Raw genomic sequence first — 105,237 nt, 5'->3', positions numbered from 1 at the left:
CAGTTAACAATAAAACACTTAAAATTAGCAACATAATAAAAAGCAGCTGGTAAAAACTGCACAGTTGACTGAGACAGGCGGATGCCAACAAAAGATCCTGGTACTGAAATGAGTGTGATATAAATGCCAGATGTACGTTACTCCTTGGAGGAAAGCATTCCAAAGCTGCGGTGCCACCACCAAAAAGTCCACTCCTTTATGATTGCATCATGACACACGTCTGAGTTGAGCGGCGCTTGAGGCAGCAGGACTTCAGTCCAGTGTCCCCACCATTGTGCAACTTACTATTAAGATGCTGCAAACTTAACTTCTTGGTTGTCTGCCTGTCGTGTTGCCAACATGGCAGACACAGCAGAGAGGGAAGACCCAGTGCTCTTTCTTCCCCCTTGCCCTCTTATTTTTCTGTTGCTGCCCTGCTATTTTGAAATGCCAGACTCAAAGACTCACAGAACACCTCATGAATCCTCTATGGTGAATATGAGTGAATAAAATAATCATTTTGCTGATGAAAAGTAGTTGCTTGCATTTGACCTATGGGCAAACACTTCAGGGCCGGACCTCCTAGTAGGCAGAGTCAAGCAGCTGCCTCAGGTACTGGATTTTGGGTGTCACGAATGGGCAGCAAATGGTTATTTAATTTCCTGTTGCTTTGTTTTGACTACTATGGAGGTGTAAGGTTGTTGTTTCCTCCCCTCAAATATCAAAATGACTGGACTGACAAGTACTAGGCCCACGGACTCGCATAGGTGTTGTGCTGTTCCGTCTCAAGAAGCGGCAAAATGGCTTGACCTGGCTTGGGTGATGAAAGGACCTTAAACTTCGCCCATCCATCAGTTTAATCTGGCGAAAAATCTGTGAGATTGTACAGCCTGAGTGGCAGACGATGGAAAGGGGAGTTCAAGCCTTTCCTGTTCTCCATCACCCTGCTGTTTCTCCCCCACTTAGATCTCACCCCTTTCTGAAGCCACAATCCAGGACTGGGGAACATAACGTCTGCCCACGTTTCCAAAGTTCCACGTTTTCAAAACTCTTCACTTCTTCACAATTTTAAAAGGAGAAAAGTTTTTTAATTTTTTTTAAAGCATTTTCAATTGCCACTTGTAAAATGTTGGCATTTTCCTGCAGCACTGAGAGACCTGTCCATTTTCTAATAAGCAGAGGCTGGTTAGCAATGAAGGCTATGCATTAACATTTTTTAAATTTACTTTGTAATTTACCCAGCAGTTAATTAGAACTTTAATAAATACCCATCTGTGTACATAAAGGCCCTGTTTCATGTTGCTATCAAGAGGCAGCCGGAGACATTTTGGAGACTGAAGTAGAAAATCCAGCTTTTATTTAGCCTGTGTACATGATATACCTTTAAAGCATTTGAAATTCTGCTCCTTGGAGAATTATCTGTCTTTTACCTCTCACCGAATTACGATTCCCAGCAACCCTTAACAAACTACAGTGCCCAGGATTCTTTGAGGGTAAGAATGTGTTTTGAGTGTGCTTTAAAGGAATATTATAAACACTATTCTGCAACTACAAAAGGGTTTCTGGGGCAGCTAAATTGCACAATCCATAGTGGTAAATAGATTAAACTGTTTCTATTTGATACTTCAAAAAGAACCTGCTCCCTGTGGTGGGTTGCCCCTCCTGCCTAATGGCAAGGCTGGCCCTGGTGTTGTTTGACCTACATAGTTACTATAGCAATCGTCTGCCTCTGTTTCTCTATGCAGCATCTCACGGTCACTTCATTGCTCTCCTTCTAAGGATGACTAATGATAACACTGTTACCCCCCCCCCCCAATTCTGTACAATACAGTCAAACAAGGAGTGTTGCACTGTATTGCCATGCAGAATGAAATTGCCACCAGAATGAAAATACCCGGTATTTTTGTTGGTCTGGCTACTTTTGGAGGGAACAGGGATGCGGGGAAGGCAGTAATTTCATCTCCCACTAAGATGGAGATGGGGAATGAAATATACTCGGAATCGAGCAAGGATTTCATGCTCTTTATTCAGCTCATAGTGGTGAGGAGGAATGGAAGTTCCCCCAGAATGTCTGCCTTATATACATTATTTACACAATGGGCCCCACGTGATTGGCTAATTCCAGGATTCTCCTGTAGGCGAATCAGGTTGCGGATTCACTTCCACTTGGAGCTGGATTGGGTGGCTCCTGCGGACCAATCAGACTGCTGCATTCTGGATCCTATTGTTCTAGGACCAATCAGACTGCTGCATTCTGAATCCTATTGTTCTAGGACCAATCAGACTGCTGCATTCTGAATCCTATTGTTCTAGGAACAACAAAACTGCTGCATTCTGGATCCTATTGTTCTAGGACCAATCAGACTGCTGCATTTTGGATGCTATTCAACTCAGTACATAACAGGCAACATGTGGCCTGCAGATGTTGCAAGAGCTCAGCTCCCATCATTCCTGAGCTTAGGCTGTGCCGGCTTGGGGTGATGGAAGTTGGAGACCCGCAACATCTGAGCAACCACAAGTTCCCCAGCCCTGCTGTAGAATGGCCACAAAAAGTTAGAAGGGTTCAGACAGAATGGCACGGGATAGGGCAAGCCCTTTGTCAATGCTGTTACTGAGCCATAACCTCAATGCTGAAGAGGCTCACCCAGGAAGACTGAAATGTGGCAACAGAACTGAGCTGAACAAATGAACCTGTGCTCTGGAGAGCCACCGTAATCCCTCCTCCACTCTGTTTTCAGCTTGCCTATTGCAAATAGTTGTTCCAAAACAGAGCGGGGAAAGCAGCTTGCAGAGATCAAGCCTACAGACTCAGCACGGGCCAAATTGTTTGGTTTGTTTGATTTGTTTACAAAATACAATACCGCTGTCTATGTGTGCAAGATGTGACTTTAAAGCTAGCCCATTTAATTTTTGCAGCTCCTGGGAGCTACCATCTGCCCTGCTGATCAGCAGACACCTGACACATAATACAATATAAAAATAAAAGTGGTTGTTTTGTCTGTTATATTAGCTTCAGTAGTAAACCAATTTATACGCAATTATGGCATTAAAAAAACCACAGAAGGGAATTTCATTGCTACACAAATTCTTCTGGTGCAATATTTTTGCACCAGAGTTGCAATGTGATATCAGTGCCTGCCAGCTCTAATCCACCTTGGTACTATGATATTGATCCTACCAATAGCAAGGTGCCTGGCAGCGATGACACACTGGGCGCTATAGACATTTTATGAATCATATAATCTTGTTCAGAGTGCATTGACTCTGCTGCTTTTCAACAAGCTGTCCTGTACTTCAGTCACCTCACAGGTCCTGAAATACCACCAGCTGAAAAGGATCGATCTAACACCTATTCAGATATTATACTGTTTAAACAACTTGAAAAATGTTGCCCTCCCCCACCTCAGTCTGCCCCATTGGCACCTGCTCTACAGCAGGTGAATGACCCTGGGATCTACAGACGAAGGGTGAGAGCTGGACCAAAAAGAAGGCTGATGGCTGAAGAATTGATGCTTTTGAATTATGATGCTGGAGGAGACTCTTGAGAGTCCCATGGACAGCAAGAAGATCAAACCTATCCATTCTTAAGGAAATCAGCCCTGAGTGCTCACTGGAAGGACAGATCCTGAAGCTGAGGCTCCAGTACTTTGGCCACCTCATGAGAAGAGAAGACTCCCTGGAAAAGACCCTGATGTTGGGAAAGATGGAGGACACAAAGAGAAGGGGACGACAGAGGACGAGATGGTTGGACAGTGTTCTCGAAGCTACCAGCATGAGTTTGACCAAACTGTGGGAGGCAGTGGTAGACAGGAGTGCCCGGCGTGCTCTGGTCCATGGGGTCACGAAGAGTCGGACACGACTAAACAACAACAACAACAACAATAATAATAATGGCATTAAACATAGGAGTCAGCAGTAGAGCAGCCAGGGCTGGCTCATGACATTCCTTTGTCCTTTAAAGATAAAATAATGCTTGAATAGAGTTGTGGATGTTTGTAGACTAGGCAGCAGCAAAACCCTGCCATGAGAGAATCCCTTGGAGAGACAGACAGTCGCGTTGTGCATCCACAACAGGGACCAGGGGAGGAACGACGACCCCTGGGAGAAGCATGGAGAGAAGAAACACCCTGGTTCATCTGAAGCAGCACGACTGGATGCCTTCATCTGCCCCAGCTGCAACGAAACATGTCTCTTCCATATCTACAGCCACAGCAGACGCTGCGACCTTCCAACAGTGTGATTCACTCCCAAAGGCGCACTCCTCCGTTGTCTCCCGAGACAGATGGATACCAACAAGTACCATATATGGCAGAAACCGATTTCGATGCGTTCATAGCATGAGGGGTGGGGTCCTAAATTCCCCTGCGTTGACTGTTTGGTAAGTCGTACATGTAATTTTGAAGTAGTGCATGGGAAAGCTTTTTAATTAAACTGCAGCCAACAATCGGAAACTCACAAGGGACTAGCAGCTTGATCTGATAATTAGAGTGGAAGCACACATTACTTGAGCAAACATGTATTCCCAAGCTCATGTTTGTAAAGGTAAACACAGATGAGGAGGCAAAAGGAACCTTTATACGGAAGAATAGGGAAAAAGGATCCCTCTGGTACCCACCAGTCCTGCTCTGTAAATACACCCTCCTTCACCTAGGCTGCTGCTTCTCTGCCAACCTTCTTCTCATTTTAGAGCCTGGATGCTGAAAAGGCTCATTAAACATGGCCCAGGGAAGGCATTTTCCAGTGAGAAGTTGTGTTCGTGAGAAGGGTTAAGCCACCTCTTCCTCCTGGCTGACGGAGTACAATTCAGTTGCCGCGTTGTGCAGCCCTTGCCAAATTAAGAACCAGACCAAAACCAGACATTCTCTGGCAAAACGAAATCTCTTACAATACAACCTGCGTCACGTTTGCTCAGAATTACCGTATTTTTCGCTCTATAACACGCACCCGACCATAACACGCACATAGTTTTTAGAGGAGGAAAACAAGAAAAAAATATTCTAAACGAAACAGTGGATGTATGATTTTTGTGGTTCATTCTGTGGCCACAGACATGTGATCTGACGGTGAGTTTGGGGTAGCCCAATGCAAAAATCCTGAGGATCCATGTGGATCCATGCTTTGTAACCACGTTTTAAGTGGGGAGGGAAGGAAAAGCACTCAAGGGACAAGGAACACGCGTGGGGTGGGTGGAGAAGGATGCTGTTAATAATGCAGAGAGGAGAAGGCTCCTCTCCTCTCCCGCTTTGCTCTTTTAAAGCAAGCAGGTTCTGCTTCTCTCCCTCCTCCCCAGCTCGCTGAAAAACTTTGCTGCTATTTAGCCAGCTGAGTGGGGAGGAGAGAGGGACAGAGACCCTGCTTGCTTTAAAGGAGCCAACAGGACAGGAGCTGCTTACACTCGTGTAAGCGGCTCCTCTCCCGCTTTGCTCCTTTAAAACAAGCAGGGTCTCTGTCCCTCTCTCCTCCCCACTCAGCGGCTCTTCTCCCGCTTTGCTGTTTCAAAGCGAGCCATGGAGGAGGGAAGGAAGGGGAACCATGGATCCTCTGCTCACAACTGCAGCAGATCCCCCCGCCATCCGTTGGCATTCGCTCCATAACACGCACAGACATTTCCCCTTACTTTTTAGGAGGAAAAAAGTGAGTGTTATGGTGCAAAAAATACGGTAAGTCCCACTGTGTTCAGTGAGGTGTACTCTTAAGTGAGAGCATCTAGGAATGCAGCGTGGCACATCCAATGTTGTCGTCGCCGCTTGTTACCTAAAGGGACACAAACATATATACATTATACCATGGGGCAAAGGGACATTTATATAAAATGTTAACAAGAATGGGGGATCTTATTTCTTATCTGACGGGCCACTGGTGGTGCAAAGCACCAACTGTTTTCTTTTTGTGAGTGAGTGGCCTGGGGGATGTTTTTGAAAACATGGATCAAGTAGGCTGTTAGCTGGCCTGACCTGGCCTGATTAATCTCCCACTGGGTAAGTGAGAGCTTTGAAAGTGCAGATTGTGCAGCTGGCAGACTCCTGCCAGAGGAGAGCTTAAGGGCAAAGCATACCCTCCAACATTTCTCCAGTGTAAATAGGGACATCCTCTTCAATCATCATCATCATCATCATCTGGCTGGGTTGCCCCAGCCACCCACGGCAGCTTCCAACATATATAAAGGTAAAGGTAAAGGTATAGGTACCCCTGCCCGTACGGGCCAGTCGTGTCCGACTCTAGGGTTGTGCGCCCATCTCACTTAAGAGGCCGGGGGCCAGCGCTGTCCGGAGACACTTCCGGGTCATGTGGCCAGCGTGACGAAGCTGCTCTGGCGAGCCAGCACCAGCGCAGCACACGGAAACACCGTTTACCTTCCCGCTATAAAGCGGTACCTGTTTATCTACTTGCACTTAATTGTGCTTTCGAACTGCTAGGTGGGCAGGAGCTGGGACCGAAGACAGGAGCTCACCCCGCCGCGGGGATTCAAACCGCCGACCATAAGATCGGCAGGTCCTAGGCACTGAGGTTTTACCCACAGCGCCACCCGCGTCCCCCAACATATATAAAAACATAATAACACATTTTTAAAAACCATCCCTGTACAGAGCTGCCCCCTAAAGGTTGTACAGTTACTTATCTCCTTGGCTCGGGGGGGGGGTCACATAACTCCATACCCTCCAACACTTCTCCAATGAAAATAGGAACGTCCTAAGGAAAAGGGACGCAGGTGGTGGTGTGGGTTAAACCACAGAGCCTAGGACTTGCCAATCAGAAGGTTGGCGGTTCGAATCCCCACGACGGGGTGAGCTCCCGTTGCTTGGTCCCTACTCCTGCCAACCTAGCAGTTCAAAAGCACGCCAAAGTGCAAGTAGATAAATAGTTACTGCTGCGGCAGGAAGGTAAACAGTGTTTCCGTGCGCTGCTCTGGTTCGTCAGAAGCGGCTTAGTCATGCTGGCCACATGACCCGGAAGCTGTACGCCGGCTCCCTCGGCCAATAAAGCGAGATGAGCGCCACAACTCCAGAGTCGGTCACGACTGGACCTAATGGTCAGAGGTCCCTTTGCCTTTACTTTAAGGAAAAGCAGGACATTCAGGGATCAGATCAGAAACCAGGACAGCTTCCGTAAATCTGGGAGTGTCCCTGGAAAATCTGTATCACTCAAAAGATCGTAGCCACAGAGATAAGGAAAGAAGAGTCGTTCTGTTGTCTGGAGAGAGCACTTCCTGGTGCGCATGGAGAAGCCGTTTTGAATGGAGCCCAGGAATAGAAGCATGCAGCTGTATGGGGGGAGCACCGGGTGTTGAAATGTTGTGCCCCTAACAATTTTGCGCCCGGGGCAACCGCCCCTGTGCCCCCCCATGCTTTGCCACTTGGCCAAAGGACTAAACAGCTGGTTTGTGGCCTGGAGGCTCCCTGCCCCTGGTTTCAAAAGACCTAACCATAAAACAATATTCTGTGGTGAAACAGGACCAGCGCCTCTGCAACAAGATAGGCGTTTGGCAGGGGGCAGTATGTGGAGGCTGTGTTCTCCTATCAGCCCCCATGGCTACATCTCCCATTTTGCCACCAGTCAAACGTGGAGTGTGATGGAAGTTAACTACAGTGGTGCCTCGCAAGACGAAAAGAATCCGTTCTGTGATTCTCTTCGTCTAGCGGTTTTTTCGTCTTGCAAAGCAAGCCCATTGGCGGATTAGCGGATTAGCGCTATTAGCGGCTTTTAGCGGCTTATCTGCTGATCGGATCAGATGATAAGCAGCTTAGCGGCTTAGAAAAAGGGGGGAGGGAGGAAAAAAACCAGCAGGAACTCGCAATACATTTTCGTCTTGCGAAGCAAGCCCATAGGAAATTCGTTTTGCGAAGCACCTCTAAAACGGAAAACTCTTTCGTCTAGCGAGTTTTCTGTCTTGCGAGGCATTCGTCTTGCGGGGCAACACTGTAGTTATTCCAGATACACAGTTCCAGAGCAATGGCCTAAGGGAGACAGCAGCTGTTTTGGGTGGTTTGAAAAGGGCAATGGTTCTTTACTCTGCTTGCATAAAAGAGAGGGTGTGACAAAATAATTGCCCTAGCATCAGAAACAATGCCAGAAGAACACTCAAATGATATCATACGTACAGTAATGTTATGCTTCCAGCACTGATATACATTGCAACAATAGCACACTTCATAAAAGCAAGAACAGTTGCACAGCAACAGCACGGCTCCCAAATAACTGTGTTGTAAGAGTTGGGGATCGGGGGGGGGGGGTTAATGGTGCCAGAATGACTGCAAAATTTTCCTTGATAATCACTGGGAAAACTGTCAGCCAGATCATAAGTTAGGGTCCAAAAAGGCTAGAAAATTGTAAAAGAAAGTAAGTCATTCTTCTTTTCCCCTCCCCTTTCCACCTAAGTAAGGGGCAAGCTAGGCATGTGTGGGAAAATTAATAACAGCATATTCAGAGGCAGACTACGTTTTTGGAGAGAAAATGCAAAGAGGAAGCAACAACACTTTTTTGGAGGGGATGACCCTCTCTGGAGAGCTGAGAGTTTTCTGCTGGCATATTTAAGCTGTGTGCTTCCATTTATGTTCACCCTGTATATTTGTAAAATATTACTAAATAGTTACACTTTACAAATGCTTTAAAATGCCAGAAGCTTCCAGTGGCTTCCTTCCAAAGGAAGCCAAACAGGAATAAACATGCCTGGAACTTCTCACTACTCTGAGAAGTCGTGGGTTACAATACACTGGTACCTCAGGTTACAGACGCTTTAGGTTACAGACTCCGCTAACCTGGAAGTAGTACCTTGGGCTAAGAACTTTACCTCAGGATGAGAACAGAAATCACGTGGCAGCAGTGGGAGACCCCATTAGCTAAAGTGGTACCTCAGGTTAAGAAGAGTTTCAGGTTAAGAACGGATCTCCGTAACGAATTAAGTTCTTAACCAGAGGTACCACTGTATGTTCAGAGTACAATCTCTGTCACATGGACCAACAAAAAATACACACTCCTCAGGCTGCAGCAGAAGTAGTGCAACATGCAGATAGATAGATAATACTTTATTTGGCTATAAGCCCACCAGGTAAAACCAATCAATAAATAAAATAGCATGCACCCCAATAGAAGCATCAGTTGTACAACAGGTGTGGGGGAGAGGAACTATGGAAATCGATATGTTGCCTTCATCCTAGCATTCAGACCCAACTCACCAGACTCAGTAGGGATAATGCATAGAAGGTGTTTCTTCTCATGATCAAATCCCAGAGTGGACACACATTGGCAAATGGAATGTGTGAACTGGGTGGTTGCATGTTTAGTCAACAACATTTCCTGTGGTCTGTGAGGGAACAGGAGCGGTATTGTATAGGCCAAGTGACTTCAGGTTCCAGGTCTTCGTACAGTGGCACCTCGGGTTACATACGCTTCAGGTTACATATGCTTCAGGTTACAGACTCTGCTAACCCAGAAATATTACCTCGGGTTAAGAACTTTGCTTCAGTATGAGAACAGAAATCGTGCAGCAGCGGCAGCAGGAGGCCCCATTAGCTAAAGTGGTGCTTCAGGTTAAGAACAGTTTCAGTTTAAGAACAGACCTCCAGAACGAATTAAGTTCTTAATCTGAGGTACCACTGTACTTCCTTAGCAGGAGATACCTATCCAGAAACCATTGCGCTTGTGCATGTCTTCCTCAACTGAATGCTAGCTCTGAAAAATAAGACTCCTTGGCTCAGATTATAGACACAAAGAGTTGGAAGGGACCCTGAGAATAGTTCTAGTCCAATCCCCTGCAATGCAGGAATATGTAGTTGTCCTTTACGGGGATCAAACCTGTAACCTTGGCATTATCAGCACCATGCTTTAACCAACTGAGCTATCTACCCTAACCTGGCCAGATGCAGCAGAGGGCAAGACTCTTGCACATTTAATATTCATCCAGGTGAGATAAATTATCAGCACTGGCCCCAACGTGGTGGAACGCTCTGTCACAAGAGACTAGGGCCTTGTGGGATTTGACATATTTCCGCAGGGCCTGCAAGACGGAGCTGTTCCACCTGGCCTTCGGCTTAGACTCACTCTGCCCCCTTATATGGGATTTGGTATATACATTTTCCCTTGGATTTTTTGCTGGCCCATGTAGGACCAGCATGGATAGCTGGCTCGGGTGAATACCTGATGTTTCCTCCCTTTATAGTCTAGATTTATGGGCTACTACTAAAATTGTAGCACCCTGCTTGTGGTTAACGCTTAGCTGGAATGAAATATTCAGCGCAGCAATAGAGAAATTAAAATAATAATTTATTTGTCAGACAAATAAATGAGAGACACAGTGGTATATGGTTACCAAAGCTCTGCCCACTCCAGCCCTGATGGCCAGCGCTTATATTTCCTCAGCCCAGCCCCCTTGCTCCTCCTTTGGCTGCCTCTGTCCAATCAGCCTGGTTGAAATTCCTATTGGCTGTTTGCTAGAACCAATCATAAAAGATACACCCATTTCCTATTACCTTTTATGGGAGACAAAGAGCTATATTTCCTTCTATCCATAAATGGCAGACAAGTAGCCATATATCTTATATTTGCCTCGACCAGGCACCTTAATTACCAGATAACCTTTTTGCCCTATTGCCCTATTGCCCTATTGCCCCTTCACTCCAAAACAAATGGCTAAAACAGATGGCTCATGGTATTAAATTTTGTCTAAACAGAGATCTTGGGTTCACCTTCTCACACACCATCAATGAAATAAGAATCTAACAGAAGAATCTAACATTTCTTACTTTCTAAATTCTTTGCATAACTACATTAAGCCAATATATTTCATACATAACATAGATAGATTTTTAGAAGAAAAGGAACAGTTTCAAAGTAAAAAGGAAACAGCTTCAGAGAGAAGCCTCTTTGTATTATACACAACTATTAAAGGGACGGAAGCCCTGCCCACTTTTGCATTTGCTTAGATCTTCTAATAATTACATCATCAATTAGACTGAGATCCTATATACCAAGAGCAAACTTTGGTCTCCAAATGTAATTCCAATAACACCAACACAAGAGAGGGAGGTATCTCCAAGGTTTGCAGAAATACAAAATATTTTAGGGAAAAGCAAAACGTTAGAGATGGCAAAAACAGCACAATGAGGACCAAGCATCCTCAGCTGTCACAGAAGTGTGGCTGACTCTCTCTCTTTTTTTTGGGGGGGGGGGAGAAGGGGATGCAATGGAAAGAAAGCATGGGCCCCTGGAACCCTGAACCGGTAGAATCTGCACTATAACTTTTTGTTGCAGGTCCCACTTGTAGAATATCTGTCAACTCTGAGATAGAATTATTTGGGAAGGTTAAAGATTTAGCACCTGACACTGGCACAAGTTTTAAACTAATTAATCCATAGGAGCACAAGATAATTAGAAACCAAAGTGTAGCAGGGGTATCTTGATGGGCAGTCGTTTTTAAATCAACTGTGGCAGAAGCTGGAGAGTTCTCCATAGATACATTATTATTTTTTAATGGCAAATGTGTCATCTCACAATTGCATGTCAAAAGTAAAATGAGTAGAAATTATGACTGCCTGGCATTCTATGCTCTTTTGCACCATAGATTTTATTATGTGTGATTTGTGTTGAGCTGCAATTATGGCCGCTGTGTTGACCCCTATCTTTAGGCTGCACACTGAGAGATATGTACCTCATGAATTAGGCCTCACAATACGCTGCAAACCACAATTATAATAATTTGCATGGGTTGAGTGCTATGCCTTTTAATTAAAGCTACCAAAAACACCGTTTTTATCCTGTTCTGATGAATGAATCATTTTTTGCAACTTTGTCTATATGCGTGTAAAAAAGGGCAGGCTGGTACTGAGCTTATCAAATCCAGAAAAAATATCTTCCACTTATTAATGAAGTAAATATTTGTTTGGGAGAAGTGAATTAAAAATCAAAAGCTGGATCAAACCAGAGGCTTTTCTAGCTGCGCTCTCTTTGGTAACTTGCAGACAGGAATATTGCAATGCACTCTATATAGTGCTGCTCTCGTTACTATGGCATGTATTCCTGTGTTTTTATATTGTAAACTGCCCTGTGATCCTCAGAGGAAGGGCAGTACAGTGGTGCCCCGCAAGACGAATGCCTCGCAAGACGGAAAACTCGCTAGACGAAAGAGTTTTCCGTTTTGGAGGTGCTTCGCAAAACGAATTTCCTATGGGCTTGCTTCGCAAGACGAAAATGTCTTGCGAGTTCCTGCTGGTTTTTCCCCCCTCCCCCTTTTTTCTAAGCCGCTAAGCTGCTTATCAGCTGATCCGATCAGCAGATAAGCCGCTAAAACCCGCTAATAGCGCTAATAGCGCTAATCCGCTAATCCGACAATGGGCTTGCTTTGCAAGACGAAAAAACCGCTAGACGAAGAGAATCACAGAATGGATTCTTTTCGTCTTGCGAGGCACCACTTTAATTAATGAAATAATAACAAATATAAAAAGTTCCATCAGCAAGATGACAAACCCACCTGTGTTTCCTTCAGCATCCGGTAATCAGAGAGAGTGCTCCTGTACATGGAAGCACAATTGCGAGCTATGGAAGCACAATTGCGAGCTATTGAAGCTAAGCAGTGTTGTGCAGAACTAGAAATTCTTCTGTCCACTTGATAAGGGAGGGTCTTCTGAACTGATGCACCCTGATTGTGGAACAGGTTGCCTAGGGAGAAGCGCCTGACTCCTTTACTGCCTGCCTTTTGACAGGCAATAGAAGTAATTAAGTTCAAAAAGCAAATTCCTAATTTGACCTGGTGGATGTGTTCCATTAATCATTGGTTTTTATTTAATGATTTGTAATGATTATTCTGAGCAGATTAAAGGATTAGGGTAGCCAGATGCAAAATAAATTGGGGGTTCTGCACCATTTTCTTCTTTTAATATTTATTAAGATTTTACACAAAACATACAGAACAAAAGTTTTTTTTAAAAAAAGTTAAGAATAATTAAATCAACTATTACCCATACAAAAAACAAAAAACAAAAAAGAACAAGAGCTAATAAGAAAGTTACCAAAAAAGAAACCTAAAAAACCAGTAGTTGAAAAAATAAAAAGAAGAGAAAAAAGAAAAGAAAAACCTTAAAAAGAAATAATCCATTTTTCAATATCTTTAAGTTCATTTGCTTGTTTCCTTGACCTCCTCACACCTCCCCTTTTGTATTCCCGTTTAAAAGTCCTTTCAGCAAATCCTTACCCTCTTTCATTTATCTTTACTCTATAATCTTAACCTATTATAACTATATCTTTTCATCCAAATAATTATCTATATTTACATATTCTTATTAGCCTTAATACCAAAACCACTTATTTTCAGTCCAACATCATTTTAACATTCATTAATTTTACAGTATTTCTGTAGATAGTCTTTAAATTTCTTCCAGTCTTCTTCCACCATTTCTTCTCCCTGGTCTCGGATTCTGCCAGTCATTTCTGCCAATTCCATATAGTCCATCAGCTTCATCTGCCATTCTTCCAGAGTGGGTAAATCTTGTGTCTTCCAGTACTTTGCAATAAGTATTCTTGCTGCTGTTGTAGCATACATAAAGAAAGTTCTATCCTTCTTTAGCACCTATTGGCCGACAATGCCCAGAAGAAAGGCCTCTGGTTTCTTCAGGAAGGTATATTTAAATACCTTTTCTCAAGGACTTCAGTTTTTAACTTATTCAGCTTAAATCCTGCCACATGACCAAATTCTTGGATCAATTCTAATACTCTTTTAGTACTAGATTCTGGCTCCTGTAACGTCAATACTAAATCATCTGCAAAGGCTTTCAGTTTATATTGTTTAGCTCCGACCTTTATACCCTATATAAAGGTATAAAGGGTTCTTCACCATTAAAGGTAAAGGTAAAGGTACCCCTGCCCGTACGGGCCAGTCGTGACCGACTCTAGGGTTGCGCGCTCATCTTGCTCAAGAGGGCGGGAGCCGGCACCATCTGAAGACACTTCCGGGTCACGTGGCCAGATTGACGAAGCTGCAACTGGCGAGCCAGCACCAGCGCCGCACACGGAAACGCCGTTTACCTTCCCGCTAGAAAGCGGTCCCTATTGATCTACTTGCACTTAGGGGTGCTTTCGAACTGCTAGGTGGGCAGGAGCTGGGACCGAACGACGGGAGCTCACCCCGCTGCGGGGATTCGAACCGCCGACCTTACGATCAGCAAGTCCTAGGCACTGAGGTTTTACCCACAGCGCCACCCGCGTACCCTGCACCATTAGTAGCTGTGAAAAAGAAGGAATAGCTGCTGCTGCTGCAGCTGCTGAAAATTTTGTGGTCTGCTTGGAAGAATCAACACACTAAAAGCTTCTTTGTCTGAATGGGTCAGACACTACCAAAATATTCAGAAAATAAATACTCCACCTGAAGTATGTAAGAATTGTCTTTTTGACTCACAGGAGAACCAGCGTGATGTAGAGTGAGTTGTCTCCAACTGAGTTCTACTCAGAGTAAACCCATTGAAATTAATGGACCTAAGTTAGTAACGCCCATAGGTCTACTCTGGATAGAACTAACTTTGGATGCAACCCTTTGTTTTGGACTGAGAGACTTGAGTCCAAATCGATAGCCAGACATGAGTATCACTAGTCCAGCATGTTGATTCTGACAGTGTATAGCCAGATGCACTCAAAAAGGGCATCAAAGCCACCAGTATGAAATTTACGGCATGTAATGCCTTAAGGGAGAATATTATGAAAATGATTTATAGGTGGTACATGACCCCAGTCAAGCTTGCAAAAATTTATCATTTGACCGATAATAAATGTTGGAAATGTAAAGAAACTGAAGGTACATTCTTTCACCTTTGGTGGACGTGCCAAAAGATTAAGGCTTTCTGGGAAATGATATATAATGAACTGAAAAAGGTATTTAAATATACCTTTCTGAAGAAACCAGAGGCCTTTCTCTTGGGCATGGTCGGCCAATTGGTGTCAAAGAAAGACAGAATATTTTTTATGTACGCAACAACGGCAGCAAGAATACTTATCGCAAAGTACTGGAAGACACAAGATCTACCCACCTTGGAAGAATGGCAGATGAAGGTGATAGACTAGATGGGACTGGCAGAAATGACTGGCAGAATCTGAGACCAGGGGAAAGAGACGGCGGAAGAAGACTGAAAGAAATTCAAGGACTATCTTGGGAAATATTATAAAATTAGTGAATGTTAGATTGATGTTGGACTGAATCTAAGTGGTCACTAGCTGTAATGATTAAGATAATTGGGGGAAAAAGAAGAAAGAAAGGTGTAAAATTAAGTGAAAATTGAGGGTGAGGATTTGCTGAATGAATAATTTGAATTGGAATACAAAAAGGGGAGGCATGAGGAGGTCCGAGAAATAAGTTAAAAGAAAATAAGTGAATGAAATTACATGTTTTGGTTTTTTTAAAATTTTTTAATTTTTGTATTTTTGTTTGTTTTTTGTCTTTTTTGTATAAATTTTGAAAGGTTAATAAATATATTTTTAAAAAAGGGGGGCATCAAAGTTGCTAGTCCCTCCCGTGTTGGCTGCCCTCACCACCTTGGATGCACAAAGTATGCCACGCCTGCAGAAAGATCTTCTATTTATAGCTATCCCGACTAATAAAATTAAGGAGAGCATTATCTACAGAGTTACAATGACATAGAGGGCACACTGAGTTTTGGACAACTAGGAGTCTCAAATAACCGAAGCTCAGATGACAGCCGTTGCACTACTAACTTAGTGGAAAAAGCTGTTTACCCATGTTTTATTTATATAAACCAAGTAACAAACTCTCAGTAAGATTTATTATTTATAATGCAATGGTATACACAGACAACTCTCAGTTTCATTAAAGAATATCATGGCATTTGGGGTCTTTCTAGAAGCATTTTCTCCTGAAGGCTAAGAAATTTCAGTCAACTTGACACAAAACTGGATTTTTAGGAGCCACGCAGCTGTCTCATTGATGTTGAAACAATAAAATGTATTTGTAGGGCTTACAGACTGAATACAGGTGAGGCTATGTACACATTTAATTGCTGCATATCTGTTTACTTACTTCTCTAAGGTAGATGATCAAACATCTCATGGGAGATATTGTTTTTCAGAGTTATTGATGTTTGCCCTGCAAACATCACAAAATGCTATTACAGCACAGACTCTTATGCAGCGTATTTAAAACGAACAGGATTCAGTTGGTTTAATCACACAAAAAATATGAAAGCATGTTTCTCTTTGGCATTCAATCTGCTAGACCAATTCTCGTTTTGTCTCACATACCTGCAGTAAAACTGAGAATTAACAGACTCAGTATTATATTTGCTTGGGGCGATCGCTGCCGGCAAAATCAAGTTGAAAGTAAGAAACAGGGCTCCATAATAATAATGCTCAATGTGACTTTCATTTCAGGGCAGAGCGAGTGTAGCTAAGAGACGGAGCTATGAACCACAAAGTATCTAGTGCTTTCCACAGTAAGGCATTTTTGAATTGTCTAGGACACGCATCCCCAAACTCGGCCCTCCAGATGTTTTGGGACTACAATTCCCATCATCCCCGACCACTGGTCCTGTTAGCTAGGGATGATGGGAGTTGTAGTCCCAAAACATCTGGAGGGCTGAGTTTGCCTATGCCTGGCCTAGGCACTGTTCTCCTGCAATTTGCTGAAAGTGGAATTAACTGAGTGCTTCCACAAGGTGCAGAATAATGGTGATAGGAAAAGACCCTGGTGTTGGGAAAGATGGAGGGCACAAGGAGAAGGGGACAACGAGATGGTTGGATAGTGTTCTCGAAGCTACCAGCATGAGTTTGACCAAACTGCGGGAGGCAGTGGAAGACAGGAGTGCCTGGCGTGCTCTGGTCCATGGGGTCACGAAGAGTCGGACACAACTAAACGACCAAACAACAACAACATTCTCCAGAAACTTCCCACAGACCCTTCAAAAGAAAGAACAGGGAACACTGGAAGGCAAGAAGTTGTCTGTCTGGGTTCCCTGTTATTATTGAGTGCAGGAATTACGAACACTCTGAAGAAGTGTGTGAAACCAGCACCTTCATATCTGACCTCAGCCAGCCATTCATTTGCTTGGTGCCCTTTGATCAGGAATCTGTGGCCCTCAATGTTGTTGTAGTTCAGTTCCTATCAGCCAAAGCCAGTATGACCAATACTCGGGGAGAATGGGCAATGCTACTGTAGCAGGGGCAAATTTTGGTAACATCTCATAATGTGGCACCCAGTGCAAGGCCAAAATTTGGCACCCCCAGGTGAATCTTCTCAATTGTGGATCTTCTCAATTTTGTGCCCCCTCAGCTCCCTGTGCGTGGGAACTGCCAAAACCACCCTAGATCTGGTGCTGTCCGTAGGCCTCCCAGGTATCAAATACCTGCCTTAGGGCTCAGTTCCTTACCCAAAACATGAAATAAAACAGGCCAGCCTTAAAGGTTCACTTTAAATATGACTGAAATCATGTGTTGCAAGTGCCGTATTTTCCGCTCTATAAGACGCACTTTCCCCCTCTTAAAAAGTGTTATGTACTGAAGTTCTCACCATGGGCCAGCAGGGGGATACTGTAGATAGTTATGCAAATGAAGGATCGAAAGTGACATTCAGTAATTGGATAGTTTTAGAAAGTTGCTACAGTTACGTTCTTCTGGAGCTCTATATAAGCAGGCTGACTGAGCTCTTCAGTTCAGTTCTGTTCTGGCCTTTGAATAAACAAAAGCTGTTTGAAGAATCGCTGTGTCGTCTGATATGTTCGCCCACAACTTAACAAAAAGTAAGGGGAAATGTGTGTGCGTCTTATGGAGCCAATGCAGGCTGCGCAGCTATCACTGAAGCCAATCCCTCTTGCTCTCCTGACTTCAGGGATAGCCACGCAAAGCCTCCTGAGCACAGCAGGCCTGGCGTTTCCATTTCTCCTCCCGCTTTGCTGGAGAGGCGCTGCGCAGAGAGGGAGAGAATATTTTTCTTCTTGTTCTCCTCCTCTAAAACTAGGTGCATCTTATGGTCGGGTGTGTCTTACAGAGCGTGAAATGCGGCACTTTACGGGTTTAAAGCATTTCACATGTACAACCTATTTCAAATGCTAAGGATCGTTCATAGGAATAAGCAAAATTCCCAGCCTAGGTGGGTTCAAGCTGTCCCAGGTATTTAGCACAGGCATCCAGTTCTGGTAGGTGGATGGGGGAGAAGAATTATCTCATGCCATAAGGAATTAGGAAAACCACCTAATTAATCCATCATTGCCTCAGGTTTGCCTTTTAACTGCAGGAGGTAGTTAAGTACTAAAGTAATCTCACCTGCAGGGGGGCAAAAAAGAAACTCAGGAAATGCCTCTTTGGGGAAGAAGAATGTAGAAGAAATGTATTTATCCTCTCGCGGGCAAAGTCCCTAGGCTGGATTCTCACCTGCCTGATTCCTGGCATGGTTTGTGCTGACACAGATGTCAGCAAAATAACTTTGGGATGTCTACGCACAAACAAGCAGCTGGGAGAAAAAGGAAGCAAGCAAGATGTTATGCACAGGTGATGGGTACAAAAAAAAGGTTACATAAGGAACTCCGCCCTGACCCCACGAGACACCAGCAGAGAAAAGGGACTGCGCAAGACTAGAACAAGGCACAAACTTGTGTGCATATAGTAAACACCTAAAGAAACAGGAAACGGTAATGACAGGTAATAGCAAACACTGAAGATTTTGCCGCCTCTTTATACAATTAGCAGCTCAGCATAATCTTTACTAATATATATAGTATTACTAGTAACAAGTTCAGGAATGGGGAGCTTGTGGGGAACTCATTTTATGTCAGGTGGACAGAAAATGAGGAATGGTCAAGTTTCGAGAGTAATATAATAATAATAATAATAATAATAATAATAATAATAATAATAATAATACATGCATTAAACCCCAAAGAAGGGCATTACTCATTCAAGGGCCTCTCACCAATTAGGTACTGAAGATAAATTTCATGATTTGCATAAGCCAAGGAGAAAGAGTTGACAAGACTTATGGGGAACATGATAGCGATTAGCAGAATCTGTATCTTGTCTTTAATCCCACAAGCTACCTGCTATGCGGTTGAATTCCCACCTTGGCCAATCACTTCCAAGTATACTTCTGTAGTTTGCCACCATAGAAAAGATCCCTCTCTTCTTCCACTGTTTAAGCCAAAGGTCAATTTTTTTCTTGCTAAGTAATAAAATGCCTCGATTTACATCAAGGCAATAAACAACTATTTTACTTTTAAAAGACAACTGAAGGCAGCCCTCTTTAGGGAAGTTTTTAATGTCTAATGCTGTATTGTTTTTAATATTCAGTTGGAAGCCGCCCAGAGTGGCTGGGGAAACCCAGCCAGATGGGCGGGGTATAAATTATTATTATTATTATTATTATTTGACTGGCTGCCTTTGGTCCAGGCAATGTGGCTGCTGTTTCACTCGCCTCCAGGCCCAGGGACTGTGGCTGGTTGTCGCTGCACCTCCATAATAAACAATTTAAAATCCCTAACATATGGGGGGGGATATTTATTATTTATTTAATGAATTTATATACCCCCCCCCATATACCCAAAGGTCTCAGGGTGGTTCACAGAACAAAAATGCTCTGTGAGGAATAAGAAAAGCACTCTCACAGATGTGCAAAAAGCATGGATTAATCCTTAACTAGTGAAGAGTTAAAAGTGGCAACTCTCATTTCCATGGGGGGGGGGCGCAAGAGAAAACTGAAGGGATTACATGGTGTTTACTTCAGTACACACGAGTCCACATTAACCTCTTTTCCAAATTTAGGCACACCCCAGGGAAAATAAATTCTGCAGATGTACATTTCTAAAGGGCATCCTCTTTGATGCACAACGTTATCCCCAAAAAAAGCGGAAGTCACGCAGCAGCCTTCTCAGGTCTCTCTCGGCCTCAGGCACATAAACTGAGAACATGTGGGTTGTTGCTGCTTGAGTCCATTTCAATGCGCAACATTAGGATTCATTTCACCAGAGTGCGCAGGCCCCGTCACCCACTGTCTATAATAAATCTGTTTTATTATCTACAGAGAAGGGGGCCCTTCTTAGAAAAGAAAAAGAACTGATATTGCCAGTGCCCCCAAATAACTCTTGAGGGCTGTATTTGCTCATGTGCTTGGGGAAGAGGGAGAACAGAGAAAAGGTCAGAAGAATGTTAATTTGCAGTGCACATTATATAACAAAGAGCAATTTGTCTTATTCTACAGAAAATCATACTGCATTGAAAAATATTGCCGGCATCATTCTGACACGGCAAACAAATCCAGAAATTTGGAGCATTGTGCAATTTTTTTAACATATCAATTTGGGGAGTGGGGGAGGGAAGCAATCACAAAGTGGCACAAATTCTCCATTATTATGTTATTGCTCATCAGTCATATTGATATATGACTACATAGCCAAGGGCAGAGGACTCAAATTTGCATTCAGGCTGTTTTACCATTAAGACCAAACTAGAAGTGTCATGGGAATTGCTTGAATGCAATAAACATGCAATTTTTAAAAAATGTAAAAAGGATGAGAGGAAGTCTGCTCATAGAGAATAGAGATGAGGGCTTTAACTCTCTCAAGTCCCTAACCCCACACCCCACAAATAATCCTGACTTAAAAAAATACTTTATCCACTGCTTTCCAGTATACCTGAAGGAACGTCTCCACCCCCATCGTTCTGCCCGGACACTGAGGTCCAGCGCCGAGGGCCTTCTGGCGGTTCCCTCGCTGCGAGAAGCCAAGTTACAGGGAACCAGGCAGAGGGCCTTCTCGGTAGTGGCACCCGCCCTGTGGAACACCCTCCCATCAGATGTCAAAGAGAACAACAACTACCAGACTTTTAGAAGACATCTGAAGGCAGCCCTGTTTAGGGAAGCTTTTAATATTTAATAGGTTATTGTATTTTAATATTCTGTTGGAAGCCGTCCAGGGTGGCTGGGGAAACCCAGCCAGATGGGTGGAATAATAATAATAATAATAATAATAATAATAATAATAATAATAATAATAATAATAGTTTATTATTATTATTATTATTATTATTATTATTATTATTATTATTATTATTATTATTTTCAAGAAAAATATGTGCCAGAACTCACCATGAATATGTTACAATAAGTCACTGGGCGACTCGGAGCAGTCCTGAACAGATGGTGGTTTGACCCATGGACATCTTAAGTAACGGTAAAGAGACCCCTGACCGTTAGGTCCAGTCATGGATGACTCTGGGGTTGCGGCGCTCATCTTGCTTTACTGGCCAAGGGAGCCAGCATATGTCCACAGACAGCATCCGGGTCATGTTGGCCACTATGCCAACTATTAGCATGGCTAAGCCGCTTCTGGCGAACCAGAGCAGCACACGGAAATGCCGTTTACCTTCCCACTGGAGCGGTACCTATTTATTTACTTGCACTTTGACGTGCTTTCGAACTGCTAGGTTGGCAGGAGCAGGGACCGAGCAACGGGAGCTCACCCCGTCGCGGGTATTTGAACCGCCGACCTTCTGATTGGCAAGTCCTAGGCTCTGTGGTTTAACCCACAGAATACAAGTGTTGTTGACACAAAACCACACACACACACACACACACACACACACACACACACTACATAAATAGAAGTATAGAAGCATAACCACCCCACTCACCATTCCCCCACCCCCTTTTTTTCTTCCTAATTGTTTGAACCAGTTCATGAGCCAAGAACTTGTACATTGACCACTAACAATGAAACCTATATTATAGATATTTTCCCACATTTATTGTGCTATTTTTGTGATATACAAATGACATGTAGGGGGTGTGTGGGAACCATACACCATTTTCGCTAATTTCATTTACGATTTTGTTAAGAAAAAAATGGCTAAATGGTCTTTTCAAAGTCAACGCGGGTGGCTGTCTAATATTTCTTGGTTGGATTTTTCACTCGGCTCAGAGCAAGCCAGCAAACTACTGTACTTAAATTCACCTTACATTCAATAGGTACCAATGGGCACAGATCTTCCTTTAGACTGGTGGAAAAAAAGTGCAGGATGTTCTGAAAAGAACTCCACAAAACCAAAGCACCCACTTTTAAGAGGCGTTTCCCCTTCCTTTAAACAAAAAAACAAAACAAAAAAAAAACCTAAAGCACCACTACAAAATCAGTGTTTTGAGTGCAGTTGCCAAAAGAATTGCAGTAGGAAAGTTTATCTGCACAGACTTAGGAAACCCATTTCTAATCCCTCTCTGTTTATTAGGAATAGCCCCCCCTTCCCCCATGCCATGGAGAATTTGTCATCAGGCCAGCAGCCTGGGGACTCTTCCTTTGCTGCCATGGCAACTTATCTGCATCATCTACAATGCCCTGTGGATAGTCTTCCTCAAGTCCTAGTTTCAGCGGAAAACAGGGAGTCAAGAGAACTCTAGTCATCTGTCTTTCCCATTAATACAAGTCGCATTCAGAGGGAGGGGAGGCTGAAGAGGATTAAAATCGACAACAAATTTGTCAAGAAGCATTATGTTTCGGGGGAAAAGAAGCCTTTTAGCTCAGGCTCTGCAGGATTCCCTATACGCACAAGTACAACACAACTATAGATTTTTTTCTTCTTTTGAAAAAGGCTCATGAAAGGGTCTCCCTCTGCAAAGCTCTCAAACGAAACAGTGCTGGCTAGCTTGTTCAAACATCTCTGGCCGTTCAAAGTCACACAGAGAAATGGGCCCGTTTCTTAGCTACAGAACTGAAATGGTAGCTCCACAGGAAGGCCGTCAGAGATCATGAAGCACTTTCTTCCCTGCTGGTTTAAGAAGTCCAAATTTGGGTTTCTGTAGACATGTGGCGGTATTTGCAACCATTTTGTCTCACTCACTTCCCCCATTTTATTCAAGACCCATGAATTGGAGGGAGAGAGAGAGGCCTGTTTTGTCCACTGGCTTAAATGGAGGCAGAGTGGTTAAAAGTGGATGGCAGATGTTTTCTTCTCAGGTCATCCTATTAAGAATGTCACCTGACCTTAAAATGACATTTGTCACAGCTGATGGCCCACAGCAGGCCATTTGCAAACCGGCAGTCTGATCCAAGAGCAATCAATCCCTTTTCCACTGGGTGGAGACAAGAAGAGAGGGAGCCAGGGTTGCTGCCACACACTCCTGGCTTTAGCCTTGCCCACAATCACCCATGGCAGATCACTCCTAAATGTATGTGGCCCTCAATTTTAAGAAAATATTGCCCAGCCTTGAGCTAAGAGAGGCAGCTGCTTGAGGCTGTGCTTGCAGACCTTCCAAGTGTCCCTATTTTCCAGGGGGACGTTCTGGATTTACAGAAGCCGTCCCGGTTTCTGATCTGACCCTAGAATGTCCTGCTTTACCTAGGATGTTCCTATTTTCATTGAAGAAATGTTAGAGAGTATGTGACCCTTGAGTCAAGGAGATAAGTACCGTATTTTTTGCACCATAACACTCACTTTTTTCCTCCTAAAAAGTAAGGGGAAATGTCTGTGCGTGTTATGGAGGAAATGCCTACGGGTGGCATGCCTACGGATTTTCCTCCCCTAAAAACTACGTGCGTGTTATGGTCGGGTGCGTGTTATAGAGCGAAAAATACGGTAACTATACAACCTTTAGAAGAGATCTGAAGGCAGCCCTGTAGTGGGAAGCTTAAAAATTTTTTTTTTAAAATGTTATATTACGTTTTTATATGTGTTGGAAGCTGCCCAGAGGGGCTGGGGCAACCCAGTCAGATAGCCGTGGTATAAATTATCAAATTATTATTTTATTATGGTGGAATAGGACATCCATATTTGCATTGGCTGGACTGTGGTCTTGAGGTTTCCTGCCCTTGCTTTAAAAAGACCTAAATATACAATAGTTAGCAGGTAGCAAGGTACGTGTGGGGGGGATTACCCTGAGCCCCCTAACCTTGCCTGCTGCCCTCAGTCCTAGCAGCAAGATTCAAGAGCCAGTCCTGTCAGCTTCTGTTTTTTTAAAATATTTATTATTATTTCATAAACAAAACAATAGAAACAAATTCCAACATTCAAACTACAAAAAGCAAAACAAAACAAAGATACCCAGTAGAAAAAACAGTTAATAGAAAAGAAATAAAAGAAAAAATAAAGAATGAGAACAAAGAGAAAAGGCAAAAATCAAAACTGAAAAATAGATTAATATTTTCAAATCTTATATTTTCTTCACTAGTTTCTTGACCTCCTCACACCTCCCATTTTGTATTCCAGTTCAGATATTTAATTCAGCAAATCCTTACCCTCTAACTTTCATCCTTACTCCATATGTTAACCTATTGTTATAAATATCCATTTTCAATTGTCAGTCCCTATTTACATTTTCTTAAGCATCTCTTAGTCCTGTCAGCTTCTGTATGCTCAGCAGGAGACGGGCGAGAGAGAGATGACACCTTGTCCTTTGCCTCGCAGCCGACCCGTCCAATGGACCTTATTTGACCATCAAGAGCCACCATTTTCCACTAAGAATTCAAGGGATCATGACTGTCGAGATTGCCAGTAAAGCCTGAGGTTTTCCCTGTGGTAGTTCTTTGAACCACAGGACTGCTTTGACCAAAGCTATTGAAACCGAGGATCAAATGACCCAAATACAGAGAGTTTAGGTGGACCACTTGCGCAGGATATTGTGGTCCACTTCAGGTGGACCACTTGCACAGGATGGCCATCTTTCTTTCTTCAGGTAGTGTTCAAATGTGTACTTAACAGCATAAAGGTAAAGGTAAAGGGACCCCTGACGATTAGGTCCAGTCGTGACCGACTCTGGGGTTGCGGCGCTCATCTCGCTTTACTGGCCAAGGGAGCCAGCATTTGTCCACAGACAGCATCTGGGTCATGTTGGCCACTATGCCAACTATTAGCATGACTAAGCCGCTTCTGGAGAACCAGAGCAGTGCACGGAAACACCATTTACCTTCCCGCCAGAGCGGTACCTTTTTTTTTTTTTACCACAGCGGTACCTATTTATCTACTTGCACTTTGACGTACTTTCGAACTGCTAGGTTGGCAGGAGCAGGGACTGAGCAACGGGAGCTCACTCTGTCGCAGGGATTCGAACCGCCAACCTTCTGATCAGCAAGCCCTAGGCTCTGTGGTTTAACCCACAGCACCACCTGCATCCCTTTAACAGCATATTGAACAGCAAATGTAGGAATTTTCCCAGCATAGAGATGAAGCACCAAGATGTGCAATCCTACACACATTTAACACTGACCTGCTTCTGAGCGCAGACCTCTATTTCATTTTGTGTGATAATATGGTTTATGCTCTACACAGGAAAGCCGCTCAGTAAACTTCAGATAAATGAGTCTTTCTTTCATTGTGCAGTTGGGTTTTTTAAATTCATCCTTTTGTGCTCCTAATTTGTCATAAGTGCACACACCCCCTTGCAGGAGCAGCAACAAAAGACCAGAATGATGACATAATAGATTCTGAACTCCCTCCTCCATCCTCTAGCGAGAGAGATTTGCTTTCTTCCTTAAGAATAAGCTGGCTGGTTAAAAATGAGAGACGAGAGATGATATTGAGCTCTCCTCCACAACCACCCACACACATAGTTGGTTTTAATCACAGATGAATGCGCTTGCTGCAATGCTGCATGTTTGTGTAAGAAGAAATGGCTTCCTAGTAGCTATAATAAAATAAGCCCTCATACCTTGTAAGGTGTGGGATAGGCAGCAAGGCAATGTTTGTAACTCATTGACTGCCACCATGACACTGGAGTACTAAATCTGGACACTTGGAATGCCCAATCTGTAGAGGTTTTTTATATTTTATTTTAAAGGGAGGAGCCAGAGAAAAAATGCACTCCTTCCAGTGTTAAGTAGCGTTAGACAGGGCAGTGGGCTGTTGGTGAGATCACTGAAATAAAAACTCTTGAATCAGTTCTAGGTTTCTGATTTAAAATGCTTCATTAACTGATTCAGGAGATATCGGCAGCTGTGCTGAAACAAAAGCAAACCGTATTTGCTAATTGGTGCTTACACTTGATGTAGATCCTGAAACTGTTTTCAAAAACCTATGTATGAAAGCATAGTATCCTGTTGTGCACAAATGGCACTGTTCTCCTTCTAGAAGGGAAAACACTCAAAGAGCTTCATTAACGTGTGAATCCAAAATTCCAGATCCCCCCAAACTGATGTCAAACTTTACTGCTAGTTTCATGCCATTTTGTGCTGCGAACCCTGCATTTTGTGCTGCCCCCGACAACCAAGTAATTGACACAGAAAATTGGGGTCACAAGTTAATGCCAAAAAATCCAACCTTGTCCGATTGACTCTAAAGAGGTGCCAGAGTTCTGAGCTCGTTTTGTGCTGCAAACCCGACGTTTTGTGAATCCAATCCCCGGAATCCAATCTTGTCTGATTGATTGGAAACTGCTGCCAAAGTGTTGTGCTAGTTCGGTGCCATTTTGTTAATGAAGTCCAAGCAAAGCTTCTCCAGCCAAAAAGACAAAGACAAATTTCATGCAGACACACTGGTCGTTGATACTTAACACATTGAGAGCATGCACACATAATATGTGCAGAAATTAGCATACTGTACAAAGGCAAAATTCACCTTATTGCTCCACCCACTTTTGCCCCTGACCGCACCCACCACTGGCATGCGGCCCCCAGCAGGTTGCTTAGAAAAACAGTGGGCCCCAGTTCCTCCCTCCAGTCCTGGCTTACCATGCCACTCAACCCTGGCTTGTGGTTTGGTTTTGGGCTTAAGAGTTTCTGTTGGTCTGGAGGAGAAGGACCACAAGCCAGGGTTTGGATGGCATGCCAAGCCAAATCATGGCTTCACTCTGAGCAACAACACAATAAAAGGAGAACCGGGTGCCACCATCTCCTCTCTAGGAACCCACACATTTGCATTTAGTCATGGTTTGGCTTGCAGTACACGTAAAACAGCTCATTGCTGAGCTTCTGATGAGGTTAATCTGATGTTTCTGCTAAATGTGGAAGGGGCTGCAGTAGCAAGTGCTGCTACACACACACACACACACACACACACACAGCCAGCCAAACAGCTTTGCCAGTCATGCCATAGTGACCTCTGAATGGACCAACTCATTTGGCTGCTCTTAAAAAGAAAAAAGAAAAGTTTAAGCTGCAGTTTCTGCTAAAAGCTGTAGCCAGGGGGCTGGTGGTTAATACTGCCATGCTTGTTTTATGTGATCTGCACTGGTTTCTGATTAGTTTCCAGGAGCTGGCTTTGACATTTGAAGCACTTAAGTATTTTACTCATTTAAAAACCTTTATAATAAACCACCTTTCCAAATGATACTCTGCCAAAGGCAGCTTTCATATTAAAATTCTGAAACATATCATTTCTACCCCTCTCCCCCCCCCACAAAAAACCACACACCTGTGTATCATAATACAAAGAGGAAGAATAGAGTTATTTGCAGATGAAGTGATTGTTGTAGATTCCATTCCTTTGGGTGACATTCCTGTAGTACATTTTTAAAGAGTGTTGCTTAAAAAAATTATTTGAAACTGGCATTATTGCATGCACATCCTCAACCCCAGTGGCCCCCAAACTATGTTTTGGGTTCCTTAGATGGAAGGTGATTGTTGACAAGAGCTGCTCAGTGCGAAAAGTACTAACAGCAGACAAAATTCCCTCAAAAGAAGCTTGCACTGACCTCTACTGATCTCTTGGAATAATTAAATTGGGGAGAATATGTTTTCCCCTCGTAATTGATGTCAGGGATGGGCAGACTTCAAGCTTACTTTTTTTTACTAGGACCCCTGATATCCACCAACCTGAGCCAAGCCAAACATACCATTAGAATCAAATAATTACGAGATCAGGAAACCATTTTTTTAAAAAAATCAGAATTCAATCGAACTTAAGTGTTTCCACCCCAGCACCTGTTCTTTATGCCCCTACCCCTGGGCATACTTTCTTCATTTCAGCAGAATAACTGGGAAGGGGGCGACAAGCAATGCTGTTGTTTCCAAGTTGGGAGTCAGAAATCCTCATGATAGACTTAAAGCCGCCCACGCCTCTCTAAAACTGATTTTACAACCTCTGTAGAAAAAAGGCACAAGTCAGTTATAAACACCAATCCTTGTTTTGCTTTATTTTCTAAAATAGTACAATGCTGTATTTTATTTTGTTGAATTGCAAAAGTATAAAAAACCCTTTAAAATGCACATAAACCATAATGAAACTCTAGAGAAAGATTATCTTTTTTGACACACGTAGGAGAACGGTTGATATCAAATTAAGTTTGCAAGAAAAATGAGCACTCTCGTTATTCCTTACAGTTTCCAGGAGACACGGGGAAAGGAAGAACGAGGCTGAGCTTCACAAATTCGCAGCTGCTTCTCACTTGCATAAGGTATTTCTGAACATTCTGCAAAAGTTAAAAATTCTATGAAACTAAAAAACAAAACAAAAAAACTCTCCTGTTGTTGAGGATGCTCCTAGCCTAGCTTGAAGGCACACATTTAAAAATGGAAAGTAAAGAAGTTGAGAAAGGAAGGGGAAGGAGTATTCTCTCTCCCTCCACTCCCAATTGCTTATGCATTGGCTTTGAAAGGTAGAATGACACATCTAAAAATGGCAGGAGTTTTCAAAAGCTGGACTTTTGCCAAGCAACTGCAAAGTAGCAGAGCGAAGGTGCAATTTTAAAGGGGGAAACACGAAACAGGAAGATACGTTTCCCTCCTAATGCAACCAATATCCATCTAGGACACTGGTGGTAGTAGGGGGGAGTTACAGGGGAAAGTAAGAGGCAAACCAAAAAACCTAAGCATCTACCCCTCCTACCACTTCTGAGTTGAATTGTGTCCTTTCCCAACCACTCTATGTACCAGCAGGGACATGGGACTCCCTGCCAAATATGTGGCTCCAGATTCCTGTTGTGGAATTGACTCTATTCTACTTAAAGCTTCTTTGAAGTACTTAAAAAAACCCCAACCCTAAATTACTAAAAGCTGACTGCTAACCTTCTATCCAAGTTACTATGAGGGGAAAACCTTTGTTGGCAGGTTTCACCTTCCAATTTAATTTCTGTTTTCACATTTCAATACTCAAGTTATAAAATGTAAACGAAATACAACTCAAATCAAGGGAGGAATAAACCTCAGCTTAAAAAAATAATAATTATTATTAATTATTTTCTTCTTCTCTTCATCATCTTTCTTGAGGTCTTCTTGGGGTGGAGCTCTTCAAAAGTGTCCTCTTCGCATTTCACTTCACTGTCCAAGTCTTTGTCATGGTCAAATTCTAAAAGAGGAAAAATTGTTCAATTTTAAAGACAAAACAACGTGCCAAGGAATACTTACTAAGCTGCATCCTAGCAAGGGGAAAAAAATTGTGGAGTCCCACAGCCTTGTTGTTCACTTTGTCATTGGCAAGTACGCCAGAATGGCTTAAATTTCTATTGTATCTAAAACGTTTTTCAACATATGTAAGCCTTAAGCCATCAAAAGGAGGTTAAACCTGCACTCGTTAGATGTCACTTATGAAATATCCCCTTGTACATGCAAGTTTAAACTTGTGAAAAAATGCTGCTAGAACTTTATGGGGTTTCACCCCTTTCTTCACTAATGAAGCTGCTGGATCTCATCTTGTTTCTTCTCTGGTCGCTTAGCCCCCAGTCCATGAGCTGCTCTGGGACAATGCATGAAAGATGTACTTTCCAATTACAGTGGTGCCTCACAAGACGAAAAGAATCCGTTCTGTGATTCTCTTCGTCTAGCGGTTTTTTCGTCTTGCGAAGCAAGCCCATTGACGGATTAGCGGATTAGCGCTATTAGCGGCTTATCGTCTTAGCGGATAAGCGGCTTAGAAAAAGGGGAGGGAAAGGGGAAAAAACCTGCAGGAACTCGCAAGATATTTTCGTCTTGCGAAGCAAGCCCATAGGAGATTCGTTTTGCGAAGCACCTCCAAAACAGAAAACTCTTTCGTCTAGCGAGTTTTCCGTCTTGCGAGGCATTCGTCTTGCGGGGCACCACTGTACTGTATCGCCTTACTGAGAAGAGCCAGCTGAACTTTTGTCGTGCAGCTAATAAAAGGTCCGTGAACCTCTGTTCCGAAAATAAAAGTGAGGATCCTAATCTCCTTTCTCAGCAAGTTCATCTTGACCCCGATTCAGAAAACACACGATTTTGGGGTAGGGTGGCGGAAGGGTTGTGCGTGAAAATAATCCAACTTCAATAGGACACCTTGAAGTTGATGCTTCTGTTTAAATGCCTTACTGCAGTGGTTTTCAACCAGTGTGGCGTGCCGCCCTGGGGTGCCTTGAATGATGGTCAGGGGTGCCATGGGCAACACTGGCCTCTGTCCCTCTTTCCTTCTCTCCCTCCTGATGCCCTCTTGCATCTCTGCCTCCCAAAGGCTTGTATAGCTGTTTGTATAGCTATATACAAAGCTTGTATAGCTGGCTACAAGCTCTGTAGGTGAATGGTGCCTCTGGAGCTGGCCAGGAGGTGCTGGTTGCCAGGGGCTGAGGTGGCAAGAAAGTGGGCGAGGGAGTCCAGCCAGCCAGCCAGCGTGCCAGCCCTTGCTGTTGGGAATGGCAGACAAGTCCCAGGCCCCTGTGGGGCAGTGTGAGAAGGCACCTCTCTTTGGGGCAAGGGTGGCAGCTCAGAGATCAGGGGCGGTGGTGGCAGCTGCCCAGAGGACTCCCAAGGAGATGGGAGGAGGCCGAGGGAACATTCCCCAAGGGAGGGTGTTCAAAAAAAGGGTGAGGGACTGCCAGCTCAGCAGGCAAGGGGTGACATAACAGGGCTCCTGAGTCCCACAGGGGAGCTGCAGGAAGAATATGGTTGTTCAAGGGAGCTGTAGACTCAAAAAGGGTGAAAACCTCCGCCTTACTGAATGGCCCATGTGTCAATTCTAATTGCCAAAAGGAGGAGAATGAAAATTCCCTGTCCCTTCAGCAGTTGAGTAAGAAAGGAAGAATTTAGTCAAGGAAAGCTCCTGACCTAGCAATAAGGCTGCATACATACTGAATCCACTATCTCAAATTACAAGTTCCATGCTAAGTAACTGAATGGGCTGCCAGCATGGTATATCACTATTCTTACAAGCCACAATACTGCTCACTTCTAAACAATACAATACACGCTTCAGTTTTAACAGATGTAACATTATATAGTGAGCTGCATGTACTTAAAATTTAAAACGTACCTTCCTCCTTTAGTAGGCGGGACTCCGTTTCCTTCAGCCAATTAGAAGCTTTGTCTACATTAGAATTCAAATTGCTAGCCAACTTGGACATGGTTTCTTCAGCTAAAACGTAACACAAAAAGATGTAACCAATTAGGATCATAGGTGTAATGGGAAGGGGTAACACCCCATTTAACACTTATTACAGGAATGTAGAAACAATGGAAGTTTGGGACAAGGGGTGGGCAGGAAACCACTACTTTCATCTGAAAAGGCAAGCCATTATTTAACTGTATATGTGCACGATGGCTGGTTCCTTATGAAGTGCTAGGCATTAGATCTAACACTTCATTACTGGAGTGGGCTGTTGTTGCTGTTGAAAAGTCACATCTGCATAGTGTGGGTCCTGCCAGAATGCTTATATTCACTAAATAATTTTGATGAATGACATTTCAGTATCATTCCCTGCAAAGGAAAACATTCCCTGACTGCTGAGATGATAGACGTTGAAACAACTGAAATGCCTTACCATCAGCCCATGCCTTTCTCCTATAGATGTCCTCCACCATATCAGAAATCTTCTTAATAGCCGCTTGGATTCTACTTTGCATGTGGTTAGACTGCTCATTGGATGCAAAGTGGCCTTTGATGCACGTGCTATCGGCAATACTTCCCATCACATCCATCCCCTTTCGGATTAATGGCTCCACGTTAATTCTGAAAAACTCAAAATACCTCTGGTAAGAGGCAAAATTATTTCCATGTTCGTCCAGCATGATGTGATTTTCAAACGTTTCACCAGCGGCAAAAATTTCATTTCTGTCCATGTTCTCTTCCCAGTCTGCCTCTGTTGGTGTTGTCATTTCTGTGGGTTCTTTTTCAGAAGGTTCTGTCTGAGCAGCAAAGTTTGCAGGCCTTTGGAGAAATTTGACTCCACAAAGGTCACACTGTGTTGGGTCAACGTCTGCTTTTTTGAAGACTCCCAGTGCCATATCCGGGGATTCTTGCTTTGAAGAGGAAATCCTTTTCCATCTAATGCAACAGTAGACAAACAGGAAAAGGCCCCGCAGCTTCCGCTTGGCAGAAGCTTTCTGCTGTTGCTTCTGTTGCCTTGTCCATGCTATATTGGCTAATGGGTCTTCTCTCTCTTCGATGTACATGTCTTTTTCAAGATCTATTTCTGCCTCTTCAAAATTCCTTGCCTGGCTCAGATATGCAAATCTGTCCAAGTCGGCAACCTCAAAGTAGATACCTCTGACAGGTTTGTTGTTCTCATACTTAGTAACCCTCGTTCCTTTAGGGTCCCACCTCCAACAACAGTCCGCTAAAAACTCTGTATCTCGACAAAGCAGCAGCTCCTTGAGGCCATCGACTACTTCTTTAACACTGGAAGTCCCACTCATCAGATCCACAATCTTAATCAATCTTTCAGGCACCTTGGAAGGGTAGTCCCTTTTCAGTTCTGCAAGGAATTCTCGGAGGGTGGGAAAAATTTTGTCTAAAAGATCTTTATATTTCCAACCAAGCACCTGATCAGCATTCACCCACATCACTAAGCAAAGCACCACAGTGCGCTCAGCTTCCCCAGACACGATGAAGCCAAGGTCACCAAAAGCATCAAAGAGTACATTGAAGTTTTCATACCCACACAGAACATTGGCTAAATATCTCAGGTGAACCTTAAATTCCTTTACGGCTTGCTTTGTGTCCTGTGGCTTATACTCTTGTATGACAGAAAAGGTGAAGGCGTCTTTAAACCGGTCCCCTCTTGTGAATAAATAGTCCCAGTAATGGAAGAGGGCAATATAACTCTTGGGAAGGCAGAGAGTCATGGTTTTGCAGAGGCGCATGAGGACAGCACAACACAGGACAAACTGAAATTCCAGCAAAGCCACAGTGTTTCCTATGCTTGGAATTAAAGGGTCAACACATTTCTTCACCAAGACATTCATGAAACGATAAAAAAACCACCTGCACCGCTCAAGGTTTCTGTGACTGTAGAGCTGGTCCATGGATTCCTGCAAGAGTCTGATGAAAGACAAGTGTGTGCTTTCAGCATTCCCTGCATATTTATCAGGTAGCAGCATTCCATATCTGCCCTCTATCCCTTTGGATCTCCCTCTCCCCCTTTCATCCGCCATCTTCAGTTCTCTATTATAGTCATCTTCTTCTCTGGAAAGGAGTCTATCAAACTCTTCGGGGTAAGTGGAAGTAAAGGCAAAGACCTGCATCATTCTCAGCCACAGATCCGTCGATTCTCTCCTGTTCTGGGCCGTCTCGTTTCTAAATTCAGACCGGATGCATTCTCTCAGAACCGCCCTGCAAGGATTAGAATTTTTATGGCTAAAGCGATAAAGGCTCAGGATCTGTTTGCATACCATTGGATTTTCGGACACCATCCTCAGGTGGAAATGCTTGGGAAATAGTGCATTGATAAGAGATTTGCACAGTGCGTACTTATCAGCGGTCAATAGCTCATCAATGGCATTGGGTTCATGAAGCAAATCTTTTGGGAACACTTGCTTGGCTTCTAACAGAAGCCCATTTATTGCAGCCAGGTGCATTTTACACCGAAATATAGATTTTATCTCGTGACGTGACAGGGAGCTATGGAAGTCGTCACAGGTTTCGTCCTCACACTTCAAGCCAGCAATAAACTTTGCGCAAATATTTGGGAAGCTCAGACCATGTAAATGGTGAATAATGGCAGTAAGCCTATTCAACAAATGTTTATTCAGTGCAAATTTCACCTCTTCCAGGCTTACACTGAGCTTATCACTTGTTCTCTTTTCTCTCTGTTTGTAACTCTCGGACAAATGTTCTAGAATACAGCCCGCTTCGTTCTGGGAGACCTGACAACTTTCCCCGTCTATCAGGACAATTCCAAAGTATTCAAAACACGACTTCACCATTTCCTTCTCGGCGTTGGTGCCTGCTTTTTTGAAAGCCTTGACCAGATTTAGAAGGGCTTCGATTCCATAGGATGTTAATCCCAAGATGGCCTCACTCTTGACATCACAGCTTGTTGCTCCAAACAGAGCTTCCACGGCGCCAGCATTGTGATTCACACGCAAAAACATTCCAAAGGCCTCCTCCAACATATAGAAGTCTTTCTCTAAAAGTCCAATCAAATAGGTAGCTTCTGCGCTACCAGACTTTTGGTCTGTTCGCTGAAAGAGATCTAAGGCTTCGCTCAAGATGTCTCTCACGTTCTCCACCTTACAAATGCCTGCCACACTAAGGCGGGCTGCAGCAAGCAGACACGATGCTCGGAACTCTTTTTGGTTAGTGAGCTTGGCTGCTTCCAGTACAAAGCCATGTTGCATCATCAGCTTTGCGGCTTCTTCGTCTTTGCCTTCCCTCTTCAGCAGGTCAGCAGCTTCAGCAAAGCATTTGTGCGTTTTCAAGAACACAAGCTGGTCTTCGGTGTCAAGGTGAGACAGCACCTCCTTCATTTCACTCATCTTGTTTGTGCGCAGGTACTTGGCAGCAGCTTCCAAATAAAACTGGTTTGCTGTGTATGAAAGTTTGGAAATTGGCAGTCCTTCTTTTCTCATCATCTTTTGATACCTGAAACAGACATATACAAGTAAACTTCAGCAGGGAATTGGAAGTAGATGCACAACTTAACATCCAGTGAGATGTTACCTCAGCTACAAGTTGTTCTGGAGACTCAGAGCTTAATGTGAAGTTGAGCCAGGTCTGAGCTAGCTGATACTATTTCCGATTTCCCTTTCTTCATAATACTGGTGTTTGGTTTTATTATTGGTGTATATTTCATATTATGGTTTATAGTCTGGTTATATGTCATGGCATTTGGCTAGTACAATCAAGCTCATTGGTTGAGCGACTGAATGATTTTCAGAGCTGATTTAAAAACAAAAAAGTACTGGGCACTGTTTCTTTTTTAAAAAAAAATCAGCACTTTTACATTTCTATTAGATCTTTGTATTTGCACTGTAGAAATGGCTTAAATCGGGGTCAGCAAACTTTTTCAGCAGGGGACCGGTCCACTGTCCTTCAGACCTTGTGGGGACCTTGTGAATTCCTATGCCCCACAAATAACCCAGAGATGCATTTTAAATAAAAGGAGACATTCTACTCATGTAAAAACACACCGATTCCTGGACCATTCGCAGGCCGGATTTAGAAGGCGATTGGGCCGGATCTGACCCCCAGGCCTTGGTTTGCCTACCCATGGCTTAAACTATTCCAAGTGAAGTATTAACATTTTCATAGGCTACTTAGATATGCGGTTTTAAATGGCATGCATTGCAACCCAAGTACACAAATCAGCAATCTTTTCAAAAAAACTGGCAAGGCAGAAGAAATGCTATTTTTTAATGAAACAGGTTCTTTATATACAGACCTTTCAACAGATTTTGCTGCTTCTTCATACAGCTCCTCGTGGCAACACATTTTAAGCGCTAGATCAAACTCTTGCATCTGCTCAAAACATCTGTATGCATCTTTGTAGTATTGTCCTCTTTTATAGTAATATGCCGCTTCTTTCACCTGTACGATGATGACACCACATGGATGCTTACATCAAGCATACAATAGCTGGCAACACCTTTCTAATTCTAGCAAATAGGGCTAGACTGACTGCAAGATGAGCCAACTTGCTTATGCTAATAGATCGGACATCAGATAGGAGTTTAGTTATCACCCGGAGTTTACTCAAGCACCACATATTTCAAGTGAATAAATACACATTCAGCAGCAAGTCACCAAGGGTACCACAACAAATGTAAACGAAATCAAATCATGTGCATGCATGTGTGATCCAGCCCTATCTGTGACAAATTTCTCCCTTTAAACACTTCTCACAATAGAAAGGAAATTGATTTGTCTGTCCTCATCACACAACACAAGGGCCAGCTTAAAATATTTACTGGTTCCTAGATTTTTACCACACTCTCTCCCCTCCCCCAATCCTCTGCTTCTCCATGGCTGACCTCAATTAAGTCTCACCCACTTACATAAAATTAAGGATTCATATGCCCACATCCACACAACACACATATTCTGTTGGGACAACCACGTGTACACCAAGCTAGCTTTCATATCTGCCTACCGACTATGCAAAAGTGAAGGAATATGAACAACAGAAAATATGAAATAAGAAACCTTTTGCATGCAGAGTAGCTGTAGGATAAAATATACTGACCCAAACAGCTCTCCTGAGTCAAATGTCACTTCCATTAACTGTTAAAATAGCTCTCAATGCAATGCTTTGATGAGCAGAGATACAGTAAATCAACTTGGACTTTTTACTCTCCCATAGTGAAATACTAAAGAGTCCCCAAAAATAAACTGGACAATGAAAGATAAAGAAGTGGGAAAACCACATTTACCTTTCCTAATTTTTCATAAAGTTGTGCACAAAGCTGGTACTCTTTGGCGTGGATTAGGCATTTGAGAGCCAAATTTGGTTCATCACATTCTAGGTAAGTTTTAGCCAGTTCCATATATTCCATTTGCTTCTCTCTGTTTTTAGATATATATATATATAGAGAGAGAAATAAAACAAAGCAATCACATTTTGGAAAATAGGCAGCCAATTGATTCAAGGTATTTCATTCCATTAGCTATTTTAAAACATTAACAAGCTGAGACAGAAACAGATTCCAACATGTGCAAGAAATATAATAAACAGTGACTTCATTGCTCTAAAAGGGACCTCAAGTCTTCTTTTTGAATGAAGCCATGGTCTATGTTACATCCATCACAACTGTCTTTATTGGAAGCAAAAAGGAGTAAAGTAGTTATGACAAATTTGTTCCATTGGCTTCAAAAGGAAGCTCTAGATATGGAAAGGCCAGGCAGGAGAAAGTCTGACGGAGAAACTATGTGGAATGATAATTGCAGGAAGCAGAGGTGGTAGCAGCATCCTAAAGAGCTGGGTGTGCACCCTAGAGTAAAGCAAGATATTTACTTTTTATAGCATCTAAGTAAGATAGGAAGCCTAATACTGCCACAGATTCCCTATCACCACCATGCCAATTCACAAGTCACAGCAAGCCACAAATAATGATTTACCACGAATACACAATTGTTCTTGTGACTCTCTACTAGCAAGTGCAAAGAACAAAGCAAGATTGAACCTTGGGCTGCAAATCATGGTTTGCTTGGACCGAAATGAAACAACCAATCTCTGGTTCAAATTAACACTAAACCAAGGATTATGGCAGGCATAGGCAAACTCAGCCCTCCAGATATTTTGGGACTACAATTCCCATCATCCCTGACCACTGGTCCTGTTAGCTAGGGATGATGGGAGTTGTAGTCCCAAAAAACATCTGGAGGGCCGAGTTTGCCTATGACTGGATTATGCTTTGTTGCTTCTGTGTGCTTAAATTGGGGGAGGGCAATGTTTGCTGCAAACCAGCGTTTACAGTGATGCATCAACTGACCTTTAACCAAAAACTGTCAAACAGATTTATGTTTTTTACGTCTAGAAAACACTTACCTGGGGTTCATTTTCTTTGACTGTACTTTAAGCACAGCGTCATGTGCCAAGGCTAGTTTTTCCTTCTCAGTTGCTCCTCCTTTTTGATAGCATTTAGCAGCCACCTGAAACAGGAAAGCAACATTTATCCAGAGCGCCGGTTGTTTCACAGAGGAGCAGTGCTACCCACTTATTTGAATGGCAGACAACAGACCAGGCAGGCTTGCTAGTTGTTGGGTGTGTTGTTGTTTTTTAAATCATCTCTTGCTCCTGTGCCTGTAACAGTATCTTGACCTGCGGCCATTTGAGATACCAAAGCTTCCCCAAAAAGCAGCGCTCCTAGAAGGCTTCACAAAGTGCCCGAACAGATGCTTGTAGGAAGCCCACAAGTGGATCGCTGCCCTTCTTCACTGTTGCTGCCCACCCCCAAAACAAAACTCAACATGGAGCTTCCATCTAGTCATCATAGCAAATAGCCGCAGATAGACCTTCCCTCCATGAATTATCTGTTGAAAATCATCTGTGTTGGGGGGTCGCCGGGAGGCAGGACAGGCCCCCTGGCAAATGACATATACATGCCAGCCCATCTCTCCCTTCTTCGTGCTGCTCGGGAGATCCATCAACCTACTTCCCCGACGTGCTTCCGTGACTCATGTCTTGAGACGATGAGCACATATTGACTTAGCAGAGTCAATAACAGCAGAGCTAGCCTTGAGGTGTGAGTACTAAGCTACTTTTATTATATACAAATCAGGACAAAGGAAACCATGGCTCCTCTCTCTCTCTTCTTCCCCAGAGAGAAGGAATACAACAGTACAACAGAGTGGCACAGTGTAAAAACAACATCCGCTCCCATGACTCCATCAGTGATGGAATGTAAACACAGACATGTGATGAAACAATCCCACATATCTGCACAACGGGGGAATGGAATTCCAACACTAAGCAGCTATCGCTCTTCACATCTTGCAGCAGTGAACTGTTGGGAATCAAGCCTTTATCAGGAGAAACTGGCCACTCTCCAGGCACCCGGCTTGATCTCCGGTTGACCTCCCTGTCTGCATTCCCCGGCAGGATACAGGCTGAGGTCGCGATAGGCGATCCTTCTCGGCGTGAGAAGAACATCCCCCCCTCTTTCCTGCCCCCCCCCCGGGCAGGGGAAAGAGATAGACAGAAACGTATTTACATGCCTTTATTTCTGTCTCTGCAGCGTTACAAAAATCATGACTGCTCTCTTCAAACGCCAACAGCCGAGAGACAAGCTCCTCCTGTACTTCCTGTACAGCTCATATTACACTCTGAGCTAATTCCGGTGCTTCTCTCTGTGAATAGACTGTTCCTCTGTTTCCCACGGAACAGTCCCAACATTCCCATTTATGTTTTGCTTTCAAGCAGTGAACTTCATGTTAATTATAAACTGCAGAAAGATGCAGACTCAGAGTTGGGAAAGGATTTGAAAGGTCATTTGGCTCGTCCCAGGCTTCAAGAGCCACTGCTGCTACAGCATCCATGAGAGGTGGCCATCCAGCCTCTACTTCGAAACCTCTAAGGAAAGATAGTCCACCATATTCTGAGGCCATCTGCTTCACTCTCAACCCAAATATTTGCCCAACCTTGGCTTAAGGCTTAAGCTGTAAATTGGAACATGCAATTAGTGTGTGTGTGTGCAAAGAAATCGAGCAACAAACTACGACAAAGTTAGATCCAAAGAAGTGTAAATGGAAGGAAAATAGCAACAAGCCCTGTTCCACAAACGTTGGCACAACAGCTTGATTTGGAGTTCACTCAGTGCTTTATGTAGCAGGGCAGGCTTCTACCGCAAAGAACAGCATATTTGAATTTAGTTTCATTTCTTTGCACGCAACTCTGTAACCCTTGCCCTTCCATAAACATAAGCTGCCTTCTGCATCTGGAAAAGCACACCTGGATCCATTCCTAAATGTACATGCAAACCTCTCAAGAACATTGGTTTAAAAAATTTTTTAGTATAAAATCCAAACTGCAAACAAAAAAGAAAACAGTTACAAAGAACACTGCTTTTCTATATTAACAAATATATATAGAAAAGCACACCCAATATTTCAAGTGTACCAAAAGTAACCCAAAACAAGTTGAGCATGCTCTATAGCATTTGGTTAATTAAACTACTGGGTTAAAAAACAAAAGCAGCACTGGATCTAGCCTTAATTTTAAAGCATTTCTCAAAATTGTGCCAATTCAGCTATGACACACTGGTACATGACAACAAAGACAAAATGTGAAATTAGTTCCACAATTATCAGTCTACTTGCTATATAGTTTTCATTGAGTGACACTTTACCAATGAAAGCAACAAAAACAAGCCTTTGTGTTGCACTGCAAAAAAGAAAAAGAAAAAACACCATTTTAAGTACAGCAAACATCAACAGGGCATACAGACTTAAACACAGTGACTCAACAGGATTTTCAGGTGTGTTCCCGGTTGTGAATTAGAGGGACCACATCCATGGCATCATCTGCAAAATTATTGAAAAGCATTTAAAAAATACTCAATTAAATGAGGTTCTGCCCCCCCCCCAAAGCTCTACAGATACACAGGCTAGCATAATTCTATTCTGTATTGTTGTTTGTTTGTTTGTGTTTGTAATTTCACTTCTATGATTCATTGCCAGAGTTAATGTATTTTTCCCTAAAATGCCCTCCCTTTTAAGCACGTCTGTGAATTTACCTTCCAACACTGATGCTTTGCATAATATTCTCCTTGTGCAATCCATTCTTCTGGAGTTGAGGTTTTAACAAACATGCTGTCATCGAAATCTAGGAGGCAAAACAAGGATGGAAGGAATTGTTGTACTGTTAAAATGCTTGTGACATCAGCTCAGCTCACTTTTAATTCAGTCATCTGAGCGGTTCTCTTGAGTGTAAGCCTGCTTTGGGGTGGAGACGTTGTTGTGATGTTAACATATGAGAGTGCTGGAGGTGAAATAGTTAAACAAGTTACCCAATCAGAACCCAGGGGGGTGGAGCCAGAGGGACTATAAAACCAGCTCTGGGAGGGGCAAAGGGAGGATGTTCGTTGGGAGTTGGGTGGAGTGGGAGTGAATTGGGATAGAGTCTGTGGGTAGGTTGAGTTAGGGTAGCGAAATAAGTTGAGACAGGAATAGTTAGGGGCTAGGAAGACAAGTAAATATCTGAGAGGTGGTTTAGTGAGTGAGAGCAGGTAGCAGAAGTTATAGGTCTGGATAGGCACCCCATGATTGTAATTGACCGATATGGTTTATGAAACCACACACTTGTTAAACTGCAATAAATAAACAGAAGTTTATGTTCCAATTTAACCCTGACTGGACTCAGTATTGTACCAGGTAGGGCCTGGGTGGTAGGAGCGAGAAATAAAGTGGCGGCACAGGGATCAATACACGGTGAAACGTCCGGGGACCCTGTGTGATCGCCACAAACAAACATGCTGTCATTGAAATCTAGGAGGCAAAAAAAGATGGAAGGAATTGTTGCACTGTTAAAATTCTTGTGACATCAGCTCAGCTCACTTTTAATTTAGTCATCTGAGCAGTTCTCTTGACTGTAAGCCTGCTTTGGGGTGGAGAAAATGGGACGCTGGTTCCCCAACTCACATCCCCTTCTCAAAATGGCCCTCTGACAAAGCTAACTGTTGGCCACAGATATAAATGTTCTTGGATATGTGACAGCCTTAGCCAAGGCTTTCCTAGTATGTTTCAGTCAGCTGTGAGTTGCTTCCAAGGAACTCTTGAAGAGACAGAGATAAGAAGAAACCAGAGATATATTAGACACAGATCTTTTTAAGTCAGGCTTCCCCAACCTGGGGTCTGCCAAATGTTGTGGAATTACAACTTCCATCATCCCTGACCTTTGGCCATATTGGTTGGGGCGGATGGATACTGCAGTTAGAAACAGGAAGGCTGTTTTTAAGCTCATTAAACTAGCCCTAACATTACTGAAGTCATTGGGAATTTCCTAAAATGTAGGCGATAAAAAACATTTAAGCATAAATTTCTCCTTCCTTAATTATTTGCACCTTCTGTGCAAAAATCAAATGTTGATTATGAGACAGTCTAGTTTGCCGAATTTTGTAGCATAGACCTTACCTTTATCTTCCTCTGTTTTGACAACCTGAACGAGTTCTCGCTTGATGAAATATCGAAATGCAGGTGCACGCCTGTCACTGTTTTCGTCAAAGATCCACAGATTGACTCTGGCCCTTGTAATAGCAGTATATAACTGCTTTAACTCTCCATTAAGCATCTAGGAATACAATGATGTGCAAAAGACTATCATAAAGAGCAGTGCTGCAGCTAAATACATTTGGACTAATGTTTCATCAAGAAAAATCAAACTCTAGGACGCCATGTTTGAAGACACGGATATCAAAATAAATTTACTAGTGCAACCTAACATGCCATTAGACTGCCAAGCCAAGTGTGTCCTTTGGTTTAAACTCACCTGTTTGGAATTCACTGCTTGTTTATAATACAATTATTTTCCCACAAGTCTGAGAAATCAGCAGGTAATTTGGTGTGCATGCCCAAAACCTCATTATGGGCTTCAAGTTCACATATTAACTTGCCTGCCCAGGAAAGAAGGGCAATATATTGTAATGTTGGACGCTAAGATACTTAAGTGAAGCTTGGGATGTACTTTTATAAGCACAATTTGTATCCAATTTATGATAATGGATGAAAGATTAAAAATGCATTACAATGCAATATCTTCGGTTAGTCCTCAAAGATTGGGATGTCCACTATTTAGAGATTCCTATGTATTCTTTATTTATTCAACGGAAACAATTACTTATTTAAAAATAGGTTCAAAAAGAGGGACATGATGATTGCTTCTGATTTTATTTTGGAATCACCTTGTACATTTCTGGATTCAGAACAGGAAGTTTTCCTTGAACATCAGCAACTTTCTCCAAGGGCGTTTCAATGACCATTTTGGTTTCTTCAGGTAAAGGAGAGGGAGGTTTGAAAGAAGAAATTATTTTCCATTCTTTGTAAGCCTATGTGGGGGGGGGGGGGAGAGACAGACAAAAAAATAGCTATAATAGCACTACTGCACCCGGAAAGCTGTAACCAAGTTTTCAATTTTACTCGTGTTTGAAGTCAACCTCAGAAAGCAAAACAATCTTCAAATCAGTGAGCAAAAGCATACAGTGCAAGGAAACAAAGAAACCCTCTATCTCGGGCAAAAATCCCTTATCTAATACCAGATATGAAAATGACTCCAGCTATAAGCTAAGTGGAACTCGTTTGTCAAGTGTTCCCAAAACAATTTACTTGGGGTCAATGTCTTCACTGCTCCTGAATATATTCTATAAATTAAGATGTGCTGATATTGCAAAAAAACCAACAACATTTAGTACAAACAAGCACATGTGATAGAAATCAAACCAGCAGATAAAAGAACATATTGTTATTAGCAGGAACAAAGGATGACAACTCAACCTAGTCTATTTGAGTTGTTCAGCTCTCCCCTAAAGAGAAATGAATGATATCCAGTCCCTCCCTCCCTCTCTCTATTTTTACATACCTCTGAATCTGTGAAAAAGTTGTAAAGGAGCACATCATCAAATTCCAAGCCTTTTGCTTCGTAAATTGTTAGCACAAGAGCTAAATTAAGTTCCTCGGGGATCTTTTCCTTTGCTATTTCATTTGCTACAAGAATCACCTACAATCAGAATGGGAGACATTAGATCACCAAAACCACAGCAACCCATGAAAATAATACAATAAGTAGAAAGTTGCCTGAAGTTGAATCTAGGTCTTCAGATTCTGGTGATCGATAAGCCTAGACAGATCCTATCACTGAGAAGAATGGCCTCATTTAGGTGCCTAGGTTATCGTAGTTATCCAGGAACAGTTTCCACACCTCCATCTGAAATTAGGGCTGTGGACTTTTTTTGAAGATTCAGAACTGGTGCCCATAATTTACAAGTGCAATGTATTCTGATGCTCTCAAACAAATAAACAAGAAAAACAAGTGGTCTTCTCAATTACTGCAGACATGCTTAGTTTTATTAACATTCTGAAAAGCTGTTCAAAGAACTCAAGACAGCACACTGTCATTTACAATAGCGAAAACAGCAACGTTCTGTTCTGGTACAGAACATATGCTGAGAAAAGCCTACCTGATGCGCTCCAAACTCTATTGGCTGTGTTTTTCTTTTGTTGCCTCTCAGAAGAATTGCCAGATCGCTAACACTGCAAGATTCCAAGACGGTGGGTTTGGGACCATCAAAGAGGCCTGAATCCCTAGGAAGACGATCAAAGGATTCTGGGAAATAGTACTGAAGCAAGTCAACAACTCCCGAGGCCAAGTGGAGAATACCTGCAAATGATAATGAGCAGGTAGAATTGACCTATTAAATTTGTCTCTCGGGTGGGACACAAAATAAAAGGGTAACTGAAAGGACAATATTAATCTTGAAAAGTTAGCAAATGCCTAGCTCAAATGCCTGGGTCACAAAGCTGTTTTACAGCTATGGTTCAAAGGCTGCTTCATTGAGGGTGACCACATGAGGGGACAGAGAAGGGCAGAACATGGTCAAATCATATATCCTCCTTCCACATATCTGATAAACTCATGTTCATCAGAAAGGTGCACAGAAGTGGGTATCACAGAATCACCGCTTTAGACCCATAGGAACCAACCCAAGCTGGTGCCAGTGCCCAATCCTGCACAGCAGCAGCTATGAGAATCAGTCACCAAAAGCCTCAACAGTTCTGCAAAAAGTCATGTGGGATTGATTTGGGTTACATCTACGCCATACATTTAAAACACTATTATACTACTTCAACAGTCAAGGAGAATCTTTGTTAAGATTGTTAAGGGTGCTGGCAACTGTTGCTCTGTGATGTCAGCACCCTTAAAAAAACAAACCTATAGTCCTCAGGATTCTCCATGACTATTAGAATAGTGTTTTAAATGCATGTTGTCCATGTGATCTTGGACTGGGGCCAACTTCCAACTTCCAGATCAGCAATGGCTTTACTGGGAGCAATGATTCTTCACCTCTTTTCTCCGTTCAAGAGATGCCATAATCAGAAGCCTGAATCAGAGAACTGTTGCAAAGATGGGTAAGAGAAATCACACCGGTCAAATGGCAGAATTACAGGAAAATCCTCTGTAAAGCAGTGCTTCAGTATTAAGACTGCAGAGGATATCTGTACAAGCTAAAATAAATTCTCATTCAGTCTGGAAATTATCATTTTCAGTCTAGATCAGTGGTTCTCAGTTAGCCAAGTACTGTGGACCCTGTTTTTCAAAAGCCAAGCCATGAACCCCCTACTTTTAAAAATGATATTTTTATGGAAGTTTTTGTTATGTGAATGGTGTCACAGACCCTCTGGGTGGCTTACACAAACCGCTTGGGGTCCACAGACCACCAATTGGGAACCACTGTTCTAGGTTGTTCAACCTGAATACTTTAAAGGAACTTTAGCTTAATGGAGTACAGCTATCCTCTCTTTTAAACCTCTGTCTCCTCAGCCCACCCCATGTAATGTATGTATATAGATTTAAGATTTTGATACCTGAATGAGACCTGTAGTTCTGATAAAGCTGGTATATCCTTTTTGGTTTTCTAACAATACTCTGTTTCTTGTCAGCAGAGGTTTTGCTGGCATAGTGGAAAAGTGATTTCAAGTCACTGAAACGAAAAGCAACTCCTTGCATAATGCTCTGTGCTGTGTCGCCAGTCAGGAACATCGCATTTGGGTCATCAATGCATTTCATTAACAATGCTAGCTCTGCCTGGGTGAAATCCTGAATTTCGTCCCCATAAAGCTCATGGATGCACCATGGTAGATCACTGAGCTTTAAGAGTCTTTGAGACAATTTGTGCAAGACATCTTCTTCATCAAAATAATTTCCTTGTGATCGTATTTGTTGGTAAAGGCTGAAGAGTTGATAAATTTCACTACGGTCTTCTTTGAAGTTTGGGGACCTCTTCCGTCCTAGTTTTTTGTATTCCTCTTCTGTAAGTATGCCTTGGTGGCTGCTTAAAGCCTCAAAAGACCCTTTCAAGAAAGATTTTATTTCTTTCCAAACCAACGCTGGGTTGTAGGGACATTTGCCTTTTACCATTTTGGGCCAGATTTCATTCGCAAATATACCATAAGTCACAAAGACTCGAGGATCACTCTCTCTAATATGGACTTCTGCAACCTTTTCATCCTCATCATAATCTACGTCAACGTCTTCCTCTTCCTCCTGCCAATTTGAGATGGCGAGATCTTCTTTAGTAGACCATCCAGCAATGGTGCGCTTAAGACTTCCGTCTTCATTTCTCAGAAAAAATGGTTCAGGCATAGAGGCATCAAGGAGGAGCAGCAATTGTCTGGATGTGAGGAAGAGAGGAAAATTTTCATCTTTAACATCCTGAAGTCGGTGAACATTTGGTTCAAGGGGCTTGAAATGACTAGTTGCCTTTGAAGACTTGCTAAGCTCTATGAAGTTCCTCTGAACTTCTTGGCACAGAACATGGTTTTTGGTAACAAAGATCTGATGCAAGTGTTCCAGTTTGTCAGTTTCTTCTTCAGCATGTTCCTCATCAGAGTCATACCGTAAATTCATTTCTGGGTCTCCTAGATTTGAACCCTGTTCATCTTCATCCAGCTCTTGCTCATCTGTACTTAGAGAAGTTTCCAGTTCAGATGAATCAGTGGGGTCGCTGCCATCTTGCTTTTCACTATCTTCCTCCTCAGTGCTGTTTTCAAAATGCATATTAAATTTCAATCTGGGCCACATCTGTCTGACCAGCAAGGGACCTCCTGCCAACTCTGCTTTCTCCCAGTAAGAATAAAACTTTTTCCAAAGCCTGTACAAGCAACAAGTAGTCTTCCCAGTTCCGCTCCGTCCAATTAAGATGATTGGCTCCAACGGTCTGGGGTTCAAGTCAATGACTGCGTATTCCAACTCACCCACTCTGAAGGGGTATTCAACAGCAGTGGTCATGTCACTGATGATATTAAGTGCCATGTTAGTACTGAAACTGTGAAATTTCATGATGTTGTATTCCGTTTCCACTGCACTAGCTGGGGGAAAGTATTCAGGCAGGACATGATCTTTTAACTTTTCTGGCTTAGTATCTTCAACATATATGCGAGGAATGCGCTTTTGTATATTCAAGTTAGAAGAAATTGGAGTTGCATTGATACCTTTAAGCTTTTTCCTCAAAATACAGGACAGCCCACGATTGTATGCTTTACATATCTTTTCAGCAGCAAGTTTAACAGCTTGTTTAACAGCGGCACGGTCAGCAGCAAGATCAACAGCGCGGTCGATAGCGCGGTCAATGGCTCGGTTGAGTTTGCAGTGATCAAGCACAATGTCCCATATCCTGATGATTTCTGTGTAAACCCTCCCAGTTTTTTCTGTGGGATGTGTAGAATTCTCATTCTCTATTATCTTTTCCGCAGCCTCGCTACAGCGAGGAGAAAAGTCTATGGCAAGCTCCCAAAGCAGCCTGGCCCCTTTGTCCAACTTCGCCTCATAGAGCCGAATGTCACCTTTCAAATGTTTCAGCCTCTTTTGTAAACCTTGAGTCCATTCACCGTTTCCTAGCTGCTGAATTGCCAATACTACTTTCTTCTTCATATGGTGAGGGAAGCTTTTGTCTCCTAATTTCTTAAGCACCTCAGAGGTGCATTCAATTTCCCATGTCATATTATCAAAGTCCTGAAGGCACATCTCAATTTCCTGAAGCTGTCGATTGACTTCGGCGTCTTCTTCCTCTTCTGCTTTGGCCTCCTCAAGCTCATTCTGCACCTTCTCCCCCAATTCATCTTGGTCTGGGCAAGCATTATAAGCCTCATGGGCACACACCTGCCGATATTCACTCTTGTCATCTGCAATCCTGGTCATGGAAGGTGGCTGCTTTGGTACTTGGGATGCCACTGAGTTCTCTTTTGTTGAGACTTCATTCAGTGCAATTTTTTGGATTAAGTGTGTGATTGCTTGTACAAGGCAATCTCGCAGAGTCAATGGCTTATTGGTATCTCTGAAAGATGAGCTTTGAACTCCAGCAACTTCTGCCTCTTCCTCTTCACGGGAAACAGCACATAGATTACGTTCTGTGTCTGACGGCAGTTCTTCAGGCGGCATTTTGGATGACCGTGCAGCTGAAGAATGGGTTGAATTTTGTGGCTCTGACTTGCCGCAAGCCGAAGTGGATTTCGGTATTTTAGTTTGATGTCCTGCTGCGTCATGTCGCGACCTCTTCTTGTTCTCAGCCACAGCTTCATTCCAAGCTATAAGCATCGGATCGGTCTTTTTTATTCTGTGACGCACATCTCTGCCAGATTTATTTTTTAAATTCAAGTTAATTTCAAACTTTGCAAGCAAGCCCAACATTTTCTTAACATGCTTTGTTAGGTTTTTCTGAAAAATAATGTGCATGACTGTGTCCCCATTCTTGTCTCGCCTATTGGGACTAAGATACGAAAATCTGGATGGATCTGAATCGTACAGTTCTAGAAGGTGACTCAATAAATGTAAGCCATTCTCGTCTAGAGAGAGAGAAAAAACAAAAATATACAAAATTAAGTTTTGTATTTCCATTCGCACAAGCCACAGTAATATTTTACATTAAAGTTGATCCTTTTTATCCATACTGTACAATGCTCAAAGTGGTTCATAACCATCTCTGTTTCCATCCTTCAAGTTAACTTACTTCTAATGAGATGCTGCCTACCAGAAACAATAAAAATTTACTGGCCTGAGAGAAACCTATGGAGGGCAGATATTTCATTCCAAGTAGAAGGAATTCTCCACCGCCTTGGAACAAGTTCAGAGTTCTGCAATCTCTTGATCTAGGGAGTGTTAGGTGACTTTTCTTTTTAATCCTTTTGACCCACCTTAAGGAATATTTATTCGTTTTCGGAAGGGGGTGGGGAGTGGAAGAATAAAAAGGGCGCTTCAAGAGCGGAACTATGCATACAGGTTGTCCCCATTTTACTCCCATCTGTCATCACCAGCATATAGATTCTCCATACAATGCAAGGGTTCATTTGTTCCTAATTAACTTGGCTAAATCTCTCGGCTCTGTTGAATTTTATACTTAATTGTTCAGGTAAAGCTTCCAAATGAGGTAGCTCTCTAAGACAGGACAGAAAGGAGAATAAAAAGTGCCACGCTGTGTTCTTTGATATTTGAAAGAACTAACGAATATTACACATGATGTAGGTGGTTTCATTTGTTCATGGAACCCCAAGTTGCCCATTTCAACTGGCAGCAAACTCTCTGGGTTCTTTGGCAAAGATTCTTCTTACGATTTGCTGCCCACAATTCTTCCGAGCAGAAATCATGGGGGGGGGCAGTGTGGGACCTAGGAAACCAGGGTTCAGATCCTTGGCTCAGCCATACAGCTCACTGATGACCTTAGGCCAGCCACTGCCTCTCAGCTTAATCTCCTGCACAGAGTTTGGAGTTTGGATTTGATATCCTGCTTTATCACTACCTGAAGGAGTCTCAAAGCGGCTAACATTCTCCTTTCCCTTCCTCCCCCACAACAAACACTCTGTGAGGTGAGTGGGGCTGAGAGACTTCAGAGAAGTGTGACTGGCCCAAGGTCACCCAGCAGCTGCATGTGGAGGAGCGGAGATGCGAACCCGGTTCCCCAGATTACAAGTCTACTGCTCTTAACCAGTACACCACACTGGCTCTCCACAGGGTCCCCACAGGGTCATTGTGGGGATAAAAATGGGGAGGGAGAACTGTGCATGCCTCCAGGAGCTCCTCGAACAACAACAACGACAACAACAACAATAATAATAATAATTTATTATTTGTACCCGCCCATCTGGCTGGGTTTCTGGCTGGATGAAAGGTGGACTATAATTGGAATAATAAATAAATAAATATGGACTCTACACTGAGCTATGGAACATTCCCATCCCCTTCCTGGTGGTTTTGCACACCATGCCACTGACTTTGCAATAGTGAGAGGATGGCAGGAGAAGCTGCAGTCAACATGGTTGATGAAGGTTATAAACTATTTCAATAAACCACCACCCACAAAAATACCAAGTCAAAGTCCTTACCTTTCTTATCAAAATAAATGGACAACGCAGCATGTAAAGGGGTATCGCCTTCTGCCATGGATATATGGTGTGGATTTGCACCGGAGCTCAGGAGCACACATGCCAGCTCAAAATCATTGCTCTTTAAACATTTCTGAAGCGGTTTTTCATGGCTTGCTCTACTCCCCTCAGGTGACGCTTTGGGAAATGATATTACAAATACCAACATTACAAGCGCATGCTACTGGGGATCGGGGGAAACAGCAGCTAAATTTCAACAATTCTAGAAAAGGCACAATGCATCCACAGAAGCATGTGAGACTAACAACAAGGATTTCGCTATGACTGTATGCAAGCTGCCCTTTGTCTACTAGCATTTAGGTTGGAGGGGAGAATGAGATGAAAGGGCGGCTTTCATAGCACAGCCCCATGATAAACAGGGCAGAAGTATGGAAGGCATAATGGGAGCCTCTCTCTTAAGTTTAAGGCAGGCTTAATAAAAATGCGACTCCCTTCTACGATTGGATTGAAGACTTACACAAACTCGCAACATATGAACAACTTGCATATAAACGCAGACTTGCCATGGCCAGATTCAATGCTATTTGGAATCCACTCTTACAAATACTGTAATAGGTTAAGATCTGGTGAAGTACAATACAGTGGTACCTCAGGTTAAGTACTTAATTCGTTCCGTAGGTCTGTACTTAACCTGAAACTGTTATTAACCTGAAGCACCACTTTAGCTAATGGGGCTTCCCGCTGCTGCCGTGCCGCCGGAGCCCGATTTTTGTTCTCACCCTGAAGCAAAGTTCTTAACCTGAAGCACGATTTCTGGGTTAGCGGAGTCTGTAACCTGAAGCGTATGTAACCTGAGGTACCACTGTAACAACTTTGCAAAATATACAGTTTTGGGTTACCCCCTTTCCCCCTTTATTCTCTTTTATACAAGGGTTCTGTTTCTTTCTCAAAACAGCTCAAAAGCAAAGTTTATTTCCATGGGGGCACTGTGGGTTCTTAGCGCTCTGTACCACAGTAATTCCTAGCTTCTGCAGCCATCTACAATCAAGTTAAACCAAAGGATGGGTACATCAAGCTTGCAACTGAGCTAGCAGTACCAAAGCAGCTCATAGCGTCACAATTCAATATTGCTTGATTGTAACCCACACCACCAAGCCTCTGCCACCAATTTTGCTTGGTCACCCTCTGCTCACATAAAGCGCCATCTTATTCTGCAACACAATACCACAGCTTTTCCACGCCATAGTTCAGCAGGCACAAAAGGCTATTTGTAGTTACAGTCGTACCTTGGGTTTCAAAAAGCCTAGTTCTCGAACGTTTTGGCTCCCGAACGATCGAAACCTGGAAGTGACTGTTCCGGTTTTCAAACGTTCTTTCGGAAGCCAAACATCCGACGTGGGTTCCGCAGCTTCCGATTGGCTGCAAGAGCTTCCTGCAGCCAATCAGAAGCTGCACTTTGGTTTTCAAATACTTTGGAAGTTGAACGGACTTCTTGAACAGACTCCGTTTGACTTCCAAGGTACGACTGTATTTTTTTTTAAAAAAAAAGGCAGAAGAGATAGACTGGCATTAGTTTAACTCAAGAACGAAGAGATATTCAGATCTTCAAAGAAAGTCTGGTTTCTGTGAATACTCACCTCCCCTCTGGATCAAGCATCTCACGAGATGCAGCCGTCGCCCATCTGACCTGTCCATGTTTTTCAAGACAGTGCCAATGTCAACGTCTGACAGATTGCAGTTCTTAATAAGGCCGTCTCCCAATGTCATATTCCCTGTGGTTTTTCGAGTCAGCAGCAGCATAACTTCATGCCACCTTTGCTTCTCCAGCAACAGCTTTATGAAGCTGCTGGCGCACCCAGGAGGAATGTCACAAACTATTTCTTCAGGGATTTCTGAAAGTAGTCAAAATAAGGCTGCCATTATGCCCAGCAAAGTTACAAGATCTTTGAAATACACTTGACTAAAAAAAACAAATTCCTTGGCACTTCGGATTTGATTATTGCATGTGTATTGCACCCCATGGTTTCATTCCATCCAAGTCCCTTCATTCTCATTTGTTCCCTTATTTTTCCTAGCTTTTAAAAATGCCTTTTCTTCCCTTTAATGTAGTTTTCAGAACAATTAAAAGAGGTAGCATTTTACCCGCTTTTTCCCTAGTTGTATGGAAGTTTCCCTCCAACTGTTATGCTTCTGCTGGCATGTACAGTGTGCTGTGTTTGTGAAGCACATTAAAGGCAGCGGTACAGTGGACCCTCTGGATACGAATGTAATTCGTTCCAGGGGTTCGTACATACCCCGAAAAATCAGCAAGTAGAGGCGCCGCTTCTGCGCATGCACGCGCGGCTAAACCCTGAAGAATGGCATTTACCAGAATGGCAGCATTCGCAACCCGAAGGTAACGTAACCCAAGAGTCCACTGCAAAATACTTTAACCCGCTTTCCAGGAAAGTAGTCCGGGGGGGGGGAGTGGTATATGTATCTCTTCTAGATACTCACTGAATCAATCCTAATCAAACTCAGTGGGGCTTATTTCTGAGGAGGCCTGGATGTAAACTGGAAATTCTAATCTGATTTAGATGTGGTGAAATTTTTCGTTGTTCTAGAAAAATCCAAAACACTTTCACCTTTTGCTCTGTCTGTAATATGTCACAACTTCTATCTTATTTAAATGCCAACTGAATACGTTGACATACAAAGATGAGCACTGATTGCCCTCCTCAAAACACTTAACACAGTTGTGCATTATTAAAAAAGCTACAAACCTAGGGAAGAAAAAACTGAACTCCCCGTAAACCTGCAAAATAGCCAATGTGACGTTTCAAGTTCTCTATTTAAGATAGGAAGAAGGCAATGAAAATACCGTATTTTTCGGCCCATAAGACGCACCGGCCCATAAGACGCACCTAGATTTTTGGGGGGGAAATAAAGGGAAAAAATTTTATTTCCCCCCCCCCAGGTGCGCTGCGCTACACCAGGAGCTTGGGGCGTGCGGAGCTCAGCGCGCCCCAAGCTTCTGCGTGCCGGCAAGGTCTCCGCTAGCGTGGGAGAGCCGGGCGCCTCTCCCAGGGCTAGCGGACCCCTGCGCTAATCCAGAAGCTTGGGGCGAGCTGAGGTCAGCGCGCCCCAAGCTTCTGCGTGCCGGCAAGCAGTCCGCTGCCGCCCCAAGCCTCGCGCACCCGGCGGGAGGTCCCACCGGGTGCGCGAGGCTTGGGGCGGAAGCGGACTGCTTGCGCGCACCTAGAAGCTTGGTCCGCTGCCGCCCCAAGCCTCGCGCACCCGGCAGGAGCTCCCACCGGGTGCGCGAGGCTTGGGGCGGCAGCGGACTGCTGGCGCGCACCTAGAAGCTTGGTCCGCTGCCGCCCCAAGCCTCGCGCACCCGGCGGGAGGTCCCACCGGGTGCGCGAGGCTTGGGGCGGCAGCGGACTGCTGGCGCGCACCTAGAAGCTTGGTCCGCTGCCGCCCCAAGCCTCGCGCACCCGGCGGGAGGTCCCACCGGGTGCGCGAGGCTTGGGGCGGCAGCGGACTGCTCGCGCGCACCTAGAAGCTTGGTCCGCTGCCGCCCCAAGCCTCGCGCACCCGGCAGGAGGTCCCACCGGGTGCGCGAGGCTTGGGGCGGCAGCGGACTGCTCGCACGCACCTAGAAGCTTGGTCCGCTGCCGCCCCAAGCCTCGCGCACCCGGCAGGAGGTCCCACCGGGTGCGCGAGGCTTGGGGCGGCAGCGGACTGCTCGCGCGCACCTAGAAGCTTGGTCCGCTGCCGCCCCAAGCCTCGCGCACCCAGCAGGAGGTCCCACCGGGTGCGCGAGGCTTGGGGCGGCAGCGGACTGCTTGCGCACACCTAGAAGCTTGGGGCGTGCTGAGCTCAGCGCGCCCCAAGCTTCTAGGTGTGCGCAAGCAGTCCGCTGCCGCCCCAATCCTCGCGCACCCGGTGGGACCTCCTGCCAGGTGCGCGAGGCTTGCAGACACTCGCCCGAAGCAGGGGGAGCCCTCCCGAGGGCTCCCCGTGCTTCGGGCGACAGGCTGCCGCCCCAAGCCTCGCGCACCCGATGGGACCTCCTGCCGGGCGCGCGAGGCTTGCAGGCATTCGCCCCATAAGACGCACCCCGATTTCCCCTTCATTTTTGGAGGGGGAAAAGTGCGTCTTATGGTGCGAAAAATAAGGTACATCACTGTTTCCCTTTTGTTTCTCAGAAAGATTCCATTGGTGCCCTCTATTTGCTACAAACCGTAGATCACAAACTAGCACTAGGGTACATCAAACTTTCTGGCAAGCACTGAAAGGCTTCTAAGTGAGGCAAGAGCTACACCCCCCGATAACAAGTGCTTTTCTTTTGTTAATCCAACAATGCGATACAATTCTCTATGTTCCTTGACTCAGTTGGTTACCTTTCACAGAAAATCAGTTTGCACAGCACATTAAAATATCTAACTGGACAACTTTTGCCGCCTAGAGGACAATATAAATGCTTTGCAATTAAGACTTTCTATCTGATATGCTGATCCCTCTGAAGACTGAAAGTGGACATGCATCAGGAATGCAGCTGTCACTTTGGGGTTTTATGGAGCACATCAGGACAGGAAAACAAAGCAGTTAAAATGGATTAGTAAATATTCAGCCTTCAGAACGTTCAAGCAGATAGCAAGCAGAGGATTATATTTCAAACTGCTCCTATGTAAAATATCCCCCGGTGTGCTAATTTCCTACATACAGCAGTGGGGTGCAAGGGGCGGCAAGACTTGAACAACTGCCAAAATTGGCTATTTAGATGAAGCAACATGAACGCTCAAGTTCTAGAAATATTAAGTAGTGGAGGATTGGTCTTTATAGCAAACATTTTACTTGGTTTCCAAGTCATCCTTGTGTTTCGGAAATGATCCAAACATGTCCCTGGCATCTATCAGATACTGAGAATGAAACATATTTACCTCTTACTGAATTCAGCAGGTTCAGAAGCCTCTGAACTTTTTCATGCCTCAATACACCGATGTTATGCACTCTGTTTTCCGAACGACAAAACCTCACAAACTGCTCAAAAGCATCATGAAGCAAGGCAACGCTGTCTGCAGGGCCTGTGCTTTCAGTCTGCTCTGTGGGGAACAACATTGAAAACCATTCTGAGACATTTTCTCTCTTTCCTTTTTCGACGGGAACAGAGCTCATGGATCTGCAATCCATGATAAGGGGATATGAAGGAAAAAATCAATAGTAAAGTGGCCCAACATTTCTGCTTCCAATAGCCATATATTTCCCAAAGACCAGTGGTTTTCAAATTTTCCCGTCATCCAAAACCTTCCGCTGTAACCATCTTGAAAGAGGCAGCTGTGACAATACCTCATGCATATAATCATGCTTCTAAAATCATGCCGTTTAAAAAGGGTTACAGCTTTTAATTGCTACGCCATGGGACTGTTGTTGTTTTCCTCTTCAGGAGCACATCAAGGTAATGTGCCTTGGAAATCCTGTAGAAAATTCTAGGAAACATTATTGGATAACTCTTTCTGTTAGACACATAACTCTTTTGTGTTGCCTATAGATAGCTGTGATGTATGGAAGTGAGAGCTGGACCATAAAGAAGGCTGATCACCGAAGAATTGACACTTTTGAATTATGGTGCTGGAGGAGACTCTTGAGAGTCCCATGGACTGCAAGAAGATCAAACCTATCCATTCTTCAGGAAATCAGCCCTGAGTGCTCACTGGAAGGACAGATCCTGAAGCTGAGGCTCCAATACTTTGGCCACCTCAGGAGAAGAGAAGACTCCCTGGAAAAGACCCTGATGTTGGGAAAGATGGAGGGCACAAGGAGAAGGGGACGACAGAGGACGAGATGGTTGGACAGTGTTCTTGAAACTACCAACTTGAGTTTGACCAAACTGTGGGAGGCAGTGGAAGACAGGAGTGCCTGGCGTGCTCTGGTCCATGGGGTCAAGAAGAGTCAGACATGACTAAACAACAAATACAGTGGTACCTCTAGTTACGAACTTAATTTGTTCTGAAGGTCCGTTCTTAACCTGAAACTGTTCTTAACTAGAGGTGTGCTTTTGCTCTTGCTGCTGCTGCACCACCGGCACATGATTTCCGTTCTCATCCTGGGGCAAAGTTCTCAACTCAAGGTAACTCTTCCAGGTTAACGGAGTTTGTAACCTGAGGCATTTGTAACTCGAGGTACCACTGTAGATAGTTGTTGGACCTCAGCACTGGGCCCATAACCAAAGAGCATACCCTGGAATAGGACTGAGGAACATGTCCCTCTCCAGAAGTTTTTAGACTCCAATCTGCCCCAGCCACTGCTCAGTGATGACGGGAGTCTTGAAAAATCTGGAGGGCCATCCCTCCTCTAGAATACACCCCCAACACTTCTCAGCCGTTGTGAATTGTAGGAGTGAGCAAGATTCTTTCAGAGAAGAGTGTCTGGCATCTTCTTTCTGAAGATGACCTGAAAAGTTTCAGAGGAACCCCAGAGTTTCCCAAAAGAACTTTAGGGGAAAGCTCCATCTCTAGCACATAACAACACACAATTATATGTATCAACCGAAACAACGTCGCCATGCAGCCCTGTCGCTCAACTGGTGAGATATTATTAGTACACTAGCAGGCACACAAGCCTGAAGGACTGCACAAATCTCCTCGGCCTATGTATGCTTGTCTCAGCTCTGCACCGGTACTGATAGCTGTCATAGTGTAGCAGCTTTGGGTTTCCAGTATCAAAGCCCAGTTTCAAAGCTTTGGCGAAAAAACACTTTGCAAAAACCTAACAGGAAACCATGGTTAGGGGTGGGCGGTTGGGACATGGATGAAATTAACACAGAGATGGAGAGGAGCAGAATGATCGTGACGTCCAGTCCCTGAATAATGGTTAAGTGTTATGTCTACAGCAGGGTTTCCAGCTGTTTTTGGACTACAGTTCCCATCATCCCTGACTACTGGTTCTGCTAGGTATGAATGATGGGAGTTGTAGTCCAACAACAGATGGGAGACCGAACCTAGAAAACAAAGAGGACACTTTTGCCAAGTGAGGGTTATTACTGAATTCAGCAAGCAGGCCTGTCTCTGAAGTACCTGGTGACTCATCCTGGTGTAGATTAAATCTTTCCTTGTGCTTGCTGATTATATCTATAACCCTGAACTTCTTGTGTTTTTTCAAGATATCCATAGCAGACCTTGACTGGGCATCACAGATCTTTGGATCCACCCCAGCGTTCAGAAGCATCACCACGTTTTCTATCAGATCTGAAATACAAAACAAATAAAAGGAGTCTGCAATATTCTTGACTTGAATAACAACAGGCTTCACGTCATGAGTTCAGCTTTGTGATTTGACACTTGCAGGAAGGAAGAACCTCTGAGAAGTGAGTGGCGCTCGTATGCAGCCGTTCTGAAACTGGTCCAAAGAGCAAACAATGAGTAACTGATTGCAGCAATCCATGTTTGCCAGAAACATCAAAACACACCACTCGTTCACCTACGCCTGGTCTGTCACACAGGGAAAAGAAGATAACAAAAACTGCAAAAAGTTCCCAGGTCACCAATTTGGGCTGAGAAATATATGGTGGAGGATTCACATTTTGAGTGCCCACTAGACTGATAATTCTTTTTTAAAAAGAGGAATATAGGTGCATTTTTCAAACGGAACAGATAAATGCTTAGTTTCTCCCCTTCAATCTCAAAAAGGATTGCAAGACAGGAAGCCAACAAGACACCTGCTTCCCCCACTCCTTAGTGCAAAGCAATACAAATCGTTATTTCAAAAATACTGGGAGCACAAAATTATTGCTTTTCAATGGTGGCTCCAATCTTATGGAACTCCTAGGTTTAGATGGCCCTACTGATTCTGGGACCTTCTACGCCCAGAGCCACTGTTCTATTAATTAAATACAGTCCTTCCTGAGCATGTCTTTATCCCATTATTCATTCCCTTTCTGCGACAGCAGTGAATTTATTACTCATGTTATTCCAACTTTTCGGTCACCCAAGTGGCTCTGGGAAAATCTCTTCCATTAACACGATGATGCTTACTACTGCCAACCCATTTACCTAGGAGTAAGCCCCACTGAACTCAATGGAGCTTATTTCTGAGTAGATCAACCTAGGATTGCACTGTTACTGAATTAGAAGCCTACTCTTGATGCTGGAACAGACATTTGTTTTCCCACTGCCACCTCGTGGGCAAAATAAAAGTTGCAGAAACTATCATGCTACAATTCTATGAGAATATGTCCACTAGAGATGGTCTCAAGGAAAGCAGATTCCTAGTCTGAGTATTCTGTTCAAAATGCAGCAACACAAAAGCCAGTCTCTGTTAAAAGCACAATGTTAGCCAGAGTTAGCCCTTTCTAGGGTTTCTGTAAAAAGAATAGGAGAACAAAAACTAAACTAGCAAGATAGTGTACAGTGGTGCCTCGCAAGACGAAAATAATCCGTTCCGCGAGTCTCTTCGTCTAGCGGTTTTTTCCCCTATTAGCGGATTAGCACTATTAGCGGTTTAGCGGCTATTAAAGGCTTAGCAGCTTAGCAGCTAAAAGGGTATTAGCAGCTTAGCGGCTTAGAAAAGGGGGGGAGCGAAAAAATCGCAAGACGTTTTCGTCTTGCGAAGCTAGCCCATAGGGAAATTCGTCTTGCGAAGCGCATCGAAAAACGGAAAACCCTTTCGTCTAGCGGGTTTTTCGTCTTGCGAGGCATTCGTCTTGCAGGGCACCACTGTAAACCAGGTTACCTAAACACACACACTTACACACAAACTTACTTTTCATAGGGTAGCCAGCTGAATGAGATGCTACAATGTGGAGAACTGTGGCCCCCTCTTCATTTTGCTGGTTGATAAGATCCTTCAGTTCAGGCTCATAATTCAATAACCAACTGAAAAGGTAGTTTCCATCTAAATAATTAAAAAGAAATAATACACCATCAATTTAAGGAAGACTGTGCTTAACCTTTCCAGAATACATAAAAAGGATAGGATATATCTTTGCAATATAATTTATTTTCCCTGCTTGGCTTTATCTAGTCTAGTTGGTGTATAGCAAAGAACCTTGCAGGGCAGGGATAGCCAATATTTTTGGCACACGCGGCACAAATCAAGTCCAGAATATGAAATGGTGCCAACTCTAGTTTGACGGTACAGTATTTTTACAGCTCCTCCCTGCCTTTCTCTTTAAGACCAGTTTAAGGTAAAGGTAAAGGGACCCCTGACCATTAGGTCCAGTCCTGACCGACTCTGGGGTTGCGGCGCTCATCTCGCTTTATTTGCCAAGGGAGCCAGCGTACAGCTGCTCTGTCATGTGGCCAGCATGACTAAGCCGTTTCTGGCGAACTAGAGCAGCGCACGGAAATGCCGTTTACCTTCCCGCCAGAGTGGTACCTCTTTATCTACTTGCACTTTGATGTGCTTTCGAACTGCTAGGTTGGCAGGAGCTGGGACCGAGCAATGGGAGCTCACCCCATCGCAGGGATTCGAACCACCGACCTTCTGATCGGCAAGCCCTGGGCTCTGTGGTTTAACCCACAACGTCACCCGCATCCCAGTAAGACCAGTTTACAGATACTCTTAATATACTGAGGAAGGGAAAATACCAGACTTTATAACATAGCTACTTCTACGCTGCCCCCAACAAGTGTCCCCCCATCCAAAGGCTGGCCAGCCTATATTGTACATCTCTCACTATTTTCATAGGACTATAGCTTTATGTTTTGCATATAAAATTCATCTCCAAATTACCTGCAGCACCATTCAGGACATCATTTATTTTGATTTGATTTTTTTAAGCACTTACTTGCTTTGATACAAAGCATGATGATAGCATGAAGAGGATAGGTTCCAACACTTCTTATATTTGCTCCGAGGGAGACAAGCCACTCCACCAGTTTGGGCACCCTTTCCATTTTTTCATACTGGCCAAAGAGAACGTATTTCTGGTTCAAGAGAAACAAAGAATACATGTATAAGGCTCTGGTCACTTGGTGCACATAAAATCTCAATCCTCCATCATCACTGTATTATGATAAAATCCCCACCACGCAGAAATGCTGATGATTAGGCAGCATAACTTGGATACAAATTTTATTTTTGTTGACAGTAGTATTTTATTTAAGCACCATGTTTGCCTTAAATAAACAAACTAAAACCCTGTTATCCACGTCCACCCACAATTAAGGGAAATAGACAAGTCTGTTAAAGCAAGCTAGTAATGGATTTGGGTTGTTGTTTTTTAAGTTTGCTGGACTGCATGGAGGCTCCTCTTACACCCTTTAGTTTGTACAACATATATTCGTTACCTATGTTACCTGCCATTCATGCAAGCCCTCTGGTGAAATCCATTTCCTAATTCCATTCACCCAGGCCCCAGTAAAGGATTTCTACTGGAAGATTTTTACAAACCTCAAACAGCTCTCTTAGTGATAAATTGGTCACTTGCAGATTCCTTGGCAACCGGTCTTTCTCAGCAGCCAACACTAGGCAAGACTAGGGAGTGAGGGAAAAGATTTTTTCGTTAGAACTTCAAATGCATGTAGACCTCACATCTTTTTCAGATCACAGCGACACCTGGTGCTTTTGCTAACAAGAACAATTCTTTGAAACAATGGAAAGCGTGAAAAGGAAATATATCTGGCTGTATTCTGATTCTATTTTCTCTGTCTAGGTGCTGCTGTTAGTGAATAAACACCAATACCTTAAAATTTTGCTTTTCCAGAATCACCAAAGATTACACCTTGTTACTGTTGAATGAGACAGAAGTGTTCACTTGTTGGGGGAAGGAAGGGACAACTGAATTCAGTATTGCTTCCTCAGAGATTATTGGCATCAGTAGAAAGGTGAGAGTTAAGAACCACCACATGTGTATTAGCTGAGCAGCGGGTATTTGCTTCTTTTTGCTGATCAACACAGGTTACTAATGCATCAGGCTGCAAGAATGTAATTACCTAAACATCCATGAAACAGCGTTGGAAGTAAAGAAAGTGCTTTTTGCTGCACTATGACCTGCCAACATGGAGAAAACTGCAGTGGTTGTCCTTTCCTGCTCATGCTACTGGTTTAGCTGCTGAGAGCTAAACCAGTTTGGTTTACTGTTCTGTATGAATCTGGCCTCGTCATTGGGTCTCACTTCAACAAGCCACCAAGTTTTGTCCTTGGCTTGCCATTGTGGTTTGTTTGGAGTGAGATAGACCACAAGACAATGCTCGGACATAACATGAAGGCAAGCCATGGCTGAGCTGCCAGTAGCATGGCAGCAGGAGCAGAGAACGACTGCAATGGCTGTGCTTTTCTCCCAATGCTTGCCTATTCACAGCAAGCCATACAGTGGTGCCTCGCAAGACGAAAAGAATCCGTTCTGTGAGTCTCTTCGTCTAGCGGTTTTTTAGTCTTGCGAAGCAAGCCCATTGATGGATTAGCGGATTAGCACTATAGGTGGTTTATCGGCTTATCAGATAAGCGGATAAGCGGCTTAGAAAAAAGGGGGGAGGGGAAAAACCCCGCAGGAACTTGCAAGACATTTTCGTCTTGCGAAGCAAGCCCATAGGAGATTCGTTTTGCGAAGCACCTCCAAAACGGAAAACTCTTTCATCTAGCGAGTTTTCCATTTTGCGAGGCATTCGTCTTGCGGGGCACCACTGTAGTTTGGCTTACTGTTACCTACATGGTCTGTCTCTCTTTTTCCTTCTTTAAAAGGTGTGAGCAAAAATAATGAACACTACACCAAAAACTGTGCTAAGCTTACAAATTAAGGAAGCACACCTACAATTCACGTCAGCTTATCCCAATTCGAAGTTGGGCTATGCAATCACAGGGCTGAAACGTCGAAGCAGACAGATTCCAGAACCTGCGATTACCTACTGTCATACAGGTTTTGAAAAGCCAGCCTGAGCTCAGGAGAAAAAAAAGATGTCATTATTTACAACGATAAGATGCCTACCTGCCACAGTCCTTTTCTGGCCAGCTTTTCAATCACCTGTTGCCAAATTGGTGGCGTGAAATTATCGCTCACAATTTTTTTACAGACGGATAATAAATGTGGGGTAATAGTCCTTTCATCTAGAAGAAGAAGAAGAAGAGTTTGGATTTGATATCCCGCCTTTCACTCCCTTTAAAGAGTCTCAAAGCGGCTAACATTCTCCTTTCCCTTCCTCCCCCACAACAAACACTCTGTGAGGTGAGTGGGGCTGAGAGATTTCAAAGAAGTGTGACTGGCCCAAGGTCACCCAGCAGCTGCATGTGGAGGAGCGGAGACGCGAACCCGGTTCCCCAGCTTACGAGACTACCGCTCTTAACCACTACACCACACTGGCTCTCATCTAAAGGGGGGCAACACAAAACAAGAGAGGCTTAAGCCTGCAGAACCTTCATCATCATCATCATCATTTACAGTTTGTGCTCTTCCAACTTAGGAAATCCCCTCATGGCATCAACAAGGAAGGGGAAAAGCCTAAACACAACAGAGAAAACAAACTGCACAATCACCAATGCTCTATCCCTAGGGCTCCCTTCAGCTGGTCCATGCAAGCAACAGAATGAGGTAGGAAGTTGATGGCAGAATGTTGTAGTGGTATAATGGGCTACATCATTTCAGCCTGCAGGTTTCCAATGCACCAAAAATTTTACAAACAGAAAACTAACGCAGTCGGCGGGGGGTAATTTCGTTCTTTTCCTGCTCTTGGCTTTCTGTCTGTACAGTGGTGCCTCGCAAGATGAAATTAATTCGTTCCGCAAGTTTTTTCTTCTTGCAAGTTTTTCGTCTTGCGAAGCACGGTTTCCCATAGGAATGCATTGAAAATCAATCAATGCGTTCCTATGGAGACCGTCCGGGGACAGAGGGGAAGCACCGCTCTGTCCCCTCTTTTGAAGCAAGGGGCTGCGGGGAGAAGATCGCTTCTCCCCCTTGCCGCCCCTTGGTTCAAAAGGGGTCCGGGGAGAGAGGGGAAGGCTTCCCCTCTGTCCCCGGAGCTTGTGGGGCTGGCAACGGGGAGAAGCGATCTTCTCCCCACCGCCCCTTGCTTCAAAAGAGGTCCGGGGACAGTGGGGAAGATGCGCTCTGCGCTTCCCACTATCCCCGGAGCTTGCGGGGCAAGCTTCGTTTTGCGAAGCAAGCCCATAGGGAAATTCGTCTTGCGAAGCAACTCGAAAACGAAAAAACCTTTCGTTTTGCGAGTTTTTCGTCTCGCGAGGCGTTCGTCTTGCTGGGCACCACTGTAATGAGTTTTCAACATAGGGAAGCGCTGAAAAACATTGTCACCCACCTGCAGATATAGCAGGGGGCAATGCCAAATGTGCAGAATCTGGGCATAGGGATTGGAGCACAGGTTCCTTCCTATGCCCACCACGTCGTGCAAAGAGAACCACCAGACATCGTGTGCCTGAAAGCGCACTGCCAGCATGGTTCTTCCATCTGCTCCCTGAAGCCGCTTCTACGCAGCTAACTCCCTCGCTGGGTCAGGGCAAAGATCTTGCCATTTTAACCTAGCATTGCAGACATTTTACCCACCAGCCCAAGGTCACAAATCCATTTTGCAAAGGTTACACTATAGTGATGTTTGTGGACAATGACCTGGTTTGCACATCATTGTAAGCAATACTCTGAAACACATTATAAATGACTGCGAATGAGAAGCCCGCTGCTCAGTTATGACGCACTAAGCCTGTAAAAAAAACACACACCATGGATTGGCTGGCTTAGTGCTGGGTGCAAACCAGTGTAGTGGTTTGTTTATCCCTGAACAAAACACAAGAAGCAGCCAAGTTTCTTTCTTGGTCTATTGCTTATAGCTTATTTGGAGAGAAATAACCTACAAGAGTTGGTTTGCACATCCACTCCAGAGTTTGTTACTCAGCTCAGCAAAGGGAGTAATGAACCACTTGGATGCTGCGCATTCATGGTAATCCATAGTTTCTTTCAGACTACGGTTTACTGTGATTTGCAAATGAGGCCATTCATTTCAGGCACTCACCAGCCATCAGCTGCCCCCATCCTGTCCTAATTGTGACAGTTTAATGAAGACAAAATCTCACGTTATCACTTACCGTTAACGCTTGAGAAGATACCGACTATAAAATCAGAAATTTGAGCCACATCTGATGAACCATGGAGATAGTCTAAACCTTGATAAAATGTTTTAACAGCATCGAGAGGCTGTCTCAATTTAATCAGGGAGTAGCCAGCTCTATAGTACCCCTAAGAAAGAAAGAAAGATCCCAAGAGTCAGTCTTTGACTTCAGGAATATATGTGAAGGCTAACAGACATTTAATAGCAACATTTCAATATAAGAACAGAATAACCTAGCAGTAAATACATTTAAAATGGCAGGGTTGAAACACTTTTGCACCAAATACAATGGGCACTAGTCAACTATGTTTTACTCAGAATATATACTCAGATATTAACGAACATGATAAAATTAAACATTCATTTGGTTTATTATGGCCTTCTCAACTATGGGAGGGTGATTGCTTTTGTTTCTTCCCATGGTGTGGCTTTTTTTAACTTGGATACAAATCTTATTTTTGTTGTCAGTAATATTTTATTTAAGCACCATGTTTTTTGTGTTTTTATATTGAAAACCATCCTGTGAGCCTCGGATGAAGGGTGGTGCAGAAATTAAATAAATAAATTTCTGAACAGGAACGCTGTTCTGAGCCAACAGCTGCTCCGCAAATAAGTTTCTGTTCATATCAAGTAAAAGTGACTTGCAAGCCAAAAGGTGGAGCTTCCGAATACAACAAAATTTAACAAGCAAATGCAAATCCATAGTTCTTCAAGCTTTAAGCTCCTTTAATGTCAGCGCTCAATCCTTGCATTTTCGGTCTTGAAATTTCTCTTTAAGAGTCAAAGCACACATTGCTTCAAAATATCTTACATTCAGAACTCTTAATCCTTATTTTATTTTTTAATTAAAAAACAACAACCCTGCAACCTAGGCTTAGAGAATCATAGAACTATAGAGTTGTAAGGGACAGAGCCATCTTTCCTATTGGGTTTACTGACGCGCTGCGCCAGGGCATTGGCCTCTCAGGGGCGCCCCAGCGAGTGGTGGAGCTGCGTGGCTTTGCCGGCAGCCTCCCCTTTCCCTCCTCCACGCCCACCAGCTGCTCCCCATCAACCATATGGCTGGAGGATGTGCAGCTTCCTTCCCAAGCCCCCACGGGAGGAGAGCAATCCCCGCAGAGGCTTGGGAAAAGGTCAACAACTCTAGGAAACGGGGTGGGAGACGGATCTTTGCACCACGGAGCCAGGTATGCTTAAGACGGCCCTGGTAAGGTCATCTCAGGGTCATCTTGCACGAATCTCATCCATGACAGATGGCCACTCAGCCTCTACGTAGAGTACAGAATACCTTAACGTAAGCTGGATTCCACTGGAGGCACTGTCTTGCTGAGCAGAAGGCTTCTCTCCATTTATTTAAGTTGTAAAAGGCATTTGATCGGTTGCAGAGTAAAACTGCCACTTCTCGCCGTTGGGAAAAACTAAAAGATGAGAATGTGAAATGTAGTTGCGTCAAGAGAAACAGCTTTATAGTTTTACAGAACACATGAACAGATTCCCGCCCCCCTTCCTCTACAGAGAAATAGAGTAGAGGGGGGAATTGTTATACCTTATGCATTCCATTTATTAAATCCCAACAGAACACTGCTATGAAATGTTGAATAAAGAGTGTAAGGAAAACGGCAAATAATTACTGCAAAGATCACAGAAAACTTGGTGACTGGAATCCAAGTTCAGTAGCTTCACAGAAGGAAAGCTCAAGTCTAGAAGCTAGCGCTAGACAGTTCACAGTTCTCTAAGAAAGAGCTTACCTTACTGCTTTGTGTAAATAGACCAGTATGTTTAGTGCTTCGTCATACTTTCTGATGGCAAGAGCATAGTTTCCATTTTTGAAGTCTTGATTCCCTTGCACTCTCAAGAACTCGGCATAACTAGTGGGGTCCCCAAAGATGAAGGGATCCATTCTGACAAAGAGGAAATAAATATGCTCTGAGAGACAGCACAAAATATTTCCCTTACCCCACAGCACGAGAGCATTTTCAGTTACTTAACCAACACCACATATATTTAAACACCAATAAAGTGCTTCTACCATCAATGATAAGCTGAAGTATTATCGGGACTATCTAGACCAGCGTTTCCCAAACTTGGGTCTCCAGCTGTTTTTGGACTGCAACCCCCATCCTCCCTGAACACTGGTCCTGCTAGCTAGGGATGACGGAGACCAAAACAGGCCCAAGTTTGGGAAACATTGGATCTAGATCCAACATAAAAGGACACAAGGTGTCACAGGAAGGAAGCCTTTTGTAGCAGGAGCTGAGCAGAAACCTGCTCTCTCCAACTCTGGTTTGCTTTTGCCTCTTATTTTAATTGCATCTGTCTTCTACCGCCACCGCCCAAATTATTAAGGGGGTGGGAGGAGGAAACATTTTATAAATACAATTTTAGAGATCAGAAAGTTTGGCAGAGGAAACATTTTATAAATACAATTTTAGAGGTCAAAAAGTTTGGCACATAAGAAAAATCCCTAAGTCCATATTAATGTAATACCTTTATTAACCCAAACAAAATATCACAAAGTAACATGCAACCCTTTGAGCTCTGCAGAACTCTCCCATCCAGACAGATGGTAAGCAAAGCAAGAAGATGGGGCAGGGAGACTCAAAATGCCTATCTGGTGATAAAACCTTTATCCCCGTCTGCGTCTTATAAGGTTCTTAAGACTGAGGGAGAGAGGAAGTCGCAGGCAATGATATGAGGCCCTTTAGGTGCTATGCAAGTTTCAGGTTGCTGCGAATGAGAAGAGTAACAATGGGGTAAATTCCCCATCTCTGGGGCTACAAAATTAACAGCTATTGCCCAGGACTGTCGTGATGCTTAAGCAAAGCACAGAGAATCCTCCATGGTTTCCTTCCTGTTTTTGAGCTAAGGCAATCTTCATATTAGCAAAGGTGAAAATTAATATTAGATAGTTTGTCAAGTCAAAAGAAACCAACAAGGACAACTGTGCCTAGCAGTTGAATGAAATGTTTCCTTGGAAAATAAAGCCCTGCCCTCAGGTGGTATAACAAGCCTCTTACTTCAGTTTAGGATTCTGCTGTTAAAGCAACCAAATTCATTATTTTCCTATCACAACCAGTCTTTTCCTTGCTGCCACCTCTGTAGCACCTAAAAGACCTACCTGCTCTCTCCTCCTCTCGCCTTAAGACTCTTAGAAGGTGCAGACATACCGTATTTTTTGCTCTATAAGACTCCCTTTTTCCCTCCTAAAAAGTAAGGGGAAATGTGTGTGCGTCTTATGGAGCGAATGCAGGCTGCGCAGCTATCACAGAAGCCAGAACAGCAAGAGGGATTGCTGCTTTCACTGTGCAGTGATCCCTCTTGCTGTTCTGGCTTCTGAGATTCAGAATATTTTTTTCCTTGTTTTCCTCCTCCAAAAACTAGGTGCGTCTTGTGGTCTGGTGCGTCTTACAGAGCGAAAAATACGGTAAATGCACACACCCCTACACACACATACACACCTTTTTCCTTCCCTACTTTTTTTGCTGTGTTTACCATCTAGTCTGATAAAGAGTTCCGGAGTACTCAAAAGACTGAATGCTATTTTGCAATATTTTGGTTGGCCTAGTAAAGGGATTGCCTTAATATGGGCTTTAGAGATGAAACATTGGTGTAAAAGGGGGGGGGAGAGAACTCTGTCCTTTTATTTGCAGCAAAACACTGAATTTGGCTCCAACAGACTTCCTCACACTGTACAAGGAACTGGAAAACAATTTATAAATTCAAAAAAATATTAATTTTGCCTAGTGAGCATATAAACAGTGACCAAAACAGCCAGAAGCACTCCAAAATAAACAAAAAAGTGATTAAAAATAACTGACAAAAGGTGAAAAATGGTAAGTATTCATTTACAAGTGAAAGCATGATACAAAATAAGCACAATGTATAAAAATGAGTGCATGGATAAATAAACAACGCAATTACAATGGGGCTACTACAAGAACTAAATAAGATATAAGGCTTTGTATTAGCTGCTTCAAGTACGCAAGAAAGCAGTTATTTTCTTAGCACCCTCTTCCTCCAGTCCAGTTAAAAGCAATAGCACTAAAAAGAAATTTTAAAAATCTGCATTATAAAGGTAATTAAAAAATACAGGAAAAATTAAATGGGATTTAGCATATATGTGTGTCCCTAATATTGGGATAGACTCTGGGACTTTAGGGAATAATGCGTCCATATCTGCCAGACCTGCTGCGGACGATTGGTTTCTACTACAAGACTCCTGAGCAAAAATAATCCACAAGGATTAGAAAAATCAAAAGCCGATCAAAGAAGGAAAAACGCTAAGAATAGCCAACATCTATGAGGCCACTTCAAAAGCACAGGCCTAGTCTTCAACTAGGATCTTCATCCAAGAAAATCAAACATATCCATTCTTGAGGAAATCAACCCTGAGTGCTAACTGGAAGGACAGATCCTGAAGCTGAGGCTCCAATACTTTGGCCACCTCATGAGAAGAGAAGGCTCCCTGGAAAAGACCCTGATGTTGGGAAAGATGGAGGGCACAAGGAGAAGGGGACGACAGAGGACGAGATGGTTGGACAGTGTTCTCGGAGCTACCAGCATGAGTTTGACCAAACTGCGGGAGGCAGTGGAAGACAGGAGTGCCTGGCGTGCTCTGGTCCATGGAGTCACGAAGAGTCGGACACGACTAAACAACAACAGTCTTCAACACCCAAAGCCAGCTTGCCTGCATGGAACTGACTGAGGCCATAGCAAGAAAAATATTAATGGAGAAACACAAATGTGAGCTAAAAGTTGTAAGAGAACATCCAGAGAGAGAGAGAGAGAGAGAGAGAGAGAGAGAGGGAGAAGCAATTAGAAGTCTTTGAAGTCTTTGTTTTTACGTATTTTCCATAATACAACTCTTCTCGTTTCAAATCTCCAGCTACGCTCCAAATTGTTCTCTTTTGTAACACTCCTGCACAATTTTAACCCTCATCAAAATGAGTCATTCTTAAATTTATGACTTCCACCAACATTCTCTACCTTCTCTGGTTCTTCTTCACTTTCATCCCGAAATCTTTCAACCTTCCTTATCAAAACCACAACACAAATTCCACCCAGTCTCAGAATAATGACCTCGAAACCATCTGCTTTCTAGCTAAGATTGTTCCCTCCTTTCTCGGACTAATTGCCCAAAACAAAGGCTTCTCTCTCTCTCAATAGAGACAAAAATGTTCGTTAAGGAAAAATAATAATATTCTAACTCAACTAACATATCGTATAAGGTACACACTTGGACAATTATCAGATAACACTCACCACCACAGGCTTATAGTGCCCTGTTCAAATATTATACCCCTCTTTTCACCCCCATTATTTATAATTGGGATGTTTTTCCTTCAACAGCTGCTTCCCAATTAACCAGAGATATATTGTAACTTAAACTCTGAACAGGAAGCACGTAGAATCAAAAGGGATCCAAAGATGCAAATGCATCAAAGTAATAAGATAAAGGAAACATTTGTGTAAAGGGTAAGAGAGATACATATTCTCCTTTTTCTTATTTTGAATTAAAATGGAGAGTAATCAGAATTTGCTCCTCCAGAGACCCCTTTGGTGCTGTTCTCAGAGAACTGTCAACCACACAGGCACAAGTCAAAGTACCGTAAGTTATAGGGCTCATCTCTCTATCTCTTTTTTAAAAATAAATAAATATATGATTTTAAGTTTTATACATTTCAATAATTTTACAACCATTTTAACATTTCAAAACTCGACTTCCTTTCCCCTTTCTGCGGTTCCTTAAATTTATGTTTTATATTTTCTGCATATGCCAAATTAACTTAATTTACTGATTTATTCATCTACTTTAAATATACACTCTTATAAAACTGCAAGTTATTACAATAATCCTGCCGATGTTCTTAAAGGTTTACAGTTTATTTGTAAATATTCAAAAATCATTTTCATTATTTTATAAAAAGTGTGCTATCTTGATTTCTTATTTTTCTGGTGAGTTTCACCAGATCTCTCTGTTTATCTCAAAGCCTGTAGGGTAGGAAGAAGAAGAAGAAGAAGAAGAAGAAGAAGAAGAAGAAGAAGAAAATTATTTATACCCCACCCTCCCCAGCCAAGACTGGGCTCAGGGTGGCTAACAACCAATAATAAAAATAGGTTGATTAAAATACAACTTAAAAAACAAGATTAAAATACAACATTAAAACATTAAGATGCAGCCTCTTCACAGGAGGAGAAAGGAAAAAAGAAAGAGGGAGAGGGAATCAAATTGACTCCAAGCCAAAGACCAGGCAGAACAACTCTGTCTTACAGGCCCTGCGGAAAGAAATCAGATCCCGCAGGGCCCTGGTCTCATGAGACAGAGTGTTCCACCAGGCTGGAGCCAGTGTTGAAAAGGCCCTGGCTCTGGCTGAGGCTAATCTAACTTCCTTAGGGCCCGGGACCTCTAGGGTTTTGCTATTTATGGACCTTAAGGTCCTCTGTGGGGCATACCAGGAGAGGTGGTCCTGTAGGTACAAGGGTCCTAGGCCATGAAGGGCTTTAAAGGTCAAAACCAGCACCTTAAACCTGATCCTGTACTCCACCGGAAGCCAATGCAGCTGGAAAAGCACTGGGTGAATATGCTCCCATGGCAGGGACCCCGTGAGGAGCCTCGTTGCAGCATTCTGCACCCACTGCAGTTTCTGGGACAGCTGCAAGGGCAGCCCCGCGCAGAGCGAATTACAGTAGTCAAGGATCTCATGGTGCAATGATAACATCATTTCCACTCCTTCAGCCTTCAGCATCTGCAAGTTGATCATCATGGATTCCTGAAACCATACTTTGGTGCATACAGTATGCGGAACTGCTCCCTGTGCCCAGCACCACAGAAACCAGAACGGAAGGACCTAAGTAACTACTTGCCACTTGGCAAGTAGCAGATTCAATAAAAGCACCTGTGGTCTCAACTGTGATATACAACAGGTTTTTTCAATAGGGCGGTGTGGAACCATGATGCCTCTTTGCACAGAATGGGCATCACTCTCTACTACTGGTGCAGGATGGCAAATGTGAAGTTCAGCAGCGAAGGTGCTCATGATGCCAACCCAACTTTAACTGAAAGAGGCTCTCCTTAGGACTAGCTGCCGAAGGTGCATGGAAACATCTTGAGCTGTTTCCTTAAAAATAAAACCAGTCTGTCTTGGGAGCTACGTAGAAAGAGGTTGCTGAAATACCAGACACCCAAAATATAATGAAATGGTTGCTGGATTTATTTTTGTTTGTTCCTAGCAAAACAAGGGGAGGACAATCTAAATATCGTGCTTCCAGGATTTATCGTAACAGAATGTCAGCCTGGAAAGCTATCAGAATCTTAAATCACCTTGCTAAAAAGTGCCCAGTTGGGTGTCTTCTTGTTGCCAGCATACAAGAAGAAATATCACTGGCCCACCTTGTCTGCGCTTACCTGTGTTAGTTATTTGTAGCCTAAACATGGAGGGGAGCCTTTGTCAAGTTTCCCTGCCTGTCTGAACCAGCTCTAAGAATGGTAAAAGAATAATCTCGCCGCTTAATAAGCCAATATACGAACATGCATTTTCTTTACAAGCCACAATTAAACTAGGAAGCCTGTAATTAAACAGTGTTTCCATATTGTCCAAACCAAGAAACTATGGATACCAACTTCAGAACAAGCCACGCTATTAAAGGAAGGCTTGAAGTTGTGTATAATATCATGGCTTGTTCCAAAGCTGGCAACTATAGTTTTCAGCCTTGAATGGAAGGCTTTCTGGTTTGGTTGTTCATACCACAAAGGGAGGAATGAAGGGACAAAAGACTAGCTCGTTTCTCAGCTTATCAAGACGACATCTGGTTATGGCCTTAGTCACCACAGGTTGTCAGGCCAATAGCTATTTACATGCCTGCTTCAAACTCTCAAATATGGAAAATAAAGTTCATTTGTGAGTTCAAGGAGGACCCTTGCAGATATTTCACTATCCTCTGGGAAACGGATGGCAGAACACAATTCGTCACTACAGGCTGGACGAGAAGGAGACAGAGGCAGGAGAAGAACTGTGAGTAGAGATGAAGATGATGGAGTTTATGGAGCTGGCTGATCTCACCGGGAGAATCCGCGACCAGAAAGAAGAGGAACACCAAGAAGATTGGAAGAAATTTAAAGACTATTTGAATAAATATTACAGATAGGTAGCCGTGTTGGTCTGCCATAGTCAAAATAAAAAAATTCCTTCCAGTAGCACCTTAAAGACCAACTAAGTTAGTTCTTGGTATGAGCTTTCATGTGCACACACACTTCTTCAGAACCAAGAACTTGGTTCATACCAAGAACTAACTTAGTTGGTCTTTAAGGTGCTACTGGAAGGAATTTTTTTATTTTGAATAAATATTGTAATAGTAAAGATATGTAACCACTTGAAAGAATTAATTAGGCCTAGGATTAAATTAGGATTAAATAAATAAATAAGAAAAAGTACGATAAGAAAAGTTAGGAAATTTGACTATGACTGTAATATTGTTTTATGAAATAATGATATTGGAAACTGCTACATTTAATTAAAAGGGAATTCAGATGGAAGAGATTAGAGGAAGTCAAGTAATGTGTTTATGAAGATGGATCTTAATTAACTAATTAAGTTTTAGTTTATGTGGTGATATATGGGAAGTTTGAAGTATTTTATGTTTCATATTCTTTCTTTTTCTTATTATTGTTTATTCTCTTTTTTGTTATGCTTTTGTATAAAAATTAATAAATATTATTGTGAAGGGTTTGCCCCTGGCAAACTCACCAAACCTACTGCACCTGGAACTGGGTGTGGAGAGGGCAGCTGACTGTTTAATGGGACTCCATCCACCCCGGGGCTTGCCCATAAAAAGCAAACCCAGAGGGGGAAACTAGGGTGATGCCCACAGCAACCCTTCTCCTAGCAGCACTTTTTGTGGCTGCACTGAGCCCTGGGTGGGAATTAGGGTGGGAAGGTGGAGTCTGGGAGAAAGCAGGAAGCTGTGAGGAAGGGTGCTTCCAAAGGCAAAAGAACCGATATTTATTGATACGTATTAGCAACACAGTCATGCAACTTTTTCGTATGTTGCCTGTACAGTGGTACCCCTGGTTACGAACTTAATTCGTTCTGGAGGTCCGTTCTTAACCAGGGTACCACTTTAGCTAATGGGGCCTCCCGCTGCCGCCATCGCGTGATTTCTGTTCTCATCCTGAGGCAAAGTTCTTTTTTTAAAAAAAAACATTTTTATTAGCAATTTCAGCATAAAATTTCAAAACATATCATATTCATTATTCCCTCAGCTCCTCTCTCTGACTTCTCAGCACATATTATTCTCTGTGTGTGAAAAAATTATACATATCCTTACATTATCTATCTAACATGTTATCAACCAATAAATTTGTGTATGTTTATTCAAAACCTGCCAAGGAGTCCAGTTCATTTTGTTGTCTTTTTAGATAATGTGTAAAAAGCTCCCATTCTTCCTTAAAGTCACAGTTGTCCTTGTCCTGCAATTTGTATGTCAATTTAGCAAGCTCTGCGTAGCTCATCAATTTTTCTTGCCACTGTTATTTCATTGGAATTTCCTCATTCTTCCATCCTTGTGCTATCAAGACTCTTGCCGCTGTTGTAGCACATCCTGGGATGGGGCAAAGTTCTTAACCCTTAAAAATCTCCCTCCTGTGCTTCAAACAAACCTGCAACTGTTCTCTTTCTGCAGTTGGACACGAGATCAGATCAGAAGAACCTTCATTTGCAACAGCCACTAACCATAGCAACAAAATAAAATATACTGAAGATAGAGGCAAAAACCTAACCAGACAAAATACATTTTGAGGGAGTTGGACACTACACATTTTGGAGAAGAGACAGAGCAAGACTTTGCTTTTTCTAAGTCTTGCACTGGCAAATGACAGTATCTGCATCCTATTTGCAAACCAATGCATTCTGAACTGACAAAGTTTGGTGAGGATTTTACCACACACCCTTTCCAAACATTTGAACCATTTCCATTACACCCTTAGGACAGAGCAAAAGCCTGGACTAGATGTACTGAGACACACTGCTCTAGCATTTGAGGTTTTGCAAAATATTAATACATCAAGCAACCCACCCACCTAAGTTAAAATACAAAATGACAACTGCCCACAGTCCTCATAAGGCAGCCGTAAGGTCAGGGGCAAGAAAGAGTTTCCACTACCCTTCCGAGTAGCAAACAACAGCAACAACATATACTGCCCCTCATCCCCTTCCACAGAAAATTAGTAGGAAATGAGTAATGTGAAGGTCCTTTCCACATGGCATCTAAACAAAATTCATCTATGTGATCCAAAGTTTTCCATTTTGATGTTGCTAGTGTCATTCAATTTATTTTATATTTGTGATCCTGAGGGGGCTTCTCCATAGCTCAAACCCAAGCAGAGCCCAATAAAAAATACATGTTTATCTGCTTCAGAAAACAATTTGCTTGGCCTGAATTTCACCAGGAGCAGCAACGAGGACATACCGCCCAACATTTCTCCGACGAAAATAGGTATGTCCCATAACATAATGATAATTTTATTATTTACATCTTACTGAGTTGCCCCAGCCACTCTGGGCAGCGTGCAACATATAGAGAAACATAATAAAACATGAAACATTTTTTAAAAAACTTCCCTATACAGGATTGCCTTCAGATGGTTTGGGTGGGGGGTGGATGACTCCATACCCTCCAACAATTTCTCCAGTGAAAATAGGCACAACCCAAGGAAAAGCGGGACATTCCGGGATCAAATCAGAAACAGGGACACTTGGGAGAGTCTGCGAGGAAGAAGATCGCGCCCTCTGTTCACCACATCCATGATTATATTGTCACTCTGATGTGCTTGTTTACACACAATTGTGCATTTTACTCTGGCAGGCTTTTGTTCAGTTGTTTTATTTTTATTTTTAACTGTACAACCCTCTCCAAAGGAGGATTCGGAAAATATTTCAGATGAACCAGCGCCAATATACCGTATTTTTCGCTCTATAACACGCACCCGACCATAACACGCACGTAGTTTTTAGAGGAGGAAAATCCGTAGGCATGCCACCCGTAGGCATTCCCTCCATAACACGCACAGACATTTCCCCTTACTTTCTAGGAGGAAAAAAGTGAGAGTTATGGTGCAAAAAATACGGTAATTATGTGCCAGGGTAATGCAAATTCTGCATGAAGAAAACCGGGAATATAATTTAAGAAAACTTGCACAAACAGGATCCAAAGAACAGTACCAGCCATTTATGTTGACCTTTGCCACATTTCTCAATCAACAGCCCTTCACTCTACATGGAAACTGAGATTCTCAAAAGCAGCTTGAGACACAGCAGTTCTTTATCTTACACAAGACATTCTGCTACTGCAAACAGCTATGCAATGTGAATTAAGTGCTACAGTAATCTTGCTCAACTCCACTCTTTGGAGATTTATTGGTTAGCCCTTATTTATCCACACATTCGAATGAAAGCAGGGGCCAGCAGAAAGCTGAAACTTCTGACCTGTTCAACCATCCCACATAGAGTTTGCGTGAGAGGACTGGCAGAGATGACCGGCAGAATCCGAGACCAGGGAAGAGAGACAGCGGAAGAAGACTGGAAGAAATTTAAGGACTATCTTAGGAAACATTGTAAAATTATTGAATGTTAGAATGACGTGGGTTTAGAAATTATGTGGTTTCTAGCTGTAATGATTAAGTAAAAAGAAAAGAAAGTCTAAAAATTTAAATGGATAACAAGGGAGAGGATTTCCTGAATTAATAATTAGAAATTGGAATACAGAAAGGGGAGGTATGAGGAAGTCGGGGAAGTAAGTTACAAGAAAATAAGGGATTGAAATTATACTTGTTTTTGTTTGTTTGTTTGTATTATTGTCTTGTTTGTTATTATATAATTTGTGAAACTTCAATAAAAATCTTTTTTAAAAAAAATAGAATTTGCGTGAGAATCTTAAGGGAATTTAAGGGGAGGGAAGGAAAACATAAAAGGACCCAGGGCATAGTCAAAACTTCCTTCTGGGCATGGACTGATGTAAGAAGTAGCAAAAAATGAAGTTGCAAGAACATGAAAGTGGCTCACTTACAATATCAGGAAAATCATAAAACACAACAGGAATACTTTGAATTGCAACTGGGTCTAACAGAGTACAATACAGATATAGCGGCAGTTAAAATATATATATTAAATCTTGATCACTAAAATATAACTGAAAATTGTCATTTAAAACCTTAATCATTTTAGGAGTACAGCTTGTTCCCTAAGTTTTATGGCAGTCGCACAGAATTTGGCCACCCTTAGCGCGATCTCTAGATCCTTGTCCTCTACTAGGAGTTTTAGACATTGAAGTTCGGACCCATTTGGAGATTTTTGTATAACAGGAGTGGTAAATACCGAGCGTATATCTCCGTAGAAACGGCAGTGTAACAAGACATGAGAGACAGTTTCTACCTCCATCAAGCCACAGGGGCAAACTCATTCCGTGTATGGTTTACCCTCGAATCTGCCCTGCAATAAGGCAGATGGCAGCACGTTGAATCCAGCGAGGGTAAATGACGGTCTGTATTTGGGTATTTGTAATTTTGAGAAATAATTTGCTGGGCTAAATCCTCTCCCATTATCTTTTATTGCTGGATGTTTATTCACATGAAAGTGACATAAGTCACCTGTATATTAAGGGAACTTGATTCTTCACAGTATAAAGCAGTTAACATTGGCTTGTTGGTTGACTAAAAGGTCAGTATGGTAGACAGCTTCTGGACAGTGCTATCGCACTTTAAACTAAAGCAGTAAAGACAACCGTAACATTTTTCAAAATGCCCTTGCTTTAGATAAGAACAATCTGCCTGCAAACAACAAGTAGGAACAAAACTGTACGGTTTTGCACTTCCATGCCAAAACTTAGATAATATTCAATCCCTGGAGGATCCAGCGAATGGTTACTAACATTGTTTGGCTTGACTGCTTGTTTTCCAATGAAGATTTTTACTGCTTTGTTATTGGCAACATTTTTTTTCTGCAGCAATGCCAAGGATTCCCAGTTGCTTCTATATGGGAACACATTGCTAATGCAATTATTAAAGAGCTAAACTAACTTGGTCTAAAAGAAGCCAACTCTCCAAACATGCACTCTAGTTTTTCAGTTTTTATAATGGTGCTATAAAATGCAAATAAAAAAATTCCAAGTTCATCTCCGCTTGAAGAAAGGCTGTTCCAAATTCAAAACCAAAGCCCTTGAGAAAAACATATCCTAAGCAGGATTGACTGTCCTAAGCAGTCAATCTTTTTTGGAAACAGCTTTACTTACAAATCTTTAAAAGTTGCCAGAAAGGTTTAGGTAATTGTTCTGAGTGCAAGAAAAGCAGAGGGGTTTTTTAAAATGTTGACTTGATAACAATCACACCACTACTATTTCTAGGCTGGTTAAAATGTTCCCTATTAAAATAAATGTATACAGTCTTTTCTTCTTTGGAAGTCATACTTTGCACTTGCAAAACACCAACGTTCAAAGGAACAACAAAGGGAATTCAAGGATGGGGGAAAGGGAACAACTTCTGTAACATGCCTTACGATTTCAGAAAGGAGGGTTCAGGGAAGCAAAACTCTTGCAAAATCTAAAGAGAAAGGAGAAGTTGCCTCTCTGCCCTGTTTTCCTCAAGGAAGAGCGTATGACATGCAATGGAATTGGTGATGCAGGTAACATTTAATTTCTAACGGACATGGTACAGACTAGAGACAGAATAATGTGGAACTGTATCTATACCAGCATGAGTTTGACCAAACTACCAGCATGAGTTTGACCAAACTGCGGGAGGCAGTGGAAGACAGAAGTGCCTGGCGTGCTCTGGTCCATGGGGTCACAAAGAGTCGGACACGACTAAACGACTAAACAACAACAACAACAACAACAACATATCTTTAATGACCACTTCATGCGTCTCATAAAATGAGCTCTGGCCTACAGTAAACGTGACAGCCTTTCCAAAAGACACCAGATTCCATGCTAGTTTTCAAAATGCCCTGCATCCTTCTTTGAAAACTGCATTTAGCGTGCTAGCAACTCCTCAGTTCTCAACAGACTTTCAATGCCCCCTCCCCAACAAAGGCCAACTCAGAGGCTTCACAAAGTTGCACAGAAACCAACTACTGTGGATAGTCTAAAAGGGGCACTTCATTTTTCCTGGACCAGCTTCTGGTAGTTTGCAAGCACGAGGGTTGGCCGAAGCTCTCATACTTATTTTTTTATTTGCAGGACAACTATTCTAAAATAGCCAAGCCACCAACATTAGTCAATTGGGTCAGACGTCACCACCAACGTTTATGTTCATTTTCCTACGAAGGATGTGTACACACTTCCTTTTACTCTGGTTTTGGAGAGCAGCCGACACAAGTGGAACCGAAATACTGTTTCGATGCATACTCCTCCAAACCAGTTTCAATCCAAGTTGAAAGAAAAAACAGTCTAGGTCTGAAGAGGACATGTTCTCTCAAGTGTGATCCTGTAACAATACCCAGATCTGCTCTCTCTCAGTGTGTGCCTTTCAAAGCAGGAGGCAAAAAAAATTTGACCCGGCAGTGCAGGAAGTTATGCTTCTTACAACCTACGCTGGCGATCAGGGAGGCAATCCCCGGCCACTTTTCTGCAAGGCAAAGCAAGGGCCTAATCTTTGACTCACCGGATTATGCTGGACTCCAATTCCCATCGGTCCTGGCCAGTGGTCATGGATGATGGGAGTTGTAGTCCAACAAATATGTGAAAAGCAGCAGGTTTTAGCCACTCCAGCCCTGCAGAAACACCCAAATAAACCTGTGAGAATATGCCTGATTCCTTTGGCCCGCTTGTTTGCTTGCCCTCCAGTTATACTTAAAACCCGACTGAACTTCCCTGCCGCCCATGACTCACAGCTGTTGGCCGTGCATTTCCGCACAGAAATTAAACCAATTACCAGGGAGCTCCAGGAAACTTAATCTCGAAAAGGATTGCACCCTGAGGCTCAGCTCTTACGCGAATCCTGCAACCCAAGGAAACGCAAACCCCAAACATTTCTCCCACCCTAACCATGGGCGTGCAGGATTAGGGTTTACGTGGCAAAAATTTAAAATGTGACGAGGGGAGAGGGGGAAGTCATGCAAACCAATTGCTTCCATTGCCCCGGGACAACACACCCGCGCAAGGAAACGCTGCTTCCGATTTTGGGGCCAGTTCGTTTGCTAAACACAAAACATGCCCCGTGCGCGCATGCACATACATACGTTTATGCAAAAAGACGCGCCTCTCCTTCCTTTCTTCCTGGACTGGAAGTAACCCGGCGGCCCCCCAGGCAAGGCGGCGCGCGGCGCTCCTCGCTGCTTTAAGGCGCGCGCGCCCGGCCGAAGCGGGAGCTGCCGCCGCTCAGCTGCTGCGCATCAGCAAAGCCAGCCATCCTGCGAAGGCGCGCGCGGGTGGGAGCAGAAGAAGCGCAAGCCGCGGGCCAGCCCCGCCCCCGCGACGTCATTTCGGGGAAAGGGGCGCTTCCTCGCAGGCGGCGTGTTTCCTTTCGGCGAAAGCGAAAGCGAATATGAAGCTTTCCCCAGTTCCGCCGACGCGCCTCCGCCTTCCAGCGCAGCGCTTGGGAGCTGGGTGCACAGCTGTCAACTTACAGATTTGAAAATAAGGGACCAGCAGCCTCGAAAATAAGGGATCAGCAGCCCAAATAAGGGATTTTGCTTAGCTTATATAGAAATTCACCACTGATGGAGCCAGGCTCCTTTGGCTGCCCCGACTGTGTTTTGCAGGGGGTTGGACTAGATGACCCTAAGGGTCTACGATTCCCACCAAAGAAGAGGGGCAGACAAAACTGATGAACGACGCCGCGATGGCAAAGCTTACAGGCAGAATTAGAAACCAGGAAGAGGACCTCTTTAATAAAGAATGGGGAAAGTTTATAATTTAGCTGAAAAGCTATTGCAAAGTGTTGCATACATTGGTAGGATTGACAGAAAACGTGCCGTAAAAATTTGAACGATGGATGGACAAATGATTTATAAAAATAGAGGTATGAAAGGGATGCAGAGGGGGAAATCACTACATTAAGATGCTGCACTGGTTGGAGGGGATGCTAAGCAGCACGTCGTCCTGGCGCGAGGAGTTCCATCGGCCCTTCCCCGCCTGAGAGAGGGGGCGAGGGAGGGAGACTCTTGCCCACGCTGCCCACGAGCCTGGCATGAGGCGGTTGCGGCACGGCGGCGGCGGCTGAAGCGCCGCCCTTCTGTGTCCCTCCCCATCCCCTCCTCTTCCTCCTCCCTCCAGCCGCCGCCGCTGCTGCCGCCTCCGGCTTCCCCTGGCAGCGCGGCGGAAGTCTTGCAAGAGAGTGGTTGCCTGCCCGCCCGTCGCCACCCGTCTCCTCACAACGTGCCCCTGAGGGGGAAAAGGGAGAGATGGAAACGCGGCAGCTTGTGCGTGCTCTCTCTCTCATGGCGGAGGACCCCAAGCCGCTGCTTCCCTCCCAAGCCAGGCAAACATGAAACCCGGGAAATTTAAGGGTCATCATCAATAAGGGACAGCAGCGGGACACGTTGCTGGGATAAGGGAGTTTCCCACCAAATAAGGGACAGTTGACAGCTATGGCTGGGTGTAAAAAGTCGGTTTCTAGTCTGACCTTCTACCCTGTCTTTTGCCTGTTTCTCTCGTCCAGGGTTCCCTGTCTCAGAAGCAAATTGCATTACTGTATAGGACACAAGAGAGATTTTTCACCTTTGGGAGAAACTTTGGGGAAGCGACTTGAAATCTACAGCATGATGTTCTTTGAAGGAGAACTATCTGAAAGTGATTCACAGGTGGTCTCTAACTCCGAGTGGGCTTGCTAAGATTTCCAAGGCAAAATCAGACAGGTGCTGGAAGTGTAAAGAGCTGGAGGAAATGTTCTTTCATACGTGATGGACATGTAAAGGAGGATTGGGAAATTATTTATAATGAATTGGAAAAAAGGTTTAAAATTACTTTGCCAAAAAAGCAAAACCCCAGAGTCCTTTCTGTTGGGGATAACCCAGACTGAAATCCCCAGGTGTGAGAAAAGATTATTTATATATGCAACAACTGCGGTCTCTCCTTTGTTAGCCCCCAAATGGAAAAAGAGTGAGGTCCCAATGAAAGAAGATTGGCAACTTAAGTTTGCAGAATATGCACAACCTGCAGACTTAACATATAGAATAAGAGAACCAGAAGAACAATACGTTTAAAGAAGATTGGCAAATGTTTATTGAGTATAAGGAAAATAACTACAGCTGAAAACGCTGGCAGCATTAAGATAAATTCAACAGTGTAAATACGGTAATCTGTGACATGTAATAATGAAAAACTGGTATAGTTGTTGTAAAATATGCAGAGATATAAGATATGCAAAATGAACCATGGAAAGAGAAGAAGGGAAGTCACTGATATTTTAAGTATGTACAATGTTTATTTGAAATTGTAAAACAAATTTTAATAAAAAAATACACACACACACGTGTAAATTGCATTATAAGGTTTATATAATTAGGGCAAACATCATAAGGCAGCATGCAAAAGCCATGCAGAAGCAATTTAAGGCAAAAATTAGCCCCCTTTAAAATAGGGAGGGGGCAGTGAAGGCACATGGGATAAAAATGGATAAAATGTGGATGTAATTAAAAGCTGATATGAGTTAAAAAAATATATCAGAGTGATGGAAGAGCGCCTCTGGCCCTCGATATTAATTAGGCCCAAAATGGGTCCCCCCATTTGACTGTTATTGACTAAACCATGCCTACCTGCCCTACACAGGTATTTAACTTTGTATTAAAATCAGAAACCTAAAGTGATCATCACTGGCAAGAAGCCCCACTGCTGAGGGGGGGGGTGCTTTCCCTTTTCTCCTTTTGCAGGAAACAGTTTGGATCCAAACTGCTTTCTCCAAACAGAGCTTTCTTTGCTGAGGCAAAACAGGATGTCTGCAGGTTGGCTCTCTAAACAGACTTCAAAGGGGCTTTTTGGGATCTCCAATGAATTTAGCAGTTACAGCAAATCCCTTTGCAAAGCACCAATGAGCTCGTTTTAAAGGCTCTTGCTGTAACCACTGATAGGTTCAGTGACCCCTTTTGAACTCTTGACACCTTTTAATCATAGCTGTCAACTTTTCCCTTTTCTTGCGAGGAATCCTATTCGGAATAAGGGAATTTCCCCTAAAAAAAGGGAAACATTAACAGCTATGTTTTTAATTACTTGATGTCATTACAGTATTAGGAAAGGTGAGTGATCCCTATAAAGTTGGTCTATGGGGAAATTAAGTTTTCAACCCATCGTCCACCCACATCCTTAGGGGAGCATATTCCATAAGTATAGGACCACCACTTAAACAGACCTCGTCTTTGGTTTCCATAAGCCTAACTGCTGTTACTGATGGGTCAGAGAGCTGTCTGCTTCTGAGAAAGCATGTATAGGATTAAGCTGTCAGTTGAATTTAAGTCCCACTGATTTCAGTAGAAACTAAATGCAAATAACTTACTGTGAATCAAATCCAATCACTATTGTAACACCTCATATTTCTGTCCAAACTACTCAAAGATCGACATCTGCAAACTTTGGTATGTTGGAGCCTCAATCTGAAAATCCATTTTTTAATTGTAATTACCTGTAAGTTTTCAATAGATGATATATGCTATTAATGTTTAATATAAAAATAAAAAATGATTTTTGTGTATGTTTTTAGCTGTTCCTATTTTATCTATAAGCTGCCTTGTGTCTCTGTTGGGGGGAAAGGTGGGATATAAATAAATATAAAATAATAGTAATAATTTATGCTCCATATGCAAAATATCATAGAATCATAGAGTTGGAAGAGACCACAAGGGCCATCGAGTCCAACCCCCTGCCAAGCAGGAAACACCATCAGAGCACTCCTGACATATGGTTGTCAAGCCTCTGCTTAAAGACCTCCAAAGTAGGAGACTCCACCACACTCCTTGGCAGCAAATTCCACTGTCAAACAGCTCTTACTGTCAGGAAGTTCTTCCTAATGTTTAGGTGGAATCTTCTTTCTTGTAGTTTGGATCCATTTCTCCGTGTCCGCTTCTCTGGAGCAGCAGAAAACAACCTTTCTCCCTCCTCTATGTGACATCCTTTTATATATTTGAACATGGCTATCATATCACCCCTTAACCTCCTCTTCTCCAGGCTAAACATGCCCAGCTCCCTTAACCGTTCCTCATAAGGCATCGTTTCCAGGCCTTTGACCATTTTGGTTGCCATCCTCTGGACACGTTCCAGTTTGTCAGTGTCCTTCTTGAATTGTGGTGCCCAGAACTGGACACAGTACTCCAGGTGAGGTCTGACCAGAGCAGAATACAGTGGCATTATTACTTCCCTTGATCTAGATGCTATACTCCTATTGATGCAGCCCAGAATTGCATTGGCTTTTTTAGCTGCCGCGTCACACTGTTGGCTCATGTCAAGTTTGTGGTCAACCAAGACTCCTAGATCCTTTTCACATGTACTGCTCTCAAGCCAGGTGTCCCCCATCTTGTATTTGTGCCTCTCATTTTTTTGCCCAAGTGCAATACTTTACATTTCTCCCTGTTAAAATTCATCTTGTTTGTTTTGGCCCAGTTCTCTAATTTGTCAAGGTCGTTTTGAAGTGTGATCCTGTCCTCTGGGGTGTTAGCCACCCCTCCCAGTTTGGTGTCATCTGCAAATTTGATCAGGATGCACTTGAGTCCATCATCCAAGTCGTTGATAAAGATGTTGAATAAGACCGGGCCCAAGACAGAACCCTGTGGCACCCCACTAGTCACTCTTCTCCAGGATGAAGAGGAACCATTGATGAGCACCCTTTGGGTTCGGTCAGTCAGCCAGTTACAAATCCACTGAGTGGTAGCATAGTCAAGACCGCATTTTACCAGTTTCTTTACAAGAATATCATGGGGCACCTTGTCAAATGCCTTGCTGAAATCAAGGTAGGCTACATCCACTGCGTTCCCTTCATCTACCAGGCTTGTAATTCTGTCAAAAAACGAGATCAGGTTAGTCTGACATGACTTATTTTTCAGAAATCCATGCTGACTATTGGTGATCACAGCATTCCTTTCTAGGTGCTCACAGACTGTTTGCTTAATGATCTGCTCCAGAATCTTCCCTGGTATTGATGTCAGACTTCAATACCATGCCTCACACTGGAAATGCAAATTAGAAATTTGTTTAGAAATCTATGCACCTCAGTATGTCCACTGGACTGCCCCAAATCCTATCACATATTAATTATTGTTATGTTAGCACTGCTGAATTCAACAAACACCATCAAGCATCCATGATGGTTCAATGCTGGCTTTGATTTAAAAAAACCCAAACCTGTTAACATATTTGCAAAGCAAAGCAACACCTACTATGGTTTCAAATTGGATGGGGGACCCATATGTTGAGATTCCAGAATTTGGACCAGATGACCCCCATGTCCTTTCCAGCTCAGCAATTCTGTGATTCTATGACCAAAACGGATGACAACAGAAATACCCAGCTTGCATCTTTTTGCTGAGATGGAGTAATAGCCTTGGCATTTGGGAGGCTGAAAATAAAAACGTGTGCTTGAAGAGTATTTCAAACACCACCGTAGTGAGAGAAAACCACAACACGGTTTTATTTTGAGAATATACTGATTATGCAATGGATTTACATGATTGGTGTGAGCACAGATAAAATGTTCTTTGTCGCATGAGAAATTCTGGGCATGTACTCAAAGGTGGAGAAGTCCCACGCATGGGCTCTATTCCAAACAGATATGAAGGTCTGGTCCTATTTCTGATCAGTAAAGGGAAAAGGTCGTTCTCTCTGCATTCAAGTCTTCGTCTCCTTTCTCTTGCTTGCAAATATAAGTCTTTGCAGGATGGGAACCTCTGAGGAAATGTAGGGAAATCGAACTTGAAGCATAAGTCCTTCAAGTCGCATATCCATTCGCAGTATCAGAGCATGTCCGACTTAACTGTTCTGATCCCTGCTCTTCTTTTAATCATATTGCACATACTTATTACATTGCACTGCCTTGTTTTTAGCAGGCATATAAAGCAGCACAGTGAGCGCCTATATTTAACAATGTATTAGCCACTAGGCATTTGAACACGCCCCTCCATTGCTGAATTCCTTGGTTTATGATGCAGTGACGTTCTGCATAAATGCATTTATGTAGTCCACACCTAGATGGTGTTTCTATGTATACTGTGAAATGCCTGAGTCACTTTTCCTGCTGTTTCGCAATGTCACACAAGTGTTTCCAGTAAGTGGCCCCAGTACTCCCCAAAGGAAGAACTGGCCCTAGCAGAGCCACTATCTGGATAGATAGATGACAGATGATATAGATAGATGATAGATAGATGATAGATAGACAGACAGATAGATGATAGATATATGATAGATAGATAGATAGATAGATAGATAGATAGATGATAGATAGATAGATAGATAGATAGATGATAGATAGATAGATAGATAGATAGAAACTTTATTTGCATTAGCTACCGTATTTTTCGCCCCATAGGACACACCGGCCCATAGGACGCATCAAGTTTTTTTGGGGGGAAATAAAGGGGGAAAAATTATTTCCCCCCCAGGCGCTTGTGGGGCAGGCAGCGGGGAGAAGCGCTCTTCTCCCCGTCTCCCACCTTCAGATCAGGTCCGGGGACAGCGGGGAGACGCGCTGCGTCTCCCTGCTGTCCCCGGAGTGGTGGGGCAGGCAGCGGGGAGAAGCGCTCTTCTCCCCGCCGTCAGCCTCCAAACCACTTCTGGAGACAGCGGGATGGCGGCGTTCCGCCTCCCTCTGTCCCCCGACCTTGTGGGGCTGGCGCTGGGGCTCTCCTGAAGCCTGGAGAGGGAGAGGGGTCGGTGCGCACCAACCCCTCTCGCTCTCCAGGCTTCAGTGAAAGCCTGCATTCGCCCCATAGGACGCACCCACATTTCCCCTTCATTTTTGGAGGGGAAAAAGTGCGTCCTATAAGGCGAAAAATACGGTACTAGCCATGGCAATAAGATAAAATATACTGGGGATGGAGCTAAATAGCTAGCTATACTAAATACAGTGGTGCCTCTGGATACGAACAGGATCCATTCTGGAGCCCCGTTCGCATCCTGAAGTAAACGTAACGTGACTGTGTGTGCGTGTGTCGCGTTTTGCTGCTTCCGCGCATGTGTGTGACATCATTTTTAGCGTCTGCACATGCGTGAGCGGCGAAACCCGGAAGTAACGGAGCGCCGTGGAGCACAACCCAAAAATACTTAACTTGAAGCTACTTCAACCCGAGGTATGACTGTACATTCCAGAGGTTTACATCAGTGCAAATGATGGAAGTGATTCCTGATCCTTTAGCCACAGATAAAATATGTGAACCAATAGGCTTTCTGTCGGTTTTTGTGGGGTTTTTTAAGCTGAGGAATGTTAGAAAGTTGATCAAATAATATATCTTTTTCTAATTGCCCCTGCTAATTGCCTCTGCAAATGTTTTGCAGCAGAAGCAAAAAGAAAAACCTTGTTGATACCCTCCGAAAGACAAGCCAGCACCTTCTTAGCTTCTCACCACTGTATCAAACCCTTTCAGCAAAGGTTTCTCATCTAGAGGAAACGCCGTATCCTCGATTTCACTTGGCCCATAGGAAATCACCGTATATTCAAATGCAGGCCACAGTGCAGGACAGGAAGTGCTGTTGATGGGTGTAGTATTTTGAGGTTCCTTCTCTTCTCCTCTTTCAGTAGACCTCTCGCTGGCTCAGTCCGCAGAGCACGAGACTCTTAATCTCAGGGACATGGGTTCAAACCCCACACTGGGCAACAAGTTTCCTGCATCTCAGGGGTTTCGACTAGAACGACCCTCATGGTGCTTTCCAACTCTATGATTCTACATTAATGGAAACTGGATTGTCAACAACTGAAGAATGCTGAAGGAATCCTACTACTACTTGCTGAATAATCCAGGGAGTCTCCCCATCCTTCTGCGACTAGCTCCCTACTGGGATCACTAGGCCTGTGCTGTATTGGTTTATTCGAATAAAGAGTTATTTTCACGGACACCGTGTTTGTTAATCCTGACCTGCACCAGTATCCAGCTACGGACACCATATAAGAAAGAATGAAGCACATCTACAGTGGTACCTCGGGTTAAGAACTTAATTTGTTCTGGAGGTCCGTTCTTAACCTGGAAATTTTCTTAACCTGAGGTATCACTTTAGCTAATGGGGCCTCCCACTGCTGCCATGCAGCTGCCGTGTGATTTCTGTTCTCATCCTGAGGTAAAGTTCTTAAACTGAGGTACCATTTTAGCTAATGGGGCCTCCTGCTGCTGCTGCGCTGCGATTTCTCTTCTTATCCTGAAGCAAAGTTCTTAACCCGAGGTACTATTTCTGGGTTAGCGGAGTCTGTAACCTGAAGCGTCTGTAACCTGAAGCGTCTGTAACCCGAGGTACCACTGAATATCATTCTGCTTGATCCCAGGGCACGGAGGGGCTGCCGGTGAGAAGGTGTCCCCTTGGCTTTGAACGTGCCCAAATGATGTTGTTTTGGGAACAGAGGGGAGAATCGCACTGAGACATCACAGCAGATGCGGTTATCTGGCTTGGAGTGGGAGTGAACCAAACAGGATGAGTCAGTATTGTTGCAATGTGGCTTACTTCATTGGGGTAAAGGTTGCCCTTTTACGCTGCAGTGTTGTTGCTGAGGGGAAAGGAACAACCAAAACGGCAATAGCTACTGTTCATGAGATGAAAGGCAAACATGAACAGCAACAAGCTGTTCCTCAAACCTATGGAGAAGAAAATTAGAAACAGCAACACCCCCTTTCCGTTTGAAGCCCCTACATTCAGATATAAAATGCACGTTAGGAGTTAGAATCTGAAACGAGGACTTGAGTGCATCAGTCAGCTAAAAGTTTTATATGATTAACCACAGAAGGTTTTTAATCACTGCAAACAAATTGCAGCTATGCTGGCTAAAATGTAAGAATTCGTAATTACAGTGGTACCTCGAGCTAATAACTTAATTCGTTCTGGAGGTCCGTTCTTAACCTGAAACTGTTCTTAACCTGAGGTACCACCTTAGCTAATGGGGCCTCCCGCTGCCGCCACATGATTTCTGTTCTCATCTTGAAGCAAAGTTCTTAACCTGAGGTACTATTTCTGGATTAGTGGAGTCTGTAACCTGAAGCATCTGTAACCCAAGGTACCACTGTAATTATTTTTAAAATTATTTTTCTTTTTCTTTTTTAATTCCCTTGCCTTCTAACAAAAGATTGTTCTACGCTACCTTTTGTGTCAGCTGGGATATTGCTGGGGGCAGGGGGTGGGGTACGACACCGTAGTCTCTGAGGCCCAGAAGCCACCTTGAACCACCAGCTACTTCCTGAGTGGCCTGCAAACACCATTTATATCCCCTGTATGACTTGGAGTGTTCTCAGAGTTTGTGGCCATAACTCAGTGGCAGAACACCTGCTTGGCATGCAGAACGTCCCAGGTTTATTCCCTGGCAATTCCTGGTAGGGCTAGGAGATCCTGGAAAGCTGCTGTCAGTCAGTGTAGGCAGTACTGAGGCAGAGGGGTCTGTGGTCTGACTCCACAGAATGTATTCTCCGACGTCCTTATACAGTGGTGCCTCGCAAGACGAAAAGAATCCGTTCTGTGATTCTCTTCGTCTTGCAGTTTTTTTCGTCTTGCGAAGCAAGCCCATTGAAGGATTAGCTGATTAGCGCTATTAGCGGCTTAGCGGCTTATCTGCTGATCGGATCAGCTGATAAGCGGATTAGTGCTATTAGCGGCTTTTAGCCGCTTATGTGCTGGTCAGATCAGCTGATAAGCGGCTTAGCGGCTTAGAAAAAGGGGGGGAGGAGAAAAAAAACCAGGAGGAACTCGCAAGACATTGTCGTCTTGCAAAGCAAGCCCATAGGAGATTCGTTTTGCGAAGCACCTCCAAAACGGAAAACTCTTTCGTCTAGCGAGTTTTCCGTCTTGCGAGGCATTCGTCTTGCGGGGCACCACTGTATCTGCAGCAGATCAGAGCTCTGCCTCATTACGGTTAATATTCTGTAAAACTGAATGGTTAATGTGTACCAATCTGTTGGCGAAACTGGATGGGGGAAGGGCGTTCTAAAGCCAGCTCACCTGCCCTCTGTGCAAATCAAAGGGTCCCAGCGTGGAAGCTGCTTAACAGGGCTGGCCCTGAAAGGATGCAGATAGGCTTATTGCCAAGCACAGCAGAGGAATCCACTGTGGCCGCGTGACCTCGCAGAAACAGAAACTTACACGTTTCCGCACTTCGAATAAAGCAGCTGCTAAAGGAAATGAAACCTAGCTTTATTTACGTTGATAGGTCTAATCCATAAACGAAAGGAAAGGTGTCTTAAGTATTTGTTTCTCCTCCCACCGAAAGCAAAGCGGCTGGGGAGGCCAGCCCTTCAAGCTCTTGTTTACATTTGTGCTTGACGTAATTTATTGTAATGCCTGGACTTTTTGCCTTTATAGAATCATAGAATGGCAAGTTGGAAGGGCCCCCAAGGTCATCTACGACCCCCCCTGAAATGTCACAAGCCTGCTCACAGCCTTCATTTTTAAACACATTGTTCCTTCCTTCCTCTCTCCTTTTCTCTTTCTTTCTTTCTTTCTTTCTTTCTTTCTTTCTTTCTTTCCTGATGATACACATATCCTCCCACCCAAGCTACCTATTTCACACAAAATGGGGGAAAAAAGGTTAGGCTTAAAGGTCTTATTCAGAGAGGCTTCTCCAGGTCCCCCCCCCCAAGCAAAACAAGGAGTGCCTTTTTGGTGGTGGCACCCTCTCCTTGTAAATAATGCCCTCCTCACAGAAGCAAGCCTGACACTTGCCTGTCCCTATAACATCCATACAGAGAGGGTTTCTTAAGGAGTGGTTTTACCACTGCCTTCTTCAAGCAAGCAGGGACCACCCCTTCTCTTAAAGAAGTATGAACCACCTCCCTGGTCCAGCCAGCTGTCCCCTCCCTGCTGGTTTTTATCAGCCAAGAGGGGCAAAAGTCTAGAGCATGGATGGCCAACTCCCAAGAGACTGCAATCTAAGGTAAAGGTAAAGGGACCCCTGACCATTAGGTCCAGTCGTGACTGACTCTGGGTGTTAAGTTGTGGGTGAACATATCAGACGACACAGCGATTCTTCAAACAGCCATTTACCTTCCCGCTGGAGCAGTACCTATTTATCTACTTACACTTTGACGTGCTTTCAAACTGCTAGGTTGGCAGGAGCAGGGACTGAGCAATGGGAGCTCACCCCGTCCCGGGGATTCGAACTGCTGACCTTCTGATCAGCAAGTCCTAGGCTCTGTGGTTTAACCCACAGCGCCACCCACGTCCCTAGACTGCAATCTACTCACTGGCAGTGATCTACCCCCTTTTTGGGGGTTCGGGTCAAAGTTGCTGAGTTTTTCAGGGAGGAGGTAAAATGTTGAGGTTTTTTAGGGGAGCCACAGTTGTTCAGCTTCTTTGGGGAGAGCCAATGATCTACCACAGATGTCCAGTGATCCACCGGTAGATCACGATCTACCTGTTGGACATGCCTGCTCTACAGCACACATGGTCACCCTGACTGATCCATGCACCTTGACCACATCCTCAAGCCTTACCAACAGAAACTCATCCAACACAGCAGAACTGGACTGTGCTCTGGACACCCCATGAGATTCATCCACAATCGCAGGGGATTCAAAATTGTGGTGGATGCAAGAGATTTTATCCTCAAAATACCTTCTTTGCTGCCTTCACTGCCACCAGGTAGGCTTAGTGATGACCCCTCACCAGTGTTCGGTGGCATTCAGTCGGATCGTTCCTTCATTTGCATTTGAGCCATCTCTCAGCTTGTTCTTGCTCTAAGCCAGGGGTAGGCAAACTAAGGTCCGGGGACCGGATGTGGCCGAATCCCCTTCTCAATCCGGCTCGCGGACGGTCCAGGAATCAGCGTGTTTTTACATGAGTAGAATGTGTCCTTTTATAGTGGTACCTCGGGTTAAGTACTTAATTCGTTCGGAGGTCCGTACTTAACCTGAAACTGTTCTTAACCTGAAGCACCACTTTAGCTAATGGGGCATCCTGCTGCTGCTGCTGCGCCGCCGGAGCCGGATTTCTGTTCTCATCCTAAAGCAAAGTTCTTAACCCGAGGTACTATTTCTGGGTTAGCTGAGTCTGTAACCTGAAGCGTATGTAACCTGAAGCGTATGTAACCCGAGGTACCACTGTATTTAAAATGCATCTCTGGGTTATTTGTGGGGCACAGGAATTCATTCTTCTTCTTTTTTCCAAAATACAGTCCAGCCCCCCACATAGTCTGAGGGACGGTGGGCCGGCCCATAGCTGAAAAAGGTTGCTGACCCCTGCTCTAAGCTCTGGAGTATATCAGGGGACCAAGTAAGTAGGAGAGAGTGCTCAGGGGCGATCATGTTAACAACCCACCCAGATGGACAGGGTATTATTAAGATGTTCCAGAAGCCAGCCAGGGCTTCGACAGGAGCGCCAATTAATTTATTCCCAAAGAACAGAGGGGTTTAAAGGCTGGATGTTTTGCTGTTTGCATAATCGGCCTATTAATATAGACTAACAGATAATAGTGAAATTCTTATATGCTATTATTTGTGGACCTTATTTTCTTTAGTTGGTCTTACTGACCAGAACAAGAATCAAAAGCAAAGAAAAAAGAGGCAATGCCTCAAAATGGATGCTGGACGTGAATGTACCGGTGCATACAGTGGTACCTCATCTTACATATGCTTCAGGTTACATACGCTTCAGGTTACAGATTCCGCTAACCCAGAAATAGTACCTTGGGTTAAGAACTTTGCTTCAGGATGAGAACAGAAATTGTACTCCAGCATTGTGGGGCAGCAGGAGGCCCCATTAGCTAAAGTGGTGCTTCAGGTTAAGAACAGTTTCAGGTTAAGAACGGACCTCCAGAACGAACTAAGTACTTAACCCGAGGTACCACTGTATTAGAAAATATTGTGCACCCAATATAGTTTGGCATATCACTTTCTTCCAGGGCAAAGAGATTGTTCACTCAAAGTTGTTCACTCAGTTGTTCACTCAAAGCCGGATGGTCTCCCTTTGACGATATAATTCTGCCTATGTCTTACTCAGAAGTGAGTCCTGTGAAGTTCCATGTGGCTTATTTGCAGGCAAGTGGGTACAGCCTTGAAGCCTGAGCATCATTTTGAGGCGTTTGCTTTTGCTACACACACAGCGGTCTCACTGCAGTGAGAGATCTCAGGGGTCTCAGGAAGGCCATCCATTGTCAGAGGAAGTATGCCTCTAAATACCAGTTGCCTTGAATTTGCACTTAGGTCCTCTTCTTCTTTAAGCGCCATTGAACTCCATGGAATATACTTAATCCTACTCTATTCCAGGTACCGTAATTTTCACTCCATAAGACACACTTTCCCCCTCCTAAAAAGTAAGGGGAAACGTGTGTGCGTCTTATGGAGCGAATGCAGGCGGGAGGCAGGCGGGAACGCCTCCAAGAGCCGCACACACACTCCGCGTGGCTCTTGCAGGCTTTTCCCCAGGAGGGAGAAGGGACTGACGCAGCCAGTCAGTCCCTTCTCCCTCCTCGTAGAAAAGCCCGCAGGAGCCGCGCGCTCCTTAAAGGGAGCGTGGCTCCTGCGGGCTTTTGCGGGAGGTGGGGGAAGGGACAGAGGGCAGCCCCTCAGTCCCTTCCCCCACCTCCCGGAAAAGCCCCCAAGAGCCGCACTCCCTTTCACTAGCCACATGGAGCATGTGGGGCTTTTCTCCCTCCTGCGGAAAAGCCTGCAAGCGCCGCACACGCGCTCCACGCAGCTCGTGAAAGGGAGCGCTGAGCAGAGCGTGGGATGCATACAGGCTCTGCTCAGCGCTCCCTTAAAAATTTTTCTTCTTCTTGCATTTCCCTTCTAAAAACTAGGTGCGTCTAATGGTCAGGTGCGTCTTATGTCGCGAAAAATGCGGTATTTGAACATTGATTTATTTCCGTGACCTCAGAGCATTCTCAGCCTCCTCTTACACCAGTGGACAGGATTTAGAGCAGTCCATGTTAGACCTAAGAGCTCCAGGTTGCCATAGGGTCAGATTGAGGGCAACCTCTTCCAGCTCCTTTCCTACAAAAACAGTAGGTGTGCTCACAGCCTTCCTCAGAGATGTGTTTGTTTTTCAGCTTCTCACGTGGCTCTGTCTTCCACCCGCATTTCTTCCTCTTTCTCTGCGGCTTCCAGAGCGGAAACCCCCCCTCCTTACTTCTGTTCTTCCAGTTCCACCCTTCTGAAGTCCAACTGAGCTTCATTCCAAACAGCTGGTACAGTTGGCAGCCAAGCAACTCTTCTAGCCTCACCCAAAAAAACAAAAAGACAAAAGCAACTTAAAACTGGTCAGCTGTGGGGGAAAGAAACCGGTCCAACGTGTCTGGGGTTTTCATTTTCGTTTGAGGAAAACTGAAACATCAATATGCTTCAAAACTGAAAGCTGAGCAGCTACTGCGCTTTTTACAAGATGTGTTGTGGTGGCAATTTCACAAGAAAATGGGGTAATTTGTTTTTCTGACCATTTACAGGTCTTGTTAGGGTGGGGATGTTTTCACTGGTTTTCCAAGTGATTGCACAACAGTTCTGATTCACATTTTCAGCAAAAATAACAGAAACACTACATAGGGAAACAATCCTATTTTTACTGTCTCTAGGGTCATCCTAACTTTGGAACCTAACTCTCCACAAAGATCCAAGGTCACCTCCAGAAGTTTATCTCTTTCACACAACATACAAACCAAATTCCTTCAAACTTAGCTTTTCTCACACTGTTGCTCAGTTTTTCAAGGAACTTCATATTCCAAATCGAAGTTGTAGTCAAAATCCTGCTCTGACTTCCTGTTTCTCACAGCTGCTAATCTTGCTGCTGCAGAAGGAAAATCGGCAAGTCTTCCTTTTATGGTATGGTATTGTTGTAAATAAAAATATGCCCTTTTCCCTTATGGGGTATCCAAGAGCCCATATAGAGTCCTTACATAGGTTCCCTATTGGTAGGAGAATTTTTATATATAATAATATTTATTAAAGTTTAACAAACAATAAAAACAAATTCCAGAGTTTAAACTACAAAAACAAAACACATAAAAAATGCACAATAAAAAACAGTTAACAGAAGAAAAAAGAAAGAATAAGAACAAAAAAGAAAACCAATAATCAAAACAGAAAATAGATTAATATTTTCAAATCTTAAATTTCCTTGACTAGTTTCTTGACCTCCTCACACCTCCCATTTTGTATTCCAGTTCAGATATTAAATTCAGCAAATCCTTACCCTCTAACATTTATTCTTACTCAAGATATTAACCTATTATAAGTATCAATTTCCAATTATCAATCCCTATTCACATTTTCTTAGACATCTTTTTATTGGTAGGAGAAAATAACAGAGGCCAACCAGAGAATACAGTGGTGCCTCGCAAGACGAAAATAATCCGTTCCGCGAGTCTCTTCGTCTAGCGGTTTTTTCGTCTTGTGAAGCAACCCTCTTAGCGGATTAGCAGATTAGCGCTATTAGCGGTTTAGCGGTTATTAAAGCCTTAGCGGCTTAGCGGCTAAAAGGCTATTAGCGGCTTAGTGGCTTAGAAAAAGGGGGGAGCAAAAAAAATCGCAAGACTTGCAAGACGTTTTCGTCTTGCGAAGCAAGCCCATAGGGAAATTCGTCTTGCGAAGCGCATCGAAAAACGGAAAACCCTTTCGTCTAGCGGGTTTTTCGTCTTGCGAGGCATTCATCTTGCGGGGCACCACTGTACTGAGAAGCAAAGCAGCTAGTAAGTTTGATCTTTATTGATCTGTTGCAACAGGGTGCTCCCCTCACATGCAAGAAAGGAAAAGGACCCAGAAAAATGCTGTGCAAGGGTTTATAAAGACTTTTGAAATTCCCCTCCTGTAGATCAAGACCACCCCCAGAAACATCATACATACATCACAGAAGGGATGTAACCTAAGACCACCCCTCAGATGCATCACAGAAAAAGTGGTCTTAAAACAGAAATTTCAATATTGTTTTTCCCTTGTCCTTGTTTATTTCCTGTCTGGCAGGTTACTTGATTGGATTGCCTGAGGAGCCTGGCCAGTCTTTTGTAATGATAAGGCTCACACCCTTCTTCAAACACAGACATACCCTTAAGACAGTGTTTTTCAACCACTGTTCCACGGCACACTAGTGTGCCGCGAGATGTTGCCTGGTGTGCCGCGGGAAAAATTAAAAAATTCGAAAGATAGCTTCATATCCGGAGAGGCGGCCTTCAGGCGAGTTTTAATTTTAATTTTAATTTTCCTTCTCCCACTTAATGCCCCACGCTCGCCCGAGCAGCTTGCAGTCCTCAGTAACCACGGCGACCCGAGGGAGGGGAGGGAACAGGGAAGTCGAGGGCGGTGGCGAGCCGCAATGACGTCAGTGGGCCGCGCCGCCTCGCCCTGGCACGGTGTGAGAGCCCCGGCTAGTGGCGCGAGCTTCGGAATAAGTGGGATCCGCGTGCGCGAGACCGAGATCGCGGGTAAGGAGCTCAGCCCTGGGCAGGAGGAAGCGGGGCCGTGCGTGCGGGCCACATCCCCACAGAGAGCGAGCCTCCCCCGGCCCACCACTCCGGGCAGGTCCACTCGCATGAGGGGGCGGCGATGGCGGCGGCCGGCAGCTTGCCTGCAATGCCATCCCTTGAGCAGGCGAGGAGCCCGGAGGCTACCAGATGCGAGTCCTCTTTCCCACCCTGCTCGGGAGTCCAGAGCACTTGGTCGCATTCAGGATTTAGAGTGGGGAAGCGGGGCTTGTGTCTGGGCTGGACACATTGGGCTGCCTGTGCCGCTCGACGGAATGGGGCGGATGGGGAGGAACGGGGCTCGCCGCTGCCTCCGCTCACCCTTCCCCCCTCCGCCGGTGGTCCCGCGATTCTTGGCTTTTTGGCGGTTGGCACAGAAGGAAGGCAAGGGGGAGGGGGAAAAATTGAAACTTACACTTTCGTGCGTCCCTCCCAGTGTGACGCTGCGCGCTGACGTCACGGGGCTGTAATGGTGGTGTGCCTCAAGATTTTTTTCATGAAACAAGTGTGCCTTTGCCCAAAAAAGGTTGGGAAACACTGCCTTAAGACAGGATTTGTGAAGGAAAAGACAATGGGGAGGCTTTTCCATTTTGACCTTGCAGAGAAAAGATTTGGTCAGTTTAGGAATCAAAATGGTTCCAGGTTGGTCTTCCTGTGCTGATCTATGTATGTGCGGTTATGAACATTACCATATATCTAAGACCATAAAATTCCTATCACAGTATTGAAATAAAGGACATTTATTATAGAAAGGAGCTTTATGTTAAAAAAAGAGAGAGAGAAAGCAGCTCCTTAGGGCTGCCCTAAACTTCTCTCCAGGACTTTTCCATACATGTGATTGGTGTCTAGCAATTTAAGCTTGTTGAAGGGCATGAGCAGAGAAGTGGAACAGTTCTGGAGATGAGTTCCTGGAGCAGATGACAAATTCAGTGTGTGAATTTCTCACCCAGGAGGTGAGAAACACACACACACACACACACACACACACACTAATATACAAAAACTGTAGGAAAATCATAAGACACATCGACAGAGTCCTGGAAAATGATGAGCCCACACAACAAAGCCTGAGAATTGTTAGTGGAATATCTCTTCTATTTTATTTTGTTTTGTTTTGTTTATTTAATTTTCAAAAGTTCACGTACTTTACCATCAACAATACTTTTAATTTATCCATTGGCTTCCCATGCCCCCTCCACGATGTTCTATGTTTATCCTTTACTGCTGCATATTTAATTTGTAACGCTTCCTATATACATCCTAGATTATTAGCCTCAATGTCTTTCTGTTGCTCATATTTCAACTCCTTGGCAGGGGGTTGGACTCGATGGCCCTTGTGGTCTCTTCCAACTCTATGATTCCTACTCCCATTTTCGTGCAATTATAATAGTTCTTTAGATATTCCACAAAGGGTTCCCAAGCCTCAAAGAATATTTTGTTGTTTTGATCTCTAATATTTGCTGTTAGCTTTGCCAAATCGGCATACTCCATCATTTTAATAAGCAGTACTTCCTTCATTAGAATACCATCCTCTGAACTCTGGTTCTCCCTGACCTGCTTGCTGGGGATCATGTGCGTTGTCCTCCCCAACATCCGGAAGGCTTGCTCATGCTCTCGAACAAACAAAAGCTATGAATGGAAACAAAAGGCCAAAAGCAAACTGGAAAATGTCTGAAGATTCCCTTTAATGCAGAGATTCCTGCTTTTCTTGGCATCCAGAAAGTGCAGAGGGGTACTCAAGAAACACACAAGACGTAACCAGCTGTACTTTTGAATAAATAAGGTATACTATTCATTGTATCAAATTGTAGATTTCAATGGAAGTCTCATAAAGTTCAACGAAAAAAGCAGAAGGCCCAGTGGACCAGTTCATTCTCATGCATAAGGTCCATACGTGTATAAGTGTCTATTCCACCTGTCTGTTCATAGAGTCCAATAATCCACATGAAGGGTTGTTACAGTTCCACAGAATCCTTTCACAGAGTCTAAGACAAGGAACTTCATGAACTTTATGAGACTTCCGTTGAAATCTACAATTTGATACAATGAATAGTATACCTTATTTTTTCAAAAGTACAGCCGGTTACGTCTTGTGTGTTTATTGAGTATGTTTCACATAACCATTCAGGTTACATACACTTCAGGTTACAGACTCCGCTAACCCAGAAATATTACCTCGGGTTAAGAACTTTGCTTCAGGATGAGAACAGAAATCGTGCTCTGGCGGTGCGGCGGCAGCAGGAGGCCCCATTGGCTAAAGTGGTGCTTCAAGTTAAGAACAGTTTCAGGTTAAGAACGGACCTTCGGAACGAATTAAGTACTTAACCTGAGGTACCACTGTATTAGAAGACAGACATATTTTAGAAGATACATAGCTTCCAACTTCTGGGAATTATTTTTAAAAGCTGTTCTTATTTTTATCTGTAAGCTGCCTTGAGTCCCTGTTAGGGAGAAAGCTGAGATAATAATAATAATAATAATAATAATAATAATAATAATAATAATAATATAAAGCCTTACTCAGCAGCATAGCTGTCAACCTTCCCTTTTTTGCGGGGAATTCCCTTATTCCAGTGCCATTTCCCGCTGCTTCCCGCTGTTATCCCAGATTGTTAGATATCCCGTAGACTGTCCCCGGGACAGGTGAGGCTGCTGATCCGTTATTTTCAAATCTAGCTATGCTCAGCAGACCAGTGTGCCAATGGTGATTGAGGCGCCTGTATGCAATTGAGCTTCGGGTTTGAGCTGAAAGGAAGCAATTTGAGTAAATTGACTGAGGGGTGTTTTATACATGGGGAAGCAGGGCTGCTGCTGTTTTGTTCAAAAGAAGTGCGTCTTAGATTGATCCCCACCAAGGGATGGGGGAGGGGGCCCCACGTTTAATGTTTGTTATGCTTTTATATATGTTGGAAGCAGAGAAGCAATGACAAACCTAGACAGCATCTTAAAAAAGCAGAGACATCACCTTGCCAACAAAGGTCCTTATAGTTAAAGCTATGGTTTTCCCAGTAGTGATGTATGGAAGTGAGAGCTGGACCATAAAGAAGGCTGATCGCCGAAGAATTGATGCTTTTGAATTATGGTGCTGGAGGAGACTCTTGAGAGTCCCATGGACTGCAAGAAGATCAAACCTCTCCATTCTTAAGGAAATCAACTCTGAGTGCTCACTGGAAGGACAGATTGTGAAGCTGAGGCTCCAATACTTTGGCCACCTCACGAGAAGAGAAGACTCCCTGGAAAAGACCCTGATGTTGGGAAAGATTGAAGGCACAAGGAGAAGGGGACGACAGAGGACGAGATGGTTGGACATTGATCTCGAAGCTACCGGCATGAGTTTGACCAAACTGCGGGAGGCAGTGGAAGACAGAAGTGCCTGGCGTGCTCTGGTCCAGGGGGTCACGAAGAGGCGGACACGACTAAACAACAACAAAAATGTTGGAATCTGCCCAGAGTGTCTGGGGTAACCTAGTCAGATGGGCGGGGTATAGATAGTATATTAAAATTATAATTGATGAAATAGGACGTCCCTATTTCCATCGGAGGACAGCTGGAGGGTGTGCTCAATGCAAAAAAAAAAAAAAAAGGCGTTAAAAGCATGGAGGAAATATCTGGTTTTGTTTGGCACCATTTTTGAGCAAAGTGGAAAACGGCTGATTTTTGATGAAATTGTGACCACCGTGCGCCTTATGGATTTTTCAGAAAAATCTTTTTCCGCAGGTGAAGTAGTGGAGGGCTGATTTCTTGGCCTATGATCAAAAGCCTTCCGTTTCCAGCGCCAAACCTTTCAGGGGAGCGTTTGCAACAGTTTGGCACCATTTTTGAGCAAAGTGGAAAACGGCCGATTTTTGATGAAATTGTGACCGCGCGCCTTAGGGATTTTTCAGAAAAAGCTTTTTCCGCCGGTGAAGTAGTCGAGGGCTGATTTCTTGGCCTATGATCAAAAGCTTTCCGTTTTTACCGCCAAACCTTTCAGGGGAGAGTTTGCATGTGTTTGGCACCATTTTTGAGCAAAGTGGAAAACGGCCAATTTTTGATGGAATTGTGACCGCGCGCCTTAGGGATTTTTCAGAAAAAGCTTTTTCCGCAGGTGAAGTAGTCGAGGGCTGATTTCTTGGCCTATGATCAAAAGCCTTCCGTTTCCACCGCAAAACATTTCAGGGGAGAGTTTGCAAGAGTTTGGCACCATTTTTGAGCAAAGTGGAAAACGGCCGATTTTTGATGAAATTGTGGCCGTGCGCCTTAGGGATTTTCAGAAAAAGGTTTTTCCTGCAGGTGAAGTAGTCGAGGACTGATTTCTTGGCCTGTGATTAAAAGCCTTCCGTTTCCACCACCAAACCTTTCAGGGGGGAGTTTGCAACAGTTTGGCACCATTTTTGAGCACAGTGGAAAACTGCCGATTTTTGATGAAATTGTGACCGCGCGCCTTAGGGATTTTTCAGAAAAAGCTTTTTCCGCATGTGAAGTAGTCGAGGGCTGATTTCTTGGCCTATGATCAAAAGCCTTCCGTTTTTACCGCCAAACCTTTCAGGGGAGAGTTTGCAACAGTTTGGCACCATTTTTGAGCACAGTGGAAAACCGCCGATTTTTGATGAAATTGTGACCGCGCGTGTCAGAACTGCCCTAGGTCCCAGCTCACAAAGGACCAACGCCATTTCGTTGTTATATACAAACTTTCCTCCTGACCGCTTCACTGCTCCTGTCACTGCTTCCCCCTTCAGGGGGGGGGGGCTAGCTGGACCTGACACCTGAGCCTCTTCCCCCCCACTCTGCTCTGGTGGGGAAGCTGGTCCTGATCTCCAGCTGCTGCTTTGGGAGTCCCCGCTGGCCCCCTGTTTCTGGTGTGTGTCCCCTGGGACCCCCCTCGCCCTGCCCATCGGGGCCTCCTTCTGGGAGTCTTCTGATTCGCTGGAGAAGCTCATGGAATCTCTCGGGTCACTGTCATACTCCCCTATGCTGCCCTCAGATCCCTCCCCTTCGCTCTCCATCTCCTCTCTCCCCTGTGCCTCTGTCCCTGAGCCCCTGACAGTCAGATTTTTGCTGAAATTGTGACCCCGGGGCTTAGGGATTTTTTTCAAAAAAATATTTTCTGACGGTTAGGTTTTTGAGGGCTGATTTATTTTCCTTTAATAAAAAGCCTTCTGTTTCCATCGCCAAAGCTTTCAGGGGAGCATTTGCAACCGGTTGGCACCATTTTTGAGTGAACTGCCAAAAGTCAGATTTTTGCTGAAATTGTGACCCCGGGGCTTAGGGATTTTTTCAAAAAAATATTTTCTGCCGGTTAAGTTTTTGAGGGCTGATTTAATGTCCTGTTATAAAAAGCCTTCTGTTTCCATCGCCATAGCTTTCAGGTGAGCATTTGCAAGCTTTTGGCACCATTTTTGAGTGAACTGCCAAAAGTCAGATTTTTGTTGAAATTGTGACCCCGGGGCTTAAGGAATTTTTCAAAAAAATATTTTCTTCCGGTTAAGTTTTTGAGGGCTGATTTCTTGAACTGTGATAAAAAGCCTTCTGTTTCCATCGCCATAGCTTTCAGCGGAGCATTTGCAACCGGTTGGCACCATTTTTGAGTGAACTGCCAAAAGTCAGATTTTTGCTGAAATTGTGACCCCGGGGCTTAAGGAATTTTTCAAAAAAATATTTTCTGCCGGTTAAGTTTTTGAGGGCTGATTTCTTGTCCTGTGATAAAAAGCCTTTTGTTTCGAGTGCCAAACATTTCAAGGGAGCATTTTCAAGCTTTTGGCACCATTTTTGAGTGAGCTGCCAAAAGTCAGATTTTTGCTGCAATTGTGACCCCGGGGCTTAGGGATTTTTTCAAAAAAATATTTTCTGCTGGTTAGGTTTTTGAGGGCTGATTTATTGTCCTGTAATAAAAAGCCTTCTGTTTCAATCGCCAAAGCTTTCAGGTGAGCATTTGCAACCGGTTGGCACCATTTTTGAGTGAATTGCCAAAATCAGATTTTTGCTGAAATTGTGACCCCGGGGCTTAGGGATTTTTTTCAAAAAAATATTTTCTGCCGGTTAAGTTTCTTGTCCTGTGATAAAAAGCCTTCTGTTTCGAGTGCCAAACCTTTCAGGAGAGCATTTTCAAACTTTTGGCAGCATTTCTGAGTGAATTGCCAAAAGTCAGATTTTTGCTGAAATTGTGACCCCAGGGCTTAGGGATTTTTTCAAAAAAATATTTTCTGCCGGTTAAGTTTTTGAGGGCTGATTTCTTGTCCTGTGATAAAAAGCCTTCTGTTTTGAGTGCCAAACCTTTCAGGGGAGGATTCGCAACCGGTTGGCACCATTTTTGAGTGAATTGCCAAAAGTCAGATTTTAGTTTAGGGATTTTTTCAAAAAAATATCCTCTGCCGGTTAAGCTTTTGAGGGCTGATTTCTTGTATTGTGATAAAAAGCCTTCTATTTCCATCGCCAAAGCATTCAGGTGAGCATTTGAAACCTGTTGGCACCATTTTTGAGTGAATTGCCAAAAGTCAGATTTTTGCTGAAATTGTGACCCCGGGGCTTAGGGATTTTTTCAAAAAAATATTTTCTGCCGGTGAAGTTTTCGAGGGCTGATTTCTTGTCCTGTGATAAAATGCCTTCTGTTTCGAGTGCCAAACCTTTCAGGAGAGCATTTTCAAGCTTTTGGCACTATTTTTGAGTGAATTGCCAAAAGTCAGATTTTTGCTGAAATTGTGACCCCGGGGCTTAGGGATTTTTTCAAAAAAATATTTTCTGCCGGTTAAGCTTTTGAGGGCTGATTTCTTCTCCTGTGACAAAAAGCCTTCTGTTTCGAGTGCCAAACCTTTCAGGAGAGCATTTTCAACCTTTTGACACCATTTTTGAGTGATTTGCCAAAAGTCAGATTTCGGCTGAAATTGTGACCACGGGGCTTAGGGATTTTTTCAAAAAAAATATTTTTGCCGGTTAAGTTTTCGAGGGCTGATTTCTTGTCCTGTGATAAAAAGCCTTCTGTTTCGAGTGCCAAACCTTTCAGGGGAGCATTTTCAAGCTTTTGGCACTATTTTTGAGTGAATTGCCAAAAGTCAGATTTTGGCTGAAATTGTGACCCCGGGGCTTAGGGATTTTTTTCAAAAAAATATTTTCTGCCGGTTAAGTTTTTGAGGGCTGATTTCTTCTCCTGTGACAAAAAGCCTTCTATTTCCATCGCCAAACCTTTCAGGAGAGCATTTTCAAGCTTTTGGCACCATTTTTGAGTGGATTGCCAAAAGTCAGATTTTTGCTGAAATTGTGACCCCGGGGCTTAGGGATTTTTTCAAAAAAATATTTTCTGCCGGTTAAGTTTTTGAGGGCTGATTTCTTGTCCTGTAATGAAAATCCTTCTGTTTCCATCGCCAAATCATTCAGGTGAGCATTTGCAACCGGTTGGCACCATTTTTGAGTGAATTGCCAAAAGTCAGATTTTGGCTGAAATTGTGACCACGGGGCTTAGGGATTTTTTCAAAAAAATATTTTCTGCCGGTTAGGTTTTTGAGGGCTGATTTCTTGTCCTGTAATAAAAAGCCTTTTGTTTCCATCGCCAAATCATTGAGGTGAGCATTTGCAACCGTTTGGCACTATTTTTGAGTGAATTGCCAAAAGTCAGATTTTTGCTGAAATTGTGACCCCGGGGCTTAGGGATTTTTTCAAAAAAATATTTTCTGCCGGTTAAGCTTTTGAGGGCTGATTTCTTCTCCTGTGACAAAAAGCCTTCTGTTTCGAGTGCCAAACCTTTCAGTAGAGCCTTTTTAACCTTTTGAGACCATTTTTGAGTGAATTGCCAAAAGTCAGATTTTTGCTGAAATTGTGACCCCGGGGCTTAGGGATTTTTTCAAAAAAATATTTTCTGCCGGTTAAGTTTTTGAGGGCTGATTTCTTGTCCTGTGATAAAATGCCTTCTGTTTCGAATGCCAAACCTTTCAGGAGAGCATTTTCAAGCTTTTGGCACTATTTTTGAGTGAATTGCCAAAAGTCAGATTTTTGCTGAAATTGTGACCCCGGGGCTTAGGGATTTTTTCAAAAAAATATTTTCTGCCGGTTAAGTTTTTGAGGGCTGATTTCTTGTCCTGTAATAAAAAGCCTTTTGTTTCCATCGCCAAATCATTGAGGTGAGCATTTGCAACCGTTTGGCACTATTTTTGAGTGAATTGCCAAAAGTCAGGTTTTTGCTGAAATTGTGACTCCGGGGCTTAGGGATTTTTTCAAAAAAATATTTTTGCCGGTTAAGTTTTCGAGGGCTGGTTTCTTGTCCTGTGATAAAAAGCCTTCTGTTTCGAGTGCCAAACCTTTCAGGAGAGCATTTTCAAGCTTTTGGCACCATTTTTGAGTGAATTGCCAAAAGTCAGGTTTTTGCTAAAATTGTGACCCCGGGGCTTAGGATTTTTTCAAAAAAATATTTTCTGCCGGTTAAGCTTTTGAGGGCTGATTTCTTCTCCTGTGACAAAAAGCCTTCTGTTTCCATCGCCAAATCATTGAGGTGAGCATTTGCAACCGTTTGGCACTATTTTTGAGTGAATTGCAAAAAGTCAGGTTTTTGCTGAAATTGTGACTCCGGGGCTTAGGGATTTTTTCAAAAAAATATTTTTGCCGATTAAGTTTTCGAGGGCTGATTTCTTGTCCTGTGATAAAAAGCCTTCTGTTTCGAGTGCCAAACCTTTCAGGGGAGCATTTTCAAGCTTTTGGCACCATTTTTGAGTGAATTGCCAAAAGTCAGATTTTTGCTGAAATTGTGACCCCGGGGCTTAGGGATTTTTTCAAAAAAATATGTTTGCCGGTTAAGTTTTAGAGGGCTGATTTCTTGTCCTGTGATAAAATGCCTTCTGTTTCGAGTGCCAAACCTTTCAGGAGAGCATTTTCAAGCTTTTGGCACTATTTTTGAGTGAATTGCCAAAAGTCAGATTTTTGCTGAAATTGTGACCCCGGGGCTTAGGGATTTTTTCAAAAAAATATTTTCTGCCGGTTAAGCTTTTGAGGGCTGATTTCTTCTCCTGTGACAAAAAGCCTTCTGTTTCGAGTGCCAAATCTTTCAGGAGAGCATTTTCAACCTTTTGACACCATTTTTGAGTGAATTGCCAAAAGTCAGATTTTGGCTGAAATTGTGACCACGGGGCTTAGGGATTTTTTCAAAAAAATATTTTCTGCCGGTTAGGTTTTTGAGGGCTGATTTCTTGTCCTGTAATAAAAAGCCTTTTGTTTCCATCGCCAAATCATTGAGGTGAGCATTTGCAACCGTTTGGCACTATTTTTGAGTGAATTGCCAAAAGTCAGATTTTTGCTGAAATTGTGACCCCGGGGCTTAGGGATTTTTTCAAAAAAATATTTTCTGCCGGTTAAGCTTTTGAGGGCTGATTTCTTCTCCTGTGACAAAAAGCCTTCTGTTTCGAGTGCCAAACCTTTCAGTAGAGCCTTTTTAACCTTTTGAGACCATTTTTGAGTGAATTGCCAAAAGCCAGATTTTTGCTGAAATTGTGACCCCGGGGGCTTAGGGATTTTTTCAAAAAAATATTTTCTGCCGGTTAAGTTTTTGAGGGCTGATTTCTTGTCCTGTAATGAAAATCCTTCTGTTTCCATCGCCAAATCATTCAGGTGAGCATTTGCAACCAGTTGGCACTCTTTTTGAGTGAATTGCCAAAAGTCAGGTTTTTGCTGAAATTGTGACCCCGGGGCTTAGGGATTTTTTCAAAAAAATATTTTTGCCGGTTAAGTTTTAGAGGGCTGATTTCTTGTCCTGTGATAAAATGCCTTCTGTTTCGAGTGCCAAACCTTTCAGGAGAGCATTTTCAAGCTTTTGGCACTATTTTTGAGTGAATTGCCAAAAGTCAGATTTTTGCTGAAATTGTGACCCCGGGGCTTAGGGATTTTTTCAAAAAAATATTTTCTGCCGGTTAAGCTTTTGAGGGCTGATTTCTTCTCCTGTGACAAAAAGCCTTCTGTTTCGAGTGCCAAATCTTTCAGGAGAGCATTTTCAACCTTTTTACACCATTTTTGAGTGAATTGCCAAAAGTCAGATTTTGGCTGAAATTGTGACCACGGGGCTTAGGGATTTTTTCAAAAAAATATTTTCTGCCGGTTAAGTTTTTAAGGGCTGATTTCTTGTCCTGTAATAAAAAGCCTTTTGTTTCCATCGCC

General features: G+C 43.6%; 1 protein-coding gene across 1 annotated transcript; it reads right to left on the bottom strand.

Moving 5' to 3' along the window:
- Nucleotides 1-27,981: 27,981 nt before the first annotated feature.
- Nucleotides 27,982-79,001, bottom strand: TRANK1 (tetratricopeptide repeat and ankyrin repeat containing 1). The gene is made up of 24 exons (XM_082192696.1): nucleotides 78,815-79,001; nucleotides 65,336-65,488; nucleotides 64,876-65,005; nucleotides 63,565-63,715; nucleotides 61,463-61,581; nucleotides 59,929-60,012; nucleotides 59,324-59,462; nucleotides 58,297-58,428; nucleotides 56,613-56,783; nucleotides 54,480-54,641; nucleotides 51,192-51,446; nucleotides 49,555-49,731; nucleotides 45,046-48,021; nucleotides 43,641-43,840; nucleotides 43,043-43,180; nucleotides 42,369-42,512; nucleotides 41,602-41,758; nucleotides 40,206-40,294; nucleotides 37,520-37,623; nucleotides 36,405-36,537; nucleotides 35,417-35,562; nucleotides 31,577-34,617; nucleotides 31,069-31,170; nucleotides 27,982-29,160 (listed from the first exon to the last, which is right to left on the bottom strand). Exons 2-24 carry the CDS (start codon nucleotides 65,485-65,487, stop codon nucleotides 29,048-29,050), a joined length of 9,015 nt encoding a protein of 3,004 aa, XP_082048822.1. The 5' UTR covers nucleotide 65,488; nucleotides 78,815-79,001; the 3' UTR covers nucleotides 27,982-29,047.
- Between the last annotated feature and the right edge of the window lie 26,236 nt (nucleotides 79,002-105,237).

This window comes from Podarcis vaucheri (genome assembly GCF_965113315.1).
Source record: "Podarcis vaucheri genome assembly, chromosome: 12".
Classification (NCBI taxonomy): Eukaryota; Metazoa; Chordata; class Lepidosauria; order Squamata; family Lacertidae; genus Podarcis; species Podarcis vaucheri.
This window is presented reverse-complemented; position numbering and strand designations above follow the sequence as displayed.

Bases quoted from the DNA above. Each gene is read 5' to 3' on its own strand.
- TRANK1 (XM_082192696.1), bottom strand. From the start codon at position 65,487: ATGGATCCCTTCATCTTTGGGGACCCCACTAGTTATGCCGAGTTCTTG. The intron at 59,463-59,928 runs GTTTGTAAAAAT...CTCTTGAACCAG, and splicing joins CACTAAGAGAGCTGTTTGAG to AAATACGTTCTCTTTGGCCA. The intron at 36,538-37,519 runs GTAAGTGTTTTC...ATCTAAAAACAG, and splicing joins TCAAAGAAAATGAACCCCAG to AGAGAAGCAAATGGAATATA.